The 133,978-nt window shown below is 39.2% G+C and overlaps 10 protein-coding genes and 2 long non-coding RNA genes across 16 annotated transcripts; 9 read left to right on the top strand and 3 right to left on the bottom strand.

The window, feature by feature from the left end:
• Positions 1-955: 955 nt before the first annotated feature.
• Positions 956-3,140, bottom strand: fkbp11 (FKBP prolyl isomerase 11). Its single transcript, XM_079683023.1, has 6 exons — positions 2,791-3,140; positions 2,641-2,703; positions 1,883-1,970; positions 1,720-1,753; positions 1,487-1,557; positions 956-1,206 (listed from the first exon to the last, which is right to left on the bottom strand). Exons 1-6 carry the CDS (start codon positions 2,914-2,916, stop codon positions 998-1,000), a joined length of 591 nt encoding a protein of 196 aa, XP_079539149.1. The 5' UTR covers positions 2,917-3,140; the 3' UTR covers positions 956-997.
• Positions 3,141-6,336: 3,196 nt separating this feature from the next.
• LOC307040313 (ADP-ribosylation factor 3-like) lies at positions 6,337-12,569 on the top strand. Its single transcript, XM_079683024.1, has 5 exons — positions 6,337-6,426; positions 8,291-8,543; positions 8,649-8,759; positions 8,843-8,967; positions 9,506-12,569. The coding sequence occupies exons 2-5, from the start codon at positions 8,396-8,398 to the stop codon at positions 9,665-9,667; spliced, it is 546 nt and encodes a 181-aa protein (XP_079539150.1). The 5' UTR covers positions 6,337-6,426; positions 8,291-8,395; the 3' UTR covers positions 9,668-12,569.
• Positions 12,570-16,208: 3,639 nt separating this feature from the next.
• Positions 16,209-37,246, top strand: erbb3a (erb-b2 receptor tyrosine kinase 3a). Its single transcript, XM_079683794.1, has 29 exons — positions 16,209-16,605; positions 21,809-21,966; positions 23,483-23,669; positions 24,663-24,788; positions 25,239-25,304; positions 25,618-25,736; positions 26,631-26,772; positions 27,216-27,329; positions 27,739-27,856; positions 27,994-28,067; positions 28,305-28,395; positions 28,567-28,581; positions 29,132-29,343; positions 30,153-30,285; positions 30,449-30,542; positions 31,501-31,655; positions 31,740-31,793; positions 31,889-32,030; positions 32,360-32,479; positions 32,575-32,673; positions 32,926-33,111; positions 33,221-33,376; positions 33,542-33,617; positions 33,928-34,074; positions 34,397-34,494; positions 34,633-34,824; positions 34,932-35,000; positions 35,383-35,644; positions 36,062-37,246. The coding sequence occupies exons 1-29, from the start codon at positions 16,515-16,517 to the stop codon at positions 36,865-36,867; spliced, it is 4,302 nt and encodes a 1,433-aa protein (XP_079539920.1). The 5' UTR covers positions 16,209-16,514; the 3' UTR covers positions 36,868-37,246.
• Positions 37,247-38,077: 831 nt separating this feature from the next.
• pa2g4a (proliferation-associated 2G4, a) lies at positions 38,078-47,393 on the top strand. Its single transcript, XM_079683132.1, has 13 exons — positions 38,078-38,263; positions 39,509-39,637; positions 39,801-39,906; positions 40,637-40,706; positions 40,819-40,911; positions 42,102-42,165; positions 42,344-42,422; positions 42,556-42,634; positions 42,747-42,880; positions 45,524-45,618; positions 45,706-45,833; positions 45,949-46,002; positions 46,101-47,393. The coding sequence occupies exons 1-13, from the start codon at positions 38,182-38,184 to the stop codon at positions 46,161-46,163; spliced, it is 1,176 nt and encodes a 391-aa protein (XP_079539258.1). The 5' UTR covers positions 38,078-38,181; the 3' UTR covers positions 46,164-47,393.
• Positions 47,394-48,392: 999 nt separating this feature from the next.
• LOC307039835 lies at positions 48,393-52,882 on the top strand. Its single transcript, XR_013808346.1, has 6 exons — positions 48,393-48,491; positions 48,592-48,618; positions 49,107-49,129; positions 49,859-51,329; positions 51,814-51,836; positions 52,569-52,882. It is a non-coding gene; the product is annotated as an uncharacterized lncRNA (long non-coding RNA).
• A 1,016-nt stretch (positions 52,883-53,898) lies between these two features.
• Positions 53,899-55,576, top strand: LOC307039209. Its single transcript, XR_013808171.1, has 3 exons — positions 53,899-54,032; positions 54,518-54,540; positions 55,268-55,576. It is a non-coding gene; the product is annotated as an uncharacterized lncRNA (long non-coding RNA).
• Positions 55,577-58,760: 3,184 nt separating this feature from the next.
• crbn (cereblon) lies at positions 58,761-70,360 on the top strand. Of its 2 annotated transcripts, none has more exons than XM_079685301.1 (11): positions 58,761-58,917; positions 59,497-59,621; positions 59,762-59,964; positions 62,227-62,379; positions 63,960-64,122; positions 64,918-64,980; positions 65,086-65,170; positions 65,314-65,429; positions 66,462-66,526; positions 67,312-67,443; positions 68,987-70,360. In XM_079685301.1, the coding sequence occupies exons 1-11, from the start codon at positions 58,845-58,847 to the stop codon at positions 69,168-69,170; spliced, it is 1,362 nt and encodes a 453-aa protein (XP_079541427.1). In that variant the 5' UTR covers positions 58,761-58,844; the 3' UTR covers positions 69,171-70,360. The 2 variants fall into 2 exon arrangements, with proteins under 2 accessions (XP_079541427.1, XP_079541428.1); XM_079685302.1 differs by having other exon boundaries at positions 62,230-62,379.
• A 2,057-nt stretch (positions 70,361-72,417) lies between these two features.
• LOC307040788 (oxytocin receptor-like) lies at positions 72,418-76,681 on the bottom strand. Its single transcript, XM_079683901.1, has 3 exons — positions 76,449-76,681; positions 75,390-76,258; positions 72,418-75,173 (listed from the first exon to the last, which is right to left on the bottom strand). Exons 2-3 carry the CDS (start codon positions 76,231-76,233, stop codon positions 74,965-74,967), a joined length of 1,053 nt encoding a protein of 350 aa, XP_079540027.1. The 5' UTR covers positions 76,234-76,258; positions 76,449-76,681; the 3' UTR covers positions 72,418-74,964.
• A 271-nt stretch (positions 76,682-76,952) lies between these two features.
• Positions 76,953-81,794, top strand: vhl (von Hippel-Lindau tumor suppressor). The gene is made up of 3 exons (XM_079684439.1): positions 76,953-77,437; positions 79,527-79,640; positions 80,394-81,794. The coding sequence occupies exons 1-3, from the start codon at positions 77,251-77,253 to the stop codon at positions 80,585-80,587; spliced, it is 495 nt and encodes a 164-aa protein (XP_079540565.1). The 5' UTR covers positions 76,953-77,250; the 3' UTR covers positions 80,588-81,794.
• A 2,993-nt stretch (positions 81,795-84,787) lies between these two features.
• tatdn2 (TatD DNase domain containing 2) lies at positions 84,788-100,090 on the top strand. Of its 4 annotated transcripts, none has more exons than XM_079682145.1 (8): positions 84,788-84,857; positions 84,946-85,066; positions 89,488-89,783; positions 89,908-90,306; positions 90,565-91,530; positions 91,617-91,744; positions 96,936-97,048; positions 99,055-99,240. In XM_079682145.1, the coding sequence occupies exons 1-8, from the start codon at positions 84,822-84,824 to the stop codon at positions 99,096-99,098; spliced, it is 2,103 nt and encodes a 700-aa protein (XP_079538271.1). In that variant the 5' UTR covers positions 84,788-84,821; the 3' UTR covers positions 99,099-99,240. The 4 variants fall into 4 exon arrangements, with proteins under 4 accessions (XP_079538271.1, XP_079538268.1, XP_079538270.1 ...); XM_079682142.1 differs by lacking the exon at positions 96,936-97,048 and adding an exon at positions 99,578-100,090 and having other exon boundaries at positions 84,807-84,857; positions 99,055-99,238; XM_079682144.1 differs by lacking the exons at positions 84,788-84,857; positions 84,946-85,066; positions 96,936-97,048 and adding exons at positions 87,447-87,798; positions 99,578-100,090 and having other exon boundaries at positions 99,055-99,238.
• A 1,621-nt stretch (positions 100,091-101,711) lies between these two features.
• On the bottom strand, positions 101,712-102,414 carry ghrl (ghrelin/obestatin prepropeptide; the record flags this gene model as incomplete). Its single annotated transcript, XM_079680547.1, has 3 exons — positions 101,712-101,855; positions 101,939-102,016; positions 102,301-102,414. 3 exons carry the CDS (start codon positions 102,412-102,414, stop codon positions 101,712-101,714), a joined length of 336 nt encoding a protein of 111 aa, XP_079536673.1.
• A 12,009-nt stretch (positions 102,415-114,423) lies between these two features.
• On the top strand, positions 114,424-118,911 carry ccdc174 (coiled-coil domain containing 174). The gene is made up of 11 exons (XM_079683795.1): positions 114,424-114,601; positions 114,798-114,905; positions 115,260-115,360; positions 115,445-115,503; positions 115,589-115,739; positions 115,986-116,081; positions 116,170-116,306; positions 116,420-116,514; positions 116,804-116,939; positions 117,061-117,213; positions 118,024-118,911. The coding sequence occupies exons 1-11, from the start codon at positions 114,560-114,562 to the stop codon at positions 118,764-118,766; spliced, it is 1,821 nt and encodes a 606-aa protein (XP_079539921.1). The 5' UTR covers positions 114,424-114,559; the 3' UTR covers positions 118,767-118,911.
• Positions 118,912-133,978: the final 15,067 nt, after the last annotated feature.

Here is a 133,978-nt window from a genome sequence, read left to right on the forward strand (position 1 = left end):
AATAAAATGTTCCCTTGCAGCGTTTTACTATTAAGTCTGATGTTTCTCTATTAATATTGCTGCTGCATTAATGTGTATGTTGCATTATGTTACTGCTGTAGATGTGTTTCCGAGCCGCTCCGATTACAACGAGAGTTACAACGAGAACGTGACGTCATATTTACACTAGACGGATCCTTTCTTGCCATAACCGAGTTAGCTGGTAGCTGGAGAGGTGCCAGTTCACCTCCAGGTGCCCTTGAGCAAGGCACCTAACCTCGAAACTGCTCCCTTGGCGCCGGGTACCTGGCTGCCTCTCTGCTCTGCCACCTCTCCTATCTGTATGTGTTTGTGTGTGTGCGTGCATGTACATCCTCTGTGTTTGTGCATGTATATGCTCTCCTGTGCTCTGTGTGTAATGTGTGGGGAAATAAATGTCCCTGTAAGGGATTAATAAAGTGTATCTTCTTCTTCTTCTTCTTCTTCTTCTTCTTCTTCTTCTTCTATAAATGTACAGCCAATCATTTCATAGTACATTCTGCAATGTTCGATATTTAAGGATGCCTGTTTATTTGTTCGACTTCAAAAAGGACAATTGAATTGCAGACTTGAGTCAGGTTACTTGTTGAAAGTGAGGTTATATGTGGCAATGCAGTGATCACAGAAGTCTGCACTACATTTCCATACAGAAATAATCAGCTTTAATAATGTAACTTTAAGGAAACATAATCTTTATGGATATATGTTATCTATCTCAAGATGGAAGGCTTATTGTGCATGCTGTGTGAAAGGTTGATAGAGAGACAAACTGTAAAGCTTTGGTTAATAGCTTCTCTGGTAAGAGAAGTTTCAGACCATTATAACTTACCCAGGATTAAAAGACAGTGAATTTACACATAATTACAACATTCCTAAATTCCCAGAATGGTTTATACACAAAGCCAATTCAGATTAAATAAAAATAAAGAACACCAAATACAATTAAAAAACTTTATTTAAATAGTTTTGTGGCTTGTCTTTATTTCTTCTTGATCTTCTTATCCTTTGACTTCTTTTTGCTTGGCTTCTCTGCATTAGCCTTGTTGTAGAGGTAAAGGCCCACCAGGCCCAGCAGAGTGGGCACCAGAGCCAGACACACGAGGGGGAGCACGTCCGTCACCATTTTCTGCCATGGCGTCTGCTGTGCCAGAGAAACAACCTCCACCTCGAACTCAAGAACAGCGTCACCTAGGAGAGATCCAACTCACGTTTAATGTGTTTTACTTTTTTTGTTTTACAAATGAAAATTAAAAGTGAAAAATAAATGAGACTTTATTAGTCAGCAGGTGAAAAATTAATTATTTAATTGTTTGCACTTCAGTGTGCGTACATACGTTTCACAAATAGGAACATATACATATCTAAATAAACAACTAATGAGGCTTATTGTTTTTTTGTTCATGATTGTACATTTTCACCAAGCCCTTTGCTCATATATCTGTGTGATTTGTCTGCATGGGTTCAGTACCTGGAATTGTAGGAGGGTAACCTTTTTTTCCATATGCGAGGTGAGATGGAATAGTGGCTTTAATTTTTTGCCTAAACGAGAAAAAGAGAACACAGTTACAGGGGAAGAATTTCTCAGATTCCATCACAAAACTATAAACTATATTAGTTTTTGCAATGGCTTAAGGCTGCATGCAGACAAGTAAATCAATTGATAGGCTCTTTCTTTCAAATGGACCTTCACATTTTACTTACCCTTCACACACGCCAACCAAGCTTTGTTCAAGACCTGATAAGAAAATCACACAGAGAAATTCAATCAGCAAAGCGAGCACATTCCCCGGCACACTCAACATGTTGCAGAACTCTCAAAAGTGCCACTGATTGAGCAACACACAATGATTTACTGTTAATTTACCAGCAATAACTGTCCTCTTCCCCAGCTCTACCACAAGCGGTTCCACGGATAGTGACGAGTCGATCACCTTTCCATCCAACAGTTTACCCTGGATAGTGAAATATACATGGTAATGTGTGAGATGGTGACAGAAAAGAACAACACTAAGATTGGAATGATTGATTTGTTTAAATGTATCAACGCCTGAGAAGTTTGAGCATGCACCCTTTTAGGAGGTATACTTGACTACGTTATTCTTAAAAGAAAATATAACAACATAATGGATTCTTAATATTGTTAACATTTTATCTACCGAACGATTATTCGATTCATCTATAAAATATGTGTCTAATAACATTTAGACTGTGAGTTTTCTATTTCCTAAAGATCAACATGTGTGAGCCTCCAGTAGAGAGCCTCCTGTAGGCCTACTATAAGAATGCCTGGATGAAGTGGTTGGGCTTTATTGCTGACGTGTTGCACCGCCCCATCACTCCATAGTAATAGCAGAGGACAGATAAAGGCACACGAGACAATCCCAAATCAAACGTAGGCCTACTGCTTGACAATAAACCACAATCTGCCCCATTTTCATTTCGAAAATGCAGTTCTGACAGCTGCTGAACCCAGATCTGTCTATACATAAACACAGCGGATTCCCATGGTTCATGCAGACGGTGCCACATAGACAACAACTGCTTTCGTCAGCAGCTGGTTCCGCTTCCCTACGAATTATTACAAAACGCAGACATAACGGATTGTTGTGTTCTTTGTCTTACCGTGTAGTGGATTTTCAACGTATCTCCCATTCTGGAAAGTACAGAGCAAGTTTCGGGTTGCACCTTTGGGTCAGAAGAGTTAACTGTTAACACTGTTGCATATATTTGGCAGTGGGTGTTATTGCTGCATTGTGACTGTGTCTGGCTCACCAGGGTCTCCACCTGCACCTCCTCGACATCATTTTCGTTTCCCTGCGAGAATCCACAGGTGAGAACTGCCAGGAGCAGAAGGAAAACGGTGCTCTTCATCGTGAACTTCTGGAAAACCGCTGCCATCCAAACCAACAACTTCCGTGTTCAGGCTTCTTCTGCATACAGCAGCGGGGGGAGAGCGTGCCCCAGTGTGTCCAAAATGGCTCAGCCCCGAGTAATGCTGATGTGTTATTATGCTGTAGTGATAAGGACTCGCGGCCCGTGGACGTTGTCCCAACACCTGGGCCTCCTTACAGAGTCCGCCTCGATCATTCCGCCAGCATCCCGTCAGCCGCCGGGGGAGGGGGGTTGCAGCGGTAGCTCTGCAGAGGCGCTGGGGGGCAGTGCTCTGCAGCAGACTGTCAGCTCCTAAAGCCTGTGAGTTATCTGTGTTATTGTTTGAAGCCCCTCACTAACACACTGATACTGACTTCAGAAGAGGACAGCAGACAATGTCAAATGAGGTGAAACTCCATAATAACAAAAACAGTATTTCTCTGTCATATTAAATGTTTATGGATAATAAGGGAACAATAACTTCAAGGAGGAAAAAGAAAGCAGACATACAAATATTAAATCGTCAACAAAAAAACGTGGCAATACCTCATACCCAATAATTATCATTATTATCATAATTATTATTATTACTATTATTATTATTAGACATTTTATTATTATTATAATGTTTTTTACAGCTTTCAGGTCACCCAAGGACACTTTACAAAAACAGACAAGAGATTATACATAGTAAGAAAACCTAATGTGAAAACATAATGTGAAAATTAAATAAAACACACATTGCGTTGTCATTTACAACATTGAAAAATTAGATGATCTCAAACATGTCCACTACGTTGAGACCTATTTTCTTCCCCCATATTTAAGGATTCATCACCCTTTTTTTAGTTTGAGTGTAATGTATGAGTGCTGTCATGACTCCTGTCAAGCAGAAAATCTCAATGACTTAAACAAGATCATTAAATGTCAGCAACTCAAGTAGAGTATAATCAACCTATAAGAATAGCTTGATTAATAAAGATTGGAAATGTATAAACACTATTTATTCAAATTTCAGAACTACAACTCTGTTACTCTCAAAAAACTAAAAAAGCCAAACTAGTACCTGCAAATTGAGATATAATTTTTGCAGAGTATGTGCTCATTCCATCTTGTCAACTGTGTTGTTTTCATCTATAAATGACTTCCACTCCCCCTCGCTGTATTTGCTATAATGACCTGCAAAGCAGCAGAGCGGCAAACATTTGAACCATCAACTGTCTCAAGTCCAGGATGCCTTGGAAGTATCATTTGCACAGCTTGCAGTATGTGTGCCATGCTCATGTATTAGATAAACAATACCTTTTTATGACAAACGTTAGTATAATCTCTATGATATGGTGCCAGCTAAACAAACCTAGTCTGCTCAGTGCTAGGCGAAATGCCATGATGTTGCTTGCTCAAGCCTGGTGAGCAACAGTGTAGCACAGTGTGTCAAAGCATTGTAAATGTGTGGTTAATGTTTACTTAAATGTCTGAAATAGCAGTAAAATACAGATTCCCTCTTTACAAATAGGAGTAGGATCAAGTACATTAAAATGCAAAACATCACAGTGCAGCACAAAATGTAAACTAATCACTCAGCTTTTTGTGCAAAATACAAATAAAGCCTGCTTCCCGCTCAGATAACAGAACTATGCATACAGCATAGCAGCATATTTATACTTTGCTGGTAAAAAAACAGTAAGTCATTTTACGTTACATTATGTTTTATTGAGCTGACAATTTTATACATACAATAAGTGCAATAAACCGTGACGATACAAAATCAAAACGCATCCTTGTAGTGTCACATTTGTATTTGTTTTCACATACCTTGTTTGCCCTCATTGCCACATTTACCTAATGTGTTAAAGTTTTCTTTTTCATATAGGCGACTATAAGATTTTCTGTGGTTTAAAAATAGTATAGTCTATATCAACTAATTATTTACATTAAGGATTGCATGATTATTTCTATTCAGAAACTTTTATTTTGTTCCCCATTTGTGGATAAAAATATTGCACTATAGCGTTATGCAATTCTGAAGATAATTTCCTGAAGATGCACTTAATTTAACTAAATGTACTTGATTTCACACAAAAAACAGGAACTCTATACAACAGGATGTCAAGCTCAGTAGCAATTCAAATCAGCACATACATGACAATGATAATTTCGACTGAACTTGATGCTAAGTGCATACAGCTAATTCAAATGCACTGAAGAATGCTTTCAGGTTCTGGTCATCTCTTGGAAAACCTCCTGTGTGTGTTCAAGTGGAAGCTGGTGATGCTTCTCAGTATTTTGAATTGAAATTGATGCCCTCATTGCAATTATACTTTATTTAATTTTAAAATACACTATATTACACAACATTGCAAAATGTGTATATTTTTTTTCATTTTTTGTTATGTCATGGGCAATAAATAAAACAAAAATGCATTTTATTTATAAAGAAGTCGAGAAGAATGACCACACCATTTTGTGTATAGGTGTCCATGACTAATCAGACTAATTAAGTATTTGAGTCTTGGGTGGTTATAAACATGGCCCATTGAAAACAGAGAAACGAATATAACTGTTATTTGTTTGGAGAAAGAACACATTTTTCACCAGAGGTAATTTATTGGCACTACTTATTGTTAACTTTTTGTTAAAGTTATGTGAAGAGTGATATTTATGTTATTGAAATTGAACTAAAAAAGAACTGAAGCTTTAGCAGCATGTTGTGTTTAACCTCGTCCTTTATTTCATTGTTGTATAAGTGAAAAATCAAAACACTTACAAATCAGAAGTGAAGTGACAATGTTCCAAAATAATTCTGAAATGTGGCAAATCTTTATCAAACCCAAATACAATCCTGCCTGTAAAAAATACAGTCAACCAGAGATGGAATCTTATGTACTTATGTACTTATGTACTTGTACCAGAGTGTAGTAATACTCTTTTACAAGTAAAAGTCCTGCAGTTAAAATGTTAATTAAGTAAAAGTACAAAAATATTGTCACCTAAATAAACTTAAAGTAGGCTACCAAAATAAAAAGTACTCATCATGCAGATTGATATATTTCAGAATAAGATATATTATATGTTTTGATTATAATAATTGATGCAAGCTTTACCTAGCAACGCTGGTAAAGCTGCAGCTAGTTTGAATGACTTTGTATACTGCAGGGTAGCTTGTGAATTTTCTCCAGGTGTAGCTAAAGACTTATTTAAGTGATGATTCCCACATCATTAATCAAAATCTGTAAAAGCAACTAAAGGTATGGAATAATTGTAGAAGAGTAAAAGTACATTCACATCTGAATTGTTGTGGAGTAGAAGTACCAAGTAGCATAAAAGGGAAATACGCAAGTAAAGGACAAGTATCTAAAAATTGTACTTAAGTACAGTATTTGAGTAAATGTACTTCCCCACCTCTGCAGTCAACCTATGCAGGGTACACGATCAAGTTTTGGCTTTGACATCAAATCTCGCGAGATCTGGTTCACTGCTGAGTTCGTCTCCCGGAAAATACCGTGAGACATAGCAGCAGAGGAAAACTCGGCTAAGGTAAGTAAGGATACTGGCACCATGCACCCAGATAACACACACGCAGGTACCACCAGGTGATTAAATATCGTTGTGTTTAATGGCTGCCTTGTGGCGGCTGTGTAGCCTCTGTGCTGTCCGCTCTGTGGCTGCGGTGGGCGGCTCTCTGGCAGCAGGATGCCCGCTGAGGAGGGGATATAATCGGATGGTTGAATGGGGTGGATCGGGTTGTCGATAAAGCGATTAAAGTTAAACTGGTAAAGAGTTTACATTATTTTAGATAATGAGGAGGTCGTTAAACTTGGTAGCTGAGATTAAGTGTGCTTATTTGCTAGCTGAAGCAGTGAGATGGACTGGTGTTAGCCATAACGTAACCGTGTAGCATCCTGCTGCCGTAACCTGAGTCCCCCGGAGCTGAATGAACATGATCAGGCCGGTATATCGTGCAGTAATCACATTTTATAAGAGCTCACACTCATACCTGTGAACGCACCTGTGAGAGGAGAGGATCTGGTGTCAGGCAGTGACAGGTGTGGTGGTCCTCTTCAGCACCATGGACAGGGCTGAAGCTAGTCTCAGTTCTTCTGGAGACTTTATTTATTTGTATTTTATCCTCTGTGTGTTATCTCAATATGAGCCTGTTGATAATCTGAGCCCTTAACTGGCGTTGTAGGATGAACATGAAATATAGCTTCTACACATACTGTTAAATGTAGAGCATTTGCTATTTGTAGATTTCACATAGGGCATATGCCAGAATGTCAAAAACATATTACATTATATTTACATTTAGAAAACATTAGTTGGGAACATTAAATATAACCTATAACACAACCCTATTCCATCTGTGAAAAAACATTTGCTGTGTTGAAACGCAACATCAAACTACAAGATAACTGCATGAATACATTGAAATAAAATCAATCGGATAATCAGGCTTATAGCTAGTAAGAGGACTTTTTCGCTTTGATAATTGTGTGCAGTTCTACTCTTAGAGAATGTTTTTGGACTCTGGAATGAAGCTTTGCAGTATATTACATCGTATACAGATGTCGTGTTTCGCAACTATCGTCTTATGTTTTTCATATCTATAAGAGTCGTCTTGAATGTTGCATGTAAAGGGGAAATTACTAGACGGTTTTTGGTGTTGTGGTATTTTTGTTTACCCACTTATTTCAACATCACTGATGTACAAAGAGATCATTACCTTTTATTTTCTCCACATCACCCAGCCCTTTATACAAAAGCATTTTACTCCTATACTCTGTTGACACATAAATATGCACAAATGTTTGTTGCCGACACAATAATCAGAATGTTGGACAAAACTGCAGACGTGTTGTTCTGTCCGTGTTTTAGTCCTGGTGGTTTTGTGGTTGGGGATCAACTGAATGGTTTCAAGCCAGGCCTGTAATGTAGGACATTTTGAATGTGCTCTGAGGGCTTGGCATTGTTGCAAGATAACATTTGAAGGAGAAAGAAAACAACGAGAAGGGTCCGAACAGATTGTGCTGCAGCCTGGAGTCATGGCACTGACATGCATCCCCTTCACCCTCTGTGGTGAGGACTGAAGGCAATTAGCATAGCTTGCACCTGTCTTAGGGCGGTGCATGTAGAAATCAGAGATCCTTTATTTGTCCCACAGCGAGGACATTTACATAAAAAGGTGACAGTTTCTGTCATGGTAGTGCAGTGTTTTCAGATCATTAAAAGAGCAGGAGTGTGCCCTTCTTTGTAATTTAACAAAGGCCTTAAAGAGCGTGTCACTTATTACTAATCATCTCTTTATTCCAAGATGTTTGTGAGAATCATTCATCTGATTTCACAATGCAATATTGCATTAAACATAAAAGTAATAATGTGTATTTGTTCTGTTTCTTTTCAGCCCCCCTTTTTAATCAAACCTTGCTGGACAAGTACACATTTGTGAAAAATACTCTTTGATCAAGTTTGTAGCCACACACTGAAGTTTCAGAACCTCATCTGAATCATGGGGAACCTTTTTGGGAATTTGCTGAAAAGCCTCATAGGGAAGAAGGAGATGAGGATCTTGATGGTGGGACTCGATGCTGCAGGAAAAACTACAATCCTCTACAAACTCAAACTGGGGGAAATAGTCACCACCATCCCAACCATCGGTAGGTGCTCAGTCAAAAATAATATCTGTTGCTAATTATTGTCATATGCATAAATGGACCGCCATTTTTGTTTTACATGTTGTATGACCCCACTCTTATTTCCAGGGTTTAACGTGGAGACAGTGGAGTACAAGAACATTAGCTTCACTGTGTGGGATGTGGGCGGGCAGGACAAGATCCGGCCCCTGTGGAGACACTACTTTCAGAACACACAGGGTGAGAAGAGCTAATCAAACGCTACTTTCCTGTTCTTCCTCAGAAAGAATTAGGATGACGTTTTTTATGTTTGGCTGTTTCAGGTCTAATCTTCGTGGTGGACAGTAACGACAGAGAGCGTGTGAACGAAGCACGGGAGGAGCTGATGAGGATGTTAGCTGAGGACGAACTGAGGGATGCAGTCCTCCTTGTGTTTGCCAACAAACAGGCAATAAACTATAAACTGTTCGGCATACTGTATATACACACTTATTGTACATATTGCATATAAATTGACACAAAAAAGGTTGTAGTGGAAGATCAGTCCATATCAATAAACCTCTTAGTATCTTCAAAATAGAATTCTACTGCTATAATCATTATTGTCTAAATTAAAAGATGATAATAAGCAAATCCCTCGTATGTGTAAACTTGGTAATAAAATCGATTCTGATCTTTAATACCTTAGTTGAATGATGAAAATCTATTGTGGCTTACAACCCTCTGGAAGTCTTTGATGGAAAAGAATATATATACATAGTTTTGTTTGTGACCTTCTATCCTTTATATATATTTATCACTTTTGCAATATCAGTCAATATCACCATAATTAGATCTGTTTCAAACCAAAACCATACACACACATCTGCAGAAAAAACAATACTTGCAATTTGAACCCTAAACTAAATTGGAAGATATTTGCTTTCTAGTCACACAAAGCCAGATGACTGACCCTTGACTTCTCTCACCCTCTCCTCTCTGAACAGGACTTACCGAACGCCATGAATTCCGCTGAGATCACAGACAAGTTGGGCTTACACTCCCTGCGTCACCGTAACTGGTACATCCAAGCCACCTGCGCCACCAGCGGAGACGGCCTCTACGAGGGTCTTGATTGGCTGGCCAATCAACTCAAGAACAAAAAATAAACAGGAACAAGCAGCCGTCCAACTTTCTATTTGTTCCTGGAACGGGGGCTTCGGTTAGGTATGGGAGATTTGATCAATAGGTGAAAAGCAAGATTCATGGTTTAAGGGATATTTTAGGCTTTCATTTTCAGTCTGTTGAGCTCTAAGTAGTTAACCTGTTAAGCCCCATAGCCCCTGCCCGAAACTGTGTCTTAGGGCTTTTTAACATTTAACAACCTATTAATGTGTCATACCCACTTAACGGGAAGAAACTCAGCTAACTGACGATATGAATTTTCTTTACCGAAACAAAACACAACTCTAACGCCGAGCGTCTGAATTGGCACTAAGCGAAAGAGTATTAACGCACTTAGCACATAACTCACGGTAGAAATATGTTATACTTCATCGGATCTGCACAAACAAGACAAAAAACTTGCGGCAGCGAAGGCAAACCAGGCAACACACAACTTAGCTTCACGTAGCCAAAACAGCAAATACGTTGTACCTTTGCTGTTTCTGATCAAAAGTTGTGATCAATGGCATTAAAACGCATACAAATGCTGTTGAAGGTTAATCCAATGTTTCTGTGTCACTTTGAAATGATTACTGATAATCCATCATAACATTTCTGTCAAAAACTGAGTTTTCATACAAAGTGTATGAGAGCTGTAACCCAGCTTCCGGTTTTGGGCATGCTGGCTGCGCATCAATCTATTCACCAATGGTAATGTTTAGATGGATTTAGGAACTTCCCCTCGATTCTATTGGCTCTAACGGTTCAAAAGTGGTGTCAATCACCAAAATCGACCAATGGGTTCCAGAGATATGGCAAATACACCCAAATGACCCCAGAAGTGGGTTCTTGTTCTAAAAAGGTCAAATGTAACTTATTTTGCATCAATCTTGATACAGGGTACTTATTGTATTTTATAGTTTGGATTCCTAAAGCTTTTAGTCTACTATCCCATCATTCAAGAATATTTTTCACTATAAGTAATGTTTTTTATTTGGACAGACATTTTTTTACTATGTTCAATCTGAATTTACTTTAAAATAAAAACATCTATATTAATTCTGACTTTTCTACATCCAACTCACAGATGTAACCATTGCTTTGAGAAAAAATATGATTAATTTACCCCTTTTAGAAGTGAAGATAAGGTCATTTGTTCTGGGCATGTCATTTTCGAGCCTGAGACCTGAAAAACAGGCTTGGGGCTTAACAGGTTAACAGTGCTTATTAGAAATTGATTCTCATGTACTTCATATCATCGCACAAATACATAATGGACATTAATCACAGCACACACTTGCTTTTCCTGTGTCCACCTCTTGTCCTTAGGTGCAGTGTACTGTATGTTTGTCTAGGTGCTGTACCAAGTCTCCACTGAGTCAGCAGTGAATCAAAGATGACTTCTTGTTGATGTATTTTCGTTTCATCTGTCAGCTGTCCATACAAATAACTGCTCTCTGTCAATTGCACTTCCTGTTTTTTTATGTTTTTCTAACAGAGCCATGTTTGGGAACAATCACAGCTGATGCATGTCACCCTAATTCTACATTTCAATTTGTGAGCAATGCTGAGGCACTTTGATACTCAGATAAAGTGTGTACATGTGTGCGAGTGTGCAAACATTCTGTGTGTGTGTTTGTGCCAGCGGTCAGTATTATTCGAGAACAAATTCAACAGGAGAGGAGTTTCCCCTGTCCCTCTTACTGCTTCATTTGTGAAATGTTTCAATATCTGTGTTGTGATTTTACTACCAATGTTTCTGAAGTGTCAAAGTCGCCCTTTTCAAATATTTTTTAACGCACAAGACATTCTCAACCGCCTGCATGCATAGTGGTAGATCTGGCTGACATTGTTGCAAACCTTTCCATCCTGGGAGCTTCATGCATTTAGATGCCGCTTGTAGATGTTTCAAACTGCTCTCATTGTGTTCTGATGCTGTTTGCAGTAGGATGCCCATACTTACAATCGACCATTATCTGCATTTAGTATCAACATGCGCTAAATACAGTCAGCTTTATGCTCTGTCAATGTGAAAGCAGTAAATAACACACAACACACATGACCTGCTCAGCTGCTGCTTATCTGCCTCCGTGGGCTGAGTACTCAATCTGCGTCAGGTTGCTCTCTGTGTTTTTGTCTCAGAATTGCATATCGGGGGGTAATAACTCACTGTTCCTGAATGTGAATGTTGTTGATGAATCTATAAATGGCTGTAATATTTATTTGACACGCATATTGCTTTAGTTCAGTGATTATTATGTGAAAGAAAGCAGGGTAATCAGAACACATCCACGACGTGTGTCTGTCACAACTGAAACCAGCAGAACCCACAGACCCACAGAAAAAACTTCTCGTGTGCCATACATGGGTACTACTACTCGTATACCAGTGACAGTGCAACATACTGTAAATCCACCCCAACATTGTGCATCTTTTGCATCTATGTTAAATCAAGAGTTTAATCATTTAGGTTTTGTCCTTATATGTAGAATTGACTTCTATTTCCTTTCAGCTTAATCGGTTCTGATTTGGAGTCACATATATTTATCTATAAAGACTGATTTAATGTATTTCTTAATTTCCTCATATGGTGGGTTTTATATCATCATTTTAAATTATTAGGTTTTTGTTTTTTGTTTTATCAGTTTACTTGATTCTTACTCAGTGGTAGATTTATTTGGTTGTCTTTGGGGTGTAAGGAAACTTTGATGTAGACTGTCTGTGAAACAATGATAATCAGTGCAAACAAAAACATTAAAATGATTCATTCTGTACCGTTATAGTTACACAAGTAGATATACAAACAGTAAATAACATGTTTCAATGCTGAGTGCAAGGAGACATCTGTATGTGAGGTAAGACCAGAAGAAAAGTCCTGCTGAATTACAAATAAACCACTTTTCTGTACGACCTGTCTCATCAACTCAGTGTTACTGATTAATTTCCCATAAATATATTCATACCTCACATTTTACATTTATGTTTACAACACTGAAAAGAGAATATCTGTGACACGCTTCCACCAGAAGAGGGCAGTCTGATTCAAAGCATAAAGACAGCATGTCTACATTTTACAAATTAAAGTTGCATGTAGCTTTTTTTAACCTAATTCTTCTGATTAGCCCTCTTTAACAGCTCAAAAAACGTACTCAACTTTGTTTTATAGCCTACTTCATGACTTTCCTTTGCGACCCAAACTGTAAAACTTGGATCCATGGAATTTAATTTCCACAGCACAAGGGTACTCTCTTAAAACAATTGAAAATGTAAATGTTTAATTTGTGATGATTGTTATTATTTTGTACTTATGCACCAGGGCAGTCTGTGGGACCCTAAACAATGAGGACAAATAAAGCCACAATCGACAAATTCTAGAATTAAAGGGGAGATACCATTATTTTCAGACTCGCTGTTTCCTTGCGGAGTGTGAAATGTTTAGTCCAGAAAATCCATTTTGCTCAACAGAATTTATTATTGGCAGGGTGGAGTATCCACTTGAAGCCAAGGTTTAGAGCAACTAGGGGATTTAAAACACCTTCTCAAAATAAGGTTAAAACGGTTTAAAATAGAGCCTGTAAAAATATTAAATTGATTTGTGGTACATTCTGATTGATGAGTTGATATTAAGGCAATTAAGAAAGGACAATAAAGTGGCTTTATGTCAGATTACTGTGTCTTTTGTTGAGGACTGTGCAAAGTTTTGCAAAAAGTGCCATGTTGGACTGCTCGGGTCAAAACAGAAAATATGTTCAGAGTATTGGAGACTCAAGCTGATTTATTGTTTTAGCAACTGTTTGTGATTAACTGGCGTGTGGCGCTGTGGATAGAGCAGTGTATAGAGCCTTGGTGTTGGGATAAAGGGAGCACAGGTTCAAACCCCACTGCAGTCAGCATGTCGTTGTGTCCCTGGGTACGACACTTCACCCCAAATTGCTTCTTTGGGGATTGTCCACAGTGTAAGCCGCTTTGGATAAAAGTGTCTAACAAGTAACATGTAATGTAACTGAATTTTATTTCTGGGTAAAGTTCCTTACATTTATGACCTCAGCATCTTCACTATATATGTAATGCACTGTCTGTCTATTCTTTATAAACATTTGGCATGGTAAGGACAGAGAACAGCGGCATCTTTATGTGTTTCCCTGAACTTAAACAGGCTGTTTTGTGAGAAAATACTTCTGAAAATGACTTCCTGGTAGTGGTGAAATATTAACCTTTTGTTTTGAGAACTTTGTTTTACCTTTCAAATGACACTGACTGGAAAAAATGTAAAAGACTCTTTTGTTTAATAGGCATTTTTTGTCAGATGTATAATTCTATGTAATTTAACCTGTTTGGGTGAGAAACGATACGTCTGAAATGTGTGTGTGTGTGTGTGTGTGTGTGTGTGTGTGTGTGTGTGTGTGTGTGTGTGTGTGTGTGTGTGTGTGTGTGTGTGTGTGTGTGTGTGTGTGTGTGTGTGATAGACTTGAGCAGCAGGCAGAGTCAGTTTCTACAGAGCAGTTGAGCTGGCTCGTCCACTCTTACGGACAGACGATGTTTGCATAAAGCTTGAGTGACAAACTAACAAGATGTCGAGAGATAAGATTTTCAGACCAAACCACGTATTTCCTGCTGTGCAACTTGATCTGGTCTATAATGATACTTGTGCGTCAAGTAATTAGCTGACGCTGTTTTGCACAACTCATACACACATAAGTCCGAAGTACATCAGTCAAATCACGGTGCAATAAAATGATTCAGCAGTCAAACAATCTTACCTTACCTAGGGCTCCAGAAAAAAGGAGTGGAGGGGTCAAAGCCCAATTGTTAAGATAACAGATGTAAGAAAGCTTCCTTTTGTGTGACACACAGAAGGAAACTGATTTAATTTGTTGGGAAGGTGTGTGTTGTTGTTTTAGAGGAAAATTAGAGGGGATGGGATTTTGTTTTTTGCTTCAGTCAAAAAGGTCATTTATTTGATGAAGGTCATTAGCAGAGAAGGAGGGTGACTCACTCTACCGACTGTAATGATACATCCACTCTGTATTTGCCTTTTCACAGTGATTGAGCAAGTACATTTACTGAAGTATGCAAGTTGTTATTTACTTTGATGTATTTTACTTGGGTATTTCCATTTCCTGCTACTGTAAACTTCTGCACCACAATTCAGAGGCACATATCGTACTTTTACTACATTACATTTACTCAACAACTTTGGAATTTCAGATCAAGATGTTAGTAATTTTGTCTTTTAGAATATGCCGATTAAGGTAAGTTTGTCAACATATTGAATTAATCACACTCAGTCTCTTTACGTCATGTTACCAAAAATCACACACATGGTTTCTAGATGCCTTTATCCTGTCATCCCCGTCGCCTTGAAGCCGACGGTGCCATGTTACAGTTGTATTGTGACTGGGGAAGTTTATGGCACGTCATCCTAATTTCTCTCTGTCCACATCCCTCTCTGTTTTTACCTGCCAAACTTTTTGATAAAGGCAAAATGTGACACACCCGATGTAACCACGATGTTACATCTAAATCTATGTTTCTATTTCATCAATTGTAAGTCCTTTGTTGATTGTTCTTGGTCTACTATGAATACTCTGCTGGACATGTTGTTGCATTAGCAGTGGGTTTTTTCTTTAGCTGAGAATGTGTTGCCATGCCAATGTAAGAGCAACATTGTTAATGAGTTTTCTTTTGTCTTAGGGTTTTTTGGTGTTCTTTTTTGCTATTATAGCATAGTGATAGAATAGAATAGAAGGGATGAAACCCCTCTTTAATGGTCACAGATGCAGAGCACACAGAGTGAAATGTGGCCCCTGCATTTAACCCACCCTAGTACCAGGAGTCTAGTACTAGGAGCAGTGGGCGGCTAGTGGGCGGCTAGTGGGCAGCTAGTGGGCAGCAACGGGGGGAGGGGGTTGTCCGGTGCCTTGCTCAAGGGCACCACAGCAGGGCCCGGAGTTGAACTGGGACCTCTCCAAGTAGCAGTCCACACTCCATTTTTAGGTCTGTTCGGGGACTTGAACCGGCGATGTTACGGCTCACAGTCCAAGCCCCTACTGACTGTGCCACTGCCCGATATATATTATATATTACTGAAATGAATGAATTCTTGTTTCATTAAATGTTAATCCTGGGTTTTAATGCTTTTTGGTTGCCATTTATTTGCGGTATGCGCTTTCTGTTTAATATGGAATGCTTTTACTTTCAAAGTATAGTGCTTTTTGATAATATTACTTTACTGTAAATTACAAACCCCCTCTGCACTATAACATCCAAAAGCCTTCTGCATCCAAAACATAAAATAAACAACAAAATGATTGATTATTGACACAAGTTATAACCCTGAATCAACAACATGAAACACTTTTTGTTAGGACTGTTGTGACTCGTGCATCCATCCACTTGCATATTTCAATGTGTCTTAAAGCTGTGCCTCGTGTGTCCAACTGTTGTTGGTGTTGCGGCTGCAGACAGGCCCTCCCAGTTAAATCAGTGCCAGAGAAACAGACGCTCCGGCTGCTGATTGGCTGAGCTCTGGCTCCAATCACTGAGCTGTAGTGATTCCTCTCACACGGGCCGGAATAGGCGGCTTGAAAAGTTACGGCTCAGTTTCATGTCAAACCGAGAAAACAGAAAACAGGTTTTCACTACGGAGTGAAGTTACCTTTTTAATAAGAACAAAGCGAAGGAAAGGAAGAAAAAAGACAATTTGGATTAACTAAACAACCTGCTGTTTTTAAATGGACTGTCTCGGAATAAAACGATCGATTTTGTAATGAGAAAGGTCCAAACTTTTTATTATCGATGAGATGGACATTTTTATTTAAAACGTCGCCGGTTTGGATAATCTGAGTGAGGATGACTGCCCCGATGAAGAGGACGCTGCAGCAGGTGCTGTGCGTCCTGCTACCGTGTGCTCTCACACTCTGCAGCGCGCAGACACAAGGAGGTGGGCAAACAAACAAACAAACACACGCACACACGCACGCAGGCACGCACACACACACACACACACACACACACACACACACACACACACACACACACACACACACACGAATCCTCTTTTGTTTCCAAAACCATCACTTTTTACACTGAAGTATCCCAAAATAAATGTTAAATCCCAGCAAACACCTGGATTAGAGCTGTTCAGTACTGCAGGGGGTTAGAAAACACCTGTCCGTCCTCTGCCACCGCAGACACGAGAACCTGTTCCGCAAACGTAGAGCTTGTTTGCTATGAGTCACCTGCAGCTCTCCCACGACTGTGTGCTTTCTCGCGTTTGTCTCATTGTTACGTCGGTATAAGGTTGGGACAGACGAGCCCAACCTTACACCGACTGTTGACTGACAACCACAGTCAGCCCAAAAGATCTCAAAACTTTACCTTTGATTTGTCATTTTCTCAGTATAATGAGATATGGAAGAAATAGTCAGATGTATTAGCTAAATAAAAGGAGCAGTACCACAATGTGAAATGATAAATACTTAATCCTGCTTTAAATTGTAAAAGTGCATAATGTATTAGCGATTGAATACTCATTGGAAAAATGCATCAAATCCTCCGGATAGTGTGCTAATTGGAAATATTTTGTATATTTTCTTTACAATGATAAACAGATAATCAACACAGTTGCAGATTCGTTTTAGCTTCATATTTTAGTCAATAAAAATGAATGGAATGAAGTAACGAGTGCAATACTTCACTCTAAAATATAATGTATAGGAGTCAAATTAAATCTTCAAGTAGCCTTAATACTAAAATCACAAAAACACAGTGAATAAATCATGATCACATGAGAAGGGACATTTGATTGAATGGATTGTACAAAGTTACTATTGCAGTTAATATTCTCTTTAATACATACAAAATAAACCCTGTTTGCTTGATGACTACTTAATGTCTTTCTAATAAAGAATTGGGAATTTCCAAAGTATGAAAGTGACATTTTCTGTCATTGGTCCTTCTCCTTAAGTAGTGGATGAACAGCATTTGTTGTGCAGTCAGACAGTTATGAAAGAGGTTGCTGTTGTTATGTTGGTGCAGGACGGTGGACCTGTATACCAGCCAATGTTACCTGGCCAGCCATAATAAAAATAATTCAAGATAATATAGTTTTTTAGTTCAGTGTATCTCGTCAAACTTCAAAGCCAGTTGTCATTTTAGATGCTTACTGCACTTTCATGAAAGAAGCAATTGGAGAAAACAATTTTACATATAAGAAGCATGATTTCACCCTGCAAACAAACAACACCTGTATCACTTTTGTTTTCAAAGTTTTCAGTTTTGCCAACAGGGAGGATAGGATTTTTCCACATATGTCATCATGACTTTAAGAGTCAAGTTGATGTCTCAGATGTGAGATATTTTATGTATCAGATAGGGCTTTGCTTTACAAGTGTACGATGCCTCAGTGTAACATTTGATTTACCATCAAGAAAAACAACATTGGGTGGAGCCTGTATGATTTGCTTCTGTACATTTACAGGTGTGACATCCAAATAACAGATGCGTCAAAAAGCAAATATGCTGCCGTTCCTGCTGCCAAAGAATAATGTTAAGCAACTCTCAGTCAGCGTCATTCTGATCACTGCATGCTGTGAAAACACTAACAACTCTTACAGGTTGTTTTTGCACAACCATTGGCTGTAAACCAGTGAATGCTCTGCAACATGGAATAGTTCATGTGCTCAGGTGTCTGTCTTTGTGTTTGTGAGCGTGCGTGTGTGTGTGTGCGCTCTCTTGTGAGGTATGCAGTAATCTCTGGCACAGCCTGTGCCAAGTTTCTGTTTACTGCAGTCATCGTCTCAACCGCTTTATTCAGCTTGTTTATCTCCTCCTCCCTCCTTTCTTTTCTTTCTCTGCCTTTTTGAAACCCTGTTAGCAGCGAATGAACATAACAGCCTAACCTGATCTGTGTTATGTTTCGTCATGTGCTATGTGACACTTTAGTGCCAAGGACAATGAGACCATTTATGCCCTGAGTTGATGTGTTGTGAATAATATTTAGCGAATGGAATAAGTAGTGGACTCCATGGCGAGACATAGATAGAGGCTGGGTCGCACGTCTTGATTCACTACTACACTAGTTTTGCGGTCTTTCAAAATAGGGCCATTGTTTGCATGTGTGTTTATTGACTCTAAACCCTCCACCCCATTCCTTTTTTCTCCATCATCCATTTGCCAACATTGAAAGTCCTCCTTTGACAGAAAAACCCACTCAGCCTGTTGAGATGTTCGGCCTCCACAGCTGCAGCCTGTGCATTGTCTGTATGGCTGACATACCACTTTGTCTCAAACATGTGTGCACACCGGTTTGTCCCTTCTAGTGGGTTGTGCTTAAACTGTATGCATACTGTATGCATACTGTATTGGTGGAAGGTTCTTGAACATACGTGTGCAGGTGTTCATGAGTATTTCCCAACAGGCAATTCAAGCAGTGTAGAGTCAACAATTCGTCCACTGATAGATTAACTAAGGTGGGGTAGATAAAGGGCTTCACCCTTGAGCAGCTCATAAACTGTCATCATTCCAACTGAATGGCTTTTAATGAAGAATGAGACGTTTCTGAAGCATGTTAGTCATTGCAACTTGATGTGATAACCCTGACTTGTCCCGTGCTACAGCGCGCAGAAGTATAAATGTTAAAGTGTTCATGTGCTGGTTTCTTAAGGAGAGCTCCCGGGATTTCAATTGCATGAAGTTGATCGATATGCAAGAAACAGATTTAAAAACATGGTGAAACTCGATACAGCAGAGGCCTAGACATTCCAGTATGTGTGGTTCAAGCTGTACAAGAACATAACTTGAAGATACTCATTAGGGTCTCTGTTATGCTGCATATATGTTAAATATGAGTTATTTCAGAAAATCATACATTGGTAAATGCAACAAATAATATAACAAACTAGTGCAACATTTCAGCAAAAGCAAAAATGTTTGGATGTTGCATCAAAATAGTAAATTAAGAATCTTTTAAAGATATTTTGTCTCATTAAACACAGATTAACCCTATGGTGTAGGCCTTTTTTAACTTAGCTCCCTTGTTAAACAAACTGCAGGCTCCTGTTGACTAAACTGAGTGTGTGAAATCATCGGAGAACATCTTTAAAGGGTCAATTCCCCCAAATAACATATTTATTCCACTTCCCACAAACTGACACAAATCATGGACACACTATTAAAATACCTCCCTTTGAGTCTCCTGCCTCCACTCCAAAAACGCTGAAAGATTAATTTGGGCTTGTCCTGCTTAACGTCTCACAATGTCCCTAGAGTAGGAAGTTATTTCTGGAAAGAGAGTAGAATAAAACATTGTAATCACCACTTTAGTAATGAAGTGGCGGAAGGACTTTCCAAAGTTAATGAAACCAGTAATGTATAAACACCTTGCAGGGGGGGGGGGGGGGGGATATGTGTTTTTGTGATTTGAGAGAAACCATCCTTGAATAGGTTTTTTGGTGCAAAGCCAGTGCTTGTAAACCCGATGTTCTCAGAAATACAATAAAGAGACTCTTATCAGGACTTTATGGACATAGGACACGCTCGTTGCACCGTCTCTCCCTTAAACACACACACACACACACACTCAGTGCTGTAGGTTAATAATGATTAGCTTTTTTATGCCCTTGTTGATCCTGTTGTTCTTCTGAGCTCTGTATCGACTGATGACAGTTGGAGGAATGTGTTTGTGAGTGTGTCGACTTTACTTCATGCGTGTGACCTGTGAGTAAGTGTGGCTAAAAAAACATTCCTCACATCTTTACTCAACAGTAGAACAGAATAACAAGTTAACAAGACTGACTGATGCATGATGCTTGGACTAAGGTTATACTAGTTAAAACAAATAACGAAAAAGCAACAAAACTAGAGAGCGTGTCGCGATGGGATCACACCAGTTGAAACCCCAAATCGAGCCACGGGCATTAAGTTGGGAGGCTAAGACCCTTTCCCTTTTCTTTCGACCCTTCATTTTGATTTCAACTACACACAATTTTGCAACTGAATGGTAAAAATGTCTTTACGGGCATGCAGATACTTTTTGTTTAATTTGCTCAGGTTTTTAGGCTAGATTAGTCTCTGAGATTCATGCCATCATACCAAGCGCTAACATAATGACACTAAACCTGTTGAGGAAATATATTAAAAAAACAATATTTTCTGGAACTTAGGTCAAACTTAAGTAAAACTAGCAAACACATTGTGAAACAAAATGAACTGAACCAAAATTCAGACAAAATGTAAAAAAAAAAGCAGACATATGATTGTTTGTCACAACGTGTACATTACACAAGTAATTGTTAGTATTCTCAGGCAAAGTATTGACATTTAGATTCACAGTCATGTTTAATGCTCTGCCCTCCTCTTTTCTCTGCGCGGCTTCTCTGCTGTCTGACATTTGAATAGCAAAGCAGCCTTCCAGTGACGCTGCATGGCTGAACTCCCACAGCTCGTAAACAAGGCCTTGTATGCTTCTCTCACAGAAAACGGCCCTGTGTACAATCCCCAGCTTGTTTCAAACTGTTACAGTACACTCATTGATAGTGTGCATGAACACAGTGGTGTGTAGTAAGGCATAAAACAGACTTTATAGGGGCTTAATCTAGTACTTGATTTTACAAAATATCCATAGTTAGTGTGTACACATATGGAGAATTTACTCCGGTATTTTGATGTTCTCAATGTATCACAACAAAGCTGAATAAATACACGGGCTATTAAATATATCTGTAAGCCTATATAAATGTAAATAAATAAAACATACTGAAATGTGATCATTATTGTAGTGTTAATAGGGTTGCTGTGACTTGTCGTAACAAGTTTTTGGTAGAATAATGTGTTACTATGCCTTCATCAGCCATAATATACTTTAGCTCGTTGGTAATCTATTCACAGACATGTCCATTCATTTTATTTTATTTAAATGTCCATGTTGGACACACAGAAACAGACTCCAGCCATTGTCTCTCCAGTTAGAAATGTGTGTTGTATGTCTTTGCCCTCACAAATCTGTTTTTCTGCCAATTCATTTTGTTTTTGTATGTACTATTTTAATTAGATTATGTATATATATCACCAGGTTTATCTTTCAAATGTGTGTTTCTAATCCAAACATATTGACATTAACAAGAGTTAATTATTCACTTTTACAGTGAAGGTTTGTTCTGGCACCCAAAATGGTCTGAGCACGACGGGAAATTCAGAGATTCAGTACAACCTGACGAAGGCTATTTACGACGGCTGTGAGATAGTGATGGGCAACCTGGAGATTACCATGATGGAGCACACCAGAGACTTCTCCTTCCTGCAGGTGAGGCTTTCAACTAGTGGTACACCGAGCAATCGACTTGGGCTGATTAATTTCCATTTTGAGGTCATCTGCTTTATTTACTGTATTTCTTTTTAAAACCAACCAAACCAACAACAGGAAACTACACTAAGTTTAGTATTTATGTAAGTTTACCAATGTCCATTTTCTCTCAGAAACAAGGAGAAAATAATATATTTCTTTGCTGCATAAAAACAACAACAAGAAATGGGATTTTTAGAAGGTCATTAGCTCTTGTCATATAATTGTTCCTAGGAACCGGAACCAATTGTGTGTGTGCTCGTTTTCTCCGCGGAAAGGTAAACAGTTGTATAACCATGCCTCACACATGTGACGTTGCTAAATGGAGTTTGATTGTAAACGCTGTTGGAGTTTAATCGAAAAGAATCCAACTAACTAATAAACGGAAGGCCAAATGTGAACTTTTGTATCGGACATCAAACAAGCTAAACAAGGTAATCTGTGCGTAATTAACCACAGCAGTACAGCATCACCCCAGCGGCTAAAAGCATCAGTTAAACCGTAAAGGCACCTTGTATCAGCGGCTGGCAAATGAATCAATAATAGATTCCAGAAAACCGCTGTCGACTAATACTTTGAGGCATCACTGCACGTTTGCAGACTTTCACAGATGTGTCACTGAGAAAAACTGCATGGTAACCAGTCTGGACAGGGATATGGATTAACGTGATGCCAAAATACTTCCCACATCTGAGTTGTTCATCTCCGTCCACAAGGGATGATGTCTTCGTCTCAAATGAACAATGAGCTCATTTATGTCCCCTTCCAAGTCCTTTTCTATTAATCTCTTTGATTAATCACTGCACCACCGTCATGGTGACTGACAACACAAGAAAAACACACCTCTGCCGCCAGGTCGTGACTCTGATAACAATCACCATGACTAACAATCAGAGCAAAGGTTTTTGTTCTTCTCTTCTTTCTATTATAGTTTTTATCATTTACGCATCCTTAAATAGCCATTTCTGAAAACAATTACATTTATGATTTATTTTTGTTGAGTTGAAAACTTACATTATTCCCAATCATTCCAACATTGTTAGAGAAATCCATTATTTCATTCAAGGTAAAGGTCTGTTTTAATTTGCTGTATGTATCCCTCTCTCAATACATTTTTATCCAGTTTAAAGCCTCATGTTTATAATACATCTATTTTAAAATGTTGGCTGTTTTAACTGACATATATGTCTTAGCAAACACAAGGGGCCCTCAAACAGCATCAGAGAACACTTTCTGTTTCTTCTCTCTGTGATTTCACTGTGATTTTACTCGTTTTAACCACTGTGTGTTTGATTTGGAGAGGAGACATCTGCAGATAATTTGGCTACTGGTACAACCCTTCTGATTTATAAATATTCCTAGCAGAAGCTGACTGCAATGTGTGCCACCAAACTCTGCCTTACTTGTTGTTTTAATAGAGGAAAGGTCCAAATTATTTGTTTAATTGATCTTTCTTCATATTTGTTCCTCCCTGCAGTCTATCAGGGAAGTGACAGGCTACATCTTGGTCGCGGTCAATGAGTTCAGCCACGTGCCTCTGAACCAGCTGCGGGTCATCAGAGGCAGCACGCTGTACGAGGGGAAATACGCCTTGGCTGTGATGGTGAACTACCAGAAGGATGGGCAGCACGGCCTGCAGGAGCTGGGCCTAACTCACCTCACAGGTACATAGGAAGTCACTCGGTGTGTGTGTTTAGGTGCTCGAGGCTGCAGGGCAGCAGGTGACTGGTGAAATTAATTCGGCCACCTGTGTGTGCGTGTGGGTAAACAAAAACATGTCTCACTGAGTTCAGAAAAAACAAAGAGTGCACTGATTCATGATGAATGATGTTAAAAGGTCAGTTTAACCAAAAAACACTGTTGCCTCTGGTATCCAGCATTGCTTGCAGGTTTGGAAACATTGGTCTTGTCCACTGTCCCAAAGAAAATTAGATGAATGGAATTGTGTTAGTGATGCTCTAAGATTTAAAAAAATGACATCTGACAAAAACTAAACAGTGTCCTCACTACTATGTTAATCCACATATCTCGCTGCAAACACCTTACACCTTGGAATCATTTTGTAAGCATTTTATAGATAAAATATTCTTTGAATGAAAATTGTTAACACTGCATTATGTTTATCATTCTAGACCAGGACACACAATAACAGATTATCGTGGCCAAATAACAATATTATCGTGGTATATCTCGAAAGTTTGGGAAATAAAAAAAGATAATTGAATAAAGATATAATTCAAATATCAAATTCATCTTTTACTTTTAATTCATTTGTGCATTTTGTCTCTTTTATGTGCAGTTATTTGCACACAAAACACAAGTATAGATGAATAAAAGCAAAATGATCAACATATGGGAAGTAAAAATATATGTTGGTGTGTTTAAGTGTGGGTGCATGCAGGAGTTGAGATAAGGAGGTATTCCTGGTGACTGTTGGAGCTCACACACCTACACACTGCAGCCACACCTTCAGGAGGGCGGGGGGGCTGCAGCAGCGGTGTGTGTAGGTGATGTGAAGTCCCAGGAATGTCTCAACTGCCACTGTAACATGAGCGCATTTCATGTATGAACTGTAGTAAGGGATGAGTCATGGGCTCGCCCGGGCTTGCTCTGCTAATTGTCTTTTTGCCATTTAAATGTTTGTGTTCCGCTCACAGAGATACTGGAGGGAGGAGTCAAAATCATCCAGAACAAGTACCTGAGCTACGTCAAGCAGGTCAACTGGCTAGACATCGTGAAGGATGCAAAAGCTGAGATTCTGATCGAGGGCAACGGGCCTAAAAGTGAGTAGAAAGGGTGACAATAAGAGATATTACCTTACATTTTTATGTTTTATCTCTAGGAGTTACGCTTTGGTCTACTTTGCAATGTTAACATGCATCTACTGCAGAAAGGCTGTCACAAGGAAGAGGCTAAAATGAGAGCCACACACTACTGATGATAGAGAGTAATAACATATAGAAAGGTCATTACTTTACCCCAAAGTCTGACAGAATAGATTGATTAATTGAGTGAGAATATAATGTTATTTAAAAAAAATGTTATCCCATCTCACAGCTCACTCATTATTCCTTTTTGATTTGTTTTAATATCTAAGATGAAAGTTTCCCAGGTTAAATTGTAAATAATTAAAGCCTCTTGTTGACCCAGACTATAAATAATGCATAATGCTTTATTAATCTACTTGCAGAAATACTGAAACTGATGAATGTGCTACGTTTGTTTTTTCTTAGAGCCTTGCAACGCGGCATGTGGAGACCTTCCATGTTGGGATGCAAGAAATGACACATGCCAGATCTGTGAGTGAAATCGTCATCACTTTATTTCCCAAGCGACAAGCAGTTCTGTAGTGTGCGGGTTTTCAAGCATTTCAATCAACTTTTAGAGAACTTCATGTTTATTGAATCAAGAGAGAATAATAAATACTCAATGGAATCCACTTGTTTAAACCCATGTTGAATAGAAATGTGTTAGATATTTTGTGTAAGGAAAATAGATTTCTTTATGCACTGGGCATTTTTGAGATTTTGGAGGAAAGAGAATATAAAAAGAAAAAAGAATGTAACCACTGCTGCAATAAATTAACAAATGCTCGTACACTCTCTGTTTCAGTGACCAAGACCGTGTGCGCGCCTCAGTGTAACGGCCGATGCTTTGGTATTAACCCGAGCGAATGCTGTCACATCGAGTGTGCGGGAGGCTGCACAGGATCTCTGGATACAGAGTGCTTTGTGAGTCTGCTGCCTAAAGGCCTTTTTACACAGGGCACATTTCGACATGTCACAATAAGAAAAAGAGGATCTCATGATTTGACCTTAAGGGGTATACTGTACATGAGGTCCTAAAGCAACTGCTCCGTTATCTGGATCAAACGCACACATTGATGCCACCAACTGAAACAATAAAAATAGAAAGTAGGCTACTACAAATAAACTGGAATTAATATATATAAATATAAATTATTAATATATACACAAAAAAAGATAAGGTACATATACAACCTTCAAATTGCTTTTTTAAATCAACATTGCTCTGCACACTTGCTAAAGAACATTTGTGTGGACATCTCAGTTCATTTGTAGTGCTGCGCGAGTATGACCAAAAGTATGTGAGTAAATCTCACTGTAGACTATTTAATCATCACCAAACTCGGTGTCATTGTGACCGATCATTACTCAGCTTTATGCACACACATACATTTAGCATGGTTTAAGAAACAGGCTCGGTGTTACAAAATGGGTCGAGGGGTTTGGCGGCACCGCTGCAGACTCTCTGCACGGAGGAGCAGCGGAGGGGCCCGGGCGGTGCTGCCGTTCCTGATCGGAGCAGAGACACACGTTCACTAAGCTGAAAAACTATATCTGTAACAGAGATTTGCTATTTTAAAGTAAAGTCAACACATATCGACTCTAAATATAGTCTATATTAAGAAAGAGAAAAGTTTTTAACATATATATATATTGTTTTGTAAACATATGACAAATGTGCGAGGGTGATCACGTCAGAACATCGTCCTATGTGCCGGGGCTGAGCCCCGGACAGCCCCGGCCCAATTTAACCCCTTGACATAAGCACCTGGAGTATGAGCTGTGTTGCTGACTTTGCTGTCTGTGTGACGTTTGCAGGCCTGCAGGAACTTCAACAACTCGGTTGCCTGCGTGCCTCTCTGTCCGCAGACCCTCATCTACAACAAGCACACATTCAAACTGGAGCCCAACCCCAACGCCAAGTACCAGTATGGCTCCATCTGCGTGGCCCAGTGCCCCCGTGAGTCCACACACTCATAGTCACACACACTCGCAGGTCAAAGTTGATGGTTCCCCAGATGCTTTTGTATACATATTTTATTTGTTAAAGAAAATGTGTTAAGATTTGTTTACAGTTTTTGAAGTGGCAGGTAATCTGTTTCCCCAGTAGATTATGGATGATGATTGATATCTTCTTTTTCTTAAGTATTCACATATTATCTATAGAATAAGCCTGTCATTGGCAGACCATCTATTTGTATTGTCTATATATGTTTTGAGTTAGGGGACTGCTAAATAATAATTTCTTTCTACCCTTGCTGCCACTTTCCTGCCCTTTAATGTTTAAATAGTTGTATTTTGACTGTGAACAAATATAAAACAAATGAAATACTACTTGTATATTACCCTGGTCATATATGTTTGAGTCACTTGTTTGAGACTTACCTTGTTTCTTTTGCACAGCTAACTTCGTGGTGGATGAAAGCTCATGTGTGAGCAGTTGCCCTTCTGATAAAATGGAGGTGGAGAAAAACGGATTTAAAAGATGTGAACCCTGCGGAGGCCTCTGTCCAAAAGGTGTTTAAGACAACTGAACAGTCCATTTCCAATACATGTATTAATATTAATATATATATATATATATATATATTGCTAGTAAAAACTCTACAGTATATATATATATATATATATATATATATATATACTGTAGAGTTTTTACTAGCAAATATATGTATATTTGCTAGTAAAAACTCTACAGTAATATAAATTATAAATTATTATGTGTAAGCAGCATGTCTAGCTGCTAAATGTTGAGCTGATTTGAGCTACTTTACTGTGCAGTTGGCTAGTTAAAGCTGCAAAAAGATTCATCAGATTTGTTTGTTGCTCATGTATTTTGTGTGTAATATCTTTAACGTTGAATAGTAGTAAATTGACTATCTGCTGGAGGTTTCTCACTGACATTGCTTCTTTATCCTCCTCTCAGCTTGCATTGGCACAGGCAAAGAAAATATGCAGACGGTAGATGCTCAGAACATCGACAGCTTCATAAACTGCACCAAGATCCAGGGCAGCCTTCACTTCCTGGTGACTGGGATCAAAGGGTAAACTTATCCTAAGTACTTCTCATTCCTTTTTATAAAATAAAACAAAGCTTTTGAGGTAATTAGTAGGTAAAAACTATTTTTTTTCCTTCTTTGTTGCTGCCTTTGCAATAATTTTCTCAACTTTTTTTCTATAGTGATGCATATAACAATGTACCAGCCCTCGATCCAGAGAAACTGAAGATCTTCAACACTGTGAGGGAGATCACAGGTGTGTGTGTGTGTGTGTGTGTGTGTGTGTGTGTGTGTGTGTGTGTGTGTGTGTGTGTGTGTGTGTGTGTGTGTGTGTGTGTGTGTGTGTGTGTGTGTGTGTGTGTGTGTGTGTGTGTGTGTGTGTGTGTGTGTGTGTGTGTGTGTGTGTGTGTGTGTGTGTAAACTGTCACTGTATTTTTACATTATGTCAAGTCACAGTGTTTGTAATCTGGAACAACACTGTTTTTATTTTCAGACATCCTCAGTATCCAGTCGTGGCCTAAAAGCATGTCCGACCTGTCTGTCTTCTCCAACCTACAATCCATTCAGGGCAGAACTCTGTTCAAGTGAGCCTGTTGTTTTTATTTTGGTTCTAACAATGGTTTTGCTTTGTGAGTCATGTTACTATTTTGTTGTTGTATTTCTCATTGCATTGCAGACTCAACGTTCACTGACATACTTCTGATTGTCTTGTATTTATTTGTTTTCTTGTTGTGCCTCTGTTTTACCGCGTGTAGAGGAGTGAGCAAAAGGTACAGTTATTATTTCACATGCCTGCCTCTAGCCATGCGCAATATTTCTATTTCAAATGACTTTTCTTGGTTTAAGAAATTATTAAACCATAATATTCATGAGCATTTTTGGTACTGGGTATCAGGTGGTGGGGACAACTCTTAAAATGTTCTCCTGGTTTTCACGCATGCTCTTTCTTTTGAAAATCATCTGGTGTTTGGCTGGAAAATGTGGGTGTCTGCTGGTTGTATTCTATGGAGTCAAAGAAAGGCCCTAACAATTGGAACCTTTTAAGCAACTGAACACGTTATTGCTATGCTTAATAACTTTTATGTTTAAGCATTTCAATATTTTATTCTAGAACAAATAGCTTGAACAATTAGCAATTTAAACACAATGATTGTGTCCATAATGATTCATAATACTCTTATTATTGTTATAATAATTATAGAAAAACTGCTTATTCAAATTCAAAATCTGTTTCTATGCTTCCATAGTTTTTAAAGCAATATAAAAACATTGGCATTATTATTCTCTTACCCAGCATTTATTCACTCCTCAATTTTTCAGGGGCTACTCTCTCCTGGTGATGAAAATCGGCTCTTTGACCTCCCTGGGGTTACGTTCGCTGCAAATAATAAACGACGGCGGCGTCTACATCACAGGAAACACGAAGCTCTGCTATCACCACACCGTTAACTGGACGCGTATCTTGAACAGCGGCTCTCGCCCACGGAATAAACAAATCGACGTCAAGGACAACAGACCGAGAGATCGGTGTGGTGAGTGAGGAGGGATCTTTTCATACCCCAACATTTTTTATTTGTTTTAAAGTACACAGTGTCATTAATATGATATGGTGTATTATGGAGGTGTGTGGCGTAGCGGGTTGTCCAAAGGTGTTCGGATCAGGGGAGCATAGGTTCAAACCCCACTGCATGTCGTTGTGTCTCTGAGACACTTCACCCCAAATTGCTCCTGTGGGGATTGTCCACAGTATTGAGTATGTAAGTCGCTTTGGATAAAAGCGTCTAACAATTAACATGTAATGTAATGTCAGATTAATTTCTGTAAATAACAACAAAACATATTGTAAATATTATATAAATTATGAAATAGATACATTTAAAATATAATGCATTGAAAATGAGAACACAATAATAACCAAGGGGAAACAAGTGAGCAATGATTTATATCATCTCTTTTTGAGATGAATGTTTTTTCAAATGAATATTCTGACTATAGAAGAGTAGAGTATGCGATACATGTTGAACGAATGTTTGATAATCTTCAGGTTGAATACCAAAGATAGTTGAGTGGGGTTTGGATTCAATATGGTTTTCAAGTATTTGAGTAAAAACACTGAATATGAATCTCGAGCTTTGGAACGGGGTGAATCAGTTTCAGTTTTTGTTAGAGAATATTATTTATTTGTATATGCTTTTAAAACAACCAACATCATATCACATAGTGAAACACACAAAACATAGGAAACTACTTAAACTATTAAATAAAATTAGAAAAGAATAGTTGACACCAGTTACTTTGTCAGTGTTAATGATAATACTCTCCTTTTTGTTGTTGTCTGTAGTGATTGAGGGCCATGTGTGCGACCCCCTGTGCTCCTCTGATGGCTGCTGGGCCCCGGGGCCAAACCAGTGTCTGTCCTGCAAGAAGTACAGCCAGGGAGGAACGTGCGTGCCAGATTGCATGTTCCTGACTGGGTGAGTCTTTAAAGAATAATTAATCGAATGAATAATAAAAGCCATAGTGTTTGTCTTAATGCGAGTAATGTTTGCTGTGGCGGAGCCGCCCCAGGTGTTTCAATCTTATCTGCAGTCCGCTGAAAGAATTACAAAGTGATTGACTGTTTCGCTTTGATTGCAGAGAGAGAAGGGAGTTTGCCTCTCAGTCAGGAGAGTGTATGCCCTGCCACCCTGAGTGTAAGGTCCAGGAGGGGAAGCAGACCTGCTTTGGCCCGGTATGATTTCATCTCCTCACTGACTAACAACTTTAAACAAGAGGCTGAATAGCCGTGCTGCTTAACACTGATATTCCCAATACAAGTTCTTGAAGATCAAGAATTGTGTTATAAAAGCTTGTTGCTGCCCCCTAGTGACCTCATACTCCATATTGCCACATTTTCGTCCACTTGGCTTCAGGGCTGCCACTTACAATTATTTGTATTGTCAATTCATCTGCCTATTATTTTCAAGATTTTTCATTTGGTCTTTAAATTGTCAGGAAATGTTTAAACATTTCTCAAAGTTTAAGGTGATGTCCTTAAATGTCTCTTTTTGTTGGTCCAAAACCCAAATATCTTACCTTTTAAATATGATATAACACAAACCGTTTTTACAGTATTAACATCAAAATGTACCTCAAGAACCAAAACTAAAAGTACTTATTCTGCAGAGCAGCCAATTTCAGAAAGATATGTTATATTATTGGATTATAAATATGAATCCTTTAATGTGTTTATTACTTTAATGTTGCAGCTGGTAAAGAGACTTTTAGTAATACTGTATAGCCTGTGGATTTATCCAGGAATGTAACTATGATAATACAAGATACATCATTTGTTACAACATTTAATATCATTAATCTCAATTTTCAAAGTAGCTAATGTTATCAAATCAATGTAGTGGAACGAAACTACAAAAATTGCCTCTGAAATGTAACGTATAATATATATAAGTTTATAAGTGATAGTGGATAAGTATGAAGTTGTAGAAAATGGAAATACTCAAGTAAATGACCTTGCCTAACAATTGTTCTACTGAAAAGTACTTGAGTAATTTAATGTATTTAAATTCTTTGCATCAATGAAAATAGTTACTGATTATTTATCTGCTGATCAGCTCATTGATTAGTCATGAAAATGTTGCATTGCTACTTTTCTTTTGTCTGTCAAATAAAGCCTCCTTTCTTCTCTTCAGGGCGCAGATCAGTGTGTAGCGTGTACCCGCTTGCAGGACGGCCCGCACTGCGTGTCCTCGTGTCCCGAGGGCGTGATGGGAGGAGAGGAAGTCATCTTCAAATACGCCAACAAGAAAGGCAGCTGTGAATCGTGCCACAAAAACTGCACCCTAGGGTAACAATGAGTAGAGCTTCTTTCTCTGTTTTCATTTCGAAGCTCAGATTGTGTTTATTTCAATTTGACCTCTTTTCTGTTTAGGTGCTACGGCCCAGGAATTGGAGAATGTCTCGGGAAAGAGCGCTTTATTTCTGGGTAAGTTGCTCCTCTCTAACTAACATGTTTTTATTTGTATTTTAATTTATTATAAAGTAATGAGTCATCCTTTCTCCCTTTTCACCTGTCATCAGACAGTTGACCACAGCCATCGTACTGGGAGTGATTGCTCTGCTCTTCGTTTCATTCTCGATTTTCGTGCTGACTGTTTTGTACCGCAGAGGTCTCGCCATTCGTCGTAAGCGAGCCATGAGGAGATACATGGAGAGTGGAGAGGTCAGTCAGAGTCGGAGGTCATCTAGTGCAACACTAAGACATTCATACAGAATAGGGAGAGCTATAAACAGGAAATTAGTCAACCAAAAATTAAGAGTTCAATCACTCCCACCACGATTATCCACTCGCCTACCAAGCATTTCTGTTATTCTTGATTTTAAGAAAGGACATAAATGGTGGGCATATTTATTTTTAATTGTGTCAGTTCATCATTCAAGATTAAACCAAATCTCTATAGGAGCAATGTTTTAGTTATTCCTGTTCTGAACAGCTTCACTGGAGGGCTTTTGTTTGCCTAGTTTGACTAAAGGTGTTTTTTCTTCCTGCAGAGTTTTGAGCCTTTGGATCCGGGAGAGAAAGGAGCTCGGGTCCACTCTCGGATCCTGAAGCCGACCGAGCTGAAAAAGATCAAGCTGCTGGGTAACGGAGTGTTTGGAGCCGTCCATAAGGTACTGGGGATTGTGGCAATAGTTTTTTCAATCCTTCTCTTGCACAATTGATTTTTATCAGGTAATTAATAAATCTATTTGTATTTACCTCACAGGGAATTTGGATCCCTGAAGGTGATACAGTGAAGCTTCCTGTGGCCATCAGGACGATTAACGACCGCACCGGACGACAGACTTTCTATGAGCTGACAGACGTAAGAGAAAACATGAATTATATCTCCTGTATCTAAAACTCACTGATGGTAGGCCCAAAATGTGGCTCGTAAAGTTTGTATAGCTGGCTACTCTGAGGAGTCAATTTGCATTCTGAAGTTTGGTTAATTTTGTTATCACTTATAGATTGTAGTGGATTGTATAAATAGACGTCTGAAGATTTGTAGTGGAAAATCTGAATTGACAGTGGATATTTCTGACCTGTATTGATTTTCTCTGACTGTCCCCTGCAGCACATGATGACCATTGGGAGCATTGACCACATTAACGTGGTCAGGACTCTGGGGATCTGTCCCGGGGCCAGCCTGCAGCTCGTCACACCGCTCAGCGCTCAGGGCTCGCTGCTGGAGCACGTCAGGAACAGCAAGAACAAACTGAGCCCACAGAGGCTGCTCAACTGGTGTGTTCAAATCGCAAAGGTAAAGGACCAACCCTTTCATTGTTTGTGTGTGTACTTGTTTTTAACCACAGCTTGGTTCATTCCCCTGATACCAGGAGCACTTAAAGACGTTTGTCCTTTCTCATCAGGGTATGTATTACCTGGAGGAGAACAGGATAGTGCACAGGAACCTGGCCGCCAGAAATGTTCTCCTGAAGAATAATTACACCGCCCAGATCTCAGATTACGGCATTGCAGACCTGCTTTACCCCGATGACAAGAAGTACTTTTACAACGAGGTCAAGGTGTGTAGCCCAACAGAAAATATATGATACTCAGTCATTTGACCAAAGTTCATCAAAGAGACTTTGACATGGATTTATATTGCCATCTGCTCCTGTTTACTCATATAAGACTCATATGTTTTCACTGGAGTAATCAATATAGACAATTCTCTGTTTATGTCTTAGGCTCCAATCAAGTGGATGTCTTTAGAGAGCATCTTGTTCCGCAGATACACACATCAGAGCGATGTCTGGAGCTACGGTGAGTTTTTAAACCAGGTAGTCCCAAGTTAAAGTAATATTAAGTGTTTATGAAAACCTTTATGTATGTTTAATGCCACACTAAATCTTTCAGCTTGCATTTTGTTATTGCTATAAATAGTGTATCTTGTTTGTAATAGTTTCTCACCACCTCTATATAATTGTGAACTTGTAATATAATGTATGTGAAGGCTTAAGTAAGCCCTGTGTCGGTACTTTCTGCATTGTATTATTATTTGTTATATCTTGTGTTTATGCAGTTCATTTTGTGCAAATAAACTTTAGCTAAACAAAACGTAATCCTTCATTAGGTGTGACAGTTTGGGAGATGATGTCCAATGGTGTAGAGCCGTACACTACGATGCGTCCTCAGGATGTTCCTGATCTGCTGGAGAAGGGCGAGCGTCTGTCCCAGCCTCAAATTTGCACCATTGATGTCTACATGGTCATGGTCAAGTGTGAGTGTCTTCTTCTATTCTTCTTTTACATCTGGTCTGATCTACTAATTAACCGAAGCAACATATGCCTTCTAGCCATGCTAGCAGCAGGATCTAGGGGGAGCAATATTGGACTGTTGGTCAGTTCACCACTTTGATTCAGACTGAAATAGAGTATCTCAACAAATATTTATCAGAGTTCCATAATATTTGTTACATTCATTATCCCTGCAAGATGAATCCTAATGGCTTAGGTGGCTTAGCGACTTTTCATATTGCGCCACAATTATTTAATTTTCGTGAAATTTCCTAACTAAATTGTGTTCTTATTTTTTATTTACAGGTTGGATGATTGATGAGAACGTCCGTCCAACATTTAAAGAGCTGGCAAATGAATTTACGAGAATGGCAAGAGATCCGCCTCGCTACCTGGTGATCAAAGTAAGAATGCTGTTTGTTTATCAGTAACCATGCAGTTTGTATGTCAGTTGTTTTCTAAGTTTGGTTTCTTTTTACTGTGGTGACTCAGTGAGAGTGTAGATGCAATATGCTAATTAAAGTCTCACCTCTTTTCACCAGGAGGACTGCACCCTGCAGGACCCCCCCCCGGATGAACTCGCCCAGCGGAGCGCAGACCTGGACGACCTGGATGATCTGGGCATTGAGATGGTGGAGCACGAGGAGGAGGAGGTGGATGGTTTGACTCTGGCCCCCCACTCCCTTTCTCAGTCCAGGAGCCTCAGTCGCCTCTCAAGGATGGACACTCACAGAGTAAGAGTTGTTCTTACTGTTGAATTTATGTCCAGTTTATATCTAGAAATGTGTTTTCTGTCAACACCCTAGAGACTGACATCTTACTTCTGTCTTTTTTTGTAAAGGTGATTATTACATCATCAAACATGGCTGGATACCTGCCTATGACTCCAGGATTTGACAACCCAGGACAGGTAATACCGGCTTTTGAGGTGTTGAAGTATAATATGTAAACTTTCTGCATACAACTATAGAAGAAACTGACTAAGGTGGTGGTGAAGACAACAACCTCCTTGATCTCACGCCTACTTCATCATAACATCACAAAAAGCCATTGTTTGTTATTGCTTTAATTGGGAGTCCTCTAGAGGCAAAACATTACATATTTTGTGGTTGTGTTGTGTTTGCCACTTACAAAAATAGCGACATATCCCCTTAAGTCCCTTTGTATGTAAACTGTTTTTCATTTTTTAATGTACATAAGCCAAACATTTTTAAAGCTGTTATCAACATCATCCTATTGTCCTTCCTGTTGCCATTTTAGTGATGCATGTGTGTTTGTGTTGTCTTGTGTAGGCCATGTGGCAGTCGCGCTCTCGACTAAACTCAGCCCGCACTGTCTCTGAGAGCTCGGAGGGCTGCGGCCCGACAGTGGAGCTGGAGATTAATGAAGACTTTTCTATGACCGGGAGCCTGAAGAGACGACGTCAGCGTGAGGACAGCGCCTACGTCTCACAGAGGGACAGCTTTTCCGCCGGGCCTCCAGAGACACCATCACCAGAGATGGATGAAGAGGACCAGAACGGATATGTGCTTCCTGGAGACAGCCCAGGCAGAGGTGATTGCACTAATCAAATTTTTTCTCTATTAAAATTATATTGTCAACCATCTTACATGGAAAATTGCTCTATATGTCACATCCAACTAAAGGACTTAATAATTCAAGTGTAGGGTATTTAATCGTATGTGTTTATCAAGCCCATATTGCCTAGCCATAATAAAACAGAACTTATTCTAGGCATCTCAGCAAAAAAAACTTATTTTTAAAACACTGACTTAGAGACAAGTCAACAGGGAGGGCAGAAATGCTAATTTCTGGGTTTTAACACTCATTCCTATGGCACTGTAATTCACCTGCGCATTTGTATTAAAAGGCTTGTCTTGTAAAAAAAAGACAGTGTATCCTCATTATGTGTTAACTACCTTACACAATATTCTAATGCGAACCTTAATTTATAATGTTTTCCTTTCTCAGATACATTACTTTCCTCGTCTCGAGCTGCTCCTGGCAGGATGAGCAAGTCTCATTCAGCGAGCCTCCTGGACGACCCAGATGAAGAAGACTATGAGTATATGAACAAGCGGACGTGTCTAACAGCTCCTTCATCCAGGCACAGCAGCCATTTACTAAAGCCCAACAAGAAGCGCACCTCCTCCGTGTCGTCACAAGCGACAGCGTGCTCAGCTGACACCACATCCTCAGTGGAGGTCAGGGGGGCTCACACAAGAAGCAATTATGACTCTGATTCAGAGCAGCCGGGATCTGATGATGTAGAGTATGAATACATGGACATCAGGGGTAGTGAAAAAGATGCAAGCCCTCCAACGCCTGAGCCTCCTCCTCTTCCTCCTCCACCTCCTCCTCCTGCACCAGCAAGTATGGTCAGAGAGGTGGAGGGTGAGGCGGGGGAAAAGGAGGATGAATATGTGGAGGACAGTAACTATCATTACACAAACAGACAGCCGAAGCTGCGTCAAGCTCTTCAGGACAGGAAGGATCTGAATGTAGAGGGAAGGGACGAGGATGAGGCGTATGAGTATGAAGACATGGACTCCTTTGCTGCCCTGCTGCCTGGAGACGCTGTGGTGTACCACAACCTGCATAGGGAGGGGGAGGGAGCAGTAGGGGGCACAGAGGCACATAGATCTGGGTTTGAACCCAATGTCAAGGTGCGAGCTGGAGTCGGGGTCGGGGAAACAGCAGCCGCCGACAGATCTTTTGACAATCCTGACTACTGGCACAGCAGGCTGTTTCTGAAGTCCAAAGCAGTGCCTACATGAAGAACGTTTTTAATCTCATAAACTTCACTTTGAGACATTTTCATGAAGGACCCAAAATACAATCAAAAGCCATTATCAATGTAGCCTATGACACATTTTTCAAAAATAGGAAACTGTCATCCAACATGTGTGACTTTTTCAAAGCTTGTATTTTTTTCTCATGTTTTAGGGCATTTTCCAAAACTAATGTGTTGAAAACTTTACAGGAAATGAACAGATTACAAGCTATATTTTTCTGTTTACATTTTTAAACGAACAAAGATTTTTCTGGAGAACAAATGTGTTTGTTAGGAGTTTGGACTTTTTTGTTTCGAGACCTCTTTTAATGATGATATATGCAATACATTTTCTACTCATTAAACATATTTTGAATAACTATTATGATGCGCAAACTTTTTATTTTTGAACTTACCTATATAACATTAACATGTGTATAATATGTGAATTGTAGGTGCGTTTCCTCAGTCAGGTCTAATAATAGACCATGAAAGGTAATTCTGGAACTTCTCAGCAGCAATTTCAAAGTAATTTTAGGGGGAAGTTGTTACTATGGTTGTTAGGTCACAATGTCCATGTTTGCAGGACCCAACATCATGTTTTTGAATTCAATGTTATTTGTCTTCCCATTGAAACTGATATAGTTGGATCAGAATTTGCTATCTTTTTTGCAGTGTGTTGTCCTTGATTTATTTTCTCTGCTTTAACTTAGATTGTCTTTGCTTCTTCTCAAATTGTATGCTTTGACTCAGATATACTGTTGCACACACAGATTTCCCCTCCAGGCCATCTCGGTTTATTCATAAAAATGTAAGTCTTACTGTGAAAAAACAAATGGTCTATTGAATGCTGAGGCTGTTTGAACAAGTTGGTAACTGTTTACTAATATATTTACGAAGAGTGAAAGAAACAGACTATTATCAGATTATTCTCACATAACAGGAAATGCCTGTGGGTCAGTGACCTTTCTGTATCATTGTATTCCATCTAATGCCTACAAATTTAATGTTGAATTAATCTGAGTGTCATTAAGAAGCTGAAGCTACATTTTTGTAAAAAGAACAACAAATTGAAAGGTAACCTATGTATCATCTCCAAACAGCTAATTGTGTGATTAGGACGTCACTAAACACAGCCAATGCCATATGATATTTTAGGTAGCATAACTGCTCAGCGGGTCGGCATCGCTGTGACGTAGAAGGGGGCGGGGCTTGGCGGGCAGCGGGAGGCCGTTGTTAGCAGGATCAGTCAGATCAGACAGAGACAAGGCGCGGGGAACCTTCACTTTGCACGGGCGACTGAAACTTCACTGCTAAGATGTCTGACGACGAGAAAGAGCAGACCATAGCAGAGGACCTGGTTGTCACCAAGTACAAGATGGGTGGTGACATCGCCAACCGTGAGTACAGTTAAAAGAGTAGCCGTTGATGCTGCTCTCTCCGGCCTGCAGACAGCTAACGTTAGTTTCCCCACAGCAGCAGCAGCAGCAGCAGCCATGTGGTTAACATGCGAGCCACACACATGCTGTCCTCACTGGCTACCAAACAGGCACAGCTGCTTTACTCTAAGCTAATGCTAGGTCCTCTTTCACTGTTCATCAATGTTGGCGTTTTAGGCTTTACTGGAGGGAACTGCCTGTCTTTAGACTAAAGTGAGATGCTAACTAGCTAACCAGCTAGCTCAGCCTGTTGCCCAGTGCTGTCAGCTTAACATTAAGATAAGCAAATGCTAAAAGATAAGCAGGCAGCAACTCTAACATTACTTTTATGTGCAGTTTTCCTCTTGACATCACTAGTATGAGCTCTTTATTTTCCTTGACAGCTCATTAATTGACATTTAACTAACAAGCTGATTCATCTGCTGCACTAATAATAGTTTCACTTGGCATGTTATTGTAACGTTATTCATGGGAGATTATCGTAAGCCAGGCGTTTGACTTTTCTACGTCATCATTCAATGCACATACAAATAATGCCTTGTTTATTTGTGATTTGGAGTTGTAGATATGAATAAAATAAAAGTCTCTACAAAATTATATTTTGAAAAATGAATCAACAGTGAAATGGATATAAAGAGTGATTTATTAATAGAACATCTTGAACCATCTGGTTAATTCGGGAAATGACTTCACTTGACTGTAATGCAGCCTTTAATACAAAAAAACAAACACTTGAGCCATATTAAAAGTGGGGTAGGTAATTTTGGAGAAACCAGCTCGAGTGCACTAGAATTTGAAAATACACAGCCAGAAGAAATCTGCTACTTCCTTACAGAGCCCCTCCTCCAACACACGAACGCGCACATGACCAATGAGGGCACGAGATAAGTTTGTGCACAGATCGAAGGCTGACAGGCAGGTGATTGGTTGTGCTTTTTACAGTGCTACGGCTTCCACAGATGACTTTTTCATGGATTTGTGTTCAAAGCACTTAAGATATTCATTGCTATCGGGATGTTAAGAGCATTCCATGGAATATAACAAAAAGTGTTTCTCAAGCCGGTTTCTCAAACTTACCTACCCCACCTTTAAGATAATAGAAACATAAGACCTATTTAATTCTCATCTTATATTTCAACATCGCATTACTGCTCCACGTGGTTCCTATACTGAATCTCATATCAATTTTCTCGGTGTGTCACCCAGAGGCTCTTCGTCTGGTTGTGGAAACAGCCATGCCCGGGGTGTCGGTGCTCAGCCTCTGTGAGAAGGGGGATGCCTATATCATGGCTGAGACTGGAAAGGTCTTCAAGAAGGAAAAGGAAATGAAAAAAGGTGAGCCAAAATTGAAACTAGTAGTAAGGCTGTTTTTAATTCTGGTGAACTGAGGTGGACCCAGAAAGAGGATTCCAATTGTTGATTCTCAGCCCTGTTTTCATGCTAAACTTGTGGATGATTTCCAAATGAAGACATGGTGGTTTTCTTTTCCCTCTTCTAGGCATTGCGTTTCCCACCAGCGTCTCAGTCAATAACTGTGTTTGCCACTTCTCTCCCCTGAAGAGTGACCCTGACTTCACACTTAAAGATGGGGATCTGGTCAAAATGTAGGCACCACTCTCGGCAAAAATGTCCCCCCTGTTCTTCCCGTTGTGTCTTGAGTCTGCCAGTGTGTTGTCCTCCCTTCTTTCTATGTGCCATCTTGACTTGTATGTGGGGGTTTCTCTTGGCTGTTGCCTGTCTGCTTCATCAGTAAGCGCTCGTCTCCTGTCTGTCCTGTGTGTCAAACGACAAGTAAGGTTGGACATTTTTAGAATGGGGGTTTTTCGGCTGTTTTTTAAATGGTATGTTAGTTTTTATGCCCATCCAACTGCTCGATTGCAGTTATCAAATTTTTCTAAATGTTTTGCTTTGAAAAGTCAGCTCATCTTATTTGATGTATTGCCACTTGTGTTTTTGTCCTTTTGTATCGTTGTTTGTGCTTCGTGTGTATTTGCAAGGTTGTAAATATGTTTGTTGTTGTTGCCTGTGGTGATGTGGTCATACAATATGTTTGTATGTTTCGCAGTACTCACGCACTCATAGCCTTCTGTCTGTTCAATTTATTACAGTCTCTAGTGCTGCTACCTTGAATTCACAATAAATCCTTCAATATATTCCAGCTGATGTACAGGCAAAACGGAATTCACCTTTCAGTATATCTAACATTTAATGGCCTTAACAGATTCAATTGTTGTTGTTTGATTATTTATTTATTTTATATCTTCCTGCATCAACATACGTTGTCTACACAGCTGGACAGCTCTCATCTCTTCTTTTTTTCTTTTCTTTGTGTAGAGATCTAGGGGTTCATGTCGATGGCTTCATTGCCAATGTTGCCCACAGCTTTGTGGTGGGAGCCAGTAAGGTGAGCTCCTTGTTTAGAAAAAAGAAAGGAAACTGTTTTAGATACACCTTTGGTGTTTTTCATAGATAAAGACATCTTTAATTCCCCTTCTCTCTGTGTCTCATTCCTGCAGGAGAACCCCATCACAGGCAAGAAAGCTGATGTAATCAAAGCAGCCCATCTGTGTGCAGAAGCAGCTCTTCGGCTTGTTAAACCTGGAAGCCAGGTACGTGGAACAACTTGTTCACAGGCTCTTCTCCATATCAGAGTCCTGCATCGGGTACCCGACTGGTGACCCGCAAAAAAAGTGATTTGCGGGTGGTTTTTCAAACATTTTTTTCCAGGTTCGGTTATGGGTAAAACAAAGAAGATGCGGGTCGGTTCGCGGGTGTTGCATAATAAGTATATAATAATAATTTAATGTTTAAATCCTCAGACCTCTCCCCCTCGGGACCGCGCATGATCATAATCTGCACTGCATCAATCTGCTGCTGAGCGCGCCACATTCGAAATGGCTGAGGTGAAGCTCTCTAGCGGAGGATACAGCATTGTCAATATCTCTTCCTCAAGAGCGAAATCTAACGTCTGTGAGGCTTTTGGTGTCATCCTAGATGGAGAAAGTAACCAACATCCCACGCTTTTTGAGGCATACGCAACTGACGGGTCGGGTCGGTTTGCGGAACAAATTGGCAATATGTGCGGGGGGCGGGTTCGGTGTTGCACGTCGCAGGTGCGGAGCGGGTCTTGAAATTCAGACCCATGCAGGACTCTGCTCCATTAAGATAGGAAACTGTCATACAACTTTTTGAACAGTATGTTTTTAACAGTTGATTACCCTGAACTTTAAGTATAATTCAACTGAAAAACCAATACAAAAATAATAATAATCGTTTTATTTCGATTATGTTGTTTTCATAATCGTTGCAAGCCCAAATCGTAATTGCGATTTACAATACGATTTAATTGAGCAGCCCTAACATCAGGCTTGTCTCAGTCAGTAGGGGCTTGGACTGTGTGCCGTAGGGTCGCTGGTTCAAGTCCCTGACCAGACCTAAATAAGGAGTGTGGACTGTTACTCGGAGAGGTCCCAGTTCACCTCCTGCCCTGCCGTGGTGCCCTTGAGCAAGGCACCGGACAACCCCCACAGCTCCCCGGGCGCTGTGCAACAGCTGCCTACTGCTCCTAGTACTAGACTCCTGGTACTAGGATGGATTAAAAGCAGAGAACGCATTTCACCATGTGCTGTGCTCTGCATGTGTGACCATTTAAAGAGGATTTCATACCTCCCAATTATTAATATTATTAAACACAATGTAACAAATAAACATGGATTTTCTCTGATGCTTTTCCCTCATTTTTAATTGCTCAGTCAGTGCTACACTGTTTTTTATGTAAAATGTAATTTTTCTGTCTCAGAACTCAAAAGTGACAGAAGCCTGGAACAAGATCGCCAAGTCGTTCAAATGCACACCAATAGAGGGTGAGTGTCTTTACAGCGTCTGTGTCTCAAGTGTTCACATTTACATGATTGTGGTTCTTTTTGCATCTCTTTACAGAACAATGACTTTTAGGAGTTCTTAACATGCAAGTGGGTGATTTTTTTTTTTTTTAAATCTTGTTTTAGTAAGCGTTTTTTCTTCCTGGCCCTTTGTTTAAAGGTATGCTGTCTCATCAGCTAAAGCAACACATCATCGATGGAGAGAAGACCATAATTCAGAACCCGTCAGACCAGCAAAGGTACATGTAGTAATTGTTTTGTACAAAGAAGAAACAAAAAGAGATCTGAGGCTGTGAATAACCGTACCAATCTTGAGTATGAATGTACAAAACTGTTAACCATTGGTTTTCACTGGCTGCTGTTTATTTTCAGGAAGGACCATGAGAAGGCGGAGTTCGAGGTACATGAAGTCTATGCTGTGGATGTCTTGATTAGCACTGGAGAAGGGAAGGTCAGTGTGCTCTGTGGTTACTTAACCCACATCTGCAGAACGTGTAACTAAAAACTCTTTTTGTGTTCAAAACAGATACTTATAATGTTCACCTTCTGTTATTTAAAATTAGGCAAGAGATGCAGGTCTAAGGACCACCATTTATAAGAGGGACCCCAGTAAGCAGTACGGCTTGAAGATGAAAACTTCCCGTATGGTCTTCAGCGAGGTGGAACGACGCTTTGATGCCATGCCCTTTACTCTCCGGTATGAATCCAATTCTGTTTGTAACAAATGTACATGGGCAACCACCTGCTCATATTTTAAAAGGGATTGACAGGAAGTTGAGTATTAACCCTCTGAGCCCTTAAGCACACCAGCAGGTTTGAGAAGCATTTTTTTCAGAAATCTGACGAAATTATACCTATTCACACCCATAAACAGACAGATCACCCTATCCTCACATTATTAGGAATAACTCATTAAAATGTTGCCAACAAATAAACTATTTGCGCCAACCAGCCTAGTGCTACTTGCTTTGATTGACTTGGCTGAGAGGTATTAACAGGGGGTCTTAAAAAGTCTTACATTTGATAATCAGAATTTAAGGCCTTAAAAAGTCTTAAATATGATCAAAAAAATAAGAAGGTCTCAAAAATGATCGGATTTGAAAGGTACTTCTGTGTTGCGATCACGTCTAACTGTGTTTTGGGGGAAAAAGGTCCGGGCTGCAAAGTAACCAGTATGGTAATAGCCTTTTCAGTTCCCCCCAACAATTTGTATTGAAATAAATCAACATGGAACCAGTAATCACTAACTTTGCATCCCCCCGGCCCCTTATCGGAGAACACCCAGCTAGTAACCTAGCAACCAAGCTTCAGCTAGCGAGAGCACGCTCGTGAACCGTTGTGCCGGTGTTATGCATGCCCGCCGAGATAAGCATGCACCTCGCGGGAGCGCGCACAGGTTTTTGGCTAACACAGTTCTGTGTGCTGTAAGGCTGTACCCGAATATTCGTTCGTTGGAGTACTATTCGGGTTTCAATTTCGTTATTCTTTTTTTTTTTTCGCTTTTTTTTTTTTTCAAATTGAATTTATTGAAATCTCGAATATCAACGTGCTTGTGCCTCTTCGGGGGGTGCTAACACTCAACCATAAACGTTATAGTTTACTTTCTCCGTCTTTATATGTAGATATTACTTTTCTCTGTTCTCTGTCATGTTGTTTCCAATGCAACAACAACTTCCTGTCAACAGCGCTACCTCTCCTTCAAAAAGCATGTCCATAAATAGCAAGCCAAACCAAATTATACTTAAGACATATACAACTGCAACGAAAGTAACAAACACAATGCGATATCCTTTTCAATTTCAATGAACACAAATTGGGTTACATTTAGTGCTGCGTACCGGTACGCCGAACCGGTACTGGACTTGTGAAAAGTTTCGGTTCAAGTCCGGTTAAAACCGGAACGTCGGGAACCGGTACTTACGTATATTCTCCTTTTTGTTCTAAACCATCTAAAACCTTCCATAGATCGAGAAATTTGCGCTGAGAAAAGACGAAAAACATTGTTTTGGCTTCTGATATGGCGGCCATTACTGAGCTCACGAAGTCTCGCAAAATATCGCAACTGCTCGCGAGATCTGTGTGACGTCAAGGGAAGCTGGACACTGACAGCATGGGATGCTGGTTGCCATATTTGGTAGTGTAGCTAAGCTAACTCCTTTGTATGTATGGTGATATAGTGTCTGCCGAAAGAGCAACACTTCACCCAGAAAATGTCAATATGTTGTTGTTCTTGAACAAGAACACATAGACTTGTACTCTTGCATATTGAGTCTTGTATGTACATCACTATGTATGTAGTTGTGTTGTGTAGTTAGTAAGTAACACATGTAGAGTTCTAGAAAAGACATGGTGTAGACACAAGTTGGAAGGGGGCACAATAAACCTGACGAGTTTGAATTTGAGTTGATTATGAGTTTATTTTCAATTGATAATTAGCTCACAGTAAGTTCACTTTAGTTACTCACACCACTTGACACAAGTCCGGACTTATAAGTCCGGACTTGAACCTGAACCTCTGGACTTGAGTCCGGACCTGAACCTGAATGTGAGTCCAGGTACACAGCACTAGTTACATTAACAAATAACTATAAAACAACAATACTGTAGAATGTAAATGAATACACCGAAATACTCGTGTTGAAGCGGTTTGCTGCTAATTACTACTACGCCGCCGCGCTGGCCGAATATTCGCTGCTGATTACTACCAAATATCCGGAGCCCGAAAAAAGATATTCGGGACAGCCCAAGTGTGCTGTTATGTTCAGTCGTCGTTCTTATGTTGAACGTGAATACATTTACTTTGAAAGTAATTATGGGACGTATTTCTTCTTTCATAGCAATTTTCCTTCATACTTTCTTGCTGTGAAATAGGTCTTAAATGCTATTCAAAGTTGTCTTACATTTGAGTTGGTGAAACCTGCAGGAACCCTGATTAAAGATGTACATATCGGTTAATGACTTTATCCTGTGGAGCCCTGAAAAAAAAAACTAATATTAGTAACACTTGGAGTGCTCGGAAAAAATATCATCTTTTATGTAATCCATATATTCAACATTTTTGTAAAATAAATTATGAAAGAAATCAAACTAGAGTATTTTTGATAAATAAAAATGATTTCTGACCTATCTGTTGAACTGACATTTTGGGATTGTGTTCTACTTCTAACAATGATTCAGCTGTTTCTAGAGGTGCAGGACTAATGTTGCAATATTGAAAACAATAGGCCATATAAGTAAAACATTTCCCAGGAACAATAAAAGCCCTGAGACCGCGTGGGGTTCAGAGGGTCAAATATTTTGGCTTGAGCACTTTCTTTATTCCACCATTATTTTCAATCAGGGCGTTTGAGGATGAGGCCAAAGCCCGACTGGGTGTGGTGGAGTGTGCCAAACACGAACTGCTTCAGCCCTTCGGTGTGCTACACGAGAAAGAGGGTGAGTGTTCACCTCTTATAATGCTTTTGTCTTTTGACAGCTTTACTTTTTATTTACGTCTCCTTCCTTCTGTGTCTTTGTTCTTAGGAGAGTGTGTAGCTCAGTTTAAGTTCACAGTGCTGCTGATGGCCAACGGGCCTCACAGAATCACCAACGGGCTCTTCGATCCGGAGCTCTACAAGTCAGAGCATGAGGTGCAGGACGCAGAGCTGAGGGTGAGATAGTTAACTCACTTCTGGCATACTTACAAGCGTCTTTGTCACACAGAAATTGCCTGCACTGAAGATCATATTTATTTGTATACTAAAATGTCTCTGTCCTTTCCACCAGACTTTGTTAGAGAGTTCTGCAAGCCGTAAAACACAGAAGAAGAAGAAAAAGAAGGTACATTATTTTTCTAACAAGGAACCCTCACCCCATTGACCTCGCTGTCTTTTTGCGTCCCCTCACTGATATGTTCCTCTCTCTTTCACCCTATACAGGCCTCAAAGACAGCAGAAACCGCAACTGGACAGCCAGCCGAGGAAACGGAAGCCGTAGAATAAATAAATACTGCTTTCCCATACACGGAGGAGCCCAAAGAGAAGCATGAGAAAAAACAACAAATTTCCCCAAACTCTCTGCCCGTTACACACCTTTTTCTTTTCGCAATGGCAACCGAGGAATTTTAGATCCTACATGGATGCTTAACCCTTTACTGCACTATTGAAAAGTACTGTTGCTTTTTCTTCTCTAACCTCAGTAGGAAATAAACGATATTTGCAAATAGTTTTACATCTTTGCAAAGACTTGTTGCCAAATGTTATGTGAGCGACTGGGTGTTTCTTTGTTGTTGTTTTTTTTTTTTATATTTTGTCCTCTTTGGTTTTATCATATGCATCTGAAAATGTTCTTTCAAGTTACACTGACTCTTACAGTGGGCGTAAATGGATCAGCTTTCTTTTTTTTAACATCCAACCAGCATTATTGGATACGACAGATACGTGAATCAAATTCTTAAACTTAGTCTTCCTTTGTCTAAAAGAACACGTTTCTCATGAAATTACAAAAAGTTATGTAAACATTTTTATATGTAAACAAAGAATCAGTTATAATGAAATATTTCTATATTTTACTGGAAGGTTTACAAGCTCTCAGTCACCTTAAGTGTAAGATCAAGTGATGATGGTGAGTTTGTCATCCAGTTTATTGTGAATATAAACTTGTTTTTTTATTAACTATATTATGCAGTAAAGGGTTAAATTATCAATTCAAACAAAACCATATCGACACTTGACAGTGAATTCATCAACTGTAATTGAAAAGTTGTCTTTTCTGTATGTAGTCAGGGTTAGTCTTCCATCATAGGCCTTACAACTTTGGTTAAATGTACAATGTTTCAACCACTTGACTCTTAACACAAAGTATTACCTGAGCACAAGACTGTGTAAACAAGCAAAAAACATACCATATCAGTTTGATGTTGGGGATCAAAACTGCTATTTACTGCCATCCCCTTGAATTTTATGAAAATATATATATACGTTCTAGTTTTGAAAACGTTTTTTCTATTGATGACATCTGCTAATTTCTTTACTACGTCATAAGCCTTGTGAAGAGTGAAAACTGAAGTGGGCCAACTTCGAAGGTTTTATGGGTCTCTTCAGTGGACCATTAAGATCCTTTAAGGTCTGAGTTTGATTTCGAGGTCTGGGTCTTGAAAGAAAGTCAAATCCTGCATTGTAGCTCAATCAGTGGGCAATGAACATCTAAGGAAATAAAAACATTTTCATACATTTCTGTTGGGTTTTTGCTGTGTTTTGTCAAACTTCAGTATTGGAAAAAGTATTAGCCCCTTGTACTAATCTATTTGGGATATAATTCGTAACATCTCAGTATGTATTACGCGATTATAGTAACATTATATATACATTTGATTTAACTTAACAAAAACACTGACATTCCTGTCTTTTTATATGATTGATTTTCCAACAAATTTACAAAAGAATGATGTGGTAATGATATCACAAATGTAACCTCTGCTTAGCATTATGTTAGTGTTTTGCATACAATATAAGCACAGAAAACATTTAGTTGATAATACAATGATGACAGTGTACTTTATTCTTAACATTACAAATAAAAAGCACAGAGTAAGTCAATCGTACATTGAAAAATAAACAGAACAATTATAGGAAGCTGTAGATCAACTGATGAGCCTTCAAATGTGATTAAAAGGAAGATAATAGTCTGGCACCTTGAAATAATAGTTGCATGAAAAGATCAAGATTAAACCTTATCTCATTTCTAAAGATTTGTATGTAATTATTTAGAAAATAAAACGTACAGGCATGGCCAAGGTTCAAGGTTCAAGGCTTTTCTTAGTCATAGGTACATAGTTACAGTGAGTTGAATGAGGATGAAAATCTTAGGTCCCAGGTCAGCGCAGTTATTGCTGTCTGTATAATAATAATAGTTATTATTATAATAATATTAATAATAATAATAATAATAGTTATGAGTAATATTACTATGATTATTTTTATAAGTAGAAGTATTTTAAAAATAAATTAACAATTATAATAATAATAAGTGAATTCTCTATGTAGGTGTAACGTTAAAACGTCAGCCTTTCAAAACAAAACACAAGGTCTATTGATTCCAAAAATATTATACTTGCTTTTGTTAAAGGTCCTGAAAGCTGTTCCCAGTTTCAGTATCGTTTTGAAAAAAAACAACTATTATTTATTTAAACTGGGCGACCTTCCTTGACTACATTTCCCAGCGATTGTAGGAAAAACAACAGTTGGCGGTTGAGCATGACGTCATTTTTTGTATAAAAGCCGCCCTCGCTCTTCGTCACATCCTCTTTCCATTGCTCTTCTCGCGCTGAGGTACGTTGATCATTTTAACTGCTATCTGAATCCAAACTAATCTTTATGTTTTACAAGTCATCCGCAGTTACTAATAATTGTATATGTATTGTTTTCACAGAACCTTCTCCTCACGATGAGAGCCAAGGTGAGTTGACCAACCTGTGTTGGTATATTAGTGTTGGTCTTCTTCCTGTCCTAGACAATGCTGCTAGCTAGCATCTCATTAGCACTGCCTGTGCTGCTTTTTCTTAACTTAATAACTGAAAACTTGTTGCTAGACGAAGCTGTTTCTTCTGTAGTTATTCTAACAATAGCTAATCTTCAGTTTGTACTTCTATTTGTGTTGAACGATGTGTGAAGGCTTTTGGCGCAGCAAGGCCCGCTTCAGTACATGCTAAAATGCTAGCTAGGGAAGCCCTCCTTGATATCTTGTCTGTTAATGAAAGGAAGACGTCTTTTGGTGACTGATTTAACTGCTTTAATGTGTTCATCACCTTTATAGTCAGCACTGCCGTATGTGGTTGCATTAGTATTATAAGAAGCATGCAGTCAATAAGGGGAGCAAACACATGGCCCAGTGAATGCACTTGCTGTGATGTTGAGCTAATAAATATTTCTCTTTTCTTCTTACAGTGGAGGAAGAAGCGTATGCGCAGGTAAGCAATGATTCAATTTATTTAATACAAATAAGTTGCTAGTAAATGTTTCATATGATTTTGATGCATGCACTATTGAAAATCTGAGTTGTGGGGCTAAACAAATCGAGTCAACTGTATCACAGTAGGTGCAACAGTTGTTTATAAAAGTGTTAAAGATACTTAATTGGTAATATGGTGCAGTGAAAAAAATCCAGACTTACTAAAGGTTCCGGTTCTTTAAAAAGACATGCACCATTATATGGCAATGAATACATTTATGGGGGGAAATCAATCACATTGCTTTTACAACATTTATTTCAATATCTGTATTAACAGCCTATTCCACAGACATGGCCCTTGGATACACTAAATGATTCATGTTGTAGATATTTCCAAATGGGGATCTAAGTAATTACTTTAATTGTGCACATTTTGACTTAACCTCACAACTGAATACTTTAAAATGGCCTTATGCACTGTAAATCAGTCAGCCTCATGACTTTGAAATGTAAGCATTCATTAGCTTTAATGAGCTGTCAAAAACAGGTGGCATTTTAAAAACTATTTTCCTTTGGGCTGACTTAAACATTAATAAGGGATATTATACTTTACCCTAAATTTAGTGTTATGGGTTAATTGAATTGGCAATTAAACTTATAAGGTCACTAAGATGTCAGTGTATTCTTAAATGGCTATTGTGCATTAACTTGAACATTTATTGACCTGCTGTATTGTTTCTTCTAACAGACTGAAGCGTAAGAGGAGAAAGATGAGGCAGAGGTCGAAGTAGGCCCTCTTCTTCTTCAGCTGTATTCCCATCGGAGCCTCCCCTGATGACTGAAGCGTGCGGCTGAAGTGAAGCCTCCATCAGTGGATCGAAGGCCTACACCTGATTTCTGCTGACTGTGTGCCTCATGGAGCCGGCTGTTAATGTCTGACTGGACGAGGCTAAGATGCTGGACGACCTCCCGACATCAGAATTACAGCTGCGTTGTTAATGGACCAGAACACAACTGTCATGTGGTGTATTTAACAATAAATGGAACACTTTTAAAAATTGACCCACGGTTTCAGTTCGTTTTTCTTCTCAGTTCTTTTAGCTGCTATTCCGAGGCCTCAGTAGCTTGGTCTGAAACATGGCTCTGGCATGTGTCAGTCATGTTACTAGAGTCTCTTTTGGTGTGTGAACTAAATAAATTCTGCTAAGAGTCTGGACCAAAGTGTTTACATGAGTTTACAATTACTGTACATTAGTGAGACTTGTGGTACAGCTCCATAAGTTTAAACTCTAAAGGCTGAGATAAAGCCCAATACATGTACTCAGTCAATTGCTGGTAGAGCCAGTGTTTTACTAAACACAAGTGGCTATATATCCATTTCGCTGCAGTCTATGGTCGGATTAATTTGGCTGAAATGCTATAATCCAGGAAAACTCTTAGTCTTGGCCTTGCAAATTTTACTTGTATTGCTGTAATCCCTCTTAACAGATGGTAGGGATATTATTTTGTTCCAGCAGGAGTGTCAAGCATTACACAAAATGTGCAATAAGGTACAAATATAATAAACCTTCCACCTCCAATTGAATACACTATACTCGTCGAGTGAGCATTTAGCTGTGTTCACATCAAGGACTTTCTGTGAAACAAGATTGTCTCTCCCTTGAGTTTGATTACTGTCAAAAGGAGCACTGGATGCCACTTGAGACTTTAAATGCTCTAGTAATGTATTTTGATAACACCTTTTAAAACACATTTAACAGCATTATTCAGAGGTTTACAAACAAGGAGGGATAAATTACTGAAGGTGGAGCAATTCAATATATTGTTATATTTCTTTGAAATGTATATGAAATACACCTTTATAACCTGTATATATGTCGCCTGAATTGGGGATTGGGAGAGTGTACATTGGTAAAGTAAAACGTAACAACCAAATAATTGGCAGGGTTTGATATTGAAAGATCATTATTGATTTCATAACACCAATGAAAAGTAAGAATACTGACAAAGAAACAATGTAAGGAAATGAACATCACAGTCATCTTAATAGCCAATAAACTCAAAATAAATTCAGATTAAATTATACAAAAAGTGGTTAGGGTTAGGGTTGTACTCATTTTTTATATAAATACCGCCCTCACTCTTTGGCACATCCTCTTTCCATTGTTCTTCTCCCACTGAGGTTCTCACAGAACCTTCTCCTCACGATGAGAGCCAAGGTGAGTTGACCTACCTGTGTTGGTATATTAGTGTTGATCTTCTTCCTGTCCTAGACAATGCTGCTAGCTAGCATCTCATTAGCACTGCCTGTGCTGCTTTTTCTTAACTTAATAACTGGAAACGTTTTGCTAGACGAAGCTGTTTCTTCTGTAGTTATTCTAACAATAGCTAATTTTCAGTTTTTACTTCTAATTGTGTTGAAAGATGTGTGAAGGCTTTTGGTGCAGGAAGGCCCGCTTCATGCTAAAATGCTAGCTAGGGAAGCCCTCCTTGACATCCTGTCTGTTAATGAAAGGAAGAAGTAGTTTTGGTGACTGACTTAACTGCTTTAATGTGTTCATCACCTTTTTATAGTCAGCACTGCAGTATGTGGTTGCATTACTATTGTGAGAAGCGTGCAGTCCATAAGTGGGAGGAAACACATGGCCCAGTGAATGCACCTGCTGTGATGTTGAGCTAATAAATATTTATCTTTTCTTCCAGTGGAAGAAGAAGCGTATGCGCAGGTAAGCAATGATTCCATTTATTTAATACAAAAACTAAGTTACTAGTAAATGTTTCATATGATTTTGATGCATGCACTATTGAAAATCTGAGTTGTGGGGCTAAACAAATCGAGTCAACTGTATCACAGTAGGTGCAACAGTTGTTTATAAAAGTGTTAAAGATACTTAATTGGTAATATGGTGCAGTGAAAAAATCCAGACTTACTAAAGGTTCCAGTTCTTTAAAAAGACATGCACCATTATATGGCAATGAATACATTTATGGGGGGAAATCAGTCACATTGCTTTTACAACATTTATTTCAATATCTGTATTAACAGCCTATTCCACAGACATGGCCCTTGGATACACTAAATGATTCATGTTGTAGATATTTCCAAATGGGGATCTAAGTAATTACTTTAATTGTGCACATTTTGACTTAACCTCACAACTGAATACTTTAAAATGGCCTTATGCACTGTAAATCAGTCAGCCTCATGACTTTGAAATGTAAGCATTCATTAGCTTTAATGAGCTGTCAAAAACAGGTGGCATTTTAAAAAACTATTTTCCTTTGGACTGACTTAAACATTAATAAGGGATATTATACTTTACCCTAAATCTAGTGTTATGAGTTAATTGAATTGGCAATTAAACTTATAAGGTCACTAAGATGTCAGTGTATTCTTAAATGGCTATTGTGCATTAACTTGAACATTTATTGACCTGCTGTATTGTTTCTTCTAACAGACTGAAGCGTAAGAGGAGAAAGATGAGGCAGAGGTCGAAGTAGGCCCTCTTCTTCTTCAGCTGTATTCCCATCGGAGCCTCCCCTGATGACTGAAGCGTGCGGCTGAAGTGAAGCCTCCATCAGTGGATCGAAGGCCTACACCTGATTTCTGCTGACTGTGGGCCTCATTGAGCCGGCTCTGAACGTCTGACTGGACGAAGCTAAGATGCTGGACGACCTCCCGACATCAGAATTACAGCTGCGTTGTTAATGGACCAGAACACAACTGTCATGTGGTGTATTTAACAATAAATGGAACACTGTTAAAAATTGACCCACGGTTTCAGTTCGTTTTTCTTCTCAGTTCTTTTAGCTGCTATTCCGAGGCCTCAGTAGCTTGGTCTGAAACATGGCTCTGGCATGTGTCAGTTATGTTACTAGAGTCTCTTTTGGTGTGTGAACTAAATGCATTCTGCTAAGAGTCTGGACCAAAGTGTTTACAATTACTGTACATTAGTGAAACTTGTGGTACAGCTCCATAAATTAAAACTCTAAAGGCTGAGATAAAGCCCAATACATGTACTCAGTCAATTGCTGGTAGAGCCAGTGTTTTACTAAACACAAGTGGCTATATATCCATTTCGCTGCAGTCTATGGTCGGATTAATTTGGCTGAAATACTATAATCCAGGAAAACTCTTAGTCTTGGCCTTGCAAATTATACTTTTATTGCTGTAATCCCTCTTAACAGATAGTAGCGATATTATTTTGTTCCAGCAGGAGTGTCAAGCATTACACAAAATGTGCAATAAGGTACAAATATAATAAACCTTCCACCTCCAATTGAATACACTATACTCGTCGAGTGAGCATTTAGCTGTGTTCACATCAAGGACTTTCTGTGAAACAAGATTGTCTCTCCCTTGAGTTTGATTACTGTCAAAAGGAGCACTGGATGCCACTTCAGACTTTAAATATTCTAGTAATGTATTTTGATAACACCTTTTAAAACACATTTAACATCAGCATTATTCAGAGGTTTACAAACAAGGAGGGATAAAGAGTTACTGAAGGTGGAGCAATTAAATATGTTATATTTCTTTGAAATGTATATGAAATACACCTTTATAACGTGTATATATGTCGCCTGAATTGGGGATTGGGAGAGTGTACATTGGTAAAGTAAAATGTAACAACCAAATAATTGGCAGGGTTTGATATTGAAAGATCATTATTGATTTCATAACACCAATGAAAAGTAAGAATACTGACAAAGAAACAATGTAAGGAAATGAACATCACAGTCATCTTAATAGCCAATAAACTCAAAATAAATTCAGATTAAATTATACAAAAAGTGGTTAGGGTTAGGGTTGTACTCATTTTTTATATAAATACCGCCCTCACTCTTTGGCACATCCTCTTTCCATTGTTCTTCTCCCACTGAGGTTCTCACAGAACCTTCTCCTCACGATGAGAGCCAAGGTGAGTTGACCTACCTGTGTTGGTATATTAGTGTTGATCTTCTTCCTGTCCTAGACAATGCTGCTAGCTAGCATCTCATTAGCACTGCCTGTGCTGCTTTTTCTTAACTTAATAACTGAAAACGTTTTGCTAGACGAAGCTGTTTCTTCTGTAGTTATTCTAACAATGGCTCATTTTCAGTTTTTACTTCTAATTGTGTTGAAAGATGTGTGAAGGCTTTTGGTGCAGGAAGGCCTGCTTCATGCTAAAATGCTAGCTAGGGAAGCCCTCCTTGACATCCTGTCTGTTAATGAAAGGAAGAAGTAGTTTTGGTGACTGACTTAACTGCTTTAATGTGTTCATCACCTTTTTATAGTCAGCACTGCAGTATGTGGTTGCATTACTATTGTGAGAAGCATGCAGTCCATAAGTGGGAGGAAACACATGGCCCAGTGAATGCACTTGCTGTGATGTTGAGCTAATAATATATTTATCTTTTCTTCCAGTGGAAGAAGAAGCGTATGCGCAGGTAAGCAATGATTCCATTTATTTAATACAAAAACGAAGTTACTAGTAAATGTTTCATATGATTTTGATTCATGCACTATTGAAAATCTGAGTTGTGGGGCTAAACAAATCGAGTCAACTGTATCACAGTAGGTGCAAAATGTGTCTAATCTAATGAATTAGTTGTATGATGATGAGAAATCAAAACTTACAAAAGGATCCAGTTCTTTAAAAGACATTGCATCATTATGTCAATGAATATATTTATGGAAAACAAATCAATAGTCGCTTTGCTTTTACAACAGAACTTTATTTCAATGTCTGTATTAACAACCTATTCCACAGACATGGCCCTTGGATACACTAAATGATTCATGTTGTAGATATTTCCAAATGTGGATCTTAGTAATTAATTGTGCACATTTTGACTTAACCTCACAACTCAATACTTTAAAATAGCCTTATGCACTGTAAAGCAGTCAGCCTCATGACTTTGAAATGTAAGCATTCATTAGCTTTAATGAGCTGTCAAAAACAGAGGTGCCATTTTTAAATGCCATTTTCCTTTGGGCTGACTTAAACATTAATAAGGGATATTATACCTTTCCCTAAATGTAGTGTTATGGGGGTAACTTGATTGAATTGGCAATTAAACCTATAAGGTCACTAAGATGTCAAGTGTATTCTTAAATGGCTATTGTGCATTAACTTGAACATTTATTGACCTGCTGTATTGTTTCTTCTAACAGACTGAAGCGTAAGAGGAGAAAGATGAGGCAGAGGTCGAAGTAGGCCCTCTTCTTCTTCAGCTGTATTCCCATCGGAGCCTCTCCTGATGACTGAAGCGTGCGGCTGAAGTGAAGCCTCCATCAGTGGATCGAAGGCCTGCACTTGATTTCTGCTGACTGTGCGCCTCATGCAGCCGGCTGTGAACGTCTGACTGGACGAGGCTAAGATGCTGGACGACCTCCCGACATCAGATTTACAGTTGTTAATGGACCAGAATAATACTGTCATGTGGTGTATTTAACAATAAATGGAACACTTTTAAAAATGTACCCATGTTTTCAGTCCGCTTTGTCCTCAGTTCTTTTAGCTGCTAATCCGAGGCCTCAGTAGCTTGGTCTGAAACATGGCTCTGGCATGTGTCAGTCATATTACTAGTCTCTTTTGGGTGTGTGAAGCACACATGACCTAAATGCAGTGTAGTGATGTGTGGCTGCAGCCTGCTAAGAGTCTGGAACCAAGTGTTAAAAACATGAGTTTCCAATTACCTTAAAGGTGTCCTATCATGCAAAATGCACTTTTTGAAGTCTTTTATTCATAAATGTGTTGGGGGGGGGGGACTCACAAAGCGTCAGAAAATAAAACTCTCTCTTTTCCTCTGGAGTTGGGAGTGAGAATGGGTTGGTAGAACAGAGCTGATCCAGATTTGTCTGATATGATGTAATATCAGAAAAGTGGGCTGGCTTTACACCCAAGGCTCTCAGAAAAAATGTGTGTTTTTGACGCAATATGGTCTTTGTTTACATTAGCAAGCATCGCTAACACTCAGAGCTAACCTGTACTGGAGAGTATGGCCCTTTCTCATTTAATCAAAGCCCCCTCCTCGGTCCTCCGGTAGTGACCCGGAAATGAATTTCAGCGCGCAATGTTGAAGGCAACTCATTTCTCTAAATGCACTTCGAGGACCGATGATCGAGCGTCGAGGAGGCTCTCTGGAGGAGCTACTCTGATGGGTCCTCCACGGCTCCTTCGTGGATGCATTTCCGGGAACAGATGTTTCAAAGAGTGGTGACGCACTTATCTCAGCTAATGACAGCTCTGCATGCATCCCCTGGATTTTATTAACTGCTCTCATCGCAACGCGAAGTTTACAGTGAGAACAGCTGTGAGGTCCGTGCAGAAAGCAGAGCAGTGTGTAAAATATATATCACTCAGTATAACAGGCCTACTCTCTTTATTTGCTTTAGTTTAGTAGATATCTACAAACAAAGAGTCGATATTTTTCTAAAACCATTTAGTGGTTCACATAATAAAATACACAACGGCTGATTATATGCTTTAGGAGCTAGGTGTGTGTGGTAGGCTACAGTGTGTGCGTAGATGCAGCGGACAGACAGGTCTCAGTTGGTTTGGTGTCGTCTGCTTACTTTTAATACTTGTAAATAAAACTTATTTAATTTTTATTTAAATATATAAGTGGTCATGAACACATCTGTCCATCAGACAGAGTGCTGCTGTGCCTCCTGTCATCATTAATGGACGTCTCTTTAAAATGACCGCTCAGAGGAGGGGAGTTGAGAAATGAGAAAGGGCCTATGTGTAAAAAAGCAGGAAATTAAAAAAAGTAACCCTGTAGTAAACCCGCAAGAAAAAAAGTATTCGAGTACCATACTGTTTCAGAAATAATCCTTGAAGGGGTTTGGAAAATGATATGGCGTTTAATCAAGGCAGAATTTTGCTGCATCTGAGCAGAGCAAACGGCTCGTCAAAGACCTCACCGTTTGCCTGCGTGCTCAAAAGGGGGCGGGGCCAGCAGCTAGTTACAGAATCAGCACTTCTCTAACTGGGCTGAAATAGAGGGATATGAGGGATGTCTAAAATTCATGATCTGTTTGGTATTTTGAGCATAACACAAATACATGTTTTTATATATTTGTATGAGACTCATATATGCCTAAAAATAGCATGATAGGAGATATTTAAATTAGTAAGACTTGTGGTAAGTGAAAACTCTAAATACATGTGTTTAGTCTATGCATTGCTGTAATTCCTCTTTTTTAATAGATAGTTGGGATATTATCATGTTCCAACAGCAGTGTCAAGCATTACACAAAATGTTTTAAAATTGTGCAATAAGGTACAAATATAATACATCAACGTTAGCGGCAAGAAAGGAGAGTAAGAATAAAAAGTGACATGGATTTGCAGCTTGAAATGTGCTAACCTTCCACCTCCAATTTAATACACTCAACAACTTGTCTTTGTCGAGTGAGCACTTAGTTGTGTTCACATCAAGGACTTTCTGTGTCAGATTGTGTCTCACTTGAGTTTGATTACTAACAAAAGGAGCACTGGATGCCACTTCAGACTTTAAATGTTCTAGTAATATGTTTTTATAACATCTTTAGTAAAACACATTTTTCTTTAACATTTGCATTATCCAGGGGTTTACAAACTGGCTGGGATGAAGACTTACTGAAGGTGGAGAACCACAAAATGAAATATAGATCTTTTATTTTCTTGAAATGTATGATATGAAATACACCTTTATAACGTGTATATATGTTGCCTGAATTGGGGATTGGGAGGGTGTACATTGGTAAAGTAAAATGTAACAACCAAATAATCTGCAGGGTTTGATATTGTAAGATCATTATTGATTTCATAACACCAATGAAAAGTAAGAATACTGACAAAGAAACAATGTAAGGAAATTAATATCACAATCATTTTAATAGCCAATAAACTCAAAAATAAATTCAGATTAAATTATACAAGAAGTGTTTTGAGCTCCTGTAACTCTGAAAAAAATATATCATTTTAGACTAGATCAGATCCTTTTGGATGTTTCCTGAAAGAAACTGTGTCTCGGTTTTGGCAGGATCTTACAGCTGGTTAAATATCAGAACTGGCAATCATTACAAGATCAAGTAGATCTAGAACAAGTCTCAGAGTAATAATCATCTAAATCAATCATACCGAAAGGTATAAATGTTGTGCTACAAGTTAAAGTTAAATATATAAAATAAGAAAACTATGAATAACACTAGTATAAAAATACTATCCTTCATCAGCCCCCTGTTCTTCAGCACAAAAAGTACCCATTGTGCACAACGGAAAGATAGTGTATGTTATATTATTGGATTATAAATAGTGATGCATTCATGTTTTTTCATTTGACTAATTACGCATTTTGGTGGCTTTTACACGTCACCAAGGGATTAATACAGTTTATTTTGAAGTATTATTACCCATGATACATATTTTTGTTAGATATTGAACCTCAAATGTTACATTTTCACAGTATCAAAAACTGTCTGATAAGTAGTCGTACTTGTAAGTATTAGAACCTCAACATTGTAATTAAATGCAGTACTTGAATAGATTGACTTAGTTACTTTCCACTGTGATATATTCTGGCTTGTGTAGTTGTTTTATATACTAAGCAACTGTTTCTTTCATTAGGCTTTTTCAATAAAAAGGAGCCTGATAGTTGCACCCAGTTTTAAGGAACGTCACACATCGCGAGGGGGCGCTCGAGCTTCTCCTTAATGTTGTACATCGAAGAAGAAGAAGAGTCAGCATTGTAAACACAGGGATATGGCTGACGAGAGGGCTGCAGAAGAAGACAACCTTAACGACATTATGGGGAACCAGCTGCAGCTTTTACCAGGTAACGGTGCCCCTCAGCGGGGGACAGGGTTACCTGCCGGGTCTCATCAGGGCAGCGTCTGTCTCCCCGTGCTGCTAACTGCGAGCTAACTCTTCCTCAACAGGCCACCGTCACACATCACACCCTCACTGACTCTTTTTATAGACCTCACACTTGGTTTCGTTTTACCATCAGCGTGGCTTATTAAGAGGATAACGAGCAAAAATAAGCTCTCCAAAATTGTTAGTGATTTGCAAGCAACACAAACAACTTACGATATATTTGACAGTGTTGCAATCAACAAGGCTAAACACAAACATAGCTAACAATCTCTATAAGAGGTATTTTATTACCTAAGCCATAAAGGCATTACACTGAAAATGATGAGGGAACGCTTGCTTTTTTATCAAATGTCCTTCCTTAATTGTATAACTTACCACTCCTACATGCCCATTTGCACTATTGTATCTATGTTTTAATGGTGTGTAGACACATATCCATTTAGGTGCACAATAAAGTAGATCTAATCTAAACTACTCAAATGTATCTAAAGTTGCAGCTGCACACTAGACTCACCACTGTGCTTGTGTGCTATGACAGATAATGAGGAAGAGGAGGAGGAAGATAACATGGAAGATGACATGGAGACTGAAGAACGAGACAGTGAGGGGACAGAGAAGCACACCACCATCAACTTTGATCCCAGTCTTCCCACATCACATTCTGTGAGTCATGCCACTTTTATTTCTACCGATAATGGCCCAAATGGAGATTTTTTTAACATCAATTACTAATTGATCATTCAGCAGTAAGGTAGTAGCAGCTGTTGTGGTTTGGTGGTGTTGACTGTTTGTTGTGCTGGCAGTACCTGGGCTCAGACATGGAGGAGTTCCACGGCCGTACGGTCCACGATGAGGACAGCTGTCAGACCATCCCTGTGCTGCCTCACACGGCTGTGATGCTGGTGCCCGGCCAGACGCTGCCTCTGCAGCTCTTCAGACCGCAGGAGGTCAGCATGATGCGGAGCATCATCCAGAGAGACCGCACCTTTGCAGTGCTCTCACACAGGTCAGTAGAAGTACACAAGGGTGTAACTTTGGTTTGAGAAGTGGGGGGGACACAAAACAGGGGGTCCTCCGCAATGAAACATTGTTCTCGATTTAATTCCATTTCCTGCCTTTCTACAAATATATATTTGGGACTATGGTGTTAACAAATTCAAGAAAAATGTGTAGTGTATATAATGAGTGTGCAAACTTATCTATCCATGAACCTGTTTTATTTGTGATGACCTCACATCCTATAGGGGGGTCCGGGGGCATGCACCCCCGGTAAGATTTTTTTCTTTAAATTGTAGTTAAAGGCATCAATCTGGTGCACAAATTAAGAGATTTATGGATACAGCTCTCAACACTCATATGAAACAGAACTGTATATATTTCAATACTCCAAAAACAATTAGAATATTCTCACAACCAATAACACATCATTGATATACTCCTCTCTCCTATCTTTATCTTACCTAGTCTGCATTCTTTCTTTTTATTTATGCATATTTTACCAATCACTCTCCTTTCAAACTTTGTTTTTATTTTTTTTACTGACATTGGAATTATTTTTGTACTTATTTTGAACAACTATATTAAATAAATGGAAATATTTGTTTAGATCAAATCGTTTGAGACCCACTGAGATAACTTAGACTAAATTTTACAATATAATCACTCAGCGAGTCCTTTACCTCCCTGAGCTGATGTTATCTCAGCCTCTCAGTCCGACAGGAGAGGACTCTCCCTCTCCTTATTGTTTAAACAGCTTCTAATCTCCATTAGTTCCGAGCTAGCACCAGATGCTAACAACAACCCCCGTAATTCTCTCTGTCTCTCTCTCTCTCACACAAAATGCGCTCCTGCCACACACACACGTGACGATGACCACTTGCGAAAAAAACAAAAAAACACACACATTTGAAAAGTGGAAGGGAAACAAACGGGATTTTGAAAAGTGGGGGGGGACATTTCAGCTTAAAACTGGAAGTTCTCTGCAACTAGGTGGAAAAAAATATTTGCGTATATCGGCAATTGGCCAAAATTAGTTTGAAAATATCGCCATATCTGAATAAAAAAATCAATATCATCCTTTCCTAGTTTAGTGGCAATACAAATAACTATGTAGCTATTGGAAACCAAGGTCTGATAAATAGAGAGCCTTTCTTAGTATGGCGTTTCATATGAAGGGTTTATTACATATGAGCAGTGGCGTTTTTACAAAATTGGTGGGGCACAAACAACTTAGATGTATATATATAAGCTTCTGGTGCTTTTTTAAACACGTAAAAAAAATCTACCCAATATCCGACAGAGAGAGGGGGGGAGTGTCAAATGACATACTGTCGGAAGCCGCGAATTAAGAACACGGAGTAACACTGTCAGCACATACATTTACGTACACAGCCTGGGGATGTCATATTGTAATGCACCTTAATACATGGAATAAAGGGCACCATCACAAAGCAATACTTAACAATAACAACACCCGTAATGCTTCAGCATTAAAACACCATAGACTGTAAATATAAGGAAAACACAGACACTCATCACAGAGGTCACAATATCAATCGATCCAGCAGAGCAATAGCCTATAGGCAAAACATAGAAGATCAACAACATATATGACATAAAATGAACTTACCAAAGCTGAAGTAGATGGTCAACTTCATTCATTTTCTTTCCGTTTTACTGATTTAAATTGCTACAAGCTGCTCTCTCTCGTCTCCTCTTCACAACTACACTTTTTGCGCCACACATACTTACAGCCAATCAGCTCTGAATTATGAGATGACGTTTTGGTGGGGGTTCCAACACTTTGCCCCACTGGTGATTTTTTTTTGCCGCACACATTGAATAGAAAAATACTCTGAGCATGCGCAGTGTAGTTTTTACAGCACCCATTCATTTTGACAGCAGAGAGAGTTTACACGCTCAATAGGCACACTGTAGACACTAATTACAAGAACACAGACTAAAACAGCAATTTACAGACGAATCAGATGACTAAACATGATCTTAAAATATATTTTAAGATAAGATATATTTTTTGAATTATTATTTTAATTACTTTCTGCTAAATAAACTAATGACGAGTCGCCACTGCATATGAGGAGAACTATTTAGCTTTACTGTCTAAGAACCTCAATCTCATAGAAGTAGACCATTTAATGACTCGGATACCCGAGTCGTTAAGTGTTTTACTTCTATGAGATTGAGGTTCAGCCTTTTAAAAATATTTTTGGAGTGTCATTGTAAAAGGTTTATTTGGTATCTGTTTCAGCAGTGATGCAGGTGAGCCGGACGCAGAGTTTGGGACGACAGCTGAAATCTATGCATACCGAGAAGAGCAGGAGTATGGCATTGAAACTGTGAAAGTGAAAGCTGTGGGAAGGCAGAGGTTTAAGGTCCATGAGATAAGAACTCAAGCAGACGGGTAAGTTTAATTGCGTCTTAAACCATTACAGCAAAGTTTAGGACTAAATACATGTGCGCATTTCAATGAGAGCTTGAATATATAAATACAAATGTTAACATTATGTTGTGGTCTTCATGTTGTGAGCGTGTGGCTGTCTGCAGGAATCTGAGCCCTGCAGGTATTCATCATCTAGCCATGGACTGATTTAAACAGGAATAAAAGCTGAATGTTATCATCTGCTATGAAACATATTATAAGACAGAAAACCAGCAGGAGTTTAGGCTAGGACTCCAAATCAGTGGATCATCTACGTATATATGAGTGTGCCTCTATATTCATTTCTTCAAATTGAAAATATTCAATCAATTCATTTGTTCTATCAAAAACAATTAAGATTAACTTTGAAGTTTCAGTTTCTTACATACTGTACGTGATTACTCAGCAAAGTCAGGACTTTTTTCAATGCGACTCAGTTGGTGCTCTTATAGTTCACGCAGCTAGAGGGCAGACTAACTATTCACAGTCATCTTCAAAAAGTAAAGACAATAGCATTCAAACTATTTGTTTGTGGAGTTACTTCTTTACATTTAAAGATTCTGTTTTTTGTACAATAATAATTTGTTGTGACTTGTTGAGGAAGGGTTAATTCTGTTGGTTGAGTTATTCTGCTTCATGCTCTCGAGAGGGTTTAGTTTATTTGTAATCATCTGTGTGGGTTTTAAGTTGAGTCCTCTTGTTGGAGGGTACAGTAAACAACGGAAGCATCTATGGAGAAAAGCTGCCTATTAAACCACTGGTTGTGCTATATATCATGGTTACTTACATCCTCCACCGTTCAGGAAATCATTGAGCTTTAAGGTCCATTAAACTTGATCTCCATACAGACATATTTCCCTCTGTCTTTAGTTGCTGTTGTGTAATGCGCATAAATCGGTTGCCTTAATCCTGTTGACCTTGTGTTGTGACCCCAGCAACCATAGAATTGAAGTAATTGCCCACTTACAGGGAATCTGCTGTTCTGCGCTCTGTGTTCTGTACATTGCTTCTCTACCTCTCTGTAATGCCTCTCAAACATTTCTGAATGTGCAACCTTTGGATGTTGGATCCCTGAATAAAAAGCAAAAAACAAACATTTAGAAATACCTTTCTACTGCCATCATATTGTGGCAGTGTTGTGGATTTATTTGCTGTTGTTCATACATAAGAAAGAAAATGAACATTGTGTTTGTGCATGATTGAAGTGAATGATGTTGTATGTGTTTATTCTTGCACTTGGTTACACCTGAAGATTTTTATTTTATTTATCTTGTGACGTTGCTTAGTGAACGTTTGTTTGTCTGAGCTCCACAGTCTGTGTTTGGTGAAGTATTTCTTATGGCTGACAGAGAAATTGTACAGACGGCACCTTTTTATGATCATCTCCCCGTTACAAACATCCTGTCATACACCTGATAGCATTTTGCCATCACACCATTTGTTTAATCTGCTATTCATCCGCTCTGTTTCACTCGCCTTCTGTTGCTCTCTTTCACATTTCTCTCCCTGCTTGTCTTTCTTTCCCTAACTTGTGTTTTTGTCTCCCTTGTATATTACATCAGGATCAGACAAGCCAAAGTACAGATCCTTCCAGAACGAATCCTTCCAGATCCCCTCTCTGCCGTGCAGATAGCACCCCTCACCAGGCTCAACATGCACCCCTCCTGCAAACCCCCGACTCAGACCTGCAAGCAGGCCCAGCGCTGGTGGAATAACTACCAGCAGGTCAGACACAAAAACACTCAGAGAAAATGCAGTACACATGTGCCGCAGTAACATGCAGATTCTTTTGCCATTACATACTTTACAATAACTTCATTCTCCATCACAAGGAAATGGAAATGGGACATGACAGCTCTGGTTACACCAACTGATAATATTTAAAGGGGCACATTTCAGGTTCAGATTTGTATTTGAAGCTTCTACTGTGAGATATTTAGTTGCTTTTAATGTTCAAAAAGCTCTTTATTTTTCTCAAACTGTCTGTGCTGCTGCACCTCTTTTCACCCTCTGTCTGAAACCAGAGCCCTGTCTGCTCTGGTTGGTTAGCTTACCGGCTCTGTTGTGACTGGTCAACCTCTTAGAGATATCCCACCCCTTAGCCTATCATGCACAATGTGTTTGGGCACCAGCCAATAGAAGTACACATGTTACGTAGTGATGGCACTATGTAACTGAAGTCAGCAAAGGACTACAATGGAGGCGTTACAGAGGGGGGGGGGGATTTTAGCCTTTGCAGACTATTTACATTCACAAAAACCTACATAACCACAGGGAATAACACTTAAAGGGAGACCCAATAATGAATGAAAGGGCCCCTTTAAATAGTTTTGGGCTTTTAACTTGTGGAAGCCTGGGATTTTCAACATGTAACTCTTGACACAGGAACATTGTCGTGAGTGTGATGTTTGAAAGTCCACATACTTTTAACCATAACGTGTATTAACAATGTGGATAGCAAAGGGAAACTGTCAAATTTAAGATAAAGTTGGGTAATGTGTCGTCTGTTGTTCCTCACAGAGGAAGTTTCACTGTGCCAGCCTGACGCCATGGCCACCCTGGGTCTACGCACTCTACGACTCTGTGAGTACTGCGGCCCGTGTGCATTGGAATTTCCTCCATAGATAAACATAACATAGGAGTGAATGTAAACCATGGTCTCTCAACCTCCTGTGTACCACCACACAGGAGTCGCTCATGAACAGAGTGAAGAAACAGCTCCATGAATGGGACGAGAACCTGAAGGATGACTCCCTCCCTACGAACGCCGTAGGTCAGCCTCTGTTCAATGTGTTACAGATGGATAGCAGACGCGTTCGCACATGCGCACGTACGTCTCTTTGTTTGTGTTTTTTGTGCTCCTGTCCTTTCCTCCCTTTCATCCCTGTCTCTGCCTTTCTGTCTGGTTTGTGTCAGACTTTTCCTACAGAGTAGCGGCCTGTCTGCCCATAGACGACGCTCTGCGGCTCCAACTGCTGAAGATCGGCAGTGCCATCCAGAGACTTCGCTGTGAGCTGGACATCATGGACCGGGTAAGGAAGGGTCACCACCAACCCCTCACTACTGCCCCTTCCTCCTCTGGCTGTGCAGCCATCCTCTCCCTCGCTGTGTGATAAGACCTTTTTTCCTCTGGTGTTCTTTGGTATGTCAACTATGCCTGTCAGGGGATGTTTTGCTGCGATATTTCAGTCTGAACTTGGCCATCACAATGTAAACTGTTCATAAATCATTTAGAGTAAGCAAAGATTAATTGAATCACTAGTAACAGAACAGATCTAACAGATCTCTAATAAACAAGCAGTATACATGATCTATTTGTCACTTTGAGCATGGTGATTTTAACTTTCCAAAAATATCATCATGTCATTCACACAGCAGAACAACGTTAATGTATATTTAAGATTTCATGCTTATTTCCTCAGCACCAGGACCTACATGTTTTCTAATACCTGTAATAAGTGTCATCATGTCACCAAGCAAGCTATTACCTGATTAAGATGACTAAACAACAATTTAAAACAAGATCACAAACCAATTTTAGTTTTTGATGTGCTGAAAACAGCACTTTCTGCCCTTTTTGTATAATGATTTACCTACATAAAAAACATTTGGTGGTTTCAAATAAAACTAAATGTTAATTTTGTCAGATACCTGAAATAAATGTAGAAATATTGTCTCACTGCATATTTCGAAGGAATAATTCAGCATCATAATCATTAACTAAATCTACCAATCGATTAATTATTGCAGTCCTAATCCTTTTAGATTTAGGTCAATGTGCATTTTAATGTTATAAAGACAGGAAGCACTAAGTACTCATGTAAAGCTGTCGCCGGATGTTTGAATTGCTTCTTTAAAGTGCCTGCCTATTATCTGCTCTTTCCATGCCGTCTGATTGCGGGTAATATCCTCCTTTTCTCTTTACACTCTTACTGGACACACAATTTATACCTGACTTTGTGTCAGCCAGCTTCCAGCCCCTTGTGGAAGCATAAAGGATGGATTATTATAGCGTCATCAGTGAGAACAGTGATTATTGACACTTCATTATCTCTCCTCCTCAGTGCACATCACTGTGCTGTAAGCAGTGCCAGGACACAGAAATCACCACGAAGACTGAGATCTTCAGGTGAGGACATCTTGTGCATGTTGATTTTAAGGACTAGCAGCCTAAATGTCTTTTTTCTGTTTTGTTTTTACCTTCAACACAATAATAACTGCACATAAAAGTTGCATTAAGATTGGAGTTACAAAAACATAATTGCTCCTTCACACTCTAATTTGTGCACCAACACTCACACACTGTTATGTAATGTAATTTCTTAACTGTCTATGACGTGTTATGGTTAATGTGTTTATCCAAGAGTCAAACAAAGTAGCTCTAACGCCGATGAAGCTGTCCAGGCCCTAGCTCTAGGTTTATAGGAAGAGTGCATTAAATGTTTCGTCTGAGCACATCCAGATAATCAGAGTAAATGAATGATTATGTGTTTAATATGATTTCTAAGTGTAGAGACTAACAGAACTGCATACCTAGCTAATGCATTTTAAATTAGGGACCAAACCAGAAGTGAAGTGCAGTAAATTGCTGCATAATAAAGTGACTGAAAATGTGTCTTTTGATGTGGTTTTAATCTTGGCAAGTACCTTTACGATTAAATAATCACCTTGTTGAATGCTGAAAATAACATTTTCAAATCTCAAGTCTTAGCTTTTAGTTTAGTTTAGTATTCTCATAATTAAAACACTTTAAATGCATGATTTATTTTAAGGAGGTTTTGTTCCATTTATTTCTTTTTTATGGAGTCTCTAATCAGCTTCTGGCTGTTTCATTCCTTCATCCAAAGGATCATTCTGGTGTTTTTGTGTCAAAATCACTGATGAAATATTTCACCTGCTGTCCCTTCTCTGCAGCTTGTCTCTGAACGGCCCCATGGCTGCATACGTCAACCCTCACGGTTACGTCCATGAAACGTTGACCGTCTACAAAACCAACAACCTCAATCTGGTGGGCCGGCCATCCACGCTGCACAGCTGGTTTCCAGGGTAACTTTGCAACACTCATGGCATTAAGCTCACACTCCTCCCTCGGACTCTCTTATAATGTAACACCTAACGCACAGTGAATGGACTTAATCAGACCTCTCACTGTGCCTTTCAGTGCTTTTAAAATGCATTTTCATAAATGTGAGACAAACCTCTGACCCATTGCACTGGGGGTCTCAAATAAGCTTTAATTCCATATTTCCCTAACTGTGTGGTGACATAAAGTGAATAGTCTACGTTGTCTTAAATCAGAAGCCTTTGGCCTTTCAGTGTTGCATCAGTATCAAAAGTGTAATTTCTTATCAATAGGACATCACTTTTTAGTGACCTGTGTTCATTGTATGATGCCAGTATTGTGGAGAGCAGCAGGGGAAAGAGATATCCTCCAGGCTCTCTTTTTCTCATCATAAAACACACACCAATACACAGATCTGAGAAGATATTGTGAACTTGTGTCAATAATATTGACAGTGAGATATTTGATTTATGCTTAAAAAATAAAACTGAACTGAATTGTGTAGTATTTAACGTTGTGTAGATCAAGTGCTGCAGAAATGTCTGCTACATTTAGTTGTTTGGTTTGTAAGAGAGTTTTTGAAATCATGGTACACTTTGCCATAGGTTTCTTATTGCATTTAGAACAAAACATTAGAAGACAACATTAAGTATTTGCAATGAATAAAGTATATAGATATAGATAATAAAAGGTATTTATTAGTGTCTAAATGATTGTTTCTGAAAGACACATACTAATTAAGTGCAAGTATGAATTGTGCATAATGGGTTGCATTGAATTAAGGAAAAAAGTCCTTTTTAAAGGGATATTTCAGAGAAAATATGTTTTAACAATCATTACTCAGGGACCAATTTAAATTAAAAAAAGAAGAGAAATGATTGCATGACTATTTAACCTGTGGAATCATACAACAAAAACCGATGTAATTCCCATTGAAGAGACAAAATGGAAACACACCTCTGACTGCACTGCCAAACATTAGCATGCCTTTTGCACATCTTATAAATTGGACACTTTTCGTGCAACATTAGCCCCTTTCTTTGTAACTGTGTTTCCCAAACTCTCAACGCTGTTTCAGAATTTTCTAAGGACATCTTGATGCTTGAGGATCAGCCGTGACTGCTTAAACGAGCCACAATATTAACCCTTTTAAAGACTAAAACATTACAATTCAAGCCCCCCTAAATTAAAAAAAAAATTGTTCCCACTGCTACACGGTTTGAGTTTCACTGTGCGGACTGATGTATGAGTAGTTTTACTCTAAAAGGCCGGTTTAACATAAAGTTTGTAAGCCATTTGCGTCTAAAATGCCACTTGTACAGGTGTTACGAGCAAACTTAAACCTCCGGAGCACACACTGAAGACTTACTTTCCAGGGAATTAGACGACATCTTGTGTCAAGTAGTTCAGTTTTATGAACAATATTTTCAAATGTTCATAGATTCTGTACTTTTTAATAAGGTATAAGAAATATAATAATGTTATATATCTTGTCTTTAATAAAAGTGTGCTCTTCTTTGCTCTCAGCTACGCCTGGACCATTGCTCAGTGTCGCACCTGTGGCTCTCACATGGGTTGGAGGTTCACCGCCACCAAGAAGCACTTGTCTCCGCCTCGCTTCTGGGGTCTGACCCGCTCGGCCTTGCTCCCCCGCATCCCCCTTGGCGAGGTGGAGGAGGGGAGAGAGGGCTCTCGCCTCTTCTGCCTGTGATGACGCACCATCATGTATCGTCAATAAACAACAACAAAAACCCTACAGACCCCCAAAGCCTAAATCTCCATGCACTCTCTCACTACAATTACTGTCACTAATCAACACAGCACCTGTCACCCATGGCAGTAAATCCATCATATTAGTGGAAAGGTCAGTTAGCCTTTAAATGGCACTCAATTTAGACCAGGAGGGAACTATTGCCCTTAGAAGCTATTGAGAAGTGGAGGCAGCAGTTAGACAACTAAGTGCATTGAGAGAAAACGAGGGGAAAAAACAGAGCAACAACAGATTGGTCCATAACACATTTTAGAAACCTAGCTTGCAGCTGGCTGATCTGCACCGCTGTCCATCTGATTCCATGGTAGCTGCAGACATACACAACAACAAAAGCTATGCTTAATGCATCATTTCCCTTCCACTAATTTCCTCTGTATGATGGAGAGGTTTTCTGCATGCAGTTGAGATAGAGATATCTGGCTGATATGTTTCTGATTTGAGCTGCTGTGGTGGAGGAGATGAAAGGGGACTTGTTTCTGTAAGGGTATATTTTGAGTCTAGGAATCATATAGGATGTATTTTTATATGCCAGAAGATTGGAAAGTTATATTATCACAACAAACGAAATGACAATGTGTGAAGTCCCTGAGATAATCAGCTCCGGTTTTGGATTAACTGAGGGCCCATTGTCCTGTCAGATGATGTGCTCTGGAAACAAACAAGAAAACATTAGAGAAAACCTGGAGTCTAATGAAGGACTGTTTTTATAAAAAGGTTAAAGCTAGTTAACACAGAGAGTGAGAGGAGCATTTTTATTTAGTTTGTTCATGTTGTATGGCTGCATGGCATGTTAAAATGTTGTGCCTACGCCCCAGAGTCTTTTGATAAGTTTAATGATTCAATGAGCCACAGAGGAATACAATATTGTAACTGATGAAAGGTTTTTTTTTTTTTGTGTGGTGTCGCTGTTTTCAGGATTTTACATCTTGCGATTTTTATTGCAAGGCGCTGGCTCATGTTTGTATAAATGTATCTGTAAATGAGAGGCCGTTAGCATAGCATTTGTTGTGTTGTATAACTGTTGTTCTACTGTTTGTAGAATTGGATTCTTAAGTCGCACATATCTACATGTCTTAGAGAACAGAGGGAAAAAAAACCTTGATCGCAATAAAAAAAAATCTAAAATTGAAGATTTTGGTGTATCTAATTAACTGTTTTTGGATGTTTTCTCAAAGGAATACATTTTGTCAAGGGGAGTCATAACTAAAAGGCGGTAGCTGTCAATAAAAAAAAGATATGATGTAAACCTTATTGCCTAAGCTAAGCAGTATGTCATACGGGTGTACATTCCTGAGTTTTGTTGACACTCAGCAAGGGAAATCTCGACTCTAATGATAAAGGATAATTACTCGGTGGTTTCATGCAGGGACTTTTTCGGATTAATATTTTAAATAATCTTATTTTTGTTGTTGTCTCTCCTTAAAAACATATTTCACGTTGAACTCCTATAACACTGGGACTCAAAACGGATCAGTACCTTAGGAGATATTCATTATTTTTAGTCCGGACATTCTTCTTGCTTCTACTTGCTGCCTACATTACCCATAGTGCAACTCAGCCTCTCACAATTTAGTCAGTTTCAGTTGTGTTAGCCATGGTGACTTACCTGAGGCAATTTATTAGATTTTGTGCAGCTCTATCAGCAGCCAGAAAAGGCTTCATCTAACTTTTATTTTCAAAAATGCCGTTGAGAAGACCTGGAAATTGAGTTTAATGGACCTCTTTAATTTTTGTATATCGATGTGTTTCATGAAGAAAAAAGATAACCGGTATAATCTAAAAAGTTAATGTCTCTTTTTGGTTATGTTCCCTGTAATAGTGCTTATTCAATGTTCACCAGGCTGTCAGACTTTCATTCACCTCAAACAATGAAATGTACGCTTCACAGAAGAATTGAATTACCCGTTTCCAAAGAAAGCTGTTTCTCCTTTTTCCATGACAATCGGTGTATAAAAGAGTAAAATAAATATGCAGTTCTCCTCCTGTGTATGTTTACTGTGTCATATGTTCCAGAGGCATCAATTTCAAAGAATTCAGTGAGAACGTTTGTGTGAGAAGAGACCTTGTTGAGGTGATGAATGGAGCTTGACAACATGGGAATAATAGTCCTCTGAGAATATGTAAATCTTCACATCTACTGGCAAATTGAGATATGCTTTTTTTGTGTGCTTTCTCCAAATAATGAGTTTGCGGTGTATTCATCATTTTGTGCAGATAACGTGGGTAGCAGGTCATTGTGTGCCGGCAGTGATAGTCTAATGAGTCTCCGAGTGGGAACATCTGCACATGTGAGTGTCCTTTAGAGAAGAGCATAATGACATGAATATTGTTTAGGACATGTAACCAGGGGCGCCGTAAGGGGGTGAAAAGTTAGGACGATTCTAAGGACCCGTGACTGACAGGGGCCCAAACAATTTTAGAACATTAAGAAAAAAATGTTTAAGTAACCAACGTGATATCTTTTCATGGGGCCCAAAATCCCTGGCAGCGCCCCTGCATGCAACATGTGACTTCTCAATATTTATTATCTGAAATGCTAAATACTTTTTTTCCGTGGCATTTCAAGTTATGTTTTGGAATTTAATAGCGTTTCTTTTTTTATTCAAAGACAGACTAGACTGTGGCAGTAGAAGCCAACCTTCGGAACATCAGTCATAATTCCCCAACATTGGCATTTGAGTTACACATGTTTTATTTGAAAGACTTCTGCCTAAACAGTAGGCAGGCTACTGACCCCTTTAATTAAGTGTTGTTGGGGGAGTACTATATAGTAAGGTTTAAGCAACATTTTAACAAAACAATCGGGACTTTCATCCATTCTTTGATTCATGCATTCACTGTCACTGAGAGAAAAACGATTGATTACAAAATGGTCATTTTATGGATGAACTTTAACTACATATCACCTGTTTGGTTGATGTCAATTTGGTTGGTAAACATAACATGTTTCCCATAACCATTTCAAACCACAAATCAACCGAAGTAACGCAGCTCTAAGTGGATATTAATTATATTTGACTTAAAATGTTTTACTTACAAGAGCTCAACACTTCCTCATCTACTGTACAATGTTTCTGCAACAGGAGATAGTATAATGATGTGGCAGAGAAACCATATATAGGGTGATAGTTTGTTTCTCTCCAGCAGCAGGATATTGGTTTAAGCCCTCATGTTGGCAAACATCTGCCTCATGTTGTCCTGGAGCAACTCAGTGTCTTCACCCGTTTACCAGTTTTTACACCTTTATGGCTAAAACAACCAAATGCTCTGACTTTGCCTTTGGAGCGAGATTACCAGGAGGATTGCTCACAAGCAGAAAGGTAAAAGCACTGTGACAAAAAATCCTGGACTACACAATATATGGGTACCCAATATTTGGGTATTTGGTTTGTCACAGCAAATGGTTTAAAAAAAAAAAAAAAATGTCTCCATGTAAGGTAAATACAAAGCAAACATATTTCTGAGGATAATTCCGAGCTGATAAAAAGTGAACACAACAAAACTAACAGAAGCAAATCTGCTCAATACAACACGAGACATTCATTAGCTGCAACTCATCTTAACATGTATTAATTTCAACGCTCCTCATTACATTTTGTTTTACCACAATTTCTTGTAAGGCAGTCTTTACTTACAGTCAGAAAAGAGAGCCTTCATCTAACTTGCGTGTGGTCTTGTTAGGTTTAATTGTACATGTGTCAGATAATGCTATGCTCTTATATACAATACAGTTTATCTTGTTTATACTATATCTTTGCCAAGAACACATTTGTTCACAGCCTGTGTTCATCAATTTAGTCGGCACTCTGATGCTGGTGGTATTTTTTGGCAGTAGGATTTTAGATTGTTTTTAATAATTGTATTTATTTTGTTACTTTTACAACACATGAGCACCACAAAGCACCTTGCCAAACTTGGGGCAAACATATTATGGTCGTCATGTTGTTAGCCAGCCAGACAACTACCAACAGCAACCACCAGGGAAACTATTAACTTTAAGACACATGAACAACTTACGAGCTCTACAAACATTACTAATAAGACGTCTCTTATAAAAACTGAAATGTATGTGTACAGTCCAGTTATCTACCAATTTGAATATGTGTCTGGGTTATAAATTAAACTTAAACCAAATGGAGAAGAAAATAATTCCCATGCAGTAGTGAGGCTGCTGGTGTGGTCATCACATGGATAATAATAACCATAAAGATGCTGCAATATTCTTTCAGGAAACAAATCCTAAGTGACCCTAACGCAGGTGACACATAAGAATGAAATGAATGACCTCATTCTGATCTAATTATGGAGCATTTCTGCCTTGTTGGACAAATTAATTGCAAAAATAAAATAAAAGGCTCCCTGGGTGTGATTGAATATAAATGGGCCATTCTCTGTAAATCTGCTGTTGATGCATATGACATTTTTCAGGCTGTGGCAGGTATGCTCCTTCAATGGAAATATCTTCTTTTGTGCAGCATATTATGCACTACCATGTTTGACATACACCAGGTTTATATCTATATATTTATCTCTGTTTATTACTATCACCTGTTATATAAATGGATTCACCATGTATCCATGTATGCATATACATAATGGATACATGTAAATCAGAAACAGAAACCGAATCAGATTCAGAATACCTTTATTCGTCCCACAGAGGGGAAATATAATAGTTACAGCAAAGAGCCCAAAATAGCTTAATATCTCTTTAAATGGGTAAAATAATCTTATGACTCAATGCAAACCATCTTTTTACTTAATGAATTATATGATTAATAGTTTGTTCCTTTTTGTCATTAGGCACTGAAGTTTAATTATTAACAAGTTAAAAGCCAGCAATTGCAAGAAAATGACTTTTTTCCACACTTGCTTTCTGTAGCCTGAACAATATTTTAGGCTCACTGTGATTTAAAAACCGTTTTTCACAACAAGCACATTTATTTATGTGAAAAAGGTATTTCAACATTTTAAAATACTGCAACAGTTATTTTGAATTATGGATTCCATTTCATCACTAAGCAATGTGTATTTCTTACAAAAACACAGTTGTTTTAAGTCTTTGTAATCAAGTATTTTTTCAAATGAAAGAGAATAAGATTAGGTAATTCTTATCTTTAAGGTATTGGACTACAACCAAAACAACTGTGATACAAGGTATTGCATTGAAATGGCATTTTGCATAACAAAAGAATCCACAACATACAATTTTTTGCAATACACGGATTTCCTTTATCCTTACAGCATGACATCTAATCATTGAATCTGTCTAAAAGATAAAACATATTCATGAAGCTTAAATACAGCTTACAATAAATGTGAGGTAAAAACACAGTCATAAAATTATGATGGCATCATGTTATTTACATACTGTCCATACTCCATGCTGCAGCAACCTCAGTCTACAGCCTGTGTCCATACTCCATGCTACAACACCTTTCCACACACCCACACACTGCTGACACTACTGACAGTCTGATTCTTACTTACACTATTCATCAGAGGTGTTTTTTGTTAACATGTTAAATAAACATATATTTGGCATTTAACTCTGTGTGGCCTCCCTATTTCTTCCAGCCTTAAGGCAGGTTGTAACACAGGGATGTCGACATATAAGTGTTTTTTTTAAATTTTTATCTCTGTCTCTCCTGTTCTGAAGAAACAGTTGTTTCAATGCAGGGAAAGCTCACCGGCTGCTCCAATTTTTCTATATCCAGATTGTTGCGCATTGCCTTCATTTTAACTCGGAGACATTTTTGAAGCTCATATATAGTGTGCTGACCAGCGTCACCTCTTCGTGGATTGAATCCCTGCCGTCAGATTGCCGATGGCACAGGAGTCTCATCAGCCTCTTCGGGAGGTGGCCGCTGAACATAAGGTAGATGCAGGGATTAGCGCAGCTGTTCAGACTGGCGAGCAACATCAGGATTGTGAAAGTCGCAGCTGGAGAGACAGAACAAGTTAAAATCATCATGTGCTTGCAAAGAAATTCTGTTTTCCACCTAATGAATATCTTGTGCGTAAATGCGCATTTCTCTCATATCTTTATGCCATTACTGATAACGTTTTGAAACGGAAACTCAAAATGAAAGTCAGTTAAAATCATAAAAAATAACCAGATCAAACTGAGCATCTGTCAGAAATATCATAATGACTTACTTTCTTTTGGTGCATGCGCGTCCCAGGCGGACCAGAGCTGGACTGTGAAGAAAGGAGCCCAGCAGACAATATAAGCCAGCACGATGGCCACCGTCATTTTCAGTGTCTTCACCCTGGCCTTGGACATGCCGGCCACACCGCTGGCTCTGGAGGGCAGAGGGAGCCCCACGTTGCGCTGCTGCTGAGTCTTTTGGTGCAGGTTGATCTGGATGACTCGGCAGATGCGCACTTGACAAAAAACAAGTGTAATAACAGGCAAAATAAAAATGACCAGCGTGGTCCAGGTTATGTAAGTCTGTAGCCCCCAGGGCTGGATAAAATCGGCCCAGCAGTCAAACACACCAGGTGCAACCTCGACCTGTGCGAAAATAAAGATCTGTGGCAGGCTGCCAAGCAGAGAAACCCCCCACGCCAAGCACACAGGGATGTTAAGTCTCGTGCTTGTCCGCTGGAACTTCACCATCGGGTTGCAGACAGCTTGGTATCTGTCAACAGTCATCACAACGATCATGTAAGTAGATGAAAACATTCCGAGAACTTGAAGGTACTTCACCAGGCGGCACACCAGGTCTGGTCCGACGAACCTGTCTGTTATGTCCCATATGAGCTGCGGGCACACCTGGAAGAAAGCGACCACCAGATCCGCCAGGCACAGGTGGAAGACAAAGACGCGCATCCGGGACATCTGTTTGCGCTGTCGCCGGAGGACCAGCAGCAGGGAGGTGTTGAGGATGGAGGCGCTGATGAAGATGACACTGAGCAGCGCGATCTCCAACCGAGCCAGACTCTCATCCCTCGCCACGTCCCCCGCATCCACAGAGTTACTGTCATTCAGAGAACACATGTTGCCTGGGCTGAGAAACAGGCTGCTGTGGGATAATACAAAAATAAACACTTAGGCTATTAAAACTTTTACTTGTTTCAAAACATAAACAGTGTTAGTGGAACAACGATGCACGCTTTTCAGTCTGAATTAAAAGTTTCTTCTACTATTTTTAGAAGCTATTAAATCACAGTTATTTGTCAGAAAAGCATTTCTTATCAAGTATTTCTACTTACCTTTATGAATATGTGTTTTTAAAATAGTGCCGGAGGGGATACTGATGTGTTCGAGCTCGGGTTGGGAATAATCTCCAGGGAGGAGGGTGGTCTTGTATATCTGTGCCCTGTTTTATGTGAGGATGAAACTGGGTGGAGCTTCGATTCATTCAGTACTTTGAATACCAAGCAAATAAGTCTTAATACTTCTCACAGGCGAAAAGACTGTTGTCACCATAATGTAATTCGTATGCATGTAATGATTTAAAGCCCCTGACCAATTTATTATTGAATTAATCATTTATCAAGTGCATTTCATGCCTCATTATAGCCAGGGCTAGAGTTAAGAATACTTGTTTTTAATAGTTTGAACGTTTTTAATTGTCTTATTATGAACATAATTATACTTCTTGAAAACATGATAGTAAAGTTTTACTTAAAAAACAGTATACCACTTTGTTTTGAACATGAACCGCATTCTCAGAGACTGATACGTCATCACGCCTTTCGACCAATCACGTCACAGTACAGTTTGACTTCCCAGCACTTTCAACCGGAAGAGGGAATATAAACAAAGTAGTTGACATTTAGAAGAATTGTCGAAGAGACAGTTCTCCAATTGTATTGTCGCTGAAGTACTCGCTCCTTTTTGTGAACGATGTAATGTAATTCGATATACAGAGTGATACAACTACCATTATTTCTAAGGTCTCCGTGTGTCGATAGCAGGCAACATTCATGGACATCCTCCCAGCTGCTAGCTAGCGTTAGCTACACGGCTAATTTAACTACTTGAAGTACGAAGCGTTAACCAGCTGCACCAATGCCTCAGGAGGGTGAACCGTCTCTTCCTCTGGTCCGCTCCCTCAACGATTTAATAGCCATTGTTGTGGTGTTTCGTAACTTCAGTCCCCGTGTCGTGCGACCACTATGGATAAATTACCGCGGGGAACCTAAGGCATACGTGGATATACAGCCAGGAACGGGACGGGAAATAGCCACCTTCATCGGTAAGGAATTCAATAATACAAGTTATCAAATGTACCGTTATTAAGATCCTTTACTTCTGTACAATTTAGAGGTAAATCATGTACTTTTACTCCACTACAGTTATTGTATAACTTTACTTACTTTGCAGATTTGGATTAATAATGTTGAAGTATTATCAACACTTGACTTAACGTACAATTCACAAGCTACCCTGCAGTATACAAAGTCATTCAAACTAGCTGCACGTTTACCAGCTTTGATAACACTTTAATGATCAATAATTATAATCAAAACGTATAAGGAAATAGGTCGATCTGACTATTGACCCGTTACTTTTAGTACTTTCAGTATTTATTTGATGCCAATACTTTTGTACTTTTACTTGAGTAACCTTTGGATTGCAGGACTTTTACTTGTAACAGAGTATTCCTACACTCTGGTACTTCTACTTTTACTCAAGTACAAGATCTGAGTACTTTTACCACCTTTGTAAAAGTAGTAATACAACAGCTTAGAAATACTTAGAAATAACAAGTAAAAAGGCTAAAGTATTATTATTATTAAATGTGGCGTACAATTTAAAAGTAAGAATACTCTATCGGCATAATTGAAAGTAATATCTTATATTGTTCATCACTTTATTGTTGCAGCTAGTAAACTACTAGGATATATTTTTGTTTTATATTGGCTAAGGCATCTTTTTTAATATTAAAGGTTATCAAATGTAGATCAAGTTATGTTATTCAGATCAATTCAATTGAACTTAATTGGCATGACCATTATGGCATACATACAATATTGCCAAAGCTTTGTGCAATTACGACCATTATCATTTATATGTGGCATGTGCTGTTATGTTCATAAATATTTTGAACAGAAGCAAGAATATCATGCTTTCTTTACAAGGAAAACAATATACTTTTCAACATGAAATTGAAGAAAAAAACACAGAACAATAGAAAAAGTGGTACCACTTTACAATAAGACTGCCCTTATAAAGGGTTTACGAATAGTTTGAAATTCATTTATTAATTAGGTTGTGAAAACGTTATAAGTCATTAATAAGCTTTTATAAGACATGAGATAAACAGGGCACCTGTGACCAGTTGCTTGCCAAATAGAGAGCCCACATTTATCTATACTGCTAAGTCTTATATTGGCCACTTAGCTTCCTTCGTCTTCTTCATCAGCCAACATCCTTGGTATCTGTTGCTCACTGAGTTGATTCTCGCTAAGTAGCCAATATAAGGCTTAGTCATCTTGCCAAATAGTGAGCCTGTGTTGACATGTTAGAACTGGTTTATAAATGGTTCTTAATGATTAATAAAGTGTTTACAACCTAATTAATAACCTAATTATAAACCCTTTATGAATCCTTTATAAGGGTAGTCTTATTGTAAAGTGGTACCGAAAAAGTTAAGGTGAGTTTTTAATTATTGTGTAGGATAATGCTGATAATTCATATAATACATTAATAAGAAAATAATGATACAAATAAAAAGTTGCGAGATCTTAGTGAGTCTGATCTCTCATGTTGTGGCAAGCAGAGACAAACTGTCCTGCGAGAGTGCAGCACTGGAACCTGCGATCTAAGTTTTTCATACATTACATAATTACACCGTAGTTTTGTATATGTTATGACAATAAACCTTGAATCTTGAATTTGTAGATCCTTTACTTCGGTAAAAGTAGTAAGACCACAGCTTAAAAATACTCCATTAAAATTAAAAGTGCAAAAGTATTATTATTATTAAATATACTATAAATGTTAAAAGTAAAAACGGGAATTTTACCAAGGGATCAATAAAGTGAATCTGACCTAAAATAATAACTGATACACTATTTGTTGATTTATATATTCTTTCAATAAATAAAAATCTTCAAAGTAATAAAGTAATCAAATAAAAAGTACAATAGTGTTGTAAATTGTAATTAAGTACAGTGCTTGCGTACATTTATGTAGGTACTGCCCAGTGCCCACCACTGCAAGCTTTTACAACATTACAGAGTAAACACATTATATCTGAAAGGTACACAATATGTGCCAAATCTCTTGTCTGCTTTGTAATACACACTCATTAAAAAAAGTTTTATGAATGGTTTCCCCAGGTCACCCATGGATGTTCAGAGATGCAGATACTGATGAGCCCCTGAGGGTGAACTGCAAGGAACTGTTTCTTCCCAAGCCAGCAGAGGGTAGAAATGCTAATATTACTTTACCAGGTAAGGTTAGCCACAGTCCGAACATATTAAACTTTATCATAATATGTAATGAATTTCTACTCGCAGATATAAAACCAAGAGGCATTCATGATGCACTGTAGAAAAAAACATTTTCCTGTGAATAACATCTAAGCATTTGTGTATTTTGAAAGACTGTCAAACTGCTGTTGATTGCTTTATTAAATGGCCAAAAAGTATTAATAGTTTTACACTTGCCTTTCATGATGTTGGATCATGCAGGTAGGTTCTTCTTTATTTGGCAGGATTTGCTTGTTTGATTATTTATTTATTTAGATCCACATTAGCTAATGTATTGTAACGATTGCAACATAATCTACTCTTCCTTTCTTTTTCCCCCCACAATCCCGAATATAAAAACAAATGTATACATTACATATTTTATATACATTTGTTTTTATATTCGGGATTGTGAGAAACGGTATTTCGATCTCTCTGTCTGTACACACAAACTGGAAGATTGACAATAAAGTTGACTTTTTGGGCATGGCTTTAAGATCTATTTTACTGGTACTTATACCACACTTCAAAACAGACCTAGGCAAGTAGCATTGGTCTTGTTGTGGTCAAACCATCACAAAATGACCTAAAAAATGAAATGTAATTTACCGATACAAATGGGAGTTCAGTTTATTGAATGGCCACTTTAGGCTGGACTCAATTTGTTTGTTTTTTGCACTTGAAGATTGAAAGACAATTTTCAACAACTGTCAAAAACGTGTTTGCTTTACACAGTACACAGCCTCAAGGATCGTGCTCTTCAGGTTATACGTCGTCTGGTACGAGCAGAAGACTACAGGAGGTTGGAGATAGCACGGTGTCTCCATGAGGAGCTGGAAGATCAGCCCAGTATTTTGAAAGATCTCCATCGCATGAACCAGAGGGTTGAGCAGGATCTGCTGGAGAGAATCCAATGCCAGGAGGAATAAGGCCTGAAACTGGATGGAAAATGGTCATGGATGGACAACAATATTTTATCCCACACTATTAAAACCAGTGATTGAGCAACAGTTTCAAAGACGTCCTTAAAGGTCTTACATTTTTCTGTAAAGGAGTTTGATCTGCTGTCTTTTGAATTCACTCATTGGCTTTGGAAAATGTCTTCCTCGGCAAAAAAAACCCCTGTAGCATTGACCTTTTAGGAAGAAGAGCTTTCATGTTGTGATGGCAGCATATTCAATTACCGTAATTTTCGGACTATAAGCCGCGCCTTTTTCCCTATTTTTCGATGCTGCGGCTTATATAACGGTGCGGCTAATCTATGGATTTTTACAGCTAACGGCCAACACCTTTAACTCTATGGGCTCTATGGCCAGTCCACGGACCCCCACCTTTAAGCGGCGGGTTCCAGCAGGAAAAGCTGGAGGTCGGAAAAGAGTGAGACAGGTAGCGCGCAAAAGTAAAAGTGGAACCGAGAGTGGTATGCCGCTGCTGCGGCTTATATTCAGGTGCGGCTTATAGTCCGAAAATTACGGTACATAGTATTTTGTTTGTCCTCTAAAACTGTGTTAAAGGATTTCCATGTTCATTTCTAGAACGGGACATTGTAGCCATTGATTCCTATCTGTCTATGTTAACATCAAATCAAATCCTATTCGGTCATAGGAACAACATCAACATGTTTTTGTCTTGCATATCGTGGTATAACCAATATCCGGTCCTAAGGACATTCAATTAAAGTGTTTATAGTTACATTTGATAGGAATGTCATGACATGTGCTGTCAATATTTTCACTGGGGGTGCCTGAGATAAAGTGGTCTTGAACATTACAGTTTAATGCATTTCTTCTCTAAAATAAATGTTTCCTTGTTATCCTAGCTGTCAAATTGAACAGCCAAGGCTGAGCTTATCAGCAATCATCAGAAAGCTTTGGCTTTGGCACTTTACATTTGGAGAAAGATGGAGTGATTTAAAGGTGTACTTTCAAGTTCACACATGGGCACGTTATCTTCAAAAATTCTGTCTTGCAGCTTAAATAATATTTGGAAACCAAAATAATCAACAAGACTAGGTTGTGAAACACTGAATGAGGACTGTGCTTCTTTCCTTTTGCCTACTTTGTAATTCTTTTGTTCTGTCAACATGTTCTAACTGTATACATTGTTACAGAAAAAAAATAAAAGATTTATTTCTAACTATTCGATTACATGAACTATTCAATTATAAACAAAGGGTCACAAATAAATAATCTAATCTAAATATATTGCAGTTTATTTCGAATTTTGGATGATGAGCCATACAGGCTGTTACAGTAGTCCAGTCTTGAAGTGATGAATGCGTGGATGTGGGTTTCAGCAGCTGGGAAGAAGAGTGAGGGGGGCGGAGACGGGCAATGTTTTTTAGATGGAAGAAGGCGGTCCTGGTGATGTGGTTAATGTGTTTATCGAATTTGAGCTGGCTGTAAAAAATTACTCCAAGGTTGCGAATGTGAGGAGAGGGTTAGAGTGGCATTGTCAAGGGTGAGGTTGAAGTTCTGGGTGGTGTTGGTGCGGGATGTGGGTCCGATTATGATCATATCTGATTTGTCGCTGTTCAGATAGTTTGCATCCAGGATTTAATTTCTGAGAGACAGTTGGTGAGTGTGGAGTGAGTTGTGGCAGTGATGTTTTTTGTAGAGATGTAGAGTTGGATGTCATCGGCGTAGCAGTGATACTGAAGGTTATGGCGGCTGATGATTTTTCCAAGGGGGAACATATAGAGGATGAAGAAGAGGGGACCAAGCACCGAACCCTGGGGGACGCCTTGGGACAGAGGGGCAGTCGAGGAAGTGCAGTTATTGATGTGGATGAACTGGTGTCTGTTGATGAGGTAGGATTTCAGCCAGGAGAGTGCATTGTCGGTGATGTTAAGTGATGATTCCATACGGGACAGCAGGATGGTGTGGTTGATGGTTTCGAACGCTGCTGTGAGGATGTGGATGTTGAGGTTGCCGGAGTCTGAGGAGAGGAGGAGGTCGTTAGTGATTCTGAGGAGGGCTGTTTCTGTGCTATGTCTTGTGCGGAATCCTGATTGAAAGGTTTCAAACAGGTTATTGGAGCTGAGGTGGGATTTCAGTTGGGAGGCTACAACACGTTTTAATAGGAAGGGGAGATTCGAGATGGGCCGGAAGTTGGACATGATGTCAGGTGTGAGTCCAGGTCTTTTCAGTATGGGTGTAACAACAGACAGTTTGAGTGAGGGGGGGACTGATCCAGAGCAGAGGAGTTCATGATTGAGTTGGGAGATGGCAGGGAGGCATTCCCTGACAAATGTTGTTGGTATGGGGCCCAGAGTGCAGATGGAGTTCATTCCCGCCATGAGGTTGGACAGTTGCATTGGTGTCAGAGGAGGGAACCGGGATAGGGGCTGTGAGGTGAAGGGGGGAGCCAGGAGGGGAGATGGGGAGGGCTGCTGAGGAGGTCAGGTTTCTATAAATGCTGTCGATTTTGGATTAAAAAAATGAGAGTAAATAATTGCACTGTGCGGTTGTGAAGGATGGAGTGGCGTTGTCACAGGGTTTAAGGAGTGTGCTGATGGTGGAGAACATAGCCTTGGGGTTGCTGGAGCCGGAGTGTATCAGTTGTGAGTAGTTGGACCAGGCTGCTTTGAGTGTGTTATTGTACTGTTGTAGGTAGTCAGTGTAGGCATGGAGATTAACTGTTTGAGTGGCTTTCTTGTGAAGGCGTTCCAGTTGGCGTTTTTGTGATTTTATTTGGCGGAGTTCGGGGGTGCACCAGGGAGCTGAATGAATAGAATACAGTTGCACAGTTGTGTGCGATTAGGAGTGTATTTAATTTTTATTTTTATTTGAATGATTTAGGAATATCAGAGCTGTCACATCCAATACATTTAAAACATAAGATAGATAAGATTTATTGTTAATGTATATTAAATTGCATGTTGACATTTGTTGTCAACAATCAACTTCATTTAGCAGCAGCATATAAAAGTATTCTTAATGGAAAGCAACACGTATAGCAATATCATAGTATATAGAAAATAGAGCAAACACATGGCAGTTAAGGCACATTCAACAGAATGGTCTTTAGCAATGTCGTTACTTGTGCAGGTTTCATCTGTATGTACTGTTTGGTAGAAGCCGAATAACTTCACACAAATGTCACTTGTATAATCCTGACTGCATAAACTCACAGACACACAAGGATATCCATTCCAAGTCGAATGTTACAATCAGAAATGATTACCGGCTCCGGTGTACCACAGCAGGGGTACAGTTGCAAAACATGTTGCTTAGCGACAAAGTAACACAAGCCGTGTGTGTGTGTGTGTGTGTGTGTGTGTGTGTGTGTGTGTGTGTGTGTGTGTGTGTGTGTGTGTGTGTGTGTGTGTGTGTGTGTGTGTGTGTGTGTGTGTGTGTGTGTGTGTGTGTGTGTGTGTGTGTGTGTGTGTGTGTGTGTGTGTGTGTGTGTGTGTGTGTGTGTGTGTGTGTGTGTGTGTGTGTGTGTGTGTGTGTGTGTGTGTGTGTGTGTGTGTGTGTGTGTGTGTCGCGGTGAGCTGCCATCAGTATTTTTGAGGAATATGAAGGCAGGAGAAAGAACATGGAACTCGAGTCGTTTCAGAAAAGAGAAGTAAGTAAGAGGTCATCGTTGAGTTCTTTCTCTGTGTCTCTCACACACATATTACAGAATCTGCTTTACAGCCTGGCGGTGCATGATGATGAGCAGAAGTTTTAGACGCAAACCAATATTCTTCATCTTTTGATTTTCTTTACCAGCATGACATTTTGGCCAAGAAGTCACCCAGTCGTGTTTCCGCATCTCCAGACCGACCACTGGAGCTAAATCAAAACAATGGTAGGAGCACTTGAAACAAAACACCCTATTACCAACAGGATGACAGAAAAACAAATTAAAGTCCTGATAAATATGAAAATACTTTGTACTCTTGTGATACTATGCACTTCTATTCCCACCTAGGTTCCAGTTTATCTTGCATCAGTTCCAGCTGCCTTGTTGAAGGACAGAGGTTTGTGAAAATGATCCTATTTCACAGATAATATAAAACTGGGCGATGACCAGGAGAGAGGGCAGAGAGTTCTCTACTAATGTTCTGTGCAAAAGAAAATGGCTCTCTAATTTGGCTTTATTACATGCCCTATCAATTACATGAAGGTGCTCCAAACCGGCTGCTACCTCCTCTGACTCCGGATAAAACTTTGATTAATGATCCTGTTCCCTCCATGGTGGTGCCAGCATACAGTAAGGCCTATATTAACAGGAATTTAAATATCTTACATTTTATTATTTACCTCCATGCTAATTCCCTATATGCCATTTGTTTCTTTAGATTTGCATCATAAAAAAAACAAAAACCTTACCTCAAGACCTGCCGCAGCTCAGGAATGAGTTCAATGACCGTGCCAGGAGGGGCTTCTGCTACTGGTTCCTTGAAAAGAAGGGCTCAGCATGTAAGCACTGATCCAAATGTCACCTATACAAGAAGTGTCAGCTCGGCGAGACATTCACATGCACATGCACATTGTTTAAATCACTTTCATTGCAGATTCTGCTATTCAGACTAACCACTGTGCGCTCAACCTTTACAGTTTTAAAGCTTTTATTCAAAGAGCTATCTCCCTGACTGACTCTGGTGCATGGTGGGGAGCAGAAGGTCAAACCTTTCAGTGTTATGCTTATCATCATTTGTCCAAAGCTGAGTTTCTATTCTTCATTCATTTCATTTTACCTTGATATATTATAAAGTCAGTGAACTAAAGCTGCAATGTTTAGTCAACTAACCACTCGTAGGACGTACGTGATCATTTTTTAAAAAGTAAGTTAAGTACTTTTGAATGGAAATGGAAGAAAATAATGTTTTCAGCGTCTCAAATATGACTGACTAAGACATTCAAAGACATATTAGACCAAATTATTTAATAATAAATACTCAATAGTGAATACTCAATAATGACCTTTTTCTGTATTTTATAAAAGGGATGCACATAATTGTAAATGTCTACCAAAGAAGCATGTTGAAGAGGGACAACTATGTGTTGTGTATACGTGTCTCACTATATTATGATTGAGGGACTGATGAATCTTCATCTCTTGCTGCAGGTAAAGGATACAGCTTTGGTGCCTACAAGACCTCACTGGGATTACCAAAAGTCTGACAAAATGTGTTACTGTCGAATATTTTTGTAACCATCCGTCATAATGAAGTTTGAATGCAAAAAAAATAGGACTATATAATTTCACTTAGAATGTAATTAAGTCTCTCTTAATCGTATCAGTGTGTCGACTCTACAGCAGTCAAGACACTACCTGAAGGGTTATTATAAGGACAAATAAAGAGCTGTACCTGTTAGATTACTTATTTAAAGGTCCCATGTCATGCTTTTCCGGTTATTAACCGTCCCTTTGTGTGTTATGTAGCTTTTTATGTAATGGTCTGCAAAGTCACAACTTCTTAAAGTAAACCCTGTAGCGAGTAAAACTCGGAACACAGAAAAGACCTGTCTATGCTGCCCGAGAACGCCTCGTTGGAGATTTTTATTTTTCCATTGTTTTCTTCTTATAGTGTAGTAAGTACAGTGACGTATTGGGTAACGTGACGGACTTCCTCACACACACTAGAGATGGCAAATCCGGATCCTTTTATGGACTCAGGGTCTTCTGAGTCAGTCATTGAAGAGATCCGGATCATACGAGTCATTTGAGTCAGCATCACCAAGACATTAGAATCCTACCGGTGAAACCGAAAACTTGTTGCATTTCACGAGCATATTAAACTGACGTTATATTAACCTCCGCTACACAGTGTCTTTTGCTTTAATAAAAAATGTTGATCACAAAAAAAAAGGGTCATTTTGCGATTTGGCGAATCTGAGTCTGCTGTTGACTCGTGCATGAGGACGAGTCTGCTGGATCTCTGGATCTGCTGCTATACGGTTACGGCTCTGAATACGCACGATTCTGCTATGTTTTGCACAGTGAGTCAGGATTTGCGAATCCCTGAGTCTGCTGGAAGTTTCACTGATCTGCGTCCCCTCCCCTGAGCCAAACGATAACTTCTGGAAGCTATCCTACTTGCTAAAGGGTAGGCAGATGGACTGGGGTACGTTGTAATGTTATTTTACATGTTATAAAGAGAGTAACGAGTGACGCAATGTATAGTTTTAATTTGTACGTCACACCAGGTGTAGAACTCAAAGGACTCGGGTTAATGAAGAGGGGAGACTCGTCACAACCAGCTCATTTCTAGGATCCGGGTTAATGATCCGGATGAATCAGGACTCGCCCATCTCTAACACACACACACTTAATCTTTTCTCAGTTGCAGCTCCGCGCATTTTCTGGTTGCTAACGCCATTGTAACACATAATCACTGATGTTCCGCTGTAACGGTGGTGGACTCATCAGACCAGAGTGGGCGAGCTGACCAATCAGAGCACACTGGGCTCATAGAGAGGAGTGGAGTAGCAGGAACTCCGACAAACCGTTTAGGACAGAGTGAATACACACATATGGCGCTGACACATACTATGCAGAGATGCTGTATGAGAAACCAATGTGAGTTTGGAAAATTGCACAATACAAATCTATTTTAGTATACCTCAACAATGGAATTATGATCCGTAGAAATGGCCATGACATGGGACGTGTTAACCAGTTTTTTTTTTGTGGGAGTCAATCCTGTATATTATGCTAACTACATCTAGTGTTCATTTCCACTCCTTAAATCTCTTTTGCCTCACTTTGACCTGAATAAATTGTGACGTATTTATCAATTCATTGGACTTGCTCACCCGCCTGGGGTCAATGCTGTTTTCGCGGTGCTTTCTGCTATTTTGTCAAATCTCGTTGGTATAATTGATGTCGCGAGGTATGTAGACCAATCTGGTCTTTGGTTTACGTTCAAACCATGGTTCAAACCTCAGCCTCAAAGCCTATGGTTCAAACGGCCCAAATAAGAAACCTTTACAACCATCTGGCGGATAATTGAAACCCACATGTTTTAGTTGAATCAACTTTTAATAATGTCAATGAAGCGTTGTTTTAATTTGTTTTTGTTGAGAAACGGTGTAAACGGTAAATCGTGTAAATGACCGAGCGGACAGTGGCTGACTGATGAAGTGACGCAGTTTTATTTGGACCTCCTGCACTGACTGGTAACTTCTACTGAGCCTTGCCCGAAAACGTAACGGTAAGCTCGATAAATAAACGAATCGATGCATTTAACTGACTAGCTATAAACGTGATAAAGAAGTTACTGTGATTGTTAACCCGATTTTTGACGACGGAAAATCCTCTTTAGTCACTGTTTTGAATAAACCGCTTAAAACAGTTCGCTAACGGTTAATTGGCTGTAGTAAAGGTGCTAACTAACGGCCTCGTTGGTTAGCAACACATCTCCGATGACTGTAGTGTCAGCTTCTTTTCCTCCAAGGTTAGAGCAGACCGCTGCACAAACAACCACAAACACTGCCAGACTGTTTACAAATTATTAAAGCTAACGTTACCTAGGTTTAATTTTTAATTTCACCAATCTTAACAATATAAACCGATTGACACACCACCAGGTGACGCTAGATAACATTAGCTAACTTCAATTCAAAACAATGGTAGCCATTATGTGTCGCAGAATATGTCTCGTAGTTTTACATCAATTTATTAAGTTAACATCTGAGAATCAGATAAATAAAGTATACGGTTTCGACAGTCAAACCTTACTATTGATATGGTAATTTCTTGGCGATCCAGGATATTATTAAGGTTCCTTCAGTATTTTTGTTGTAGGCTGCTGGGTTTAGCTGTTTTTCCTGGAAATACATCTCTGTCTCTATCGTCCATCTTTCAATATTGTATTATATTGCTGTGCTTAGACATTCACACATTTAAGCATCTCTGTCTTTATAATTTTTTATTTTTTATTATGACCAGATACATTAAATTAAATAATGTGTAACTGCGGGTTTACAGAAAACTACACTTAGGAAATAACTCATATAGGATACATTTTCATAACTGCATTTTATAACTGCATTTTTATCTTAAAGGTCCCATGTCATGCTTTTCTGGTAATTACCATAGACTGTTATTACCCGTCCCCTTGTGTGTTATGTAGCTTTTTATGCGTGTAAACGGTCTGCAAAGTCACAAACCCTCAAAATACACCCTGTAGCAAATACAACTCTGACACAGAAAAGACCTGTCTATCTGTGCTGCCCCAGAACGCCTCGTTGGTTGGAGATTTTTCTTTTTCAATTTTTTTCTTCCTGTTCCTAGTGACGTAACACTGCGGAGCTACACACACACACACACACACACACACACACACACACACACACACACACACACACACACACACACACACACACACACACACACACACACACACACACACACACACACACACACACACACACAGTCTTATCTTTTCTCAGCCGCGGTGCTGCACAGAGCTCTGCACACACTCGGAGCTCGTCCCGCAAACACGGCACCCAGACCCCACGCAGCATTCTCATCTGTTTGTCATTATTGGTGTCATTTTCTGGTTGCTAACAAACGCCATTGTAACACATGAACACTGATGTTCCGCTGTAACGGTGGTTGACTAATCAGAACAGGGGGGGGGGGGACAGAGAGTGAATACACATACTATACAGAGATGCTGTATGAGAAACACATGTGAGTTTGGAACATTGAACAATGTAAATCTATTCTAGTAGACCTCAACAATGTAATTATGATCAGTAGAAATGGCCATGTTATGGGACCTTTTAAGTATTTAAACAGTGATGTTTTCATGTTATAACCTTGTTGCCTGCATGATGAACTGGATGGTTACAGATGTGTTAATTCCTTTACATTGTATTACAAATCTCAGACATGGACAACCGCAGGAAGAAGTTGAAGTTCAAGTGGCTTCAGACTACCATCCCCTCACCCACACAGCTTCAGGATAGTGATGCTAGCCCAGGAACACCGTCTTGCTGGAATATGTCTCCGAATGAAGATTCATATAACCTCAGCAGCTCTCCAGGACCTGATGGCCTTGGGGCAATGAGTCTGAACACTCCCAAGAGAAAGGCCAAAGAGCTTGGTGAACGCACGCCCTCTTTAGGCAAGCTTAAGCTGAGGAAGCTGTCCAGGAAAAATTATGAAGAAATCATAACCTCAGAGGTAAGTTTTGCTCAGACCATCTATTAATTGTATGTTGTTTAATCAAAGCTCAAGTTTTATATATGCTATTTCTTGTTAAGTAATTACTGTTTTTATTTTTTCTGTGTGCACCTTTTACTATCAGGAGAAACCCATAGAAAACTCTTCCAGGCAGCTAGGATCCTCAGAGAGCGACCAAGTATTGTTAACTTCACTTCACTCTTTCCTTGTGAAAAAAAGAGAGAGGACACCAGAGGAAGGATCGAAAGCTATCTACAGCAGGGCACTAATAGCAGCCATTGGCAGCTCAAATGAAAGGGTTAGCACTACAAATACCCCTGTGACCTCAACACTGAAGACCCAAGTGCTCAGTCCGGCATCACTTGACAGGAACCCCACATATATAGATTATTCCCCAATTAAACCGGTGTATGAATCTGAGGACAACGGCAGTATTCAGGAAGAATCATGGGAGCCCAACGTTCAGTCGTCTGAGGACTCTGAATCCCAAGGTGGTGGATCAGAGTTATTAACAGACACAAGAGTAAGTTAACTCACACATATACGGCTACACCACTTTCTTTTTGTAGAAATGAAAGCATTTTTTTAAATTTACTTTGTTGTTGTTTTTTATGTGCCAGGGAAACAAAGACATATTTTTTTATAAAAGATGATTCAAATCAAAACCCATTTAACTATCAAAGAAAAATAGTCCAATGCCAAGTTTGAATCAGTGCAACCCTTCCCTTAAATCTCTTTCTTGCATTTTTACTTTGAAATGTTTTTTTTGTCATATTTTCAGACTGTGGTGCTAAAAGATGAAGATTCACAGAAGAGGGTTGTCGATTCGGACCATGTGTTGGTAGAAACAACCTCTCAGGACAAGTTATTTGCTGCAGAAAATGGATCGGAAGACAAATGCTGTGACACTCCCCTTGATGTTGAGGAGTATACCCCAGATTCTAGGTGTTATTTCTCACCTCATCAGTTTGCTTCTCCTGATAGCCATCAATGGGAAAGCCCTCCATTGAATACCCAGGGAGCTACAACTTCCTCTTTCACCTTTTCATCCCCCAATGAAACGTCTTGGGCCGCTGTGGAGAGGCCTTTCTCACCATCACAGAGGACAGTTGTTGTCCCCTTTATGGCCGACCAAACAAACACAGTCCCTTCAAAGGCATCCAAAGTTCGGACTGAGAGTTTCTGCTCTTCCGACGCTGTGTCCCATGTATCGGATCCGTATGCTCTGCCACTCCACTCCAGAAGAGGACAGTGGAACTCCACAGCCACACACAGGAAGTCAGATTCAAGCTTCTTCATGCGTCACACCTCGACACATTGTGACCGTCCTAAAAGAAGACGATCCATGGGAGCTGCACCTTTTGGGACCAACTACCCGGGCAGTCAGGTTGGGTTCATAGACACACACTGTCACATAGACATGCTCTATGGAAAGCTTGGTTTCCACGGGACGTTCAGCAGCTTTCGAAGGCACTACCAAAGCAGCTTTCCTCCTGAGTATAGAGGCTGTATCACCAACTTCTGCAACCCAAGGGCCACGGCGAAGGAGGCCCTGTGGGAAGGTCTGCTGGCTGAAGACATGGTATGGGGGGCCTTTGGGTGCCACCCCCACTTTGCCAAATTCTACTCAAGTGTCCATGAACGCAGTATGCTGATGGCCATGCGGCATCCAAAAGTTGTGGCGTTTGGTGAGATTGGCCTGGACTACTCCCACAAAAACTCTACTGAAACCTCCAAACAGAAAGAGGTACAGTCTTTGACACTGTGAAGTTGTCAAAAATATATGTCGTGATTCATTTGTAAAATAATATTGTGTGTTGCTTCTCTGGGAAGGTGTTTGAGCGCCAGCTGCATTTGGCTGTGGCCATGCAGAAGCCTCTGGTGATCCACTGCAGGGACGCTGATGACGACCTGCTGGAAATAATGAAGAAGTGCGTCCCCAGGGAGCACAAGATACACCGGTATGTGTGGAGGAAAATAATCTGACTAACTTTCCATTTCAAGTCAATTTAAGAAAATGTAAGTGTTCTTTTTATAGTTAGACGCAGTGTTTCCCATGCATTGATTTATTTGTGGCGGGCCGCAACAAATGGATCTCATAAAAAATAATTTATATATATATATAATATTATTATTTATTTTGCTGTGGTCTAATGGATAGTGAGGTGGGCTGATGATCGGAAGGTTGCGAGTTCCCGCCTGGAAAACCACTTCTAGGGATGCCAGCGATTATTCGAATATTCTTTACAGTACAGGGGGGGGGGGGGGGGGGGGGGGTGCTAGTGGATCGCCGGAGCTGTTAGATTAACATTAACATGCTTATTGTAGTTGCACTGCCTTGCGGCCTGTAGCACCATCCTTGATGGAGCATATGTGTGGGCTGGACCTGTATTTTACAGGACAGGAGTGAGCAGATGGTAGAGTTGTCGATTCTTGTTCAGTTTTTCTGTGACTATCTGCCTCACCCTCTCAGACTTTCAGTTGCGCGCGCTACTAAAGAGACGTGCTACCATGGAAACCAAACAATGGTGTAGCTGTATTAAAGTCCGAGTGGAAACAGTCCTGAGTAAATCTGATTTTGTCAGAAATATAACCCCGGGAGGAAACCGGGAGAGGGCAGTGAAATCGGGAGGGTTGGCAAGTATGGTTGTGTTATCACTGTGCTCAGTGCTGACTTCAAGATTCAAGGCTTTATTGTCATGTGCACAGTAGCTACAGAGTAGATATATGAAAAACTTAAGTCACAGACCCCTGCAACAATGTAACATGAATATGTATAGGACAGGGGTCTGCAACCTTTTTGACCAAAAGAGCCATTTTGCTCCTTTTTCCTAAACATGCCGCAAAACATATTTCATAGCTTGATAGCTAATAAAGTTGTATTTATTGTTATATCAGACAAAAACTACAGTTTTTTTGCATTTATTAGGCTATTTATTACATTATATAAAACTGTTAACCTTTAATAAGAAACAAATAACTCCTATAAGGAGAATTAAAAATAATGCACAGGCCTACTCTAAAATAAATTAAACACAGCACTTGGGGAGTCCTCTGCACATTTGAAGGAAAAAAAATATTATTAAAATGGGCCCACTTTGAAATAAATAAAAAATATAGCTGCACCCTAAACATAGTTAAAGGTAGGGTAGGTAAGAATGGAGAAACCAGCTCGAGTGCGCTAGAATTTGAAAATACACAACCAGAAAAAATCTGCCTCTTCCTTCAGACTTCCTTACAGAGCCCCTCCTCCAACACACACGAACGCGCACATGACCAATGAGGGCACGAGATAAATGTGTGCACAGATGGAAGGCTGACAGGCAGGTAGGCCATCCAGTTATTTTAGCCAGGCCGGCTCAGACGATTGGTCGTGCTTTTTACAGCGCTACGGCTTCCAGAGATTAATTTTTGTATGTATTTATTGTCAAAGCATTTAATATATTCATTGCTATCGGGATGTTAAAAGCATTCCATGGAATATAACAAAAAGTGTTTTCTGAAATAAATTACATACCCCATTGAATTATGACTGAAGATCGTCAGCTGTCTTCCTCTCCCTTGTTGTTCCTCGATACGTAAAGGCTGCAGCACCTTTGACAACTTCTCTCTACACATCAAAGAATTAATTCCTGTGTTCCTCCGGTACTTTTCTTTGATTTATCCATAGTTCGCTCATCGAGCCGGGGGTCAGGTTATTCACCCGCAGGAAAAGGCGCTCACGCGGGACCGTAGCAGGATGTGACGCATATTTTACTTGACCTAATTAAAACCGTTTTGTTTTTTATTTATGTATCACAGTATCACCTCAAAATACAAGATACGAAACATTTTCAACCATGCAACAAAATATAAATAATCCTACAAATACTTTTATTTTATTTCCTTCTTATTTTTTGTCTAAGCTCAAGGGAGCCAGAGCAGAGGGCTTAAAGGGCCGCATGCGGCCCGTGGGCCGCGGGTTGCCGACCCCTGGTATAGGACATAATAACAAATAAATAAAACAAAGTAATGTATTAAGGCGAGACACGGCAGGCAAAAACATCGTTTTTCATGCCCATGTCAATTTTGAGATTTTGTGCTATTTTGATTCAATAAGATGTTTTCTTTCAGGCTTTTGGAAGGAAAACGTACAAAATACACATTTAGGTGTTTATTTTACTATAGTTTGTCTATTTCCGTCGGTAGATTTCTCCTAAATTCACCAAAAGTTAGCAATCTAACGTAACATAAAGTGCCGTGACCGCTGTTTGCTCCATGTCATGAGAGGTACCGTTGGAAAGCTCAGGTTCTCCTGCACAATCTCATCGGATCCAAATATGGTCATTTCCTTTGTATCAGCAACCAATCGTGAAAGTACAAAGGGGTCATCTGACCAAAGAACGGAATCTTATTGGCTGGTGTCAATTTCTGACAACGTGATTCGTTCAGATGCGTCACGTGGTGCGCCATGACACTTCCTTGTTTATATTTGCGCTGAAAATTTAAATCTCAAAATGCCGAAACATCTGCGAAAAAATCGTTCAAAGAGAAGAGGACAACAATTGTCACTTGCACGTAGCAAGGTAGAAGACAAAACAAATGACCCCGAACCTGAAAAACCTTCACTTAGTGCGTCAATGCGTAAGCTGTCACCCAAAGAGCAGGAGGGTTTAGATAGCGCCACACAGCAGTGGCTGATAATACATGTAGCGCGGCTGAATGAACTGCTCAGTGGGTTGATTTGCCCAAATTGCGCAGGGACAGGGCTCAAAGTTAACATCGATCCGCAAAACCATGGTTTCTGTAGCAGCTTAATTTTAGAGTGCAGTCTGTGTGATGGTGGGTACCGCAAAAGTGTGTACACATCTACACGTCTTCAAGACGAAACCAGGAAGGATGTTGCTTTTGATGTGAATGTGAGAATGGTGCTCTTAGCGCACGAGTTAGGCTTGGGCTATGCAGCTCTGAAGAAAATAAGCAAAGTGTTGGGGATTCCTGCACTTCATCTCAAAACCTATCAGAGACATGACAAGAGAGTGACAGGTATAGAAACAGGATTGAGACCAAGAAAACTTGAACTATTGAATTCAGAGTATAACTTATCAGGACATTCAGTTGACTTATTTTTTTCTCTTCATTTCATTTCATTTCAAACCTTTATTTAGACAGATTAGTCCCTTGAGATCATCGATCTCATTTACAAGGGAGACCTGCATCATTTAGTTCCACATGAAACATAAAAACAACATACAAACAACAGAGGATATCATATTTACATATTCAACATTTACAAATACCCAGAGTGTCAGAAAGCATTTCATTTAGACATGCCTTAAATACATTCAAAGAAATAAAAATGCTCAATTTCAATTTTGCCTGTAGACTGTTCCAAGCAAGTGGAGCTGCGCACATAAAAGCTGTCTTACCTAAGACAGTCCTTACTCTTGGCACATCTAACAAGACTATATCCTGTGATCGCAGACAATAGCTGCTTGCAACTTTCTGCTTTATCAATGAACAGATATAATACGGGAGTTTGCCCAACATAGCTTTATAGATAAAAGTGTACCAGTGACTGAGCCTCCGTACAGTGAGTGATGGTAAACCTGCCTTGGTATACAATGTACAGTGATGAGTAAGTGCTTTACAGTTAGTGACAAATCTCAGAGCACTATGATACGCAGCATCTAGTTTGCTTAGGTAGTTGGCAGGTGCATTCATATACAGCAGATCACCATAGTCCAGCACAGGTAAAAAGGTCACAGTGACTAGCCTTTTCCTGGCCTCAAGCGAGAAACAGGACTTATTCCTGAAAAAGAAACCTAGCCTAACCCTCAGTTTTTTAAGTAGGTTATTGACATGAAGTTTAAAAGAGAGACAGTCATCAAGCAAGATACCAAGGTATTTGTAACAGGCAACAACTTCAAGTTTTGTTCCTTGCGTTGATACAATATCTAAAACAGGCTCTGGTGACTTTTTAGCTTTTGAAAAGAGCATTATCTTGGTTTTATCCACATTTAAAAGAAGCTTTAGTTCAGAGAGCTGAGTCTGAATAATGTTAAAAACAGCCTGTAATTTAACAACCGCCTCCTGAATGGAGGGACCTGCACAATACATCACGGTATCGTCCGCATAAAAATGTAAAGTAGCTTCATCCACATTTTCACCTAAACTGTTGATATATATGGAGAATAAAAGTGGACCTAAAACAGAACCTTGAGGAACACCATTAGCAATGTTTAACCACTCAGAAGACAGCCCATCAAAGTGAACACATTGGGACCTTTCAGAGAGGTAGTTCACAAACCACCCCACTGCATGGCTGGATATGCCAGTACTGAGTAGCCTCTGTTTTAAGACACGATGATCAACGGTGTCAAACGCTTTGGAAAGGTCAATAAACAGAGCTGCACAACTCTGTTTATTATCTAGCATACTAGTAATATCATTTACCACTTTCATTGTTGCAGTGATGGTGCTATGTTTCTTCCTGAAGCCTGACTGATGTTTAGACAGGATATCATTTATACATAAAAACTCCTTTACTTGTTCACTCACAAGTCGTTCGAGCACCTTAGCCAAAACTGACAATTTAGAGATTGGCCTATAGTTATTTAAAATAGTTGCCTCCCCTCCTTTCAGTAGAGGCAGGACATAAGCAGACTTCCATACTTTAGGAATTGTATTTGTGCTGAGGGAGAGGTTAAAAAGAGAAGTAAGAGGTGGAGCAATAAAATCTGCAGCTATCTTTAAAAAGAAAGGTTCTACGTTGTCCGGGCCAGCCGGTTTCTTAGGATCTAACTTGGATAAAGCTTCATGGACAATACCAACAGTTAAAGGAGTAAAACTGAAAGGGTTTTCCAGACCACATTGTTCAGAGTCAAGGACTGGAGCGTTCACAGAAGCAGAAGCACAGTCAGTGACAGAATCAAACAGAGAGCCACAAGAGACAAAATGCTTATTAAAGCAATTTAGCATGGTGGCCCTGTCTGATATAATGCCAGATGCTGTGGTGAGGTACGGAGGTAGCTCATTTGGGATATCACCAGTGGAAATCGATTTTATGGCTTTCCAAAATTTACTAGGATTATTCAGGTTTTCTGTGGTAACTGACAAATAGTACTTTGACTTAGCACTTTTGACATTTGAAGTAAAGCTATTCCTTATTAGTGGCAGAAATAGAGAGAGGCCTGGAGTCACTTCACAGGACAAGGGAGCAGGTCAGGCAGGCTTATGCAGATGTGGACCCAGATGTTGCAGAGTTGCTGAGGGAGGATGCAGAGGCAGTTATAAACATCAGCGTGTCATTTGATGGCACATGGCAAAAGCGAGGCTTCACATCCCATTATGGGATCGGTGTGTGCATTGACATCCTTACTGGATTGGTGATAGACTATGAAATCCTATCATCCTATTGCCATGCTTGTGCTCTAAAGGGAAATGCCAAGCAAGAGCAAAAGATTACAGAAGAGGAGTATGACAGTTGGCGACAGACACATAGTGATTGTGCAAGAAACTTTGCAGGGTCAAGCAAGGCAATGGAGCAGGAGTCAGCCAAGAGGATGTGGGCCAGGTCTGTGAATCGCCACCAGGTGCGGTACACAGAGATGTTGTCAGATGGGGATAGCGCAGCATTTAGGGAGGTGGTTGCACTGAACCCATACCCTGGGCATGAAGTGGTGAAATTAGAGTGCATTAATCATGCCCACAAGCGAATGGGTACAGCACTCAGAAAAATGAGTTCACAGAAAAAGTTAGGAGGGAAGGGTGTAGGGAAGCTGACTGCAAAGAAATGCAAAACTTTGCAAAATTATTACAGGGGGGCAATTCTCAACAACCAGGGTTCAATCGATAAAATGAAGGGAGAAATATGGGCAGGTCTCCTCCACGGCATGTCTACTGATGACAGCCCCTTACACACCAGGTGCAATCCCTCCTGGTGTTGGTATAGGAAAGCAGAGGATAATGGGGAAACACCTGGTAGCCACAAAGAACATGCTGGAAACTTTTTAAAGCGAGAGGTGGGGGAGAAGCTTATCCCTGTGTACCACCGCATGTCAAGTGACAGCCTGCTCCAGAGAATGCAGCATGGAGGTACTCAAAATGCCAATGAGTGCCTCAACTCTGTGATATGGGCGCGATGTCCAAAAACGGTCTTTGTGGGGAAAAGCAGGGTTGAGGCAGCTGCAAGTATGGCCATCTCCACCTTTAATGAAGGTGCCTCTGCCATGCTGGCTGTTATGGAGAAGTTGTGGCTCCAGAGCACAGCTGTTACTGTCAGCGCAATGAGACAAAGTGATTTGCTGAGAATTTCAAAAGCTGAGGCCATTACATCTGCTAGTTTGAAATATAGGCGCAAGAGTCTAAGCACAGCAAAAAAGGTGAAAAGACATCAGCAGGAGATGCAGGAGGGGCCTACTTATGGAGCAGGCATGGACTAGGGTGGCAGTTCTGCAGTGCGTGTGTTACTGTGGTCGTAGTGTGTGTGTGTTACTGTGGTTTTGTTCATCAGGTACATACTGTGTTACTCAGTTTTCAGTTGTATTGTGTTTTATATGTTCTATATTGTTGTTGTTGTAAGTATTAGATTAGATATTGTGTCTGAAAATAGTGTCTTCCAATAAAAAAAATATGGAATTTGACAATACATATCTTTAAAGGTCGTTTTCTCAAAATGAGTTTTTTCTCCTACTCTGAGCACAAAATGTCCACTTCAGTAGCACGTAGACACACCAAACCTTCCAGTTATATTCCTATCCATATTCTGAAGGCTTTTACAGAAGGGTTTGTTCATTTATCATTCATAGCCTGAATTATATAACATTTTATACCTAAAAACATGGCGAAAATTGATATTTTAGGGCTGTTGACAGTATTTTCTGATTTATTTAGTGATAAAAAGAGATATAAAAAATCCCTTCTGTAAAAGCCTTCAATTCTAATATGACAACAAAATGAAACAAGAATTTTGAACCTGGCTTTATCCAATAAAAAAAATTCGTTTCCTGAAATGTGTTAAAATATGCGCATATTTAATGAGAGTATGGCTAATTTGCATATTTAAACATGCTATTTCTGAAAACTTGTAATACAAAAAACAATTGCCTTATTGTAAGTAATTAACTGGAGAAATTTCTAGCTGATATCTTTAAGTTAAAAAAAATACCCTATTCACCTGTAGTGTCTCGCCTTAAATAAGTCATTTATAAAAAATGTAATGTGGTAAATGTTAGCCTGAACTGAATTGACTGAATTCTTCATGGTATCTTATTACTCATGTGGTTTCCAGGCACTGTTTCACAAACAGTTATCCGGTCATTGAGCCCTTCCTGACTGAGTTCCCCAACCTGTATGTTGGTTTTACGGCACTGATCACCTACTACAAGGCTGCCGAGGCCCGAGATGCTGTCCGCCAGATCCCTCTGAACCGCATCGTGTTGGAGACAGACGCGCCGTATTTCCTCCCAAGACAGGTACTCTTAGATTGAGGCCTAGCAAAGAAACACTGTTCTAAGGCAATAACTTCAAATGTCCACCAGTTTGCTTTTACAGCTAAACACATCTAAGTTTATCTGATGTGACTGAAGCTAATGTCAGTTTATAAGAACGTACTTTTTATGCACATACTCTTTTTTAATCTTAATTTCGAGAATGAAGTTGTCTATTTTGTTGCTATGGAATAAGTATGATTTCATTTGCTTTTTTGTTGGATTAGAAAAGTGGAAATGGCCAGAATGGTACTGTTTTCAGCATTGTAACCCTAAACCATCAGGAGTACATTTCGACTACATATGAGTGTGTCTCTCCTGCAGGTTAAGAAAGATGTCTGCCAGTTCGCTCATCCTGGGATGGGCATCTACACGCTGCAGGAGCTCAGCCTGCTGAAGGGGGAGGACATGCACACGGTCCTCAGCACCATCCGGAACAACACCGTGCAGCTCTACGGCATATAATCTAAAGATGGTGGTGGATACAAACTAGCAAGAAAGAGGAGACAGAAGCAACATTTCTTGAGCCGGTTTTATGTGGCTTTTTTGTTTTAGATGATCAGTCTCGTTTTAATCAATCTGAAAAACTCCATAGAAATGCAACTAAAATAAATGAACACTTCTCTGACGGAGACACTGTATATCATTGATTATCTGATCTAAATTGTATTCTATTGTTTATCAGAAAAATTTATTCCTAAGCATTTTTTTAGGTTTTGTTGTCTTTGCTGTTTTGAATCCCCTGTTTGTTCACATTTGTTTGGATATTTGTTATGTGTGCTGTGTAGTTTGGGTTTAAACTGTGGGGACGTGTTCAAAGTCTTTGATCCTGTTTTTTTTATGTTAAGCTATGGTTGTTTACTGACTTATATCAGAAAAGTTCTGACTGATGAGCAGATAAAGATGAGAAATATAAGAGAATACTGTATCGTTTGTAACGCAGCAACACAAACACGTGTGCTGTTTGCTTTGAGCAAAGCAGATTCTTTGTTGGAGAAAGGAAGCGGCTGCAAGACTGTCCATTAGCCATCTTTGATGTCACACTCGTTTGGCCTGAGTGCTTTTTATATTGAGAATGATTAACCTGGATTCTTGTGACATATTCTGGAGTATGCCAACAAAGGACACGAGTAGTTTTAGATGTATCTCTTTTATACCAAGTTAGTGGACCTGTTGTTGAATACACACACACTTTTTACCCAGGTTCCTAATAAAGCTTTTTTTTAAAGATTTAAAGAGCCTCTCCAGAAAGCAGGCCAGAGAACATTATGTTCAGGTTTCTATATCTGTGGCATTGAGAGCAAAAAGGTAAAAGGCTCCACAGATGCAAGCATCGAAGCGAGTGTGCACTCGGTGTTTCATCTTATTCTTCACATTTCTTCTTCTTTCAACAACATTTAAACCTGCGATTGCCGATGTAAAGGGAGTTTCCCCAGCACTATCAGGAATAGTTCACAAATCTTAAACCTGTTTTCCTGTCCTCTGTATGTATTGTTAATAAAATAAATAAAGTAAATTTCACCTGCGAGCCGTATCACCTCTACAATAGTTCATCTCATCATGGACGAGAGGCTTTACTGCTAGCTATCTCAGGTGCTAGAGTAGAAGCATGCCGGTTAGTATTTGTTTAGGATCAAAGATACGAGACGGAGACGAACAATTAATTGATGCTTTTATTTATACAGGAGCATGTGGGTCTCTGAAGATGAAAAAGAAGAATGGATTGTGTGTTTTTTTAAAGCTGAAAGACATAAGGTCACTACACGGGTATGAAGATGATTGATTCCTTTACTGACAGATATTAAAACTGTAGAACACAGTATGACTTAATGAAGCGTATCTATGATAGAAATGTTTCACCTGATTTTACACATTTGAGATTGGAACCCTTATAAAACCATAGTTTTACCTAAAGTTTGTCAACTTCAATCTTTATATTTGAAGTTTTATATTGTTAAATTATTAACCTTGTTTTTAAAACCAGCTAAGCTTCATGAAGAGTTCATAAAATGAATGCTGAACCAACTCCATCACTGATACAGATCCTGGGATGTGGTTCAGGACTCCAAAATGACCTTGAAGATCACATTTTAAACAGTTTAAGAAGATTAACATTATATTGAGTTTTGAATCACTCTGACATCAGCAGGTAGTAAAAGACTTAGTAGGACTGTTTGTTAATGTAATTGGCCATAGTCTTGAGTAACAATGTTTTGAAGAGATTTGAGTTTAACACTATACAAAGATTAGAAGAAAATGAGACCGTCATGTCTATAAATGAATTGCTGAGTGATCACTATCTTATAACGTTTAAATTGAAAGGCTTTGGGACAGCAACGTTTACATTCCTGTGCATGATCTTCAAAGTCGTGATGGTCATTCTGAAAACAAGATGTTCACATATTAAAAAAGGGTTTAATTATTTGTATAAATACTTGCTGAAAGGAACACAACCTTTTTAAGGTAAAACAGAGAAATGAGGCCTACCTGCTGCAGGGTCTGTGTTTCCCAGCAGACGCTGAATGACCTCCTGCAGCGCTGTGCCGTACTCCTCAAAGTCCTGCTCCCTCACAGTGAAGCCAATCTCAAAGGGAGCGCTTATCTACTCAGAGCAGAGGAAGACAATACAGTAAGTGGGATGATTTTGGGAGAGATGGTGTAGTAAAGAATGGGATTTGCCCTCACTGTGATGTGGTTCTCCTCAGCCGGAGGACCCGGCGGCTCCATGAGCTGGCGCCCGACCCTGGAAGACCTCCCTTTGTTCTGTGGTGAGACCAGAGAAAGGTCATGGTTATAATCAATTAAGCTTTTGTATGTTCAGATGCACTCAAGGAGATCACATACTTCTCGGTTGCATCAACATGGATTCATTTAGAGAGAACATTGGTTTAAAATGAATAAATACAGATTCAAATTAAGCACAGCTATACTGCCCAATTAAAAACTGAATATTGTATTGATTTAAATTCAAATGATATAGTTGAATCAATATGGGGAAGCTTGATAAGCCACATTAAAATGAATAAATAAAATCATTTGTTTCTTACCTGAGGTTTTTGTGAAGGGCTGAGATAGCTGGAGCCTGCGCTGGTTGACTTGCACCACAGAGTCAGAGAACACAACAGAAAGACCATGAAACAGGTGTTTCTTTTCAGAAACATGATGGCATCAAAATCTCAATATGATGATCAGCGGAAATGGTTAAAAGTATCAATCTGATATTGACAGCGACCTTGGTTGTCTTTCCCTTGAAATGACTTTGTTTCGGTGCTTCTGACTTTATACCTTTTTATACCTTTGTATTTTGGTTTAAGAAGGCATTAAATACATACAGTATCAGATACTGCTGTCATATCCTGGCAGCATTGGACTGTTCAAATGTTTAAATGGATAACAAAATGGGCATTTCTCTGTTGTGACCTGATAGCAGACCTGCTGATCATCTAATCTGTTTGCGGTCATAGTGAAACAGATAAATGGGACTGATTCAGACCATTATGCATGCCTAAAGGAACATGCCAATATTGAGCTATTATTCCTGGGACAAGAGCAATACACATGGAAAATATTAACAGAAGTATTTACTCAGGCAGACTTTATATCAACACAGTAACACAGTTCGTCAGCATCAGAGCCCATACATGTTTATTTAATAAGCGTAACACTTTTAAACAATCAAAGCTACAAAAAGGTTGTGACTTCCCTGCACTACATAAAAATGTAATATCCTTGCTATGAGTTGCTGTTTTCTCCCAAGGGGAACTTGATCAAAACTAAATATTTTAAACTGTGGACATATTGCGCTTTGCCTTTGACTATTACAGAATCAGATTTTTCCATGCTGAAGGCATGCTCTGTTTTTTTAAAAGAAAAAGTTAGAAAGATATGAACCAGATCATGAAACCCTACCAAAAAGATTGAAACACATCAAAGGACAAGGCAGGAGTTCACACAAGGTTAATAAGAATACAAAATATAAGTAACAGTAGTATAAAATAGAATTAGGTTAAACGGTCAACATATAAAAATATATAAGTTATTGGGAATATTATAAATATACATGTCTGTGCAAGTGTGAGTCCAAAGTAGAAACATACAGTATTGAAACACAATATACTTAAGTCACTTTTTTAGATACTCCTGATTTACTTGCTACTTCTAGTGCTCAACAATTCAGAGGGAAATATTGTGCTTTTTACTCCAGTACATTTATTTGACAACTTCAGTTGTTTTGAAGATTTATATAAATAATACAACATATAATCACCCCTTATGTGTAAATGTTAATGCAGGACCTTTACCTGTTAGAGAATAACTCTTCATTGTGGTATTATTACTTTAACTTAATTAAAGGATCTGAACACTTCAACCAGCTCTGCCGATTGAGAGAGAATATTCTTCTGAACAAAGTGTTTACATAGACTGAAGAAAGCAGTGGTGGAAGAAGTACTCAGATCTTGTACTTAAAAAAAGAAATACTCTGTTACAAGTAAAATAACTGCATTCAAAATCAAAACCAGATATATTCATAAAAAAAAGAATTATAATAATTAAAAAAAAGAAATGGAAAAAAGTAATGGAAAGTGTTTTTCATTATATATATATATATATAAAAAACTTGCTCATCTTACTGTATATATGCTGAATTGGCCTAACAACAAGCCACTGGCCTAACAGCAACTTTGTGCTGCATTTCATGCATGAAAGGGATAAATTATTATCGCTCTTTCACTCTGAGACTCATAAGGCAGTAGGCCTAGGCTACTAGATTTAGTAATATTACCATGAATCTAGCCATTTATTTACCATATTTTATTGGAAAACATCTCTGAAACTCTGAAAAAGTCGTATTGCTACAATATGAAGGCCAATTCGACCGGTTGGTTGAGCATATTTAAAAAAAAAAAATTACACCTTTGTTACAAAAATGTTTTGTGCATCAAGTTATATAATTCTGTTCAGTAAGTGCTCTCACACTAAAATATGTCAAAGATTATATGGTTACCTTACAAAAGTTGACCAAAAAGTGATTTCTTCAGGAGTGATTTTTAGCATGCCAACTTTCTCAGTGTAAGCTAGCTGAAGGGCATTCTGTTCGAACCACAGTGACATCTAGAGGGATTGTGCATAACATGTCAACCAAACGATAGAATGGCTGAATCAGATGGAGTTACACTTTTTTATTTATTTTTCAACGAGATATCAAGACACAAAATGTTCTCTACCAAATGGTGGCGCTGGCTGTTAAAGGTTAAGACAGCATCATCATAAGAGGCCAAAAAGAGTGACAGGGTGTGTCACTTTGCTGAAGGATAGATCAGCTATCCAGGATATTCTCTGAAGATTTCCCAAGGAGTAAAAGCTGCTGCTGGAGTACTGACTGGAAGTAGTGCTGATATCATGTCTACCATATCCTCTTAAAATACTCTGTCCAACAATATAAGTCTAATGACACCTTTTTATTTAAGATGCATTCTTGTACTAAGGAGGGGAATTTGAAAAAGAATACCTGAAAAAGTTATTGTTGGTATAGTTAAATTAGTATACTGAGTATATTAGTATCACTTTATGACAGAACATCATTTTATCTCTCATTCAAAGATAGCAGAAAACATGCATTATTGTACTCAAGAGGGGAGTTTGACGGAGTACACAGTAAAAGTACTCTAAATAGTATTTATCAATCCTCAACCTCCAAGCTATTTCAATATAGTTTTGAAGAAGAAACCCAGCTCGATGCTTACTTGACCACCACGCAAACGGGAAATACGGCCGCATCAATTCAGAAGTGTCAGTAACATCAAACAGAGAGATACTCATACTTTATAAGATAGGGGTTCATGGCTGGCAGTGCAAGACAGACAGCCAGCTAGACAGATCGCGAGACAGACGGACAGACAGACCAACAGAGCGACAGACGCGCGCACACATATGCACCCACACACGGACAGACTGTCTTCTGCATGTTTTTCATGTAGCCATACTCAATGTATTTTTGTGCAAACACGCACTGCACTGTCTAGGTAAAGGGTATATAAACCTTTATTTTTGAAGAGTACAGCGCAAGCATAAGGCAAACTAGCCAATCAGAAGCAAAGAGGCACTGGAGACACACCCACCTATGGAAACGAAACATTTAGTGGTATACTTGTTTTAACAGTAAGAACAGAAAAACGAAAAAACGAGCTGAATTGAATCTGAGTACTTCACTTCTGTTTTGTACTTTCCACCACTGCTATAGAGAGGCGAAGTCCCGCCCATCTACTTCCGACCCATGGGACCCCGGAAGCGGAAAATTATACATTGACGTCAATGGAGAGAGAAAAGTCATCTTTCGATCCCGTTTGAATTGTGCCACGAATGACACATATGATGTTTGTCAAATTAAAAGAACATTTTGCAAGTCAAAAAAATAAAAATGTGTCGTAAAACTGTGAAGTTACAATTTTTTTTGTGTGAAACCGCTCAGTGAACTACAGGTCTCTGATCTCGCACAATACGCGTCACCATCACAAAGATGGCTGTCACGTTAGTAAATTTCACCTGTTTCTTTCAGAATGAGGCGAAAAAGTATAAAACGAGGTGAAAATCACTACAAGTCTGGGCATGTTGAGAGCTGTACATACACGAAAGGGAGCGGTTCTGTAAGAGCCAGCATGCGGGACCGGCTTTACAAGGTTTCAGTGAGTAATATGAGTGCAATGTTTAAGGTTAATGTCAGCTAGCTAACAAGGTACACTAACGTGTTTTGTTTTAGAAACTAGTTTTCTCCTTAAGAACTTTGTGGTGTCTGTGTATGCTGTGGATAACATTAGTGTTCACAAGAACAAGATACACTCCCGTGTTTTGTTTTAGTTGCTCTTCAGATTGAAGCGGCCAGTTCTATATCGACTATATGTGTGATCTCCTTTTTACATCTCGTTGTGTCATTTGAGTTTATTTGCTGTGTGTAGATTCAAGGATTTTGGTTATCTTGTCCAGGGATGCAAACTTGTCACCTTTCGGCGAAATTCTCCGTTCTGAATCCAAAATAGGTCGTTTTTGTGATTCCTGTAGATCTGCAATAAAAATATTTTTGGGGTATGGGAGGGGGTCTGGGACCCGGATTAATGTGCGGCCGCGAGCTTTTTTTATATATATTATAATGAAGCGCGAGCTGTGTGCTCGAGTCTTCCTGCCTGTCGGCTCTGCTCATGATGTATAATAAGCCTCTGCTGCTCGGCGATGATGGTCTAGCTTCAGCAGCTACATTACCTACGGTGCGTTCGTTAATATTAACTGTGCGTCCGGAGTCCCTGTGGCACAGACTGGACCGCTGGTGAACAGCTGTTAGAACGGGCCGTTCAGGTGTTCACAATAGAGCTCCCTGTCGGAGCGGCAGAGCGTGATGTGCACTGAAAAGTTTTTTTTTCCCGTCGCAATATTATCGTTGAGCTAGCTAACTAGCATACATTGTCACTATCTGCTAACGTTAGCTTTAGCCTTCGTTTTCTAATCGTTTTTTTCATAGGCTATAAACAGAGGTGGTATAAGTATATATCTTGTAATTGATTAAAATTAGAAGTACTCAGTTCTTGTACTTGAGTAAAAGTAGAAGTACCAGAGTGTAGGAATACTCTGTTACAGTAAAAGTCCTGCATTCCAAATGTTCCTCAAGTAAAAGTAGAAAAGTATTATCAAAATATAGTGAAAGTAGCGACAGTAAAAGTAGTCATTTTGCAGATTGGTCCATTTCAGAATAATATGATACGTTTTATAATGATTGATCATGAAAGTGTTCTCAAAGCTGGTAAAGGTGCAGCTAGTCTGAATGACTTTGTATACTGCAGGGTAGCTTTTGGATTTACTCCAGGTGGAACTAAAGTCTGATTTAACACTTGATTATATTTCACATCATTCATCCACATCTGTAAAGTAACTAAAGGTATTACATACATGTAGTGGAGTAAAAGTACACCATTTACCTCTGAACTGTAGTGGAGTAGAAGTACAAAGTAGCAAAACATTGAAATACTTAAGTAAAGTACAAGTATCTCAAAATTGTGCCCAAGTATAGTACTTGTTGAGTTTATGAACTTAGTTACTTTACACCAGTGGCTATAAAGATAGAAAGACTAAGCCTTGCACAGAGGCCTGAAAATACATTTTCAAAATGCTCAACAGTGCTGCCAAAATTATAAACTGACTGCTACACAATTAAAATAAATGCTTTTTATATATTTCTATTAGATGTGACTCTATGGCGTTTCTGTTAATATTAACACTGCTGCTTTAGTTGTTCTGACTGCTAAAATCCTCTGTTATTCCTCATTTTAAAGCCGATATTCTGTGGGGTCAGGGGGCTCGGATCCTTGTCACCTTTTTCATACCTGATGAGTTTGCATCCCTGTTGTCAATTTGTTTGGTTATCTAGGCACAGCTGTGTGTGACTCCCTCTGGTACACTGGTATGTGTTTTCCTAATGTAGAGAGCATTGATTAATTAATAAACTACACACTGACTCTAGATCCTGACCAAATCCTTATTTTTTGATCAAATGTTTTTCAAAAAAATGTATTGTATATTATATAACAGCTGCAAATCACAGACCGGAGTCTCTGCTACTGTGGACCACGAAGGAGGGGATCATCATCCCCATCCCCAAAGACCCTGCATGGCATGGAAATCTCCTCCTCCTGGAACAATTCTACACCCAGCATATGCTCCCTGTGTTGGCCAGTAGAGAGGAGGACATTTAAATAAACATACTCTTAACACCCTCGGACTCTGCGTTGTGTTTCGTATGTGTGATGGGGTGTTATGCAGAGGGGAGGAAAACAGGACACAGCAGATTGGGATTGTGGTGGAGATGCTGAGCAGTTATTTAATTGTTGCGTGTAATTATTATTATAATGTGTGCTTCTTAGTTATTCCATCTTTTGCTGTAACATGGATCTGTATGTAACTCTATATTTAATTGTTATCTACCACACTTCCTTCTACATCATACACCATCATTATACATGGTGTATATAGGATATGTATTTATTTGTATACATATCTAAATTGTATAATTTTATTTTTCGTATTTGGGATTTCTCTTTTGTCCACTCAAATACACTTGGCCCTTTCTCTTTTCCATGTGGAAAATGGCAGCTGCATATTCTGCTTTTCTCATCTGCTCCCTGTCTGCTCATCTACGATGAGAAAATTATATAATTAATTACTAATAATCATTTAAACCTGTTATTACCAATATTTCACAAATTCTTCATGTAAACTTAAGAGCACAGCTGTATGTTGAGTATGTCAGCTTTGCTTGGTTCATCTTACTGGGGGGGGGGGGGGGCTGCTACATGGATGTCGGTGCAGTCCACAATAATTTTGCAGCTGAAGGCAGAATGAATTTATTATTGACTCAGAATGAAGCACAACTTCATGTCATAAAATACATTGACTTTATTTGTAATTGTGTAAAAAAAATATGAGCATTGATTAGCAAGCAGGACCTGGCAGGAACAGAGAATGGTGATGGATGGAGCTGGGAAGAGAGAAGAATAAAGAAAACAGATCAACTTTATTATCGGATATTAAAAATTCAATTTCAAAACAAGTTGCCGCTCCTACAGTTTTCTAGTGTGTAAAGATGATTTCACATGACCAATGCAAAATATCACACTCAATACATGTGTGTCTCTGAGGGGTGCATTGTGCCTTTGATGTATATAAATAATATACCATAACCAAATACTATTACGTACAGTGGAAATCAGGTTACCAGAGCAGGTCAGACCAGTGTGCATGTTCCTCAGGGTCTCAGCAGTTACAGGTGAGGTAAAGAAAATAAAAGAGAAAAAGGTCAGTAACAACACTTTAAAGTAACAACACTGAATAATTATCTCTTTTAATAATTTTCTCTCAGTAATCACTCAACTACTGTCTTTCCAACAAACAGATTGACTCACTCTCACTATCATCACAATGAAACACGTCCAGAAGAATGTCATGCAAAGCTGCCTGTCTTCCTTCCTTCGACTCTCCCTGAACTGCCTGATCTTTTAATGGTCAATGTTAACCATTTGTGCAGATAGCATTAAGTAGAAAAGATCGCTGATACTAATGTGGCGTTAGCCTACCTCCCGCCCCCTTAGCACCTGGTGGAGGGGGCGATAGGCTACTCTTCAAATGTTTCACAAAATACTTACCATCATGACTACTCTTACTGTTTAACATTTTGGTTTACTTCATGTTAAGGCTAATACAAATGACAAGGCTAAGTAATGTAATATAATGCTAACTAACATGCTCGCTACTAGCTAGGTAGCTAACTTGACTATGTTCCATGCAAAACATGTATATTCAGGGGTGAAAGTGGTTTGAATTTCTTGCAGGTACTATAATGCTACCCCGACCTTCATTGGTTCATATTGTTCTCCTCCCGCCCCCAGCTTCATGCATCCCTGAACACAAACTTCAAATTTGTAATGTCTTTATGGGGTAGAAATTAGAAACACTTGACAATATGTATAGTCAATTATTTATTTTCAATTGTGCATACAACTTGTGTCAAAACTTAACAGACCATTAGCAAGGCATGTTGAGGGAGGTAAACTACACACTTTTCCACATTTTCCACAGAGGGCTGAAGTAGCTCTCTTCTTCTGTGTACCGGCGAGCCATGCAGCTTGTTGAGTGGGCTGCTCTTCTTCCTTTGCCCAGCCAGGTCTTCACATAAGGCAGTGGATCCCACTGTCTGCATGGTGGTCCCACAGAGCTGATGAAGAGGAGATTTGCTGCATTTGTTGTTGTAAGTTTGCTCCTATACTCAGTTATGATGTTATTCATTGTGCTGAACCCCCGTTCACAGTCAGCATTGCTTGGAGACAGTGCCACTGCCATGAGCAACTTCTTCATTTTGTTGGGAATGTTTCTTCCTCCACTGGCCTTGTATTCTGTGAATCCAAGATGGGCCTATTGTTGGTTCACATGTAGGACATCACACAAAGCCCTCACCTCATTATCTCCAAATCGAGGATTGTCATGGTCCCAGTTGTCAGGGTTGAGGACTGCCATTTGATTGATAAGGCTGTTATAAGCCTCTTTTCGGTTGGCTGCAACACTGGCCTGTGCTCTGTTTGCTGTGGTTGTGAAGAGTCTTTCTTTCATATTGTCTGCCACTGCTTGGATGAACTGAGCAGAGTCAATGATGGGAGACCTGCCAACTCTTAAATCCTCTCCCTTGAATTCCATCACTTCCTCTGCCTGACTGGCATCAACTGCATGTTGTCCTGGGTAGCGATTGAAACTTTCTATGCGTTTGACATACGTCGTCATGATGTCATGGGCCTTTGGGAGTGTGGTCTTCCTGTTCTGAAGAATTTCTGACAAGTTCTTAAGTTCAGTCAGAACATCTGCCATCAGTGCAAGACTTTTCAGGAAGTTGATGCAGCACAACTTAGAAAGCAGACCTTTGAATTTGGCCCTCTCTCTGCTGTCCCTTGTATCATCCTCTGATGCCTCACGGAAATGTTGTGCCAAGACTGGATAAGACTACCAAACTGCAGAGACTGCCCTCCATGAAGAAGCTACCCAGCGAACACTGAACACTTTTCCAATCCTCCTGAGGGCGATGTCCAGGTTGTGAGCAAATTCACTCAGCTGCCGCATGTTTTTTGGTGACTGGCTATATAATGAATATAGGCTGTCCATGAATGCCTGGAAGTCCTTTGTTCCCCCTGTCACATCCAGTGCCTGGTCAACAGCAAGCTCCAGTCTGTGATTAAGGCAGTGCCATAGTATGATGCCTGGGAAGTCATCCTGGAGCAACTTCCCAACACCTGACTTCACTCCCAGCATGACACTGGCCCCATCACTGCAAAATCCAATGAGGATTTCTCTCAGCAACTCAACAGTAAAGCCATTTTTAAGCAAGCAACCCATAATCTGTTCCTTGATATGAGGAGCAGACATACTATCCAGCTCAACCAGGTACAACGGAAAGGCAATGGGCTCCATGTCTCCATCAACACTAGCCTTCAGGAACACAATTAGTGTTGATTTGTGCCCAACACTGGTTGACTCATCAGCCAATACTGTGATTTTGCTTTTGGTCTCTATTATCTTTTTTAGAAGTTCCTTTTTCATCTGTGATGACACATGCTCAATTATGTCAACAGACAGTTTTGCTATGCAAAACACGCCCCAAATCAGCAGAATTTGCATGTTGCAGGTCAATCAGAATCTCAAAGTCTGTGAAAGGCTTGTTGTTCTTGGCCACATAATAGGTTGTCATGAATACCTTGGCAGTAGACTCAAACACAGACTCCTGACTACTCGCGTTCATGTTCAGAAGAATATCTTTATTTGCTGTCTGAATAATCTTGACTGCTTCATTATGTGCTGCAGAGTTCTTGTGTTCACGGATTTTTTTGCGCAGTGATGAAAGCTGGACATCCCTTGATGGACCAGCTGGGATTATCTTTCCATCAGCCCACTGAATAGCAATATTAACACCACGGGAGGCCATGACACCCAGATCCTTCACATCATGGCATGGGGTACAGCCTAGCCTTCCATTGTGAGCATACATCCATTCATTTTTCTGTTTGAACTGTTCATATTGTTCTTCTTTCCATATAGAAGGGTATGCAGTAGGGCTAGCATCACCTATGGTGGCTTCTGAGGGACCTGCTGCCACTTCTTCTGGCTGAGTCTCCTCTTCCTCCCTCTGGGCCTCAACTGTTATAAATTAGAATAAAGATGTATAACTAAATTCAGCAGACAGTCAAAAATGTACAAGTCTCTGTCTTTCTTTGAATTTTCAGAATATTGGTTACATAAATTAAAATACTAATAAAATAAAATGTATGCCACAATGTGCAGATTAAAATAGAAGATATCAAAGCAAAATATTTAATGTTAAAATAGTATGCTGTGTACATGTTGTGTTCTGAGTAAAATAGCCAGTTGACTATATAGAGCAGGGGTGCCCAACCTTTTTTTAACCAAGACGGCGGCGATCGTTGACGGGGGGGGGTTATTAACTATAGTTATTTGACCACAATATTTGAACACAATTACAGTTTATTTTATTTTCAACTATATTCTTCTTCTTCTTCTTCATATTACTACTACTACTATTATTATTATTATTATTGTTATTGTATATGTAATATTTTTCACTCCCTTCTCTTTTTCAAGTGAGGGTGCTTAACATTCAACTGGGACCCTTATGCACCCCCGTAGAACCGGGCCTGGAGGTGGCCAAACTACGGCCCGCGGGCCACATGCGCCCCGTTGATGTGTTTAATGTGGCCCGTCCAATATTGGTATAAATGAGCCAGGGTTCCCGCGCTGATCTTAAAAAGCCTTAAAGTCTAAAATACAACGATCCAATTTTTATTTATGTTATCCCCCACTGTCCACACGCCGCGCGCGCCGCGAAAAGTCCCTTCCTCCCTGGTCGTCGCAGCTGCGCGTGGACGTCACCCCGCGCGCGGGAGAATGAGATTAAAACAACCCTCAGCCCGACATGAATCAAGACGGAACCAAACAATGCCCCCCGGCCCGGCTGTCACATTGATACATCATTGTGGCCCCTGAACCAAAAAGTTTGGCCACCCCTGTTGTAGGACATTAACTGAATATTGTTGTTCTACTTTTAGACATCTCGAGATCGACTGGGGATCGACTGGTTGGGCACCCCATATAGAGATACAGTTTGCTAGTTAGCTAACTTATTATATTCATCATGGCCATGTTCATGTCCATTCTCTGGGCTAAATAAGCATCATCACCTGTGTCATCTGTGGGCGTTGTTTTTCAAATTTTAAGCACATTCTGAGTTTCTTCATCTCTCTCCTTTCTCTTAAACATCTAAAGAGTCGTCGTTTGCATTTTTGCTTTAATTACCACGTAGCCTAATTTTCTAGCTGTCATTCAGTCACTCCATTCTTTTCTCCTCCCGCTATTCTGATCAAGTGGGAAAAAGCTAATATGTGACCCGCTCTATCGAAATCAGTCGGAAGTCGCAACGGCTCATTTCAAAATAAACGTGGATTTGCGTAAAAAAATTGTTTTTCGGGGTTCGGGTGTTTTGTTTAATAAACAAAGTCTTGGCTTTCAGAATATGAAACTTGTTTCGGCAAATTCAGATGATAAATACAACTTAGAAGCTTGTAACGGCATAATTACAAGCGAAGAACGGAGTAACTTGAGGTCACAGCAGGCATAACAGCAGCCGGTGTTTCTCGTTAGTGTTTTCCCCGGGACACAAACAATACGCACAAACGCAAAAATACACACACACACACACACACACACACACACACACACACACACACACACACACACACACACACACACACACACACACACACACACACACACACACACACACACACACACACACACACACACACACACACACACACACACACACACACACACACACACACACACACACACGACCAGACCAGTAATCCAAACCAAAATATCTGCCCTTCGTAGTATAAATTCCACGGGTGGAGCTATCAATTCTTCCCGGTCCTCCGGACCGCCTGGAAATCTCTTACCGGTACTAAGGACCGGGTAGGACCGGCACACTTTCAACACTGTGTATATTACCTGATATGTTTGGTCCAACGACTCCTGATCCTTTCATCAGACGGGAAGCGATAGAACGAGCAAGTGGTATGATCTCTTTTGTGATTACAACCTCGTACAAAGCACACAGGCATCTTGTAAAAGTGAATTTATTGGAGCAATCTCTTATATTTATTGGAGGGAATAAATCAGTCTTCTTCTTCCTCTTTGCTTTGCGAGTCACAACCAGTCTTGGAGCATTATCGCCTATGACATCACTTACGCGACCCAGAATGCATTTGGGATTTGTAGTCTTTCTAGTTGCGTATTATTCATAGTCTTATATTTCAGCATTTTTACGACAAACTGTGACTTTTTTGCATGGAAATGATTGTTTAAGATTGACAAACATCATATGTGTCATTCGTGGCACAATTCAAACGGGATCAAAAGATAACTTTTCTCTCTCCATTGACTTCAATGTATAATTTTCCGCTTCCGGGGTCCCATGGAGGCTCCCGGAAGGGGAGGGACTTCGCCTCTCTATAAAGACCGTAAAGGGTGTTTGCAGTAAATTTTATTTTTAAAGGCCACTAGTTGGGGGTAAAGCCACATTTCACAAACGGGAGAACCACCAACGAAGAAGTCAGGAAGTCAGCAGCAGCCTTCTTATTATTCATCCATGTCAGCAGCTCAGCAGCAGTAGTAGCTCGCACATCATGGAGTATTAAAGAAGTGATAAACATGGATAAAAAGAAGAAACCCTTCAACGTGACGGCTTCATCTGTGAGTGGCATTCAGAAGCAGCTTTACAAACTACTATCGCTGCTGTGTGGCGTTTAGTTAAATATAACAGCTAACGGTAGCTAACTCTCAGGCTATGTTGCTAACACATAAACAGAGTTACAGCTGTGTTAGTAGCAAAACAATAACTATTGATTTAAGTATAACGTTATTTCTGATATCACGTTTGTTCTTATAGCTGGTGGACCTTAAAGCTGAACTGTACAGGAAGCAGGAACAATTCAAACAGGACAAACTTGGGCATGAAAACACTGGAGCTGGGTTCACATCAAGAGCCAAAGTCAAGGTACAGTATGTGGTATTTATTTGAGGGCCTATTTTTACCTTTTTGTTTAATGAAAGAGATCTAGAGCTAAGACGATTGGTTGACTAATTATTTTTAATTTGTAAAAGTATGTTTTCTTGCATAAATGTCAGAAAAGCTTATAACATTTTCTGCTTCTCAGATATATTCTCCTTCTATTGTATATCATATTAACTGAATATCTCCCGGTTATGTACCGAAATACCCGAGATATTGAGAAAACTAGGATGGACATTTGCACTATTTTTTTGCATTTGATCCATTATCGATGAAGAAGATAATCATTAAATGTTAGTGAGATCACTAACGATGTTTCGTCTTCATGCTCTTGAGTAGAAACCTAATGTCTGGATCAAACAAAACACTGGAGTCTCAGCAAGAGCTGAGAAAGACGCGGAGCAGCTGTCTGAGGAGCAGAGCAGTCTGGACACCTCAAAGTGAGTTCAACATATTATATTGTAGATTCACTGTCATGATAAAATGATGACAAAAACCTCTAACTTCTAATCTTCTAATAACAGACGCAAGCTAGAGGAGAAGGCCAAACTCTACGAGCAAATGACAAAAGGAGACTTTCCAGGTTGGTTGAGTAAAAATGATATCTTCTAATAACTTAGTTCCATAGCGAAATGTACTTTATAATAAACTTGTCTTGTATTCCCCAGATGAAGAGACAGAAGGACTGTTCCTGGTGGATTTCACCCAGAAGATTATTGACAAAAAGAGAGAAACACTTGCACAGAAAAGCGAAAGAGAGGATGAGGAAAGAGGAAATAGGTCTCCTGTCCCTCCTCCTGAAAACCCAAATGACGAATGGTAATGTCTCTTTCATATATTTGTAAGGGTTTGATTTAGGAAATGTAAAGTGCAGTTAGTATTTTAGTTTCAAAGCACATATGTTAAATACTATAGGGCTGCCAGAAAGAAGTATGATATTCATACCAATTCCAGTACTATTAAAGTGATGCCTATACCAATAGGGTGCTTTACTTATTATTTAAATGTATATATAAAAATGTATATCCTGTTAGTAATCTGTTCTGCTGCTTTGTTAATCTGTAGGGTGGATTATGAGGATGCTTTGGGCCGATCTCGGAGATGCATGAAGAAAGACCTGCCTGGGTTCGAGAAATTGGACCAAAACCTTTACGGAAAAGCGTAAATATCCTACAGATAAAACCTTTAAAATGTGCAGGAGTTGGTTCCTTGATGACGGGAACTTTATTGATACCACTCTTCCATGTAGAAAAGCCTCTGCTGAGAAGACCTTACTCTCGGAGGACATGCGCCGAGAGCTGCAGAGGCAGGAGTGGGAGATGGAGGAAGAGGAGGCCATGAAGAAGCCTGTCGGACCCATCCACTACGAGGATATCAGGGGACAAGGTTACTTTTAACGCATCTCTTAAATGTTTCCAGCACACGTTTGAAATACAGGTATGTGTTCTGTAAGTCTTGTGCTGTTCAAAACCCATACTTCTGTCTGTTCTGTCTCACAGAGGCTCGGGATCTCGGTGTGGGTTACTTTGCGTTCGCTCATGATGCCGAGCAGCGCAGGAAGCAGAGAGAAACTCTGGACATGCTCAGAGACCAGGTGAGAACACATATCTAGCCTGTTAAAATATAAATATATATTAGGAGAGGGCATTTTAAAAGTTCTATGGATAACATAGTCCCAACACTAAAAGCATGTATGTAGATCCACACAAATCCACACTTTGATGGACTTTATTATGTATTTGTAGTTTACCCACTTTTGCTCAGCCGACTATACACTAAGTCTATGTTATATTGTTGTATCTAGTTAATCAAATCTATATTTATTTAAAAAAATGAATAATGCTGTCTTGAGTGTTTGCTCAGTCTTTGTTCTTGTCCTTCAGACAACCGAGCAGCGCACTAAGAGGGAACAGCTGAAGGACAAGAGGCAGGCCATCCTGAAGGCTCGATTGGCTAAAGTGAGGACTAGGAAGACGAAGAAGGCCAAGCTGGATGGCACGGAGGACGAGGACATTGAAGGTGTGTATCCTCAACTCCCTCACTTCAAATGCAGCCGTTTGCATTTAAAGTCTGCATGCATGCTGCAGTTCAAAGATCACATGTACGCTAATGAGGGATTGTTGTGAATTGTTTGTCCTAGGAGGGGACGACGAAGGGGACTTGATAGGACCCCCGGCTCCACCAGAGGAGGTACCAGAGGTCAGCAGAGCGAGGAAGGTGGAAGTTGAGATCCAGGAAAGGAAGGACTCCAAACCAGGAGTTCCTCATGTCAGGGAATGGGACAGAGGCAAAGGTATGTATAATTTAGTAAAGGTCTCTAGTGAGAAAAATATTTAGGACGATTTAAGGTTTGTCGGGAAAAACACGTGAGTGCCAAGCAAAAGTAGGACTTGTACTTCTCTGCCTTTTTTAAAAAAAAACAATGGCAAATCATCGATACAAAAAATAAATGATGGTTACATTTCATTCAGCGGCTTCAAAGGCTAAACCGACTGCTAAACCCAAAGTCCAATGAGCACAGTTAAGAAGAAAGGGAAAGGGTTTGACATCCCAGATTTCTAAGTTCAGAAGGACACTTATTATTTCACATTGCACTTAAGTGTTCTGAACAGATAGTTCTTCAGAGAGTTTGGAAACCTCTTACCTTTTTAGCAATGACTTTGGAAAGCTGACAACATTTGTATTTAATGATGACAATTATTTAAAGATTAATATGGATTGCATTTTATTAGAAGAAACCTACTTCATGTTACACACATGATCATTCGTTTTCCCATCTGGTTAAGATCCCTTTCCAGTACTGTTTTGGTGTCCTGCATCATTCTCTCTGTACATGCAGGTGCTTCCCTGCACATGCATACATCTGCAAGTGGAATATTAAGTTAAAGGTCATATAGTTGGAGGTACTGATCTCACTCTTTTTGTAGTCCTATGTTATGCAGCTGTGGGTATATATCTATACTGACATGTGCCATGGGTGGAACACAAATTCAAACTTTTATAAACAACGTATGCTATCGTCGGCTTTAAGGGATTTCAGTAGTTTCATTACTTTGTGAAGTAAGTCACTTCTTTAACTCCTGCTTTTTCCTGTTTCCTCCAGAGTCCATGTTTAACGAGTGGACATCTCGGCGTCGCGATGAGCGAGAGTCAGAATTCGCCCCTCCCACTGCATACTTTTCTGAGTGGAAGAGAGAGCGATCGGTGAAGGTTAAAACTCAGGAGAGTAAATCCAAGATGTCCTTCAAGTGGAGCAAAGGCCCAGAAGAGGTCTCTGAGAGCAGAGAGAAGCCACTTTCTCCACCAAAAACTGCCCCCTCACCTCCTGCCCCTCAACCGCCTCCTCCAACTCCTCCACCTCCTCCACAGCCACAGACTCCATCACAGGCTTCACCTTCAGGTCCTCCAGCAGAGCCCACTCTGGTGTCTGCTCCTCCCTTTAATCCCCAGTTTCCCCCCCATTATGCTCAGTTTCCTCGTCCACCTCCTCCTCAGTTTGCTGGACCGCCTCACATGTATCCCCCCCAGTACCCAAACCAGTATTACAACCAATATCCGCCCCAATATCCTCCACAATATCCGCCCCAATATCCAACACATTATGCTCCCCAATATGCTCCTCAGTTTCCTTCACAGGTTCCTCCTCAGTTTCCTTCCCAGGTTCCTCCTCAGTTTCCTTCCCAGGTTCCTCATCAGTTTCCTTCCCTGGTTCCTCCTCAGTTGCCTTCACAGGTTCCTCCTCAGTTTCCTTCACAGGTTCCTCCTCAGCAGCAAAGCCAGTCTCAGCCTGAGCAGCCTGAACAGAGTATGGATGAAATGCTGTCCTTCTACAGGAGCATTACCTGATATCTAAATGATTCTACTTGCTGTGTAGTTTGTATTTAGAGTGTAAATACTGTTGTCTAATTTTTTTTAATGACATTTTAGAAACAACAAACACATTGCCTCAGATCTTTGCAGTTTCAGCATGTAATAAACACAAGGAATACTGTGACTGTTTTTTTTTCTGACAGTTAATTTAATTCAGTTTATACAGTTTAAAATCTTATAAAGCTTCGCCTTCTGAGGATCTATTGTAATGGTGAGAAAGCATAACATGAAAAAAGGTTACTCCTGGTTTAAATATTTAAGATATTTGAAAGTCTAGAGAGGATTCTGCGGTATGAAAATCTCCACCAGATGGTACTGTACACTTTCATGTGGAGAAAATATCTGCAAGTGGCCGAACTGTGATATATCTGAACTGTGAAAGGACATTAATCTACAGCTGCTGTTATTTTAATGAACATCAATCTGTTGATAATTTCTCCCATTAAGTAAACAGTTGTTATGTCTATCTAAAACCCAATAACATTCAGTGTATTAGCAGATATGAGGAACAAAAGCAGCACATTTTCACAACTGGAAAAAACATTTTGAGTTTAGAACGGACTGAAATCATTTATGGGTAAATGTGTTTGGATTATGTTTAAGTCAATTTACAATTTTATTTTTGTATTAAATGATTATATTTAGTGTGGATGCAATACTGCAACCGGTTGTGAGTTTGTTTCGTTTTTAGAAATGTTTTCTTTACGTGAAATGCGTGTTAGAGGATTGTAGCATCCTGCTGAAGCCATCAGTCATCAGAGCTGAACCTCTTCACTGCTCCCTGATGCCGGACCGGACTCATCCTGGTGTTCTGCATCACCAAGTCGCAGTACCTGGTGGACTGGTGAGTTTCAAACTTCTCAACTCGGCTTTATTTGTACAGCAAATGAATACAGCCATGCAGGCCACAGTGCCTCAGTCATAATAAACAGCACAGACAGACAGAAAAATAATTAGAACACTAAAATAGACCTCAATAATAATATCAGTTGAACACACTGTCTTAAGCTGGAGAAGAGAATGTAAATGCAGAATGAAAGTGGCATCTAAATATAGAAAGGGATAATTAATAAAGAGGAACACATTGATTCTCAACTAAGTGTAACAAGGTCTCCTGCTGTGATGTATTGCCATGTTGGTGGTGACTGTCCTTTAAAAGAGCACTGTGCAATGCAGAGGGAATCAATAACAGAAGAACATGAGTTAATAACTGCTCAGTGTTTCAGTTGTAACCTCATGTGTAACTCAATGTAACCTCAGTGCATTATGACAGCGAAACTGCCTTAAACAGTATGTGTTGTGGCCAGTGGCGTTTCTATATGTACAAAAGTGGTGGGGCACAGAAAACTTAGATGTCCATATATAAGCTTCTGCAGTGAGGTTCATGGCTGGTGAGGCACTGGCACTGACTCTTCAGGTTTACAAATATAATATTTTGACCTAAATCAAAATATAATATTATTTTCAAAAGCTTTTTTTGTCTGATGCTTCGATTAATTTTAAACAGACAGTTCAACAAAAAGGATACCCAAAAAATGTAATTTTATCATTTAAATATTGAATTGTTCTCTCTTTTTAAGATCCCATTTTCAATAAAATTGCGGTCTTACCTTGACTTGAAGATGAAGTCCATTTGGCTATCCTTCTGGACAAAAATCTCTATTACTGGTTTGTAAAAGTCCTCCTTATCTTCTTGTAGTTTAAAAAGTTTATCATAAATCTAATCGATAGATTTATGATTCGAAAATTATAAAAGTAGGGTAGACATGTGGATATTATCCGGCTGAACAAAACGTGCATTTATCTAACAGCTACGTTTCCCACAGATCTTATTTTGAGCTATTTTCTAAAATCCTATGGAGAAATCTCATTGTTATTTGTGGAGGGAACCCATGCGCAGCTTACTTCCTGGTTTTGGGACGCGTCTCTCTCCTCCTCTTCACACACCACACTTTTCGCGGCACACGTACTTACAGCCAATCAGCTCTGAATTATGTGAGATGACGTATGGTGGGGATGGCAGCACTCTGCCCCGTCATTATTTTTTTGCCACACACATTAAATAGGACAATACTCTGAGCATGCGCAGTGTAGTTTTTACAGTCACCGTTCACAGTCTTAGACAGTGAGAGGGAGGGCATGATCGGGTTTTGTCCCACATGGCTCTAAACAGCTCAATAGGCACACACTGTAGACACTAATTAGATGAACACAGACTAAAACAGCAATGTACAGACGAATCAGATGATTAAACATGATCTTAAAATATATTTAATATATTTTTAATTTATTTTTTGCATTTTTTTGTAATCATTATTTGTAATACTTTCTGCTGACACTAGGTGGGGCTGTCCCTAATGACCAGTCGCCACTGGTTGTGGCTGTAGCAGCTTATTTTATACAGTATTTAGCTATTTTTCTGAACGTCCACCCCGGACTGAGAAGAGCAAGAGACCTCTTCTGTGTGGAATCACCTCTGCACTCAAAACTAACACAGGGTTCCATAGCCGTGGGAACATGTTTCAAATGGGGGGGGGGGGGGGGGGGGGGGGGGGGGGGTGCTGTGGGGATGACACCAGGGCTGGTTCTGACCAATGTGCTGCCCAAGGCAAGATTTTAGCTGGCAATGAAAAACCTCTACAAAAGACCAATACACTACAAAAAGAGAAACATATTGACATGGTGGACAGTTTATACAACAAGGCTTCAAATGTATTTAGTATTATAACATGTTTTAATTGGGGGGGTGGACTTCACATCCTCTAGGGGGGTCCGGGGGTGTCCCCCCGGGAAGATTTTTTTTAACATTTTAAAGTAAAATGCTTCAATCTGGTGCACTTTGAGCGCCCAATTAGAGACTGATCTAGGGGATACTACTCTAAAACACCTATATGAAAAAGATCGATTTGCATTTTATTAATCAAATAAGTATGTGAACATTTCCAATAACCTACCATAGCCAATAACAAATAAATGTAACTTATTTTATTTGTGTTGTTCATTCATATCTTATTTGATCAGTTAACATTGATTTATTTATGCATATTTTTAAATCTCTCCAGTTTTAAACGATATTTTTGGTTTACTGTCCTATAGTAGGCCTATACATTGGAATGATTTCAAACCTGTTTTTATTTATCCTAATAATTATAAAGGTGTGCCTTGGAAATATTTGTTTAGATAAACTGTGATCAAAACGTTTGAGACTCACTGAGATAACTTAGACTAAAGTGAACTATCTAGAGTCCTTTACCTCACTGAGCCTCTCAGTCTGACAGGACAGAGCTCTCCCTACACATTATTATAGAAACAGCTTCTTATATCCGTTAGCGCAGCAGAAGCTAACAACAATCCACGCCGGTACCGCGGTATCCCCTCACTCTATCTCTCTAACTTTGGCTGTGAGCTGCGGGCGCCTGCTAAGCCAACATCCCCCACTTTCATCACTACAGCGCCCATCGTACAGGGCAAATGGAAAATGTAACCGGGGTGAAAAGGGTGTTATCTTTACTTAATTATGAATGTTGTTACATCAAGGCTGAAAATTCGTTTTTTTGTATTATATCTTGTGGGAGTGCAGATCCCCTGTCCTCCACCAGGGGGTGCTGCAGCACCCTCAGCACCCCTACTTCCCAGGGCCATGCAAGCTTCATAAAAATGTGCATCTTCTCCGCTTAATTTGACCTGCTGACTCACCACTTTGACGAATCAAATCACTTATTAGGGACAGGAGGGAGTGTCTCTCTGACAGATACTCCTCCTCTCTCTTGACAGTAAAGTCCTGCTGTGGCTGAGGGAAATTAAAACCTGCTGTTTTCATTATGGAAACGAAACGACCTTCAGTACATGGAAATCGCTTCCAATAATGTGACTTTTCTACATTATATTATAATGGGATTTTTCTTTCTAAGCAGTTTATTTTCTTAAGTTTTATTTGTTGAACCAGCATTCACATACACACTGATCAGACGTCCCGGTCACACACACAGTGGAGGTGTCAGTTTAGTGATGTTTCTTTCAGTAGTACAGGAGCTAATGGAGCCTTTATGAGGAGGGTTATGAGGTCTGACACTTGTTTCTCAGTTATTCTGCCCTGCAGTATGTCCTGACTCTGAGCAGGAAATCAATGATTTCTTTAATGCACTGCAGGTCTGGAGGAGCAGGTCTGGACTCTAGATAATGCAGCTTTACTGGGATGTAAGGCGACAAAGGGTCTGGACAATAAGCTCTGATGTATACAAGCAGAATGAAACCTCATACATGGTAAGATCAAATCCTTACACATTTTCCACTGATCTGTGAGCATTTAACTAAAGTAGTGAAGTGGTTTTGTGTTATTAGTTGGGTCTGCCCTCATTTTTTATTATATTAATCTGTAATAATGACTCCATCTAAGACTAATTTCAAAAGGAACAGGCATGCACAGGAGCAGCAGCAGCAGTAGTAAGATGCTTGGTCCAAGAGATACTTGTATTTTAAAGTTGCCGTGTACTAGCAAAATGAAAAGCTTTTAACGGCACCAGCACCCAGCCAGATATGAAAACAACATAACCAACAAATTATTAAAATAACACCAAAATGCCATTTAACAAATGTACAGCACATTCTTTTGTTGATTTTATAGGCAATGCTCTCTAAATGTGTGTAATGTAGAAAGCATTAAAGAAACTCATGGTGCTCAACACGATGAGTCTAAACAAGAATCTTTCCCTCCAAACTCTTCAATAGGTCGAACTAATTTGCTTAAGTAAATTAATTTTCCTTTCCTCAAACATTCTCTTGAAATTCCTTTGACTTTTTATTGGCTGAGAGCTGAACTTTTTATACGAGCTCAGATAAGACACTCGTCTGAAAGTTTTTTTTAATTGAGGCAGTTTTTATGTTGCAGATTCTCGATTGGGACAGGACTCAACATGAAGAATAAGGAATTCAATATCATAAATTGTCCCAGTCTCAGGGCAGATTTTGAAACTATGTCACTACGCTGGAGGGATCGTTGAAACTGAAAGGTTTAACTCATTTTACAATGCAACAAAAGAGACACAAATAGTCAAAAAAGCCAGGATTTTGAGCTTATAGGATCAGTTTAGGATTCTCAAAATAAAGTGCAGACATTAACATAAAAACAAGTGAAGGGAGTAAAGGAAATACCACTGGCTCCATTAAGTATAATAGGCCATTAAAGCTTTTTCAGTCAAATCAGGCATATTGAGTCAACAAAGAAATGTAGAAAACTACTGCAGGATAATGAGAGGTGTATAAAAATAATGCAGTCTTTAAAGGGAGACTGCAGCTGTTAGACACTGTACGTTTTTTCAAAAGCATTTTCTGGCCATTCTAAAGCCAGGATGTAATGTTTACCTGCACAACCCATAACTTGAATACTCCAAAAACAAAACATAGCTGCAACACTGGTGCAAATGTACAAAGAATATGTTCAGGACAGACACTCAGGAAATAACTTTTCAATCAATCAATCAATCATTTTAAACAGGAGAATTGGAAAAGATAAATAATAGAAACATTTTGAAAAACATGACAAATGAATCCCACCCAAGCACATGTACAAGTACATCAGAACATCATTATAATCAAAAATATGCATCAATATGTTACAACACCAACATAAAAATAGATATACAGTTTATCGGGCGCAGTGGTTTGAAAAAAAGTTTCATTTTAATAAACTGAATGAAGAAAGATTCTTTTATTTCGTTAAACAGATTAAGAAGGAATTCCAATGTAGGGACACGGCCATCTTTGGAAATATTTTCAAAGTGGAACCTTAAATGAAAGGTTACAATAACACATTGAAAAAAAGAAATAGGCTTGTACCCACAACTACCAGTATTGTCAATAAAGTATCACAGTGGTATGATATATGTCCTTGAGTACATTACAAATGTAAACATCTTTGGATAGCATTGAATAAGACTTGGGTTGTTTGTTTATTGATGAGGAAACATGGGACATCAGACAATGGGGGATAAATCAGAGAAGCTATAGGCAATGTATTCATTACATGATTCCATAGATGTTATCATCACTCTACAAGACTATAAAAAGTGCCTAATTAAAGTTAGTTTATGTTGGAAATGTAAAGCAGAGTGGGGCGTATGCATGCACACATAAGTCCAATAGTCTCTCCCTTGTGGATAAAGGTTCTGTAATGAATGGGTGAAGGAGTTACAATGTGAATTGTCCAGATCAACAACGTTATGTTTCCTCGGAGACAATACTGTAGTGAAGCAGACATTTGCATTTAGTGTATTAACACTTTTAATAACCTGTGCCCTGGGTTAATTCTGAGACATTTGAAAGAGACTCATCCCCATTCAATACAAATGGAGAGGGAACAAATGATGGACATTGTTGCATGAGAAATAATGCTTGGAAAATATGACTAGAATATGATACGGCTAAAAAACATTGGGACAGCTTTAATGGAAATATACCTTATGTGTGTACAGTACAGTGTAATGGCTGCCATGTTGCTAAATTCTTCCCAACCAATTATTGTTAAAAACTTGCCTTTGTTGTACGAAGTATCATTTCTTTAGTACTTTTGTTTGGTTTCCTTTTTTTGTTTTTTTTCCGGATATTCTAAAAATGTGATGAAACTTTAAATTATCACAAAGCATTCACAATTCAGGTCAAACAAAGACACACTAACTAGCACAAGGTGACATTGCTGGACTGGCAGTAAAGTTACTTTGAGATTAGTTTTTCAGTGAAGTCATAAAACAATATGGGGGCTTTTTGTGTCGTCCAGCGAAACTTAAAGAGAGACAGGTGGAAAATCAGACATTCATTAGGGCTTATTACATTTAATTTCTGATATGTCAGCATGTTTATCCATCTAAATTAATTTCACCTTCTGCTCTGTACCACATGAGATGGACAGCAGGTCTGTTTCATTTCCTCTCAACATGACGTGATTCTTGCTTTGGGATGCAAGGTGTTCTTCTGTGTGCTTATCTCAGCTGTGGAGCGCTGCAGGAGTTTAACTCGTCCTCATAGAAAAGCCCCCTAATACAAACTAAATGAAATGCAGTGGGAAAATGATGTGTACAGCTCATTTCTGAAACTGTTTGTTTAATCATTTCATATATTGTTTTCAGTTCCTGCCACAATTATTTCAGTTATCACTTCTACCACAACTTAAAGGTGAAATATGTAACATTTCTGACTCAAAAGTGACTGTTTAATTTGTTGAGGTGTTACAGTGTTCTATATTATCAACAGTGTTTACCGTTGCACATGTTGTTTTCAGAAATCCTCTGAAATTGACTTTTCATCTGATTAAAGCCACATTTCGAGGACATACTTTTTCAATCTTGGTCATTTTTAGTAGTCCTACCCGGTAGAAACTGAGCACAAAGACAAACTCACGATACTTCACAATGGCATCAAACTCGTTTTGTATGGTTTTGATAACGACCCCTACTTACAGAAAATAACATATTGAATATTTAATGCAAATAAACCCCTTATACCCCCAATCAAAAACATGTCCTTGGAAGTACATTATTTATATTCAAAGGAACAAAACTGCATATAATATTAAAAGGCAAAAAAAAAAGTAATTTGATCGAATGCTTTCACATCAGAGCAGGGTCCATAGGGCAGACAATTAAAACACATTATTGCCTCAACATCCCACACTGCTCAACGAGAGCCCTGTTTAGCTGCAGTGGGCTTCTCTAATGGTCCATCAGTGAATAACGTGTTCCACTGGCATGTCTCTGCACACTGTGAGGCTCTTCTGATGGAGGCCCACGTCCCCCTGACAGCATCACCCCACGGTGAGCTGTAATGAGCTGGTGTGTGTGTAATGAGAGCTAATGCTGCCGCAGCTATTGAACTGCTCTTGCCACCGGGACATAATGCCCCTCCTGCTGTGTTGTGTCAAGCAGCCACATGTAGAACAGCCTAGTGCCAGTGAGCGTGATGGCAGGCCTGCTGCAGCGCCCCCCCAGCAGCAGATGGATCACAGAGAGAGGGACAAAGAACCCGTGGAGTCTATAATGACAGCATTTGGCTGTTCAACTCACACCAAGGGGTGGCTGAATTTATGTTGTAAACACCACTTTGCTCTCTGTTGACCACACATTTTATCATTGGGGCTGCACATCTTTTGAAACGTTTCACCTTTGGTCATGAACCCTGATTTTGATACACCAATTTGAGAAATAAAACATACCTTTTACAAAAACAATTTTGTCTTCCAACAAGAAGTGACCACTTTCAAAATATATACTGTAGTTACATTTGACAAAACGAGTCTCATGCCAGCAGCTTGAAAAGAATAAGTGGCAAATTGAAAATTGATGTTCATGATACGTATTTACTACATCTAATATCTAATAATATATTCAATATATCGGCCAGCTTTTCTTAAAATGTTACTTAAGTACAGTACTTGTGTAGATACACTTACTTTAGTTTTGTGTTTCCTCATTACAATGAAAATGGGCACTTCCCTTCAATCCCTTTTGCTGTAAATACTCACTAGATCATCAAATATTATAAATCTGTATCTGAAAACAGTCCCCAACAATTACACTATTTATACCTTTTTGAGAAGTTTTAACCACAAACTACAGTGCCCAGTTGGTTGGGAAAACATTAGGTTTTTTTTAAAATAACTAAACTTTATATTTGTAACCTGTAAATTCAGAGGAACAGGTGTGGGCTGAGAGCCACTGACACGGTAGGAAAATAAAGTAAAGGGTATCAAACTAACACATTTTTATTTTGTATCTCCTCATGGGAATTGTAGATCAGTTTAGAGAAGAAATTATTTAAAAAAAAAAGTATAAACTTATTATTTGAATGCTAAAGAATGTGAACAAAATACAACTATTTCATTATAAAAAATAAAAAATACAGGATTACCAATATATCCATAAATGTGTTGCCCTCTTTCAGTATTTGACAGTTTTCTAAATGCTAAAGACACATGTTGGTTAGTACTAAACGTTTGTTAGCATGCACCTAAATATATCTCGGTGTTTTGCAAAAGGCACTGTTTTGATTTTAATCCTGTGGGCATCTGACCAGGTTTCGGTTTCCTCCTATAATGACAAATCTGTTCTTTATAAGTGTTTGCTAAGGCTGAATTAATTATTTAAGTTGCTGGCTACCTTAAAGAAGCCAGCTAAAGTGTTGGAGATGCTGAGGCATGTTAAAGGAATTAAGTGTTTTGTTCTGGGAGGGCAGTTTGTCTCCATGGCGATGCGTGTGTTGTCTGACAGCCTCATCACGCTGCGGGTTGAAGATATTAGCCGGGCACTGTTGACACTGCATGCACACTTGTAATGGCCTCATAAATTCCGCTTGTGTGAAAGGAAGAAATGGAGTGAAAAAGGAAGAAAAGGAACTGTAGACTCATTGGCAGTCCACTCTCACCCTCTGCCTTCCAAAGAATACCCAGCATGCACCCTACCTGCACTCAACAGATTCATAATATCCTGTAACACATTATATGAAGCCCATGTCTCGAATGCATCCAAAAATGTATAATTTGAATCATCATAATCGTCTTGTAGTACTTTATAATCATAGTATAAGCACTATTACCAATGCTTTGCAACAGTAATCATATCGAATTATAAAGCATTTTATTAGGCCATGTATCATATTATTTAATCATTTTTTGTTGGTCACTGATATTTTGATGTTGCTGCAATGATAATTGATTATTACAATCCCCGTCGTTTAAACACAATCTATTGTATAACTCCTTCTTATCAGTGACTTAATTGATTATATTGTGATGTTTCTACTGTCCAACCCACATTTGTGGCATTTCCTGCCTGATAGATGTAATCCGCTGGCACACCTGGAGATTGCTATCTGATGATTTTTTTCTTATTTTTGTCAAACCAAAAACTGGAGAGCTCTATTTAGGGCAAACCCCTGAGTATTGTTTTCATAACAATTTTATTAATCCATAACATTATTTTGAGTAGATTTGGTAGTCACATATGAGGGAAGAGCTGTATAATAAGTGAGAGTTAAAATGTGCTCAGTGTTGTCAGATCACTGAGGTTAGTTTGATAATGAAATGTGACGTCAGTGACTTTGTCTTAATTAGATAATTTAAAAGCGAGGATGCTTAGTTTCTTGACAGCAGCAATGTCACTCTGGCTCACTCCGGTGTCACATGGCCAGTATTGATCGTTGATCCAGAGGCTGTTAAGTTGCGGCTTGCATCTCAATGTTTCCTGCAGTAGAAGATTTATATCGGCTCTAAAAGCGGACTCTATCCTCCCTGTGTCTCCCTTCATTATTAATGAAATGTGAATACCAGAAAGTTAACATTTGAATTCAAAAGCACGGCTGATAGAACAGAAGTTATAGAACGATTCATCTTTATGTAAACAGAAGCATTTTGTAGGTGAAATATAATTTAAGGAATTTAAATCTCTCAAACTGTTTTGCTTGTTTGAGAGATTGCTGAGAAATTAATAAACTCTTATTGATGTCCGGTTAGCATTAGGGCTACAGCCATCACATAGTTAGCTTAGTTTGACACTCGGGCTAGAAACTATTGGAAACAGCTAGCCTGGCGGTGAATAAAAGTCCACCTCAAAAGCTCCCAAATATCCTTTTTCCACCGAACATGTGCATATATTCCTTTTTTTTTTAAAACAAAGGAAAACTGTGTCCTTTATTCTATTTTTCAGGTGTGTAACGACTACTGCTTCCAAACACATTGGAAGCTGGATTTGATAACAATACAAATGTTATGGAGGTTAATTTTCCCTTATAACTGTTATTTATTATTACTATTTTATTGTTGTCTCTTTTAAACTCTCAACTAGAGTAGGTGATTGTTCAAAACAGAACGAAGACTAAAATGAGTTATATATTGTTTACGTCAAGTTTGAATGAAGAGTTGCCATGTTAAAGACGTCTAATGACTAACATCCATTTTCCAGTTCAAATATAAGCAAAAATGATTGATGATCGTAAAATGGTGCTTGAAATTGGACAAAAAGTCAATGTATGTTTTCTGGCCTTATAACACCATCACATGCAGCTAAATGAGAGAGGCCGTTACCTTGATTGATTCTGTACTTCTTCTTTTATTTTGTATTGTTGGTAACATTTTGGATAATGCAAGTACAGAAATCAACAAAATATATAACATTAGGCAGTTGGTTTTATACATGTGGAAATATTTCAGACTTGCCTTTAAAGAGGCTATAAGGCGGATTATGTTACCTACTGTCTTAATGCTGAACTCAGCTAATTATATTTTATCCTGAATAATATATCCTGCAGCAGTATCATCATTTTAATCAACCATGCAGTTATTGTTTTTATAGTAAGTCAACTACATTAATGTGCTTAAACCGTTATCATAGACGGAACAAAAGTGACTTCCTGACCCTTCCTAAAAGATTGTTTCGACAAAATCCCAAAAAGGGATAAACTCACTCCATTACAATAATGTAAAGTGTCTTTGGGGAAGGTTTGCTGGATGTTAGAATCCAGAGCTCTTCACTGAGCTGCTGTCCTACGGCACACTAATACACAGACAAATTATACTCTCATGACAGAGTCAGGTTAATCCTATTTTACGGGGATGTGTTGTCCGCGCTGACAATAACGTCATTAGGCTTATTGCTTCCCATGACAACAATCTAATGGAAGTATTTTCTATATCAGTTAATAGCTGTCAGTCAAATGAACAGTGATGTGTTTTCTGAAAGTCAAAGCAAATAAACAAATCTCAGAAAGTGTGCATTATGGAACTGTATTCCTTCAGCACAGAAAATGCTAAAGCTACTGTATGAATACTGAATACACAGGTGTATTACAGGCAATATGAAGCATTGCTAAACATTAATGACAGATATTCATGTTTCATATTTGCTTAAATGATTTCCTTTCAGCATAGATGGCTTAGTCATTTTGTTCTTTTTTTGCTGCCCTGAATCAAAGCTGTCCTAAATCCCCTTAAAGCTTCCAGGAAACCCCTTTGACATGCACTTTATGATTTATTTAGACAATTCTTCCTCATTGTGGCAACATTAGCTGTAATATGAACAACACACCGGGATCCTTGACCGAACTGTCAGCATGCAAGTTGCATTTTGGGAAATGTAGTTGCCAGGGTTTCATCAATTTGCTACCTCTTTTTTGTGAGTGATAGAGCTGCAACAATCAGTACAATAATCAATTAGTCAATTGACAGAAAAATAATCCACAACTATTTAGTTTATCCCTTCAGCCTCTCAAATATGGAGATGCGCTGCTTCTCTCTCTTTTATATGTTAGCAACTGAGATGGACATTTGTCACTATCTCATGACATTTTATAGTCCAAATTATTAACATAAAAAGGAATGCGTATGAGTAAATTACGAAATAATAATGTTGTTGATGGCAATAATAAGGTAAAACAACAATGTAGGAGTGCAGTCAACAGGGGAAATACTCTTTATTATTTCGATAAAGCTATATGCTATTAATTGCTCCTATCATGGTTAATAAACGTTATACACATAAAGACAAGAAAAATGTCTACACACACATATTCATGTGAAAAAATGTGCGTCATAAATCTTATCTTTACAGCTTTCCTTTGTCAGAACTTATTCCATTGTGCACCCGTCGGAAAGTCCTCACAGAAGAACAAAACACCTCTCCAGCTGTGTTTTCTTCATGTCATGATGTGAAGGGAAACTAAAATTAGACAGCCATGACACAAGAGTTTTTTCCTGCATCTTATTGGTTCAAATACTTACATTTACAGGATTAAGTGTTGCCAAAGACAACACAAGACAACAATACTTTCCAAGGATACACAAATGTGCATCATTGTTTTTATTCCTGTTTGATGTTTTTGGAAATAGGTGTGGACGTAAAAAACTGCCACTTGATGCCAAAGATGTCGATTTGGTTCTTTAGTTTTTAGAGATTTGATTTAAACTAATACTTTTGATTGTACTTAGTCTTTACACATAATATTGATTAACTATACAGTTTGAAACAGTGATACAGAAAACATTTAGGCAATGCACAAAGAAATTATGCAGCTTCTTTGGTAATAACAATTATTAGGGTTAAGATTAAAGGGACAGTGTCCATCTAGTGTTGCATATACCGATTGCAACCAATTGTTAACCTCTCTGCTCGCTCCATGTTGTGAAGAGCCTCAGATTGCAGAACTGTGTTGGTGCCGTTGTGTCTTTTAAGAATTCTGTCCCACTCAGAAATCATCCTTGCAAAACATTACTTTATGGGCCACGAAATTCAAGGGGCGGTTGTTTAACTGTAGTTTTACCAGAATGTCCAAAAACTTCTGATGGCTACAGTTAAAATAAAAACACAAAAGGCCTTCTCTATCACACGTTTTTGTCCATTCTGAGCTACTGTAGAAATGTCATAGCAAACTGCCGGACTCCATGAAGAGGACGCACTTCCTATGTAGATATAAAGGGCTTTGTCTAGGCCTACGGAAACACAGTAGTAACTCCATGTGTTAATGGAAGCTCATTCTCCTAATATAATAGACGTACAAGTAAAAATAAAATTTGACTCATGTCAAAAGCAGGACAATGAGGCCCAGGTTGAACATAACTGGAATGATCCTTTAGTCTGGGGACTACGCCCTCCGCGCTCTAGTTGAGCTGAAGGACTTGAAAACGCTCACAGGAAGGAGTATATCAAGATGGAGTTCCTTTTTCAAGCCCCAGTCTTATTGTTCACCTCAGAGCAGGAGAGAGGAGGGGACGCACACTCTTTCCTCGCCTGACGCACAAAGGAGACACACAGACAGAGATGGACCTCAGGGTTCAGACTGCACACGGCTCGGAGGGTTTTTATAATCTGTTTTCAAAAACATATGGACATTGTTCAATATTCTTCTGTACACATCCAATATGTCATGGCTGCATGTGTGTCTGACCTGGATCTACATCCCAACCCTTTATGAGGGAGAAACACGTAGATTAAGGACAATTTATTGATTATGTGTTGAACTCACAATCCATAAATACACCCATTAATCTTGATTTGAAGAGATGGATAATACATTTCGTAGCAGGTTGAAAATTCAGCCTCATTGTGCTCTTAAACACTGCAAGGGTTATAATAAGAGGAAATACTGAAAATATTTATGGCTAATAATGTCATAAGATATTTATTTAACTGTTGATCTTTTTTTATTATTATAGTTTGTGTAGCAAATGCAATTGATTCATTTTTGTCTTTAAGATTAAGATGGAAACCAATACTCATTTTAATTGTATTCGTTCACGTTTTCTGGCACTTTTTGGGCACACAGCTGCAGATAGACAGGGAGGAAGAGAGTATTTTAGATCAAGTTTTTCAAAGAAGTACATCTTGAGTAAGAGGAAAGAGACACAGACTGAGACGATTGCTAAGTATTGATGGAGATCACATTGTTTGCACTAGCCACTTTCACTGTGTGTGGGGGATTTTCCCTCATCCCAAAACATGATTTCATATCAGCCGTATTATTGGGGTGTGTCATTATTCTCGTGTGCTGCAGTCTGCAGAGCCCGCCTTCCTCCCCTTTATTGACTTGATATGAAAACACAATTATTGCATGGACAAAACGGTGGTCAAAGGTGCAACCGCATGTTTTTCAATGAGCCGAACACTCAATGAAAATACTTTGTTGAGTCTCAAGAGCAACACTCTGAAAAAACCCTCTGGTACCTCACTGTTAAACTAATGGAAGGAAAGGTGTGTGTGTGTCTCAGGATCTAAATTGGGTCACAACAGACAGTATGAGCAGACAAAAATATTTACAATCATATGCCAGTGGACTGATGTGCCTAGATTTCCTAGCTGTGGATTAATGTTTGACCCTAAAGTGGGATTCACATATAGGCAAGACTGTTCATCATGGTGTTGTTCAGACTCATCAGCACTGAAGCCTCTGTGTGGTGCTGGGGAACACCCCTTTACTGCGCTGTTCAGGATTAGCCTCTCTACTGTAATATACTTTATGTAACTCTCGGATTATATCTAAATCACCCTCTGGTAAAAAAAGGGAAATGTATAGATGTGAGGTGAGTCCATTCATTAATGAGAATGGCACCAAATACAACATGTTTCTTGCGTTGCTGATGTGTTTTGTTTGGCGTAAAAAGAGCCAGACTCCTTTTTTCTCTGAACTGATCCCCCCTCAGAGCCACTCCACAT

Source organism: Notothenia rossii (assembly GCF_949606895.1).
Source record: "Notothenia rossii genome assembly, chromosome: 5".
Classification (NCBI taxonomy): domain Eukaryota; kingdom Metazoa; phylum Chordata; class Actinopteri; order Perciformes; family Nototheniidae; genus Notothenia; species Notothenia rossii.

Coding starts and splice junctions, on each gene's coding strand:
- fkbp11 (XM_079683023.1), bottom strand. CDS start 2,916: ATGGCAGCGGTTTTCCAGAAGTTCACGATGAAGAGCACCGTTTTCCTT. Junction 1,558..1,719: donor TTGGTTGGCGTGTGTGAAGG/GTAAGTAAAATG, acceptor TTTCTCGTTTAG/GCAAAAAATTAAAGCCACTA. Junction 1,207..1,486: donor TTACCCTCCTACAATTCCAG/GTACTGAACCCA, acceptor GATCTCTCCTAG/GTGACGCTGTTCTTGAGTTC.
- LOC307040313 (XM_079683024.1), top strand. CDS start 8,396: ATGGGGAACCTTTTTGGGAATTTGCTGAAAAGCCTCATAGGGAAGAAG. Junction 8,760..8,842: donor CTACTTTCAGAACACACAGG/GTGAGAAGAGCT, acceptor TGGCTGTTTCAG/GTCTAATCTTCGTGGTGGAC. Junction 8,968..9,505: donor TTGTGTTTGCCAACAAACAG/GCAATAAACTAT, acceptor CTCTCTGAACAG/GACTTACCGAACGCCATGAA.
- erbb3a (XM_079683794.1), top strand. CDS start 16,515: ATGACTGCCCCGATGAAGAGGACGCTGCAGCAGGTGCTGTGCGTCCTG. Junction 28,068..28,304: donor CACTGTGAGGGAGATCACAG/GTGTGTGTGTGT, acceptor TTTTATTTTCAG/ACATCCTCAGTATCCAGTCG. Junction 30,543..31,500: donor AGCAGACCTGCTTTGGCCCG/GTATGATTTCAT, acceptor TCTTCTCTTCAG/GGCGCAGATCAGTGTGTAGC.
- pa2g4a (XM_079683132.1), top strand. CDS start 38,182: ATGTCTGACGACGAGAAAGAGCAGACCATAGCAGAGGACCTGGTTGTC. Junction 39,638..39,800: donor GGAAAAGGAAATGAAAAAAG/GTGAGCCAAAAT, acceptor TCCCTCTTCTAG/GCATTGCGTTTCCCACCAGC. Junction 39,907..40,636: donor GATGGGGATCTGGTCAAAAT/GTAGGCACCACT, acceptor TTCTTTGTGTAG/AGATCTAGGGGTTCATGTCG.
- crbn (XM_079685301.1), top strand. CDS start 58,845: ATGGCTGACGAGAGGGCTGCAGAAGAAGACAACCTTAACGACATTATG. Junction 59,965..62,226: donor TTTGCAGTGCTCTCACACAG/GTCAGTAGAAGT, acceptor TATCTGTTTCAG/CAGTGATGCAGGTGAGCCGG. Junction 64,981..65,085: donor TCTACGCACTCTACGACTCT/GTGAGTACTGCG, acceptor ACCACCACACAG/GAGTCGCTCATGAACAGAGT.
- LOC307040788 (XM_079683901.1), bottom strand. CDS start 76,233: ATGTGTTCTCTGAATGACAGTAACTCTGTGGATGCGGGGGACGTGGCG. Junction 75,174..75,389: donor CGCGCATGCACCAAAAGAAA/GTAAGTCATTAT, acceptor CTGTCTCTCCAG/CTGCGACTTTCACAATCCTG.
- vhl (XM_079684439.1), top strand. CDS start 77,251: ATGCCTCAGGAGGGTGAACCGTCTCTTCCTCTGGTCCGCTCCCTCAAC. Junction 77,438..79,526: donor GGAAATAGCCACCTTCATCG/GTAAGGAATTCA, acceptor TGGTTTCCCCAG/GTCACCCATGGATGTTCAGA. Junction 79,641..80,393: donor TGCTAATATTACTTTACCAG/GTAAGGTTAGCC, acceptor TGCTTTACACAG/TACACAGCCTCAAGGATCGT.
- tatdn2 (XM_079682142.1), top strand. CDS start 84,822: ATGATCCTGTTCCCTCCATGGTGGTGCCAGCATACA. Junction 91,531..91,616: donor AAACCTCCAAACAGAAAGAG/GTACAGTCTTTG, acceptor TTCTCTGGGAAG/GTGTTTGAGCGCCAGCTGCA. Junction 99,239..99,577: donor CGTATTTCCTCCCAAGACAG/GTACTCTTAGAT, acceptor TCTCTCCTGCAG/GTTAAGAAAGATGTCTGCCA.
- ccdc174 (XM_079683795.1), top strand. CDS start 114,560: ATGGATAAAAAGAAGAAACCCTTCAACGTGACGGCTTCATCT. Junction 115,740..115,985: donor GAAAACCCAAATGACGAATG/GTAATGTCTCTT, acceptor GTTAATCTGTAG/GGTGGATTATGAGGATGCTT. Junction 116,515..116,803: donor TGGACATGCTCAGAGACCAG/GTGAGAACACAT, acceptor CTTGTCCTTCAG/ACAACCGAGCAGCGCACTAA.